The 144,179-nt window shown below is 36.8% G+C and overlaps 7 protein-coding genes across 9 annotated transcripts; 5 read left to right on the top strand and 2 right to left on the bottom strand.

Annotated features, from left to right (window-relative positions):
• Positions 1 to 59,335: 59,335 nt before the first annotated feature.
• On the bottom strand, positions 59,336 to 62,217 carry LOC116418312. 2 transcript variants are annotated; one of them, XM_031933379.2, is made up of 2 exons: positions 61,972 to 62,217; positions 59,336 to 61,877 (listed from the first exon to the last, which is right to left on the bottom strand). In XM_031933379.2, the coding sequence occupies exons 1-2, from the start codon at positions 62,074 to 62,076 to the stop codon at positions 59,376 to 59,378; spliced, it is 2,607 nt and encodes an 868-aa protein (XP_031789239.1). In that variant the 5' UTR covers positions 62,077 to 62,217; the 3' UTR covers positions 59,336 to 59,375. The 2 variants fall into 2 exon arrangements, with proteins under 2 accessions (XP_031789239.1, XP_031789240.1); XM_031933380.2 differs by having other exon boundaries at positions 59,336 to 61,896; positions 61,972 to 62,092.
• Positions 62,218 to 62,440: 223 nt separating this feature from the next.
• Positions 62,441 to 65,044, top strand: LOC116418313. Of its 2 annotated transcripts, XM_031933381.2 has the most exons (6): positions 62,441 to 62,523; positions 62,599 to 62,964; positions 63,051 to 63,184; positions 63,289 to 63,441; positions 63,507 to 63,846; positions 64,458 to 65,044. In XM_031933381.2, the coding sequence occupies exons 2-6, from the start codon at positions 62,769 to 62,771 to the stop codon at positions 64,715 to 64,717; spliced, it is 1,083 nt and encodes a 360-aa protein (XP_031789241.1). In that variant the 5' UTR covers positions 62,441 to 62,523; positions 62,599 to 62,768; the 3' UTR covers positions 64,718 to 65,044. The 2 variants fall into 2 exon arrangements, with proteins under 2 accessions (XP_031789241.1, XP_032458136.1); XM_032602245.1 differs by lacking the exon at positions 62,441 to 62,523 and having other exon boundaries at positions 62,584 to 62,964.
• Positions 65,045 to 88,607: 23,563 nt separating this feature from the next.
• Positions 88,608 to 92,697, top strand: LOC107981634. The gene is made up of 5 exons (XM_031933391.1): positions 88,608 to 88,674; positions 88,755 to 89,045; positions 89,954 to 90,656; positions 91,056 to 92,061; positions 92,122 to 92,697. The coding sequence occupies exons 1-5, from the start codon at positions 88,608 to 88,610 to the stop codon at positions 92,695 to 92,697; spliced, it is 2,643 nt and encodes an 880-aa protein (XP_031789251.1).
• Positions 92,698 to 98,751: 6,054 nt separating this feature from the next.
• Positions 98,752 to 99,996, top strand: LOC116418321. Its single transcript, XM_031933390.1, has one exon. The coding sequence runs from the start codon at positions 98,752 to 98,754 to the stop codon at positions 99,994 to 99,996; it is 1,245 nt and encodes a 414-aa protein (XP_031789250.1).
• A 24,904-nt stretch (positions 99,997 to 124,900) lies between these two features.
• LOC116418320 (trichohyalin-like) lies at positions 124,901 to 126,169 on the top strand. Its single transcript, XM_031933389.1, has one exon. The coding sequence runs from the start codon at positions 124,901 to 124,903 to the stop codon at positions 126,167 to 126,169; it is 1,269 nt and encodes a 422-aa protein (XP_031789249.1).
• Positions 126,170 to 130,179: 4,010 nt separating this feature from the next.
• On the bottom strand, positions 130,180 to 132,868 carry LOC100679960. The gene is made up of 3 exons (XM_031933388.2): positions 132,614 to 132,868; positions 132,121 to 132,348; positions 130,180 to 130,707 (listed from the first exon to the last, which is right to left on the bottom strand). Exons 1-3 carry the CDS (start codon positions 132,737 to 132,739, stop codon positions 130,180 to 130,182), a joined length of 882 nt encoding a protein of 293 aa, XP_031789248.1. The 5' UTR covers positions 132,740 to 132,868.
• Positions 132,869 to 137,792: 4,924 nt separating this feature from the next.
• LOC116418318 lies at positions 137,793 to 138,137 on the top strand. The gene has a single exon (XM_031933387.1). It carries the CDS (start codon positions 137,793 to 137,795, stop codon positions 138,135 to 138,137), a length of 345 nt encoding a protein of 114 aa, XP_031789247.1.
• The last annotated feature ends 6,042 nt before the right edge of the window (positions 138,138 to 144,179 follow it).

The raw sequence follows: 144,179 nt of genomic DNA, 5'->3' as shown, positions 1-144,179 counted from the left end.
GCCGAAATCAGAAAAGAATGCCTTCGACTCCGCAGACTATCAGGAAGGGAACGGAACTCGGACAAAAGCGAGGCTATCTCGCAGGAATACAAGCTCTCGAGTGGCTACTTAGACAGATAATTAACCGCACGAAACGACGGTGTTGGAGACGACTGGAAAACGTAAAGTAGATTCAGACCCCTGGGGGGAAGTCTACAAGATTGTGACTCGCTAGCTTGGCGCTTGGAATCTCCCCGAGACGAAAGACGCGGACACAATGAAGAGGATTGTTCATGATTTCTTTCCTACCCACCAAGATATAACGGACGACACGGACATGGACACCGCAGTGGAATGTCCACTTTTCACGGTGGCGGAGCTTGAGATTGCTGCGGCCAAACTGAAGCCTCGAAAGGCCCCGGGACCTGACGGCGTGCCTGGGGAGCTGCTGCAGGTCATCGCAGCTGAACAGCCTGATGCGCTGCTGAGGCTCTACGACGGCTGCCTGACGGTGGGAGTGTTTGGTGGACCTTGGAAGGGCGCACAGCTAGTCCTCATTGCCAAGGTACCTGCTTTGTCGTCCTCCTATAGGCCTCTAAGCCTCTTAAACACGCCGGGCAAGTTGTACGAATTACTGCTACGACCGAGACTGTTGCAAGCGGTGGAATCCGCCGAAGACCTCTCGGACAGACAGCAGAAATTTAAACGAGGACACTCAACAATAGGAGCTGTAACACACGTATTACAAATTGTGAACAAGACAAACGACATATGTCATTAAGCCAGACCATTGGTACTCTTGGCAACGCTGGATGTACGGAAAGCTTCCAATTCTGCGAGGTGGACGGACATTTTGGAGGCGCTGGAGACAGCCTTCCAGGTGCCTGCCTACCTCGTGCGAGTTGTAAGGAACTACCTACGGGATCGGTACCTGACGTTTGAGACATCGGACGGTACTCGACGGAGAAAGTTGACAGCAGGAGTAGCCCAGGGCTCAATCCTGGGTCCCGACTTCTGGAATATACTGTACGACGGATTGTTAAGACTGGATATGCCGGACGACACGTGCCTCATCGCATACGCAGACGACATGGCGGCTGTAATTACGGCACGGAACACCCACCTGGCGCAGCTAAAACTGAATCAGGTGATGAGACGCGTAAGCACATGGATGTCTTAACACGGACTTCAACTGGCGCTACAAAAGACTAAGCTACTGCTACTAACAAGGAAACGTATAGACACGATCATACCTATGAACGTGGGAACAGAACACACAATTACCAGAAACGAAGTAAAGTATCTGGGGGTGACTCTAGATACGAACCTGACTTTCTGAACACTCATACATAACGCTACGGCTAAAGCAGCAGAGACGACGAAAGCCTTGAGTAGACTCATGGCCAACACGCAAGGGCCAAGACCTAGTATACGCCGACTTCTTATGAGCGTCACCCATCCGATCATGCTCTACGGAGACGAGGTATGGGCGGATGCGTTACAAGTAAAGAAACGGGCAAAGGCTATGACGAGTGTCCAAAGAACTGGGGCGTAATCCCGATAGATCTTCTCGCGCATGAGCGGAAACGCTTATACGCACGAAGTTCGAACGCTGGGATGGCAGACGCTACGACAGAAGAACGGACGAAGACGATGGAAGAATGGCAGACGAGATGGACGACAAACGGACAAGGTCGTTGGACGCACAGATTGATACCGGAGGTTGGACCCTGGAAAGACAGAAAACACGGCGAGGTGAACTTCTACCTTACTCAATTACTGTCGGGACACGGTTACTTCCGAAAGTACCTTTACAGAATGAACAGAGTGACCACACCGGAATGTACGTACTGCGGACAGGCTTGGGACGATGCGGAGCACACGTTTTTCGTGTGCGACCGTTGGACTGAGCATCGACAGAGACTAGATACATTACTGGGGACAACAATTACACCAGATAACGTGACGAAACTGATGATAACCAACGAAGACGCGTGGAGAAACATTGAGACATACGTTGGTAGTATCTTGCGAGGTAAGAAAGAGGATGGATGTTTGAATAATTAAGCGAGAGCGAGATTGACAGTATATAAGCCTAGCTATGAATGACTGGAAGTAACGAATGAATGCGCAGAGGAAACGCAAGGACAGCGGCCCAGTTCGAAGTAATGTGATAAACGGTACCGGGCTGGTATCGGGCGTACAGAGAGATATGTGTTTAGTGGGTAGGGATGGCCGCCGCTGCCGAGTCCTACACTTGGAGTTCTCACAAGGGAATACCAGTCAGTCCATCCAAAGAAATTCACAGGCACCTAACAAAAAAAAAAAAAAAAATCGAAAAAAGTTAAAAATATAAAAGAACAAAAGATATATAAACTAAGCAGTAAGGGAGATTGGCAACAATTTAAACACAAGAAGTGAAGGTTGGCGAAATTTATAGAAGCTGATATGTACACGAAGAATTGTCGCCATTAAAAGAAAGTAAAAAATGAACAACCTGACAATCAAAAGTGAAAATAAACCTATGAAGCGATTCTCATTTATTGATCTGGTTATAAACCAGATGCATTGTTATCGCATTAAGATATCGTAAAAGGAGTCAGATAATCAACGTCGAAAAATTTGTGTGTAGGATTTCCTTATTAGAAAGAGCCAGATAAAAAGTTACAAATAGAAAAAGAGAGAAAAACAGAGAGATTAGATAAGAAGTTTTTACTTTATTTGTACATTATAACGTACAAAAATGAAGAATAGTATGCAATAGCAGATAAGTTAACAATATATGAAAGAATAAAAATATTAAAAACAGTTCTACAGGCAATAATTTTATAAAATAAACTGGGACTGGAGGGCCAAGGTTAAATATAAAGAAGAATATCACACTCGCCCAGTCGTGGCATAAGAAGTTATCACTTTAAAATTTTACTGATTTCGAGTAAAGTCTATTCAGGTATTATAACCTTCAGAATCGCACAACGATTTGGCGGTGAAATCGTTGAGGCTACCGGTTCTTATCAGTTTTGATAAGGAGCTAAGGAACTAGTTATTTTGAGTTCACTTGCAATTTAATAACGCAAGGTAATTGTTTCTGACGTATGCTATGTGGTCAATTATAGCTTTCATTGCTTTCTCTTGTATAGCTTGAGCACCAGAGCCACATACTGTGATCGACGTTTTGCGGCTGGCATAGGCAACAACTCTTAAGTGACATAGTATCACTGATCGAACAAAATTAAACCGGGGGTTTTGCATAGCTTAGAAAAGTCTAATACCAATGAAGATTGTCATCGCAAGCGCTTTCTTATTTATAAAGCTAAGACCAAAATGAAAGATATAGCGAGAGAGGAGATCATCAATGATGATGCAAAAGATTAGGCCTGGACTTAAAAAATTCTTCACATGCAGCAGCTGCGTAATATGCTACTGCAAACGAACCTACACAAACCAAGTTAATATTTACTTGTCGTTATGCAGAGAATTTGCAACCACCACCCAACCGGATCAAGTCCGCCAAACAGAAGACAAGCATGACCTCCAACACAAGATTATACTAAAGAGATAACTAACACCCAGCTTTGGCATATGGCTAGGTACGTATACTAGAAAACTGCGAAATATATATTGGTGGTTCTCTGACAAATCGTGCGCGACAAAAAAAGAACGTTTGCCTAAACTTGCGAAATATGTTCTAGAGGTCACTACGATTCAATCAATCCTCTTCGAGTTATAAGGGTTCAAAGTTGGTTATTTAAGCATCTTTTGCATTTTTTGCCTATTTTCAATGATTTATAGCTCTTAAACAACGCATATTTCACTAAAAACACACTGAATGTTTTTTTTTTGTAAAATTTTCTTAGCATTTTTTTGTCGCGCACGATTTATCAGAGAACCACCCATATATAAAAAAGAGCTTCAATACACGCAGAATAAAATCACCAAAAAATACAGTATCTCAAAAAAAAAACGCTAGTACTTTTAAATTAAACAATATGTTTAATTTAAAAGAATATAATTTAAAAGAAATAGAAAAGCAAAACTGGATAGGCAAACCTAAAAATCTAAAGGAATACTATAATCAATTATTTTATTATGTATCGGGATTCTAAGACACAAAAGTTATTGAGTCTGAACGATAAGGGAAAATCTACGAAACTTTAAATAAATAAAAAAAGAGAACATTAGGAAACGTTAAAAAGAAGAGCAGAAAAGTATATATATGAGAGAGAGATTGTTCAAAGTATCTTTGGCGGTGAAAGGGTACATCTTCCATGGTAGGTCCAGAAACTAATGAGATTTAAAAGGAATCAGCAAGGTTAGATATAAGATTCATTGAGCTTGAAAGAAAAATAAAATTGGAATCGCCAACGAAAAAAGCAAGACTAACTAATCAGGCAAATCGTATGGTCAGATGGCTTGCGATTTCGAAAAAGAGCAATAGCGATAGCAGGAATGAACTGATCAAGTGACTGAGGATTTGGTCATGTTGAGTGCACTAAATATAAATAACCTCGGATTTGTAGACAAAAAATCAGGGACCCGATCAAAAGTGATAATATCTAAAAGTGTTAATCTTATCTTATGTATATCTATATTTATAAAATAGAGATAAAAAAAATACGTACGTTCTGTGAGTACTAGCTTTTCAACTAGCACGATAGATGACAGTAATTCTTTATCCCGTGTTATCACGGTTGGGAAGTGTTTTGAATTTTCTTTCTCCTCAAAGTTTGATTCTTTCAAATCTAAAATTAAATTATTGTTAAAAATAGAAAACGAGATAAAGCATGCATTGAAATCTGTGGCTGGTCGGCAAAAAGACATAAGCCCATTTTTTGTGAAAATAGAGATAACTGTAGATTTTGCAATGGCTTAACTATTGACCGCAGTGGACCCCCCCCCCCTCTCGTCTTCATCTGAGTCGTCATGCGCATTATATACGCCATAAGTGTATAAATTGCGTAATTTAAATAGTCCCTTATGCCGTTGGTATTTTTAGAGAAAAAAGTGATGAGAGGACGAGAAAGAGAGAGAAACCGTCATCGACATAGCGGCTCGAACACTAACGTTCGAGACCAAGCAACAATAACCGTAAAATAGTGCGCGCTCGAGAGAACAGTCACGCAGAATTTATGTGTGTTTGTGTGTGTGTGTGTGTGTGTGTGTGTGTGTAGGTATGATAATATGTACGGAATTTGTAATAAATATTGTAGTTAGAGAAAGTGTAAGTAGTATGTATGTTGTAATAATGAATCTCGTGCTTCTTGTGGCCATTCTGTTCGCGCGTGCGCACTCTGCCGAGTGCACTGCGTAGATTATATTCTAGATTTGCAGAGGTTGTATGGGCCGGTACCGTCAAAAACACTGCGACGTTGCCATTCAGTTTAAAACGTTTCGCAAGAATATCTTACCGCCGAGTATACGCATAAAAAGAAAATTTTAGTTGTTCACCGATAAACAAAATGAAACGACCATGGCGAGTTACGAAGAAAGTATCTAGAGAGTTGTTCCTAATTAATCATTATATAACTCAACTTTAACATAAGCCCTTTATTGACCAAAAATAATTTTGTTGCTTTTATGATTAAATATAATAAACTTTACTTTATTTGATTGATCTCCGTTCTTTTTTATCTGTTATTTTGTTGCGAAATATATCAAACTCGCCTAACCTTTTACTTTTTTTATGTTAATATTTTTTAGAGATTTCAGTCCTTTTTAGTTGAATTTTTTTGAATATTTCATTTTTTACCTAAAAATAAAATATAAGCATTTTTATCACTAACATGAAATCACTGATTGTTCTGATACACTACTCTCAAATTTTTTCTATACCTGGACACTGGAAACCAACAGCCAACTACGTAGGCTTCGTCATCGGTCACATTGTATACCTAGACACCACCCTTGAATTATTTCTACACCTAGACACGGAAAACCACGGAGCGCACCACCTAAACCTCGTCATCGGCCACCTTGTACACCTAGACACCGCCCTCGAATTTGTTCTACACCTAGACACCAAAAGCCATGGAGCGCACCACCTAGACCTCATCATCGGCCATCCCGTACACCTAGACGCCGTCCCCGTATGATTTATTTACCTAGACACCAAAATTCAAGTAGACAATGTAAACACATTTCCTCAGTGGAGCATATAGAAAACTGTGGGAAAGCGATACCTAACTGCGGCCAACTTCATGCTCCTACCACTTTTCAGCTAGAAAGCCAACTTCACGGTCCTACCACACTGGAGAAAAATGAAGAGAATCTGCTTCGAGTATTCGCGATATATACACTCGTTTATTATTTAGAAAAACGGCTTATTTACAAAAATTTCCGTTGGGAATCATAGATCAGCTTAGAAAAGATACTAATTAGCCAAAAAACTCACGAACAGTAACGATAACCATTTTTTTTATCATGAAAAATCCGAACACCAATATAGAAGTAAATATGACGGGCGCCGCGGCTCCGTCTGCTACTCAAACTCGCCTTCGTGGCGCTACCGCGCTACTTGATTGTTATGCTGAGAATCTGGGTTCGATCCTTGGGTGGGAAAATATTTTTTTTTCATTTTATTTTTTATAGGTTTGATTTGTTTAAATAATAAATAAATTATATGCATAACTTGTAGTAAACGTTTTAAGAATAAAGACACGCTACGAAAACATCTTAATAAAAAGCATATCAAAGCAAGATCCATTTGCTAGATTTGTAATTAAGCGCAAAAATATTTTGCACTATAGAGCGCGCAGCGTTAGCTCAGTGGTTAGCGTGCAAGGCACAGTACGTTGGATTTTTCCGAGTTGTCTTCAACGGGAAAAGTAGCCGACACTGACTGCTTCAAGGCGAGTTTTTAGCCGGAATATCCCTTCAGTGAATTTTCCGGGTTTTCCCTTGCCTTACAGGCGCAAGGATGGGCGAATGCGGAGCAGTGGTAGGGACTCGTAGAGAAGTCGGTAAACGTAGGTAGGCCAATTCGATGCACTGGGCAGGGAACGCCGCCCTTACCGACGGGGAGCGGGACTCTGAAATATGGGCTTTCTCCGGAGAGGTCTACACTGGAAGACGAACTCCATGCCATCAGCGCCAGTGTAGACGTAATAAGAGTAGAGAGGAGTTATGGCCAGGCTCACCTTCGCCTGTCAGCAGCCAGAGCAGACGACGCGGCCGCACACTCGGCTAACCAGTGCAGCAACTCCCAGACCCAAGCAGCGCTGCTTTGCCTCCCGCCGAAAACCACGAGGCAGCAGCACGAGAGAGAGCGTCGGCGGCGTGGAGAGGTACGGTAATTTAACGCAACTTGAGCTGTTGAGTACAACCGCGCAAGGATCGGATCGATCCACTGCGTAGATTATGAGAAATTCATGTTTTATTATAAATTGAGTCAAAATGAATTGGTTTCTTTGTTTACTAATATCAAACCTATGATAAACGTACGGTAATCTAACGCAACTCGAGCTGATGAGTACAACTATGCAAGGATCAGATCGATCCACTGCGTAAATTATGAGAAATTCATGTTTTATTATAAATTGAGTAAAAATGAATTGGGTTCTTTGTTTACTAATATCAAACCTATGATAAACGTACCGTAATCTAACGCAACTCGAGCTGTTGAGTACAACCGCGCAAGGATCAGATCGATCCACTGCGTAGATTATGAGAAATTCACGTTTTATTATAAATTGAGTCAAAATCAGTTAGTTTCATTGCTCACTAGTACTAACCTATAAATAAGCGTACGGTAATCGAACGCAAATTGAACTGTTGAGTACAACGGTGCAAGGATCAGATTGATCTACTGTGTAGATTCGGAGAAATTCACGTTTTAATATAAATTGAGACAAAATAAATTGGTTTCTTTGTTTGTTAATATCAAACCTATGATAAACGTACGGTAATGTAACGCAACTTGAGCTGTTGAGTACAACGGTGCAAGAATCAGATCGATCTACTGCGTAGATTCGGAGAAATTCACGTTTTATTATGAATTGAGTCAATATCAGTTAGTTTCATTGCTCACTAGTACGAACCTATAATAAGCGTACGGTAATCTAAAGCAACTGCAGCTGTTGAGTACAACTATGCAAGGATCGGATCGATCGACTGCGTAGATTATGAGAAATACACGTTTTATTATAAATTGAGACAAAATCAGTTAGTTTCATTGCTCACCAGTACGAAACCTATAATAAACGTACGGTAATGTAACGCAACTTGAGCTGTTGAGTACAACTATGCAAGGATTAGATCGATGCACAGCGTTTATTCAGAGAATTTCACGTTTTATTATGAATTGAGTCAATATCAAAGGTATTATTTGTTTACTGGTATCAAATCTATGATAAACGTACGGTAATCTAACGCAACTTGAGTTGTTGAGTACAACCGCGCAAGGATCTAATCGATCGACTGCGTAGATTCGGAGAAATTCACGTTTAATTATTAATTGAGACAAAATCAGTTAGTTTCATTGCTCACTAGCACGAAACCTATAATAAACGTACGGTAATCTAACGCAACTCGAGCTGTTGAGTACAACTATGCAAGGATTAGATCGATGCACCGCGTTTATTCAGAGAATTTCTCGTTTTATTATGAATTGAGTCAATATCAAAGTTATTATTTGTTTACTGGTATCAAAACTATGATAAACGAACGGTAATCTAACGCAACTCGAGCTGTTGAGTACATCTATGCAAGGATCAGATCGATCTACTGCGTAGATTCGGAGAAATTCACGTTTTAATATAAATTGAGACAAAATCAGTTAGTTTCATTGCTCACTAGTAAGAAACCTGTAATAAATGTACGGTATTCTAACGCAACTAGAGCTGTTGAGTACAACCGTGTAATGATCAGATCGATCAACCACGTCGAATATGACAAATTCACGTTTTGTTATAAATTGATTCAAAATAAATTGGTTTCTTTGTTTACAAATATCAAACCTATGATAAACGTACCGTAATTTAACGCGACTCGAGCTGTTGAGGACAGCGGTACAAGGATCAGATCGATCCACTGCGTAGATTATGAGAAATGCACGTTTTATTATAAATTGAGTCAAAATCAGTTTTGCTCACTAGCACGAAACCTATAATAAACGTACGGTAATCTAACGCAACTCGAGCTGCTGAGTACAACTATGCAAGGATTAGATCGATGCACCGCGTAGATTATGAGAAATACACGTTTTATTATAAATTGTGACAAAATGAATTGGTTTCTTTGTTTACTAATATCAAACCTATGATAAACGTACGGTAATGTAACGCAACTTGAGCTGTTGAGTACAACGGTGCAAGAATCAGATCGATCTACTGCGTAGATTCGGAGAAATTCACGTTTTATTATGAATTGAGTCAATATCAGTTAGTTTCATTGCTCACTAGTACGAACCTATAATAAGCGTACGGTAATCTAAAGCAACTGCAGCTGTTGAGTACAACTATGCAAGGATCGGATCGATCGACTGCGTAGATTATGAGAAATACACGTTTTATTATAAATTGAGACAAAATCAGTTAGTTTCATTGCTCACTAGTACTAACCTATAATAAGCGTACGGTAATCGAACGCAACTGGAGCTGTTGAGTACAACGGGTAAGGATCAGATTGATCTACTGCGTAGAATCGGAGAAATTCACGTTTTAATATAAATTGATTCAATATCAAAGTTATTATTTGTGTACTAATATCAAACCTATGATAAACGTACGGTAATCTAACGCAACTGGAGCTGTTGAGTACAACCATGCAAGGATTAGACCGATGCACCGCTTTTATTCAGAGAATTTCACGTTTTATTATGAATTGAGTAAATATCAAAGGTATTATTTGTTTACTGGTATCAAATCTATGATAAACGTAGGGTAATGTAACTCAACTTAAGCTGTTGAGTACAACCGCACAAGATTCAGATCGATCCACTGCGTAAATGATGAGAAATTCATATTTTATTATAAATTGGGTCAAAATAAATTGGTTTCTTTGTTTACTAGTACGAAACCTTAGCTGTTGAGTGCAACCGCGCAAGGATCTCATCGATCGACTGCGTAGATTATGAGAAATTCACGTTTTATTATAATTGTGACAAAATGAATTGGTTTCTTTGTTTACTAATATCAAACCTATGATAAACGTACGGTAATCTAACGCAACTTGAGCTGTTGAGTACAACCGCGCAAGGATCAGATCGATCCACTGCGTAGATTATGAGAAATTCACGTTTAATTATAAATTGATTCAAAATAAATTGGTTTCTTTGTTTACAAATATCAAACCTATGATAAACGTACGGTAATCGAACGCAAATTGAGCTGTTGAGTACAACGGGTAAGGATCAGATTGATCTACTGCGTAGAATCGGAGAAATTCACGTTTTAATATAAATTGATTCAAAATAAATTGGTTTCTTTGTTTACAAATATCAAACCTATGATAAACGTACTGTATTCTAACGCAACTTGAGCTGTTGAGTACAACCGCGCAAGGATCAGATCGATCCACTGCGTAGATTATGAGAAATTCATATTTTATTATAAATTGAGTCAAAATAAATTGGTTTCTTTGTTTACTAGTACGAAACCTAAGATTTTGAGTGCAACCGCGCAAGGATCTAATCGATCGACTGCGTAGATTCGGAGAAATTCACGTTTAATTATTAATTGAGACAAAATCAGTTAGTTTCATTGCTCACTAGCACGAAACCTATAATAAACGTACGGTAATCTAACGCAACTCGAGCTGTTGAGTACAACTATGCAAGGATTAGATCGATGCACCGCGTATATTATGAGAAATTCACGTTTTATTATAAATTGTGACAAAATGAATTGGTTTCTTTGTTTACTAATATCAAACTTATGATAAACGTACGGTAATCTAACGCAACTTGAGCTGTTGAGTACAACCGCGCAAGGATCAGATCGATCCACTGCGTAGATTATGAGAAATTCACATTTTATTATAAATTGATTAAAAATAAATTGGTTTCTTTGTTTACAAATATCAAACCTATGATAAACGTACGGTAATTTAACCCAACTTGAGCTGTTGAGTACAACCGCGCAAGGATCAGATCGATCCACTGCGTAGATTATGAGAAATTCACATTTTATTATAAATTGATTAAAAATAAATTGGTTTCTTTGTTTACTAATATCAAACCTATGATAAACGTACGGTAATTTAACCCAACTTGAGCTGTTGAGTACAACCGCACAAGGATCAGATCGATCCACTGCGTAAATGATGAGAAATTCATGTTTTATTATAAATTGAGTCAAAATGAATTGGTTTCTTTGTTTACTAGTACGAAACCTAAGCTGTTGAGTACAACCGCGCAAGGATCAGATCGATCGAGTGCGTAGATTATGAGAAATACACGTTTTATTATAAATTGAGACAAAATCAGTTAGTTTCATTGCTCACCAGTACGAAACCTATAATAAACGTACGGTAATGTAACGCAACTTGAGCTGTTGAGTACAACTATGCAAGGATTAGATCGATGCACAGCGTTTATTCAGAGAATTTCACGTTTTATTATGAATTGAGTCAATATCAAAGGTATTATTTGTTTACTGGTATCAAATCTATGATAAACGTACGGTAATCTAACGCAACTTGAGTTGTTGAGTACAACCGCGCAAGGATCTAATCGATCGACTGCGTAGATTCGGAGAAATTCACGTTTAATTATTAATTGAGACAAAATCAGTTAGTTTCATTGCTCACTAGCACGAAACCTATAATAAACGTACGGTAATCTAACGCAACTCGAGCTGTTGAGTACAACTATGCAAGGATTAGATCGATGCACCGCGTTTATTCAGAGAATTTCTCGTTTTATTATGAATTGAGTCAATATCAAAGTTATTATTTGTTTACTGGTATCAAAACTATGATAAACGAACGGTAATCTAACGCAACTCGAGCTGTTGAGTACATCTATGCAAGGATCAGATCGATCTACTGCGTAGATTCGGAGAAATTCACGTTTTAATATAAATTGAGACAAAATCAGTTAGTTTCATTGCTCACTAGTAAGAAACCTGTAATAAATGTACGGTATTCTAACGCAACTAGAGCTGTTGAGTACAACCGTGTAATGATCAGATCGATCAACCACGTCGAATATGAGAAATTCACGTTTTGTTATAAATTGATTCAAAATAAATTGGTTTCTTTGTTTACAAATATCAAACCTATGATAAACGTACCGTAATTTAACGCGACTCGAGCTGTTGAGGACAGCGGTACAAGGATCAGATCGATCTACTGCGTAGAATCGGAGAAATTCACGTTTTAATATAAATTGATTCAATATCAAAGTTATTATTTGTGTACTAATATCAAACCTATGATAAACGTACGGTAATCTAACGCAACTGGAGCTGTTGAGTACAACCATGCAAGGATTAGACCGATGCACCGCTTTTATTCAGAGAATTTCACGTTTTATTATGAATTGAGTAAATATCAAAGGTATTATTTGTTTACTGGTATCAAATCTATGATAAACGTAGGGTAATGTAACTCAACTTAAGCTGTTGAGTACAACCGCACAAGATTCAGATCGATCCACTGCGTAAATGATGAGAAATTCATATTTTATTATAAATTGGGTCAAAATAAATTGGTTTCTTTGTTTACTAGTACGAAACCTTAGCTGTTGAGTGCAACCGCGCAAGGATCTAATCGATCGACTGCGTAGATTCGGAGAAATTCACGTTTAATTATTAATTGAGACAAAATCAGTTAGTTTCATTGCTCACTAGCACGAAACCTATAATAAACGTACGGTAATCTAACGCAACTCGAGCTGTTGAGTACAACTATGCAAGGATTAGATCGATGCACCGCGTATATTATGAGAAATTCACGTTTTATTATAAATTGTGACAAAATGAATTGGTTTCTTTGTTTACTAATATCAAACTTATGATAAACGTACGGTAATCTAACGCAACTTGAGCTGTTGAGTACAACCGCGCAAGGATCAGATCGATCCACTGCGTAGATTATGAGAAATTCACATTTTATTATAAATTGATTAAAAATAAATTGGTTTCTTTGTTTACAAATATCAAACCTATGATAAACGTACGGTAATTTAACCCAACTTGAGCTGTTGAGTACAACCGCACAAGGATCAGATCGATCCACTGCGTAAATGATGAGAAATTCATGTTTTATTATAAATTGAGTCAAAATGAATTGGTTTCTTTGTTTACTAATATCAAACTTATGATAAACGTACGGTAATCTAACGCAACTTGAGCTGTTGAGTACAACCGCGCAAGGATCAGATCGATCCACTGCGTAGATTATGAGAAATTCACATTTTATTATAAATTGATTAAAAATAAATTGGTTTCTTTGTTTACTAATATCAAACCTATGATAAACGTACGGTAATTTAACCCAACTTGAGCTGTTGAGTACAACCGCACAAGGATCAGATCGATCCACTGCGTAAATGATGAGAAATTCATGTTTTATTATAAATTGAGTCAAAATGAATTGGTTTCTTTGTTTACTAGTACGAAACCTAAGCTGTTGAGTACAACCGCGCAAGGATCAGATCGATCGAGTGCGTAGATTATGAGAAATACACGTTTTATTATAAATTGAGACAAAATCAGTTAGTTTCATTGCTCACTAGCACGAAACCTATAATAAACGTACGGTAATCTAACGCAACTCGAGCTGTTGAGTACAACTATGCAAGGATTAGATCGATGCACCGCGTTTATTCAGAGAATTTCTCGTTTTATTATGAATTGAGTCAATATCAAAGTTATTATTTGTTTACTGGTATCAAAACTATGATAAACGAACGGTAATCTAACGCAACTCGAGCTGTTGAGTACATCTATGCAAGGATCAGATCGATCTACTGCGTAGATTCGGAGAAATTCACGTTTTAATATAAATTGAGACAAAATCAGTTAGTTTCATTGCTCACTAGTAAGAAACCTGTAATAAATGTACGGTATTCTAACGCAACTAGAGCTGTTGAGTACAACCGTGTAATGATCAGATCGATCAACCACGTCGAATATGAGAAATTCACGTTTTGTTATAAATTGATTCAAAATAAATTGGTTTCTTTGTTTACAAATATCAAACCTATGATAAACGTACCGTAATTTAACGCGACTCGAGCTGTTGAGGACAGCGGTACAAGGATCAGATCGATCCACTGCGTAGATTATGAGAAATTCACGTTTTATTATAAATTGAGTCAAAATCAGTTTTGCTCACTAGCACGAAACCTATAATAAACGTACGGTAATCTAACGCAACTCGAGCTGCTGAGTACAACTATGCAAGGATTAGATCGATGCACCGCGTAGATTATGAGAAATACACGTTTTATTATAAATTGTGACAAAATGAATTGGTTTCTTTGTTTACTAATATCAAACCTATGATAAACGTACGGTAATCGAACGCAAATTGAGCTGTTGAGTACAACGGGTAAGGATCAGATTGATCTACTGCGTAGAATCGGAGAAATTCACGTTTTAATATAAATTGATTCAAAATAAATTGGTTTCTTTGTTTACAAATATCAAACCTATGATAAACGTACGGTAATCTAACGCAACTTGAGCTGTTGAGTACAACTATGCAAGGATCAGATCGATCTACTGCGTAGATTCGGAGAAATTCACGTTTTAATATAAATTGAGACAAAATCAGTTAGTTTCATTGCTCACTAGTAAGAAACCTGTAATAAATGTACGGTATTCTAACGCAACTAGAGCTGTTGAGTACAACCGTGTAATGATCAGATCGATCAACCACGTCGAATATGAGAAATTCACGTTTTGTTATAAATTGATTCAAAATAAATTGGTTTCTTTGTTTACAAATATCAAACCTATGATAAACGTACCGTAATTTAACGCGACTCGAGCTGTTGAGGACAGCGGTACAAGGATCAGATCGATCTACTGCGTAGAATCGGAGAAATTCACGTTTTAATATAAATTGATTCAATATCAAAGTTATTATTTGTGTACTAATATCAAACCTATGATAAACGTACGGTAATCTAACGCAACTGGAGCTGTTGAGTACAACCATGCAAGGATTAGACCGATGCACCGCTTTTATTCAGAGAATTTCACGTTTTATTATGAATTGAGTAAATATCAAAGGTATTATTTGTTTACTGGTATCAAATCTATGATAAACGTAGGGTAATGTAACTCAACTTAAGCTGTTGAGTACAACCGCACAAGATTCAGATCGATCCACTGCGTAAATGATGAGAAATTCATATTTTATTATAAATTGGGTCAAAATAAATTGGTTTCTTTGTTTACTAGTACGAAACCTTAGCTGTTGAGTGCAACCGCGCAAGGATCTAATCGATCGACTGCGTAGATTCGGAGAAATTCACGTTTAATTATTAATTGAGACAAAATCAGTTAGTTTCATTGCTCACTAGCACGAAACCTATAATAAACGTACGGTAATCTAACGCAACTCGAGCTGTTGAGTACAACTATGCAAGGATTAGATCGATGCACCGCGTATATTATGAGAAATTCACGTTTTATTATAAATTGTGACAAAATGAATTGGTTTCTTTGTTTACTAATATCAAACTTATGATAAACGTACGGTAATCTAACGCAACTTGAGCTGTTGAGTACAACCGCGCAAGGATCAGATCGATCCACTGCGTAGATTATGAGAAATTCACATTTTATTATAAATTGATTAAAAATAAATTGGTTTCTTTGTTTACAAATATCAAACCTATGATAAACGTACGGTAATTTAACCCAACTTGAGCTGTTGAGTACAACCGCACAAGGATCAGATCGATCCACTGCGTAAATGATGAGAAATTCATGTTTTATTATAAATTGAGTCAAAATGAATTGGTTTCTTTGTTTACTAATATCAAACTTATGATAAACGTACGGTAATCTAACGCAACTTGAGCTGTTGAGTACAACCGCGCAAGGATCAGATCGATCCACTGCGTAGATTATGAGAAATTCACATTTTATTATAAATTGATTAAAAATAAATTGGTTTCTTTGTTTACTAATATCAAACCTATGATAAACGTACGGTAATTTAACCCAACTTGAGCTGTTGAGTACAACCGCACAAGGATCAGATCGATCCACTGCGTAAATGATGAGAAATTCATGTTTTATTATAAATTGAGTCAAAATGAATTGGTTTCTTTGTTTACTAGTACGAAACCTAAGCTGTTGAGTACAACCGCGCAAGGATCAGATCGATCGAGTGCGTAGATTATGAGAAATACACGTTTTATTATAAATTGAGACAAAATCAGTTAGTTTCATTGCTCACCAGTACGAAACCTATAATAAACGTACGGTAATGTAACGCAACTTGAGCTGTTGAGTACAACTATGCAAGGATTAGATCGATGCACAGCGTTTATTCAGAGAATTTCACGTTTTATTATGAATTGAGTCAATATCAAAGGTATTATTTGTTTACTGGTATCAAATCTATGATAAACGTACGGTAATCTAACGCAACTTGAGTTGTTGAGTACAACCGCGCAAGGATCTAATCGATCGACTGCGTAGATTCGGAGAAATTCACGTTTAATTATTAATTGAGACAAAATCAGTTAGTTTCATTGCTCACTAGCACGAAACCTATAATAAACGTACGGTAATCTAACGCAACTCGAGCTGTTGAGTACAACTATGCAAGGATTAGATCGATGCACCGCGTTTATTCAGAGAATTTCTCGTTTTATTATGAATTGAGTCAATATCAAAGTTATTATTTGTTTACTGGTATCAAAACTATGATAAACGAACGGTAATCTAACGCAACTCGAGCTGTTGAGTACATCTATGCAAGGATCAGATCGATCTACTGCGTAGATTCGGAGAAATTCACGTTTTAATATAAATTGAGACAAAATCAGTTAGTTTCATTGCTCACTAGTAAGAAACCTGTAATAAATGTACGGTATTCTAACGCAACTAGAGCTGTTGAGTACAACCGTGTAATGATCAGATCGATCAACCACGTCGAATATGAGAAATTCACGTTTTGTTATAAATTGATTCAAAATAAATTGGTTTCTTTGTTTACAAATATCAAACCTATGATAAACGTACCGTAATTTAACGCGACTCGAGCTGTTGAGGACAGCGGTACAAGGATCAGATCGATCCACTGCGTAGATTATGAGAAATTCACGTTTTATTATAAATTGAGTCAAAATCAGTTTTGCTCACTAGCACGAAACCTATAATAAACGTACGGTAATCTAACGCAACTCGAGCTGCTGAGTACAACTATGCAAGGATTAGATCGATGCACCGCGTAGATTATGAGAAATACACGTTTTATTATAAATTGTGACAAAATGAATTGGTTTCTTTGTTTACTAATATCAAACTTATGATAAACGTACGGTAATCTAACGAAACTTGAGCTGTTGAGTACAACCGCGCAAGGATCAGATCGATCCACTGCGTAGATTATGAGAAATTCACGTTTTATTATAAATTGAGTCAAAATGAATTGGTTTCTTTGTTTACTAATATCAAACTTATGATAAACGTACGGTAATCTAACGCAGCTTGAGCTGTTGAGTACAACTATGCAAGGATTAGATCGATGCACCGCGTTTATTCAGAGAATTTCACGTTTTATTATGAATTGAGTCAATATCAGTTAGTTTCATTGCTCACTAGTACTAACCTATAATAAGCGTACGGTAATCGAACGCAACTGGAGCTGTTGAGTACAACGGGTAAGGATCAGATTGATCTACTGCGTAGAATCGGAGAAATTCACGTTTTAATATAAATTGATTCAATATCAAAGTTATTATTTGTGTACTAATATCAAACCTATGATAAACGTACGGTAATCTAACGCAACTGGAGCTGTTGAGTACAACCATGCAAGGATTAGACCGATGCACCGCTTTTATTCAGAGAATTTCACGTTTTATTATGAATTGAGTAAATATCAAAGGTATTATTTGTTTACTGGTATCAAATCTATGATAAACGTAGGGTAATGTAACTCAACTTAAGCTGTTGAGTACAACCGCACAAGATTCAGATCGATCCACTGCGTAAATGATGAGAAATTCATATTTTATTATAAATTGGGTCAAAATAAATTGGTTTCTTTGTTTACTAGTACGAAACCTAAGCTGTTGAGTGCAACCGCGCAAGGATCAGATCGATCGAGTGCGTAGATTCGGAGAAATTCACGTTTAATTATTAATTGAGACAAAATCAGTTAGTTTTATTGCTCACTAGCACGAAACCTATAATAAACGTACGATAATCTAACGCAACTCGAACTGTTGAGTACAACTATGCAAGGATTACATCGATGCACTGCGTTTATTCAGAGAATTTCACGTTTTATTATGAATTGAGTCAATATCATATCAAAGGTATTATTTGTTTACTGGTATCAAAACTATGATAAACGTATGGTAATCTAACGCAACTTGAGCTGTTGAGTACAACCGCGCAAGGATCAGATCGATCCACTTATTTTGACTAACTCTGTACCGAGAGTACCTTTAAGAAAAGTGACGTCATTTAGTTAATGTTCAGGTATCCACAGTGACTGATGATATGATCCAGAAAGTAGCTCTTTAGTCCATAGCTATTTGTTAATAGGTGCATATTTAGCTCTGGTTTACCATCCATGTGGCGAGAATAGCTCATTTCTCGAAAAATATTTCCATACATCAGACCCATGTGAGATCTATGTAGAATCTATGTTAAACTCATATGGGAACTATGTAGGATCTATACAGAATCATATAATTACTTACGGAAATGACATGGGTCTAATGTGGAATTTTGCTGACAAATCCAACTTTTGACCGTGAGTTCTTTCTATGTGATCCTAGTGGTGGCTATATTATTTGTCATTTTACCTTTAATAGTTCATATTGTACATGTATAACAGATAACATAGGCATATAACCAATTTTTAATGTCATGTTATACTATGTGGTTTCACTGAGAAAAAAAATTAAGTTAACGTTACTAGAGAGTCTAATAGCCATTGCCAGAGTTGCTGAAGTAAGCATGTCCAGTATAGTCCTAACCGTAGAAAGTCCAGTAGCCAGTACAGGACAATATCTAGAGTATATTTAGCTCATTTATTAGCCCTACAGTTGGCTAGGATAGGGCATAACTGTTTCGTGGCATAACAGGGACCAGGATTTTTTACAAATTTCTAATTTTTCCCATGTACATATGTGAATAGAAAAGTGTGACAAAAGCGTGACAAAAGTATTAAAATGATATAATAAAAGAAATATAACATGTGCGAACCACCACAGAAACTTACATTTTTATAATAGCATAGTCACACTTTTTCTTTATCTATATAACAGTTTTATAATACTATTCGTTTCTACTAGGGAGGCCTGCTAACAGGTAACTTTGTTTACCTCTGTAGGATTTCAGGTATGAATTCTACATACCGTATACATTTTTCTGGTGAATAAATAAATAAAAAAATAAATAAAGAGATTCAAGAAAGAAAATTCACACTTATAAATACGTATACATATAAATAAAAATCTTGTAAAAAATTTTTAGTCCCTGCTGACGAGATAGTAATAAAAGTACTTTTTCCAATTTTACATAGTTTTATGGAGAATAACATTTTCCTGGTTATAATTTGCAAATATTTATTGTATTAATAAACATTTTCTGTTGCAAATTTTCGTATGAGTAAAGTAGTATTTGAAGAATTTAAATTGGTTTCGAAAACGATCACTGGCACTCTCTATGCATAATAATTAATTATAGTTTAATGAGCAATATGTGGTTTCAACCTCAAAAAGAACGTAAAATGTCATCTGTATTAATTTTGTTATGAACTAATTTTTTAGAAGTCCTATTAAATGAAGATCTTTTGTACCAAAACTAAATAAGAATTTAAAAAAAGTGTATTTAAGATACAAAATCCACAGTTATCTCGATTTTAATGAACAACTGATAGAAACCTACAGAATATTGTTTAAACATTATAGTTTATCAATTAATAATGTACGGTTAGTGTGGATTTTACAGACGATAATGTTTGTACAAGTTCTATGGATTTGCGTGCAGATTATTTTCCTAATTCAAGCTATAAATATAACATAAATAATTAAAATAAGAAATTAGTTTATACTCACTTTTTTGTTCTTTTTTATCATGGCAAGTATTGCACTCGCAGTCCTTATTATTTTTCCCAAAATAATCATTACCATATGTAACAAACAATTCCTCTCCCTTCTTAATTGCTCTTGTTGTTTTGAGACAAGTTAAATTGGACGATAAAAATATGTATTTACTGTTTGGAGAGCAGTCATGATTCACAAACGCTAAACTTCCAAGAAACATTTTAGGCTTTTTGGCTCTATATGTCATTACTATAGAAAATTTTTTTTTTGGATTAGAAAATGCACTCATCAACTTGTGATAAAGTTGCACACATACCAAACAAACAATCAATTACTTTGTTCGCTTCAATATCTGTTTTGGCAATAATTGACACTCCGTTGTATTCATCTAAGGAATATCTGTTGCACTGCTTAACTTCAACGATTGCACTCGGTTGTAAAAAAATAAGATATTGTCTTAAGCTTCTAGCTAGTTCGGTGAACATGGGCCATCGCCCATCACACGTTAAAAGAAATGGGAAGAAATGTTAATAAAACTAAATAGGGTGGTCATTAGAACTAAAGTATTAATAGCGAAATAAGTATTATTTAGCATGGAGCGTATAGGGCTTGGGCTTGCGTCACACACCGTTGAAAACCGGATGTGCAGAAATGCATTCAAAAGCTAACTTCAGACCGCACCGACATTCGGCGTAGTGATGTTCAATATATATATATATATATATATATATATATATATATATATATATATTTGAATATCGATATTTTGGTTTCAATAAATTGATATTTTTTATCGATATTTCGGTATTCAGTTATTGTATGTATCGATATATTTTACGCCAATATCGAATAAAAATATTGGTACAAAACTACAAACAGCGTCGGCCGTAACCGTAAGAAGAAACGTAAAACTATAAGTTCACGCTAACACTTCGGGTCTCGGAACTCGCGTCTCGGGCTTGATGACGAGATGTTGACAGCGCTACAGTGGCATAGTTTTGAACTGTTAGAAGCTCAGCGCAGCGAATTGCACTTGCATCGATACTTTCGGTACACATCGCATGGATCTGGACCTGCGCCTGCGCCGACCCTTTACGTGGCAATTCATCATCGCGCAAGTCGCTAACCCCATAATAGGCGCCGAGTTCCTGGCACATTTCGGGCTGGTCGTCGACATGCTGAGACGCCGTATCATAGACCTCGACTCTTTGCTTCACGTCAGTGGTTTCGTTCGCCCAGCAGAGGTACACTCCGTCGAAGTCGTCATCCCAGCCAACGTAGCCGACGGGATCTTCGCGGAGCTTCTTCGCAAGTAGAACGACCTTGCGGCCCCAGGAAGCACGACTATCGCCCTTCCGGACCTCTAGCAGCAGCCAAGGCTCGTCGCCTCCTTGGTCCTCGCCTCGAAGCTGCCAAGGCCGAATTCTGGAATCTCATGGAGATGGGAATTGTGAGGCTGTCCGACAGCTTCTGGGCCAGTCCACTACGCCTCGTGCTAAAACCCGATGGCGCGTACCGCATAACAGGTGATTACAGGCAGCTGAACGGCCGCACCGTACCGGATCGCTACCCGCTGCCCATCATCGAAGACCTCCTGCTGGGCCTAGAAGGAAACATCTTTTCGGTCATAGACGTCAAAAAGGCCTTTTACCAATTGCCACTCGCACCCGAAGAAGCACACAAGATGGTCATCGTTACACCGTTCGGGCTCTTCGAGTTCACCAAATCCTCGCTGGGTCTGCGCAATGCAGCCCAGTCGCTACAGCGGACGGTGGACCAGCTGCTGCGCGATCTACCATTCGCCAGGGCCTACCTAGACGACATTATTGTTGCCTCAACGAGCGCCGAGGAGCACGCGCAACACCTCAAGGCACTTTTCGACGTGCTGCGAGCGGCCAGCATTAAAGTCAACCCAGACAAGTGTGTCCTGGGGAAATTGCAGGTGATCAATTACTATCGGCGGTGCATTCCCGGCGCAGTGCGTCTCCTTGCACCGCTCAACGACCTTCTGCAGCACCTACCACTGAAAAAGAAGAAGGCCTTCCCGATCACATGGACTCCAGCTGCAGAAGATGCCTTCGTCGCGTGCAAGCGCGCGCTTGCCGAGGCAGCCAGCACAACTTTTCTGCGAGACAATGCACGCAGGAGACTGCTCACTGACGCATCCGACCACGCAATAGGCGCTGCCCTCGAACAGCAGGAGATCGACGGCTCCTGGAAGCCACTTGGGTTCTTCTCACGAAAACTCTCCAGCACTGAACGGAATTACAGCACATACGACCGAGAGCTCCTCGCAGCGTTCGCAGCAATCAAGCACTTCAAGGCAATCATGGAAGGAGGACCCGTCACACTCCTAACGTACGCGGCACGTACGCGGCTCAGCAGCCGACAGAGAAGGCTTTGCCTCGACAAGCACGACAGCTTGATTATATACTCCAGTTCCAGGTCTTGTTGGCATAACCAAAGGACGCGACAACGTAGCAGCAGACGCGCTCTTCAGGGTGGAAGCGATCGACATGCCAGCCAGTCATGACTTGGCAACCCTGGCGCAACAACAGGCAACCGACGCAGACCTTCCACACATCCTCGGATTCTGGAGTGTTTCTCGAGAATCTAGCTAGAATCTATCTAGGATGATAGTAATAATAATAATAATCCATCTAGGATGATAGTAATAATAATAATAATCCATCTAGGATGATAAATATCTAGAATCCATCCGGATGATAACACCAAAACTGGTCGACTACGCTTGACAATGTCTATTTTTAATAACTTTATTTCAAAACAAAACATAAAAAAATTTATTTTCAGTAGACTATATGGAAATTATGTGGCTTTTATGTGGATCCTATGTGGTTCTCATGTGGTCCTCGAGTGGTTTCCATGTGGTTATCACTTTAACAACTTGCATACTATCAAATTATTTTACATATAGCTTGTGGTGATCACCTAAAATTTATGTGAAAAACATGTAGAAACCATGTGGGAATCATGTGGTTTCTTGTGGGCTCTCACCGCAGAAGCCCACGTGGATTCTATGTGGTTCCCCACGGGAACCACGGGGATCCATGTGGAAACCATATAGAATCTACGTGGTTCTCACATGGTTTTCACATAAATCTCATGTGTGCCTTTTTACGTGGGATTTATTAATTCGTAATTTTAAGTCTACAGCAACCCCTCAGGAAGCAATAGCGGACACACCCATAAGCTTATCCTTGATCCCTCTTAATAAGCTCCTGTCTTTATCCGCGATTGGTTTCTGAGGGGGCGCATAAGTCACTTAACATAACGACACTCTTTATTTAATAAGACATTTATTCGGACGTCCAAGGTCCGCTTGAGGGCGCTTTCGTCGCTGCTTAAAGTTATACCAAGTCACGTGGTACTTTAAGAAAAATATATCTATGTATATTTCTAATATAATATATATATATAGATATAGAAGTCGTTTATTTTGGTATAACTTAGAGTACTTACAAATTCTGCCACCAAATGTGCCACTTTTGCCTGGACGTCCGAATTTTATATATCTGAATCAAATATAATAAAAATTTCCATGATTAATTAAATTAAATTAAATTCTTCGCTTTTTCTCTTCTTTCATTTTTTATCGTTTTGGTGTTTCTTGTTTATTGTATTGTTTCCGATTTTTCATATTCCTTTTTTAAGAGTCTAGGCCTTTACGCGGGTGAATTGTATACATTCTATTTTACACGAGACTAGGCCTTTACGCAAGCAAATTATATACATTCTTTTTACGCGGCATTAAGCATATCTGATACCTGTTGGGACTTGAACGACTTTTAACTCAGGGATTTGTAAATGTTAAATGTATGCAAAAATAAAAAGAAAACAGGAAATCGTTGATATCCCTTTTGCCTCAATTTAGTTGACGCCAAAAATTTGTTCAAGTGAGAAAAAGAAATTTCAGAAAGTATATTCTAATGCTTTAACTAAACATAAAAATGTCAGAAGTAATTAATCGGAAAAATTTAAAAAGAAAAAGAAGCGAAAAATACGCTTTGATTAAATTGAATGGCAACAAGTTGATTGTACCTTCTGACTCAGTAGAAATTGAAAGATGCCACTGTTTTTATATTGTTGGTATAATACGATTGCCTTGTCAACTATTGTATGATAATGGTAAGAATTTTTTACTTTTGCGTTTTTATAACTATTACAAAAAATGCACTTTTTAACTAAAAGTTATCGTATACCAGGGTTATCCTCCCACCTTTGTTATCCATCAAATTAATTACTTTTTAACTAAAATTGGCAGTACGCAAGCATCCCTGTTAAAAATATATGGCTGGATATCCAGCTGGAAAATCCACCCGGATATCCAGGTGGATTTACATGGATTCCGTGTGGATAATACAGGTAGAAATCCATGTGGATTTTTTAGTAAAATTTCCAAGTTTTTCAGTAAAATCACAAACATTTAATAACTTTAACAATGATGACATTTTAGAAATTTTTCTAAAAAATCCCCATGGATTTCTACCTAGATTATCCACATGGAATCCATGCAAATACACAAGGAATCTATTTTAATCCACCTGGATATCTGGGTGGATTTTCCAGCTGGATATCTAACCATATATTTTCAATGGCAACAGCCATATAATTTCATCTTTTCTCGACTTTTTCTCTGGAATTTGATCGGCAGCTCATGTTTAATGTTCATCTGACTACCCTGTTGAAACAAAATTCGTATTTTTATTACCTATTTTTGGTATGTGATTTATGACGGTAGCTCGGCCGTCATTATTATTTTAAGTTGTTTGTTATTTATGCTACTATTCACTGTTTCCGTCGGCTGTGCAGAAGTCACTAGATTCTACCGACTATAATCTATCCGCGCACGGACGTAAAGACGTATGAACACGCGGTGGTGATAGTAGTACTCAGGACGTGGATTCAAAAGGAGAAAAAGTCAATGAACACTCGCGGATTATTGTAAAACTTAGACTAACTGTTTATTGGTGCTTGGCTTACACAAGCGCGCCAGACGGGCGCATGCCAGCTACCAGCATGTAGTCGAGATGAGAGATAGAGGAGGCTTAAAGTCGCCCGAGTAAGCGAGAGTTGATAAGAACTACTACTTACAGATGTACGTGGCCGGTACGGCCGTTCTAACCCACGCGAAGATGGTCTCGGACGGATTGTCCTCGGTTCGGTTGATCTCGCAACCCTCGCACACAATAATCGCAATCGCAGAGTGTCTATTCGCGAAACGGAGCGGAGCGAAGACAGACTCGGAATGGCTCGCTAGCGCGAGCACAGATTTACCTATGCCCTCTGACACACTGTTGTCAACTCTTGACAGCAGTGTGCGAGCAGGTGGCAACATTGTACGTTGCTGAATTTAAATCTCTCTCGATGCTTATTCTCTCTCTGGCTCTCTTACTCTCTCACATGCTGCGCCTTTAGTAGCTGTAACAACAGAAGTATTATACCGAATGTTGATTCTGTCCCGGAGAGACGTCGTAACGTGCTCAACGTGCGTTAATTGCACTGGCAACCGTTACAGATTTTTGTATATAATAAAATCATGTACCTCTGCATGACTAGTTTAGGACTGCAGTTGCATAAAAAAGTTTGTGATAAAGATGTATAATAAAAATATATACTAAAATGATATATCGTTTTTAAGCACTTTTAATTAAAATAGTTAAGAAGTCATATTAAATTTAACTTTTTATGCATTTGGTGCGCATTAATCAAAGTACCACGGAGATAGTAGCATCAAAAATAGGTCATGTCTATGTTATCTGTCATATTCATATAAATTATTTAAACAAATTTAAGTAAAACGACGAATAACATAGACAAATAATCTATTTTTGGTGCTACTATCTTCATGGTACTTTAATTAATGAGCACCAGATGCATGAAAAGTTTAATTTATTAGGAATTTTTAATTATTTTAATTTAAAAGTGCTTAAAATCGATATGTCATTATAGCATGTATTTTTGGTATATATCTTTATCACAACTTTCCTATGCAATTAAAGTCCTAAATTAGTACGTGCAAAGGTAAATGATTTTATCACGTACAAACATAACATACAAAAAACATGTAATAAAAATATGTATTCCTTTTCAAAAGGGATATGCACGACGGTTACTTTTCAGTCATAGCTACAGTGGTATAACTAGTTTCTAACCAAAAAGTCTATATATTTTTGTATATTTTACAAACTTATGTTTTTTACGGCAATACAGCTGTTTATAATTTGATTGCAGAGACGAAGGAAACGTTGCAGGAGCTTGAAAAAGAGTCAAGTTTAATGGAAGACAGTTTTGTATCCTTAGGTAAGCCATTTACTAATTTAGTTGAAAATTGAAGTCAATGCTATATTTATTTGACTTTAGACAAGAAATTAAAATCATGTGTTTATGCTTTGTGACGGCCAAGTGCATGTCAAATGTCTAACGGCTAATCATGTACTAATTGTAATAAGATTATAGTTTCAGCAAGCTGCCAACGAGCGCCGAAACGAGCAAGAACGAGAAACGAGGCAAGATAGAGACAGAGAGAGTGAGAGCATAGGTAGCGCGGTTACCGCCTGGCCGCACAGCGTTGGCGAGATATGACAACGATGTGCCGACGGCCGGGAGAACCGCGACTAGAGTTAGTCTCGCTGCGCTATCCACACGAGTTGCTGCGACGCCCGTCCGAACTGTACATCTCCACGTCCGAGACTGGACCACGTCCGTTGCGTCAAGTACTACTGCCACTACCGAGTTGTAAGTACCTGCACTCTCACTCTCTCACGTCGACAGGGTAATATCTCTCGTCTCTCTTTATCGTTCGTCGAAGTGTGCGGCGTTTGCACCTCCGTGTATAGTTACAATTGAATATACATTTCCTTATCTAAACTTCTCGTGTGTTATTTCCTACGACCCGACCTACGCCGCCTCCGCGGGCTCGTGTAAAAACACGTGCATGATCTGAGTCGGCCGAGCCGTGCCTTCTGCACGCCCGATGTTAATTTACAATAAACAGGGCCCTTCTGGCCCTGGTTATAACACGGCAGGAAAGTATTAACCGAGTGTTATAAATGGCACCAAACACCCTCCCCCAGACGCTGTGTACCCTGCCAGGTGTACCAGCTCGCACTCAGTCATGTCTAACTGGGTAATAAGAACTTGTAATAAATATCAATTTTTACAAGGAAAACTTGACTTTTTATTATCATCATTAATTAGATAATACATATAATGAAAGAAGTAAATAAAAATAGTTCATTTTTAGTCTCTCGCCTCTCTTTTTACATACGGCCGTTAACCAGTACGGCAGTCTTTTGCCTCTAAAAAAAACATTAAGAGAGAAAGAAGAGAAATAAGAAAAAAACAAAATGCTTCATTGCACGGGATTGAGGTAAGGTACAGGAGGAAATGAAGTGGTTCGGCCGTTAGCCTGAGCTTCTTCTTCTACTTCTTCTTGTACTCGTCGCCGTACGTTAAGTCCATTCCATCGACGGTGAAATTGGGGCACTCGTCCAATCGAGCAATACCTCGGTATCCGCAAATGGGGCATTGCGGTCCAGGTTCGGTGTAGGTCGGCAGCCTACTTTTCGCTCGACGCTTCAGTTCACGGTTACGGTCGAACACTTTGTTCAACTGTTCGTTGGTTAGAGTCGGCCGTTTCTTTACGGCTGTTGCTGCTGGAGTGGCCGTGGTTTTCGACGTCGTGTCGTGCTGATGGCTGGTCGAATCTGGCCTCACGGCTGTTGGAGCCGTCTTCGGGACAACCGGTGGCGCTGGCAATGGTTGCGGCTTCGCTTTGCATTTGGCCTTTAGAAATGCCACGGTTTCTACTAGGGTTGTGTCTCTCTTAGGTAAATCCGGCCGGTGGCCATACTTTTCCTTAATTTCCGACCTAATAGCGATGGCTTCTTCCAGCGCAGCGATCAGCTCGGTTCTGTGCTGCGTCGCTCGGTTTCTCGCTTGCTGTCTTCTGACTAAAGCCTGAGCGAACTGTGCGTCCTCTATCATCTGCAGTTCTTTCAGCAGAGCTTGCTTCCTCAGTTCGATCTCGGCAGGTGATTCCGGGATAGCAAAGATCGACCGGTTGAGCAGTTCGCTTCCCACCTCTAATCCGGATGGGACGTTGGCCGGTACTGCTGGTGTGTCGTCGAACGTGTGACTCATCGACTCTTCGACGATTTGTTGGACAATCTCCTCTGCTAGCTCCCTGATGTCGTCCATCTTGCGTTCAGCCGTCTATGTGGGAAGAAGGGAATTATGAGTGGAGAATGGGACGGTATACAGAAGAATGAAGCTCCCTAATCGTATGATTTTAATTGTCAACCGTACCCGCCGCCTTTTGCGCTCGCGTTTTCCTAGGAGACAAACTATTCGGAACGTTACGCGGTTTATTTTTCGAACCTTTCGGTCTTCCGCGTTTCGCTTTGTCTACCTCGACGCTTACGGTTTTTGTCGGGTTTACAATCTTCGCCGGTAGTGTTTTGCGTTTTACAAGTAACCGCGTTTTCCTCGGCCTACCTCGCTTTTTCGGTCGCTCGCTACTTGCGTTAGATTCTTCATTGTTGACGGACGAAGTCCTGATGTCGTCTACTTGATCAGTAACTTCACAGCCGTCTGCTGCTGTGATAGGCTCACCGTCGTTTTCTTCTCTATTGTGATACTTTTTCAAATATTCGACAGCAGTCGGTCCATCAACCGTTCCGTTTCAGTCAACTAGTTCGTAAATACCTGGGCTCAGTATACGGCTGATTTTGAAGAGGCCGATAAACGGTGGAGCTAATTTAGCTGACACTCCCTCCGCTGCTGATGACAGTACTCTATTCTTCTTCCAGACTTCATCGCCTACTGAGTACTCCACGTTTCGGTGTCGGCTGTTGAAATATTTGGCTTGGCGCGCTTGCGCTTCTTGAGCGTTATCGTTAGCCGCTTCTTGGAGTTCTCTCAGTTTCTCCATCCTAGCCTTCCATTCAGATATAGCGATCTGATCTTCGTTGGCTATAGCTTCATTCTCCTCTTGTCGAAGCAGAGATTTGGGGTGGCTCGGCTGTCTACCAAAATTCAACATCGCCGGAGAAGTCTGGAGTGAGTCTTGTGTGGCCGTGTTCATACTGAATGCGAACTCTGCTATATGTTCGTCCCAGTTTTTATGATGACCCTCGATATATCGCGGATCAGCGTTTTAATCGTGCGGTTCGCACGTTCTACGGTGTTAGACTGAGGGTGATACGGTGGTGCGTGCGTATGGTGTACTCCCCGTTTCTCTAGGAATTTATCCATAGCCTTATTTCGGAACTCTGTTCCGTTGTCGGAAAAGAAGACTTTTGGCGTTCCGAACCGTAGAAAAACCCGTTCATTCAAGTTTTTAATGATGGTCTGAGCGTTGGCCTTTCGTATAGGTATGCATTCTACCCACCTGGTAAACATGTCTTGAAACACCAGTAAATATTCATAACCGTGAGTAGACTTTGGTAGCGGACCCATTACGTCACCAGCAACTGTTTCCCATGGACGCGAGAAGTTGCGACTGCCCATCTGACCAGCTGGTTTTCTTTGTTCAACTTTGCATTGTTGACAGATCAAGCAGCTTCGGACGTAATTTGTCACATCTTTTTTCATCGATGGCCAATAGTATGACAGGGCCACTCTTTCTTGCGTTTTCTTGCGGCCGAAATGACCTGACGTCGCTTCGTCATGACACTCGTTCAAAACTTGAGTTCTTTTCTCTTTCGGAAGTACTAATTTCCAAGCATTTTCATCTTCGAAAACATTATCGACGAATGCGTCAGGCCGGTAGGTATATAATTTTCCACCTAATAACTTCCAGCCAGGAAATTCTAGCGGGTTATCAGTTACTTCCTTCTTTAATTCGATGTACTATTTGTCAGTTGTTTCGTCCTCTGGTGTAATACTCGCAATAATCGGACGTGTCTCTTCTGCGTCGTCTCCTTCGTAAAGTCTCGACAGCGCATCGGGAACCACATTCATTGAGCCTTTGCGATGTTCGATCGTGTAATCATATTCCTGCAATTCAAGTGCCCATCTGGGTAAACGTCCAGTTGGATTTCGTAAATTACTTAGCCACTTGAGACTGCTATGATCGGTAATCACCAGAAAATGGTAACCTTCAACGTACGGACGGAATTTTTGTATCGCCCAGAGAACCGCTAAACGTTCACGCTCGCTCGCTGAGTAATTCCGTTCTGCCGGAGTCATAGTGCGACTCGCGAACGATAACACACGTTCTTCTCCTTCTATCACCTGCGTTAAAACAGCACCAAGGCCTGTGCCAGAAGCGTCGCACTGTAGACAGAAGGTTTTATTAAAGCCTGGTCGGTGGAGAACCGGAGCGGATGCTATCAGCATTTTAGTTTGCTCGAATGCGCGTTCTTGGTCCTCCCCCCAAATGTAGCTTGTTCCTTTCTTAAGCAGTCGATTTAAAGGTTCAACTATCGTTGCAAAATCTTTGAGGAACTTCCTGTACCACGACGACATTCCCAAAAACCTGCGCAGTTGTTTTAATGTCTTCGGAGTCGGGTACTCTATAATCGGAGCGATTTTATCCGGATCCGGACGAAAACCGTCCCTGTTGACGAGCACGCCAAGATACCGCACTTCCGATTGACAAAAATGACTTTTCTCTCGATTTATAGTCAATCGTGCTTTGGCTAGCTTCGTCAGCACGATCTCTAAGACTTTTAAATGGTCTTCGAACGTTACGGTACAGACGATAATATCGTCGAAATAGCTGTAACAGTGTGGTTCGAGATCGGGCGTAATCAAGGAATCGATCATACGCTGGAAGCAGGCAGGAGCACCAGCTAAGCCGAACGGGAGACGTTTCCATTGGAACAACCCCATTCCCGGGACCTTGAATGCGGTATACGGTCGACTTTCCTTTTTTATTTTTATCTGATGGTAAGCGTTGCTCAAATCTATCGTCGATATGTAACGAGCACATTGAAGCTTACTCAAGATAGTATCCATGAAAGGTAGGGGGTAAGCGCTTACTTTGGAAACTTTATTTAATTTGCGGAAGTCGATGCACAATCGACGCTTTCCACTGTTCCCCTTTTTCACCATCACGACGGGACTAGCCCAGTCGCTGAACGAAGGCTCGATGATGTCTGCTGCTAGTAACTCTCTTACTTGAGAAAAGAGCATTTCTTCGAGTTTCTTCGAAACCGGATAGAATTTTTGCTTGATCGGACGACATGTCTCTACCTCTAGATCGAACTCCACCAAGTTTGTAAAGCCGAGCAGCCCATCATCTTTAGGAATTAACCGATCAAGTAATTCTTCTAACATCCGTTTCTGGCCTTCATGCAAATCCTGCAGGCCAATCGAAGCTAAGACCGGACGAGTGGTTCCGTCTGTTACCGCTTCACAAGCGTTTATGACTTCGGTTGAATTTTCAACCGTTAACGTTCGTTCACGAGGGTTAAGCCTGGCGTCGAATTGTAGAACGAAGTCCGCGCCTAAATTGCATCCTTCACGTAAGTCAGGTACTACTGCGTAGTAAGCGGCCTGGTTTGTCCACTGATCGTGAAGGGCAAGTCGACTGTTCCAGTCACCATTGAGGTTTTACCGTCCGCCATGCAGGCGACTATTACGTCACATGGTTTTATTTCTGCGTTACATGCACTGGCTAGTTGTACGGACGTAGCCCCGATGCAAGTTTGAGTGGCTCCTAGGTCGTAAAGGGCCCTGACCCTGAATTCACCTAACTGCATCTGCAGCCACCAGCGCTGGTCGGATAAAACAGCGTTACTACTGGTCGCTGCACAGTGTGCTATTGCAGTCGGATTTAGTTGTTCAGTCGACTGTGATGCCGAGATCCCTGAATTAACCTCGGGGTCAGTACGGATCTCGCTTACTGTTCCCCTTTGGCTTTTCCCACACAATTGGGACACGTCTTCTTCGTAAAGCCCGGTGACTTACAAGTCCAGCAAGCTAGTTCTCTTTTTTCCTTGTTTGCTGAGTCACTCGAATTTCCAGACGGTTTATTGGCCTCCTTGGAGTCGGACTTATTTTTCACATCTGTCGGCACTGTGGACTTCGTCTGCTGATTTTCCGCAAAGGTTTTCTTCTTACCCTGGGTAGATCTATTGGACCCTTTTTGGTTCTGACGGCCGTAGTTATCCTTCTTTGCTATTGAAGGGTAATTGTTGTTGACCCAAGTCTTGAACCAGAGGGGTGGCTCCTTTGCATCCGTTGGACAGATAGCTGCTATCGCCGGCTGATTTTTATTTTATGCCTTCTCCTGTGGATTATAAGCCGCTCCTGGTAGCATAGATTTCTCCGGAGTAGGGGGTGGCTTGTAACGTGATTTTGCTCTCGTCCGTTTCTCGGCACTCACAGCTTTACTCTTGAATTCGTTTAGAGTTTCGAATTCCATTCGACCGAAAATCAATTTTAACTCTGGATTCATATTTTGATATAAAATATCCAGCTGTTGTCGAACTGGTAGGGCATCCGGCATACGGTTGAATATCATGACCATGCTAACGTAGTAATCGTTTACGTCTTCGTGTGGTCCCTGCGTACGTGAACTCGCCTCCACAATTAGTTGTGAGCGCTCTTCGTCTGTCATGCCGTACGTTGCTCTGGCTTCCTCGCAGAAATCTTTCCACGTGTGCCATTTCGGACGTTCAACCCTAGCCCATTTCAATGCTCTTCCTGATAGTAAAGAGGTGGTGTGTGATAACGCGTCTAACAATTCTTCCTCTGAAATCCTTGGACGAGCTAGTTTCCTGCAACATTCCACTAATCTGATAAACTCTTCTACATCTTCTGTTTACGTGCCTCCGAATTTTACATTCCATTTCCGTATTTTGTCGTTAATATCGGTGGAATTTTCTCTCAATGTATTTTGGAGGTTAGAGTCATAATATCCAGACGTATTAGTCTGTAGGTTGCTTGGCCCTCGTTCTGAAACCAGGCGATTCGGACGTATTGGCTGGTCCCCCTCTCTCCAAGCATTCCCACTCCTTTGCTGGGAATCACCAGTATTTTGTGGTTGGTTTATTCTATGCTGATCGCACGTCTGGCAACTCTGGCTTTGATGACATGTCATTACTTGTGCCTGTTGTGCCATTCTGTTCTGTGAAAAGATATTCCTCTCGTAATTCGACTGTTGTGACGTATACGGAGGCTGCATCGGCCGCAGTTGGCCAGGCGTATGGTTGTGTGGTGTCGACTGTTGACTTAGCCTTCGCTGAGGTTGCTGGTATATGTTGCTATCTTCTAATTCTGAAATTGAGAGATTCTTTTTCGTTGGTTCGAAATACCTGGTCGTGTACGTCTCATTAAAATCTACGTGTTTACTCTTGGTCCCTACTGATGGTGGTGCATCTTCTTTCGACCGTGTAAATTCTGATGTTCTTAAACGGGTACTACACGCTGGGGGCTCTCTCTGGAGCGCTGTTAGCTATACGTAATTTCTTTATATATTCGCACGCCTCATCTCGTATTTTCTTATACTGTGCGATTTCGTCGTCTTTCTTTAATAGGTCGTCGACGACTCTTCTCGGTAAATTATACGTGCAGCCGTCGCTGGTTAAATACATCAGGGAATCGACGTTCGATGTTCTCTCTTGTTCATCCGCTAATTCTGGGGGATTCACGTCTATTCTTATTTGAACTGGATTTTCGAGGCTTTCCTCAAAAACGTCATTCCCTACCGTGCTAGTATTATCACACGGTTTACCACCGAAAATTGTTGCTAACGGTTGTCGGACCTGTTCTCTATGTAGCGGTTGACCGAACTCTATTGTTACTGGTTCCAACCAGCTGAATTCGTTTTCGACGCCGCTTGGATTGCTGCAATCCGTAGGCTGATACGCCTGTTGCTCCTGGCTTTCAGCATCAGGATTGCTGATTGCATTTCTTTGGTGCAAAATTCTTAGACTTATTTGATTCGCGTTCCGCTCTTCTTCTTCAAATATGCCGCTGACTTCTTGAGGGATATAATTTGTTATGTGCGACGCGCGTCGTGTCGCCCGCGACCTAAATAACTCCTCCGAATTTAACAGGTTTAGCGACGGACGGAAGTCTTCTGGCGCGTAGTCACCTGCTAGGCACCTAAACAATCGACGCATTCTGTCTTCATCAGACCCCCTATCCTGCAAACCTAAGAAATCTAACGCTTGATCTAACGTATTCGCGTCCATCGATCTTACGTGGTCTTGTATCGCTACATGCGATCTGCTTAAGTCTATGTACGAGCCAGTTAAAGACATTGTGCTCGTTGAGTATTCTGACATTTAATAGAAGCAGAGCCGAGTCAAATTCAGCACAACCAAAAAAACTCAGGATTCAACAATCCAAGTTACTGTCGAAGTGAATTTAATACTTAGTTGTCGACACTGGAACACACGTTTGCTTTTTCGATTAATAAGTGTAATTTAATTTTAATCACTCCATTAAACTTTTATAACGGTAACAATGATTTGTTTTTGAACCGCGATAAATTGCCTGACAGAGCAAGTAATCACGCACGTTTTGTGCTACAAGTTTTAAAATCTGAGAAAGAGAAAAAAAACTTACTAATTTGTAAAAAAAACAATTCCACTTTAATAAATTATTTGTGAATTTAAATGTTACTAACTCCCTCTATCATGCAAAAAAATTTTTCTACGCGAATTCGACAAAGCAATTATACGACGGAGCGGCTGTGTGTTGATTGTATATGTATTTTTATACGTACGTTTCTGTACTCAACTACGCAGCTATTTTTTTCCACAAAACCAGGCTCAAGATCTCGCGAAATTTTCCTAAATTATTATCGCGATTTATGCCTTAACATTCCTAATAACACAACAATTTGTTGAACTGCGAGATTACGGCTTAACAGTAGTCAAGTATAAAAAATTGCATCAGAATGCAAAAAGAATTCTCAAAAATCCATACAATAGTTTGAATTCCTATACGGACTATAGTTCATCCGTCTCACTCGCACTCAGACAAAAATTCCCTGCCTAACGGGCGACACTGTAAGCATTCTAGCTCTCGGTTCGCGGCGCGCGATTTAAACAATGTATACACTCGCTGTCGCTGGCCGCTCGGTCGTTGACCGTTTCGAATTTTGAAGGCTGATGCCTGCCGCTACAAAGTTAAACTGCGCGTATTATTCGACGCTGTCTAATACTTTCTACCGTTACGGTCAGTTTTTTTTTTTTTTTTTTCCCGAGTCTCACTTACGTCTACAATGTGTCGACTCTGTAGCACGAGTAGCCGGTATACACTTTTTATATACTCTCGAGTTAAATAGCTTGACCTTGACACACGTTTTGGGGCACCATTTATAACACTCGGTTAATACTTTCCTGCCGTGTTATAACCAGGGCCAGAAGGGCCCTGTTTATTGTAAATTAACGTCGGCTCGGCCGACTCAGATCATGCACGTGTTTTTACACGAGCCCGCGGAGGCGGCGTAGGTCGGGTCGTAGGAAATAACACACGAGAAGTTTAGATAAGGAAATGTATATTCAATTGTAACTATACACGGAGATGCAAACGCCGCACACTTCGACGAACGATAAAGAGAGACGAGAGATATGACAACGATGTGCCGACGGCCGGGAGAACCGCGACTAGAGTTAGTCTCGCTGCGCTATCCACACGAGTAGCTCGCGCTACTATATACGCGGATTTGTTGTGAGTCCTGCGAGCATCTCGAGAGCGAACGATATTCGTCCGTGCGTTACCGACGAGTCGCTGCGACGCCCGTCCGAACTGTACATCTCCACGTCCGAGACTGGACCACGTACGTTGCGTGTATATAAAATTTTAAAAAGTTGTAAGTACCTGCACTCTCACCCTCTCACGTCGACAGGGTAATATCTCTTGTCTCTCTTTATCGTTCGTCGAAGTGTGCGGCGTTTGCACCTCCGTGTATAGTTACAATTGAATATACATTTCCTTATCTAAACTTCTCGTGTGTTATTTCCTACGACCCGACCTACGCCGCCTCCGCGGGCTCGTGTAAAAACACGTGCATGATCTGAGTCGGCCGAGCCGTGCCTTCTGCACGCCCGACGTTAATTTACAATAAACAGGGCCCTTCTGGCCCTGGTTATAACACGTCAGGAAAGTATTAACCGAGTGTTATAGCTTTCAGAAAACAGTATTTCCCTTTCTCAGGATGAATCAGCTTTAAATGGTAATTTCATATTTTATTTATTGTAATTAATTTTTTGTGCTCTTTCAAAAGGCAATTGGATCTGACAGTTCAAAGTACACTGCAGTCAGGTGAAGAATTTATGGTTTTAGTATAATATTACAAAAAATATGTAGACTCTCTTGCTACAAATGCTCTTTTTTGCTGTCGCTATGACTATAAAGTTGTGAGCAAGCATGGTCGGGTAAACATTTAATGTCTATTGTTTGTAGTAGATTAAGGTTGCAAACATGGCATGAAACACGTAAACTTTAATAGCTGAAGATTTTACCTGTTACATTGTACTTCTAATTCTAATTTACTGCGAAGAATACATATTTAATACCTTCACCTGACGATGCTTGCAAACTATGGTTATAGCTACAGCAGTAGAGATTCTGTTAAAAATAAATACATATTTTTTGTACGTATCTGTGGTATGTACTAAAAACATGTAATTTGCCTGGCAATGAGTATTAAAAATATGTGCTAATTTGGGACTGACTAAATTTAATATATTAAATATAAATGTAAGTATTTGATGTATCCATAAATGGGAGTACCATAAAGATAGTAACACTATTTATGGGCACTTCAAATAATTATATTTATATTTAATATATTCAAAATAGTCAAATCCAAATTAACACATATTTTTAATACGTATCGTCAGGTAAACTACGTGATTTTAATATGTACCTAAGATGCGTACAAAAAATATGTATTTAATTTTAACAAGGGAGTGTGTTGAAGTCTACATATTTTTTGTAATAACAATGAAACAAACCATAAATTTTTCTCCTGACGGAAGCAGTAATGGTTACACCAGGAATTATTAGTTCTGGTTGTCCTTTGATTAACTGTTATTCAGTACCTTGATAGTACAAACCTGTTCTATAATAGTTTATACACTGTCAAAAATATTAACATCAAATTTTATGTTGAAATTTTCAAATGTTTAATGTAAACTTTTATACCCATAAATAAAATTGTAAAACTTTACGTAGAATTTCACGTAAAATTTTACATATTGATCTCTCTATAAGTTCACAATTTTTTAATGCCCATAAAACTCAAAGGAGTTAAAAATATTTACATGAAATTTGATGTTAAATTATATAGTAAAAACGTTTATTTACTTAATATATGTAGGACTAGAAATCTTTTTTTTCTTATTGCAGAGAACAATATTTCTGCGAGCCAGATGCATTCAAAAACAAATTTGTCCACCTCTTCTCCAATGAAATCGTCTACAAATGGTAATTGTTTATTTTATTCACATTAATTGATTTTTTAAACCCCCCAGAAAAATTGTACAAGCACGCATAATAGTCAAAATATGTACCCTTAAGACCATTCAAATTAATCTTATTTGTAAAATAGGTACCTTTTTATTTATTGGTTTTTCGGGAGATATACTTGTACAATAAAAAAAAATAATAAATAAAAACTGTTTGAGCTTTAATCGAGCTATTGTACGTGAGCTATCGTAGATTTAATAATTTAGTTTAAATATTTAATGTAACGGGGTATTTGGCAGGAGTTTTGGCGCGTCATTGTCGTTGATTGTCACTTCCTAAGCTGATATTTTGATAAATAATATATTTATTGAATACCTAATTTTGAGTACCATTTTTGTCGGCAAAGAAATATCCCTTATAAAAAAAACTTTCAATTTCGTACCCTCAACTGAAAATTAACATGGAAAACTATAACTACATATACTGGTTTAGAGTACGAAATAACGTTCAATTCAGAGTTTTTATCGTAAGGGATATCGTCATTATCCGGATTAACATGGATAAAAAGTGAAATATGCTTCAACAATTACACAAAATGTACGATGTTACAACTTTAATTCTCTGTCAGTGTTATTCTGTCGTTGTTATCCGGACAGAATTTTAAAAAACTGTTTGAATCAAAAACGTTACTTGTATTTACTCTATAGGAGTTCATATATGAATTCTGATTGCAAAACAATATAGAATTAGGGCTCACTTTTGATGTAAAATAATTTAGACGATACGATCCATGTCATCATTATCTGTTCTTACATGAATAAGAGAAATAAACTTAAGAGATTACTCCAAGTTGATAATGCTACAGAGATAATTTTTCGCCAGTGTTATGGATTTGTTTCGAAAGAATTATAATTCAGAAATTATACTGATTAAGAGCTGACTTATCGCGTAAAATATTAGTCTTTGCGATCCATGTCGTCATTATCCGGTATCGCATAAATTAAAGAAATGTTCAAAGGGATTACTCAAAATGCATAATGTTGCAACTTTAATTCTTCGCAAATCATACTGTCGTTGTTATCCGGGCAAAAATTTTGAAACCTATTTGAATCGGAATCGTTACTTGTATATGCTCTATAGGAGTTCATATACGAATTCTAATTGCAACACAATATAGAATTGGAGCTCACTTTCGACGTAAAATATTTTAGTCTATACGATCCATGTCATTATTATCTGGGCTTACGTGAATAAAAAATATAAGCTTCAGAGATTACTCAAAGTTGATAATGCTACGGAGATTTTTTTTCCAGTGTTATAGATTTCTTACAGAAGAATTTTGATTAAAAAATTATATGATTTAGAGCTGTCTTATTGCATAAAATATTAGTCTTTGCGATCCATGTCGCCATTATCCGGTCTCGCATAAATTAAAGAAATGTTTTAAGAATTTACTCAAAATGCATAATGTTGCAACTTTAATTCTCCGTCAGTGTTATTGTGTCGTTGTTATCCGGGCAGAACTTTATACAACTGTTTAAATAAGAAATGTTACTTGTATCTGCTCCATAGTAGTTCATATACGAATTCTAGTTGCGAAATTATCCTGAATCTGAGATAACTTATGATGTAATATATTAGTCTTTATGATCCATTTCGTCATTATCTGCTATCGCATGAATTGAAGAAACGTTTTCGAGAGGTTACTCAATATACGTAATGTTGCAACTTTAATTCTCCGACAGTGTTATTCGGTCGTTGTTATCCGGGCAAAACTTTATAAAACTGTTTGAATTAGAAACGTTACTTGTATCTACTCTATAGGAGTTCATATACGAATTCTAATTGCGAAATAATATTGAATTAGCGCTCACTTTTGATGTAAAATATTAGTCATCATTATCTGGTCTTACATGAATATAAGAAATAAGCTTAAGAGATTACTTAAAGTTGATAATGCTACGGAGATAATTTTGCCAGTGTTATTAATTTTTTTCAGGAGAATTTTAATTGCGAAATTATACTGATTCAGAGCTGACTTTTTACGTTAAATATTAGTCTTTACGATCCATGTCTTCATTATCCGGTCTCGCATGAATTGAAGAAATGTTTTTGAGATGTTACTTAAAATGCATAATTTTGCAACTTTTATTCTCTGTCAGTGTTATTTTGTTTTTGTTATCCGGGCAGAGATTTGGAAATCTGTTTTGATCGGAATCTTTACTTGTATCTGCTCTATAGGAGTTCGTATACAAATCCTAATTTCGGAATAATATTGAATTAGAGCTCACTTTTGATGTAAAATATTAGTTTCGATTATACATGTCGTCATTATCTGGTCTTACGTCAAAAAAAAAAAAAAAAAAAAATTAAAAGATTACTTAAAATCTATAATGCTCCTGAGATAATTTTTGGACAGTTTTTCAAAATTGGTATTTAGTCACAATCCCTCAATGTACTGAAGCCCAAAGTGTAGTTGGTATTTTGTTAATAAGCGTTACTGATTATTATTCTAATAATAACAATAAATAATATGTTTAATGAATACCTAAATTTAAGTACTATTTCGGTCGGCAAAGTAATCTGTCGTCATTATCCGGATTAACGTAAATAAAAAGTAAAATATGCTTCAACAATTACGCAAAATGCATGATAATACAATTCTAATTCTCTGTCAGTTCTATTCCGTCGTTGTTATCTGGGCAGAAATTTAAAAGTCTGTTTGAATCTCGTAAATGTTACTTCTATCTGCTTTATAAAAATTAATATAACAATTTTCAATGAGAAATTATACTGAGTTGGAGTTGACTTATCACGTAAAATATTGATCTTTACAATTCATGTCGTCATTATCCGGTCTTGTAAGAATTAAAGAAATATGTTAAAAGGGTTACTCAAAATGCAGGATGCAGGAAACGGGAGAGAACAATTTGAGAAAATGAATCGAGTCCCAATTCAAATAAAACAATGAGACGATATATTGTGCGACTAATCTTGACACAAATATGCGCCGAGTCGCGTCAAGATAGACTGGGCGTGAAGAGTATTGCGTGATGCTCACGCGCGCGAACGAAAAGGCTGTTATTCGGTGCTACACTTTTGCACGCTATCGGTAGTCGTTCGCAGCAGTCAGTCTTACACACGAGAGCCAACGTGTTCGCAGCGGTGGCTGCAAGCTATCTTGCAGTCCGACTGACCGCGACAATACGCGAGTCCTTGTCTCGCGACTGCGCTACGTCACGTTTACGATACGCGAATCTACCTATTTTCGCGTGTTGTTACAACACGCGAAAATAGGTCGATTTTATATACACACTAGGTAAAACGTCACGTGAATCGTTCGGTCGACTGAACCTTTTCTACGACGCACTTGTTTCTTAGAAGTGGCTTTGTTAAGTACGGATGCTACAACTCTCTGTTTGCCTACAGAAGTTGGCTGGATGTTGAGCGATGCGTCGCTCGCATCAGCTTGTTCGTTTTCTTTCCTTGGCGTTTGAGCAATGTTTCCTTCTTCACTGTTCAGCGACTTTTCCTTTGTCGTTAGCTTGTGTAACTCTTCAAGCTACATGACCGGTCCCAGATCGACGAATTTCCTCTTCGCCGATCATTTAAGGAGTTATGGTCTTCTAGGTGGCATTAGCTTGGCGGTACTTAGCATTCGCAGTTCACTTTTCGTCGTCATGATATTACCAGTCTTATACGCTACCGATCGATGTCTTGCGTTATAGTAACGGGCTTGCCGCGTTGAGCTGAGACATTCTGTCTCGCAGCTATGTTTTGAGATCTTCACACAATCGTGCCATGCACTGATCGCTCACCCTTTATCGAGGTTCTTTTGAGGTTAAAGTGTGGCACTACGCTGTAGCACTGCCATAGACGAGACCTTCTGTGGTCGTTGTCATACCTGAGCAACTTTTGACGGACCCACACCTGAACTACAGGCGAGTCTCGAATCTATCTTGTTCTGGGTCCTTGGTGACGCGTGCTTGACTTACTCCCTCTTGGTTGTAGGGAGTAGTTTAAACGTCTTGCTGAGGTCTAACGTTGGCACATCTTTTGTTATCTGCAGTTCGCGGAGACAACCGTACATTTTCGGTAATAGAGACGCGTAATAGCCTCAGGCAGTACTTAGGCTCTCGGACGCTAACGCATGAATAAACGCTTTTCTCTTCGCGCCTTCTTAAATCCTTATGGCTCCAGCGTTATCTTACTGCCTGTTCTAGCGCTGGACGCCCTTCCCAGGGACGAAATTAACGGATTTAGACTTACAAGTCCATGGTCTTAATCCTTCTTGTTCTTCAACAGGTGGTAGGACTTGTTAAACTACTAGACGGTGGTGTGTCCCTTTTCCTCATCTTATTCTGTTCAGAGTATGAACGGGTGCTCATATTCTATCCCCCGTAGGCATGGACGTTTCGTCTAGAGGTAAACTTCTAAGCGACTCTTTAAAAGTCCATGCCGTCTTAGTGCGTCGAGACAGATTCGGCACGGTCTTCTAGCCGTCTAGCGTCCTGCGCCTGCGAAGTTTTCACTTCGTAATTACTATTCCCTGCGTTAGGACAGTCGCGCTATCAATGCGTCAGTCGTCCACAGGTCCAGCACTCGAGTCTTTTACGTTCTCTTTTGGACATGTGTTTGACCGCATAATTAGGTTCAGAGCAGTCTCTTCTTCAATTTTCTACCAGGGTATGTCAAAATTTTATAAATTTAAAATACTTAACTTTCAATGTTGAGTATGGTTCTCTTTATCTCTCTCCTTCTCTCTCTTCTTCTCTCTTTCAAATGATTGCAGCCTGGATTTAGTATCTCGCACAATAATTTATACATTAAAGTCGCGATTTAATTTGAAATTCAGTTTTATAGGAATAACCAAACTATTTGTGCATATAGCATTAAAAAATCGCGAGTAAAACTTCGAATTTAATCAAACTTGACCAAATTTTTTACGCGACGTGAAGCTGCCAAGAAAAAATCTTCTACATTCACTAGTTTTTTTCTAATCGAAACAGTTATTTTCGGATTTCTACTGATTTTTCTTTTTAAAACACGCCTTTAATAACGTAATAGAATAGAAAACTGAAAAAACTAATAATACCTGTAAATAACTATTGTATTTGTCTCTATTCCGACATTCTCCCGCTAAAAATTTCTGTTTTCTTCAGTTATCTTCTGTTTTAGTTTCAACGCTTAAGATAAAAACTGTTACGTGCAGAATTTTTTTTTCACTAAGGATCAATATAAGTATGAAAAATTATGTAATTTTATATGAAATCATATATTATATCCTTACATAAAGATCAATTAATTTAATTATCATTTTGTACAATAATTATCTAAATTATTAAAGTCAGTATTTAGAATATTTTTCAATACAGTGTGCGTAAAATGCATTTTACGGTTCCTGTATCGAAAAATAACATTTTATACACATGCAAAAAGTTGATTCTACACGAGTGAGAAGGAGGTTTGTAGGCCCAGCGAAGCGATGGTGACAATCTCACGAGTATAGAATCAACTTTTACGCACTTGTATCGAAAAATCTCAAGTAAGATCTTCAGTCAAAATTTTATTTGTGATTTTGCTTATGGATTTATAAAATTTTATGAATAGATGAAAATCAATTAGTAATCATCAAAATACGTTTTATTGATTGTGGAATCACTATGATTATTTTACCTGAAATTTTCACGTCGAATATTTTAAAATCAAAATTTTGCTGAAAATGCTTCAATGCATGTATTTTTGAATAAGGTTTTACTATTTCAAAAATAATTTCCAATTATAACAAACTTAATAAGAGTATTTCAGAAGAAAACTAATATAGCAGTAGATAGGCTATAGGCCTACCAAAAAATAGGCATACTAAAACACCCCCTCTCCTCTCAGAGTGTTTTGGTAATCGATGAAAGAGGAGGGATCCCTTCTCTCTTTCCAAGATACTAAAACACCCTCTCTCCTCTCAGAGTGTTTTAGTACCCGACGTAAGAGTGGGAAAGTATCCCCAATCTACCCCCGTATGAATTTTTTTGAAAGCCTATAGCGTTCTTTCAATCCCTTCTCTTGCATGAGCAACTCGAAGATTTTTCACCGCCTACAAATGCTATTGGCTGCTTATGGGACCACCCCTAATTCTAAGTCCTGATTAGCTTTCCCAGAAAAGCTAGGCAGTTTTCCTTTCAGAGATCCGCTTTTAGCGATTAACAAGTGGCGTAGAGACAAAGGTCATAAAAATACACTCAGACCGATAGGCCTCCAGAGAGCCCGAAGATGAACATGAGCTGATAGGACTAGAGAACGATAAAAAATACTTTTAGCAATTGTCGAGTAACCTAGAGGCATGCACCAAAGCCAATGGGTCTTATGACAATCATTTAAGGCAGGAGATCTCTTTTTTTGTTGCGCTACCTGCAGAGAGCGCGGAGATAAACACGTCGTACTGACTTTGGCAAGTGTTCTAGAGGCCTGCAGGTAATAACAAAAAAAAAAAAAATGCAGAGGCACCGATAAATTTTATGAAGATATACAACCCTTCTTTTCGAAGTGATGAAGAGGGCTGCAGGAATCTAGAAACTACACTCGCTGGCAAGACCTTTTTTTTTGTTTCGCTACCCACGATGAAAATCAATTATATTTTGGAAGAGATCTGCAAAAGTGCCCATAGATTATCTCACGAAGGCAAGTGAATTTTTTCATTTGACGGAGAGGAGCATGGCCAAGGGAGGTGTTTTTGAAATAAGGGAGGAACATTTTTCGGAAAGTAGTGGGAAAAGAAGCTCAGCAAATCAGAGGATTTTCAGCAAAATAGTGAAAAGTGTGCTCCTGTCTTCGAGTATAAATAACCCCTCAAGATACACCGGAGTCAGTCACAGATTTTCTTGCAAACTCTTACAAGAGAAAATAGCATTAAAGAAGAAGAATTCGTCAATGCAGCCTTCTCGAAGCCAACGAAGTCTGCAGGCTACCCAGGAGCGTATACATAGGCTGATCGCCAACGCACCGACTCTCCTAACAATGCTGTACTATGTCTCCTAGGCGATGGACGTAGTCGAAACATGTAAGTTAATTTTTTTATTACTTCACTTTAAAGTCACGAATTTTTTAAGCTTTTAATTAGTTTATTTGAATTAATTGGATGTTGCAGCACCGCGACCACTAAATGCTTTGCAGCAATTGGCACCGCGGCGATCGCCGGCAGCTGACGCGCCTGGCCGATCCCCGGCGGCTGACCCGCCGTGGCGTTCACCGGCGGCTGTCCCGGCTCGACGATCCCCGGCGGCTGAGCAGCCTCGGCGATCTCCGACGGCTGAGCAGCCTCGGCAATCCTCGGCGACCATCATCCAGTTGCGCATCGTGCCAATCCGTTAAAAGTATACGCGATCTCAAACGGATTCCTAAGATTGCATCCTCGAATATGAAGAGAAAATCAAATGGTAAAAATATTAAATTTATTCTTAAAAATAATCACTCGATTTTTTAAAAATAATAACGCTAATTTGTTTTCTTATTTTTACAGAACTAGCAAGCAACGAGCAGAAGAAGAAGGCAGGAGAGAGAGAGAGAGACGTCACCAAAACCAGGAACATCTACAATGACTTCAGGTAAAAATGCTTTAACAATAAATTAGTTTTAATTTTATTATTTTTTGTACAATAAATTAATTTTTTTGTTTGCATTAATTTTTTCAGAGGTTACGAGACCAGTACCGAGACATGGTATTTTGCAATTGAAAAGGACCGACAGTCAACAGCAGCAGCAACAGCAGCTGCAACAACATTAACAGCAGTAATAACAACAACAACAGCAACAACAACAGCGATCACAGCAACAACAACAGCAGCTGCATCAACAACAACAGCGACCACAGCAACAACAACGCAATTTACCGAGGATTATAAATGATGAGATAATAATAAATCACGTTAACGTAACAAAAATTTACAAAAATTATAAAAAAAAATTAATTTAAAGACGGACACTGGCGGGAGTTTTCCCAAATTCAAAGTTATATTTAACTATAGGTGTACGAACTTTTTAGAAAAGTTAAAAAATTTGTAAAATATTTCAGAAAATTTAGGTATGATTTTTAAATTAATTTCCTATGCTCCTTGTCTTGTTTTCGTGTAAGTAAATAAATTAACTAATCTAATAAATTGACTACGTGTGAATAAGAGGTGATGACAAATTTCAATCCCTTTTCAAATTAATAATACAAGTTTTCCTATTTTTTTTTTATAATAAAAATAAGAACTGTGTACAAAATTTTTTGAAAAGTTAAAAAAAATCGTAAGAATTTTAATTTTTCTTTTTTTAAATTATTTTTTTCAATACTTTTTTTTTTATAGTACATTTCAATAATTATCAACTTCGTCTTGACTAAATTTTTCAGACAAATAATTTAATAACCATGCTCTTATTGAAAGAGCATTATGGACGGCACATGCTAGTTTTCTTTTTATAGTAAGATGATGGTGCAAGCAAAAGTAATTTTAATACTTTTGATGTTCTCGAGCGGAGGGCATGCCAGATCTTCGACATTAGATAAAAACTGTAAAAAAAAATGTGGATAAATTGAATTATTCAAAGCATGAAAAAAAGAACTGAAGAAATGTATAAATACTTACGTATTCGGAAAATAATTTTTCAACTACAGTGCTTTCTATTTTCCCTTAACGAATATCTTTTTAACATCTCGCGTAAAGATTTGTAAGACATGTTAAAGTCGATGTATGGAATGTCACCAGAATTCCATTCAATTCCATGGTGACTTTTTTCTAGCCAATGAATCATACATTTTTCTTCCTCTGTAAGTTTTTCCCACGGCATTGGAGACTTGAAGAGGTAAGCAGTTGGTGAAGCTGTTTTTTTATGCTAAGAAAACTAATATCCTTGAAAATGAAAGTATCCGAAGCAATTCTTTGAAATCCTTGTATGTCAACAATATAAACATTTTCTTCCGGATATTTCAGTATGGTATTTTTAAACATCTTTTTGTATTTACACATTGTAGTCATCTTGCAGCTTCGTAGAGTTAGTTCTATAAGACAATTGTATTGTAAATGAAACGATGAATTTTGTCATCGTGCTTATATAAGAACAAACTCCACCTTGGTTGTCACACAATTGGTTGTCAAAAAGAAGCATAGACCTCAGTGGTCTAAAAATAGAAAATTCATCCCCTCCCAAGAAAATATCCCTTCTCCTTGTCAAACTTCCTATTCATTGGTAGTTACTAAAATTTTCCTCCTGTTCTTTCGTAGTCTAGTCTATATAAAGCAAGAAATTGTACTTTGTGGAGCAGACTTTGTCTACTACAGTACACGAAACTAGTTCTTTATACAATTCTGTTTTGTGAGTGTTAAGTAAAAAAAGTAAATATGGCTTCATTTCAACATTCTGAACGACTTGTTGAAGTAGTGTGTGATACTTTGCGAAATATACATGAAATGAGCAATTTTTTTTTTTCATTCATTATTAATTAAATTAATTAAATTATTAATTAAATTTAATTTCATTAAAAAATCGACAAAGCTAATCTTGCAAGAGGAGAAAAGCAGAAATATCAAACTTGTATAACACATCTTTCATGTGTGCAAGTTTAACTCGAACAACATCTTCAGCAAGGAGGCGGTCTACAATTGGAAGAAACTGAAGCTAGAGTTAAGTGGCGAGATGTAGAATCAGCGTTTCAAAGTCGAATTAGAACAGCTGTAGTTGTAAACATAAAGCATGTAGACATTCTAAGTTTTTTTAACGATGCGCAAAAGCTCTGCAAGGTTAAAGTATAAGATTGCTTGAAGGAATATAATGCTGTAAAAATAAATTCTGACTTTATCGCAGAATTTTCTATGCAAAAAATGGCGAGAAAACGACAGACATTAAATATTTTACAAGTGAAAGTGTTACAGCATTCATGTCAACGAATTTGGAAGAATGGTTTAAGGATTATATTAAAGAACCTATGAAAGAACCTATATCCAGGAGAAAGATTCTGGCTGGATTCTGACGAGTATTATCAGTTTGTGTATCAATATGAAAAAATATTCTCCAATCAAGGGAAGTTCCTTCATTCTACTTCCAAAGTTTATAGAAAAGAAAAAGGCATGTGTAATCACTAATGATAACACAGCCCCACAATAAAAAAAAATTGTAAGTCCCAAAAACTTGAACACGGTACTTATATGTTTTTGGGATCGCTGAATCCGAATCCAGGGTCATTTTAACCCCATCAGATCTTAAGTCAAGGTCAAATAGGGGTCAAATTATCAAAATACATTAAGAGAAGACTAAACCATTGTATCTTGGGGTTTTTGGGGTTGCTGAATGCGAATCCGGGGTCAGTTTAACCCCATCAGAACTTTCTCAAGGTCAGTTGAAGGTCAAATTATCGAAATATATGAAAAATACACTAAAACCATGGTATCTTGGGATTTTTTCGGGCGCTGAATCCGAATCCGGGCTTATTACAACCCTATCAGATCATGGTCAAGGTCAGTTGAAGGTCAAATCATAAAGATTCATAAAAAGTAAAATCAAACCATGACATTTAGGGGTTTTTGGGGTCGTTGAATCCGACTCCAGGGTCAGCATAGTCCCATAAGGTTATATTTATGGTCAGTTCAAGGTTAGTTCAAGATCATGGACGTAAAGAGAGTGAAAAAAATAGTTATAAACTGAAACAATGCAAATGGTAATGTAAACCATAAAGCAAAGAACAATATATATATATATATATATATGCAAGTACAATCGTATCCTTTAAAACTATATCATAGTTTGCTGCTCCTTCATTTACTTTAAATTTGTTAGAAGTATATGCAATTCACCAAAATACCCGTAAAAATATTAAGTCCATTACTCTTTTTTATGGTAACGAACTATTTTATTGGCAAATGATCTACGAAGTGGATTACGTTTCCGCTTCTCCGATGTTGATGGTAGATCTCTTTTTAACGACCAACAGTAATCTGCTAACATATTTACGTCCCATCTTCCTTGGTACCTGCGCTCCATTTCCTTGATATCTTGGTGAAATCTCTCTCCCTGCTCTTCGCTGTAATCACCTAGGTTTTCTGGAAACTCATCAACATGCGAATATAAAAAGTGTAATTTTAGATTCATTAGGCAGTCTTCATTATCGGGTGTCTCTCTCAGTGTAAGTCCCAAGACGATTGATGTTGACTATCTTGGGTTTGTGTTAAGGTCTTATTTCCCAAAAGGTTTCCAAAGTCATGTTACAGTAATCTTCATCTCACTTGTATCACTTGTATTTCCGACTTGATACGAAGGGATATGAATATGCTGTTTGTTTGGTCCCAGGGTACCTCCACGTGGTGACGGTGGGAAACGACCGATTCTTTTTTTCGGTCGGCTAAACCCCTGGGTGAAGGCTTTAGAGCCGTCATGGCAGACAAACAGCAAAAAATTACGATGCAGGGATTCGGAACCCCAGTATCGGCGGCTGGTCAGGGTGAGCAAGCGGGCCCGCAGGCGTCGTCATCGAGCGACAGCAGCTCTTTGTTAGTGGGAAACTTGGCTTTCGAAGAGTATAATACTACAAGAATTTATCACTTGAGGTCGGGTGACCAAGAATGCGTTATAGCAAAACGGGATAGTTTTTGTTACATTTGTGGCAAGTATGAGACCCCAAAAAATAGAAGAAAAATCAATCAAAATATTAAAGAGCAATACAAGAACATGTTTGACTTAGACATGAAAATTGACGAATTTGATTGGGTTCCTAAAATCATATGCGGAATATGTAGGAAAATGCTACAGAAAGGCAAAAATGGTAAAACTGAAGTAAAAATGAAAGTGCCTACGATATGGAAGGAACCTTTAAGGAAAGCAGACTGTTATTTTTGTAATACGAATTTGCATGGAGTTAATAGTAAAATCAAGTCGCATATTAATTACGCTAACGTTGAAAGTGTCACGAAACCTATATATGAATCGTCAATTGATAAAAGAGAAGATGATTGAGGAAAATTTAGAAAGACATGATAAAGATGAAATGATAGAAGAAGAAATGGAGGAAGGAGATGTTATTGCGGAAGAAGAAAAATCGCCTCATGAAGACAATGACGTTGCTAGTACAAGTGATACAAGTGACGAGGAATACATCCCCTATAACGCTAAGAAGGAGAAAGGTCCAATTACACAAGCAAAAGTGAATGATCTCATACGCGATTTGGGCCTACCAAAGGATGGGGCGGAGTACTTGGCTTCATGGCTAAAAGAAAATAATAATGAAGCTGGAAAAATTCAAATTTCTTACTACCGAGACAGAGATAAGAAATATCGTGATTATTTCGCTAAAGATGAAGAATTTCCCTTAGTTTACTGCAAAGATATAGTTGGGTTGATGAATTGTTTTAAACATGGATGTTACAACCCCAACGAGTGGAGATTGTTCATCGATTCGTCGACGAGAAGTTTAAAAGCCGTTCTGTTACATAATACAAATGTTTATGCCGCCATTCCCATAGGATATTCGGTAATACTGAATGAAGAGTACTGTAACATGAAAGTAATATTAGACCGAATAAAATACAATGACCATAAATGGCAAATATGTGGGGATCTTAAAATCATAACAATACTTCTGGGGCAACAATCGGGATTCACAAAATATCCTTGCTATTTATGTGAATGGGATAGTAGGGATAGAAAGAATCATTACATAAAGAGTGTCTGGCCCCTTAGAAAAAAGTTCGAACCGGGTTCTAAGAATATAAAAGAAAAGCCACTTGTTGATCCATCAAAAATTCTTATACCACCTCTGCACATTAAATTGGTACTTATGAAACAATGGGTAAAATCTTTAGACAAAGATGGTAGCTGCTTTAAGTATCTGCGAAATCAGTTTCCCAAATTAAGTGATGCTAAAGTAAATGAAGGAATTTTCGATGGCCCTCAGATTCGTAAGATGATAAATGATGAAATTTTTGTTACGAAAATGAATCATACAGAGAGAGAAGCATGGTTATGTTTAGAGGACGTAATTACAAATTTTCTTGGAAATCATAAGAGCCCAAATTACGAACAAATAGTTTTAAATTTAGTAAATAGTTACAAAAATCAAGACTGCCTAATAAATCTAAAATTACACTTTTTATATTCGCATGTTGATGAGTTTCCAGAAAACCTAGGTGATTACAGCGAAGAGCAGGGAGAGAGATTTCACCAAGATATCAAGGAAATGGAGCACAGGTACCAAGGAAGATGGGACGTAAATATGTTAGCAGATTACTGTTGGTCGTTAAAAAGAGATCTACCATCAACATCGGAGAAGCGGAAACGTAATCCACTTCGTAGATCATTTGCCAATAAAATAGTTCGTTACCATAAAAAAGAGTAATGGGCTTAATATTTTTATGATATAGTTTTAAAGGATACGATTGTACTTGCATATATATATTGTTCTTTGCTTTATGGTTTACATTACCTTTTGCATTGTTTCAGTTTATAACTATTTTTTTCACTCTCTTTACGTCCATGACCTTGAAATAACTGGGACTATAATGACCCTAGATTCGGATTCAACGACCCCAAAAACCCCTAAATGTCATGGTTTGATTTTACTTTTTATGAATCTTTATGATTTGACCTTCAACTGACCTTGACCATGATCTGATAGGGTTGTAATAAGCCCGGATTCGGATTCAGCGCCCGAAAAGATCCCAAGATACCATGGTTTTAGTGTATTTTTCATATATTTCGATAATTTGACCTTCAACTGACCTTGAGAAAGTTCTGATGGGGTTTAATCTGACCCCGGATTCGGATTCAGCGAGCCCAAAAACCCCAAGATACCATGGTTTTAGTGTATTTTTCAGATGAAGAGACACCGGCAAAATGGTTTGTTCGAGTACTGAAAGGAATTAGTGAAATGATTGATCTACTCTACAAAAATCCAAAACCAATGAGACTTACAGATCTAAAAGAATTATCTTTTAGGAGGTCAACTATTTGCCATATATGCCGAAAGCCTATTAAAAGTGAAGATCTCGCATTATCATTATTAAACGTAACTTTTGAGAATATAAATAAACAGTTAACACTTCAGAATGAAATAACTTCAAAACTACAAAATAAAATATCAACTAACAAAGTACACGTAAGTAGAGATTACAAATTAAACACAAAAGGAAACATAGACTTATGGTTGGATCTATTAAATTCAGAGCTGACAGAAAATGACTTACTATGTATACTAAAAAATCCAGAGAAGTTTGAAAATGATGAAACAGAAACTACATTGAAAAAGAAAAGATAAATAAGAACTATAATAGTAAGTCATTTAGATGCAAATTATCACCCGAAGGTACTGCAATTTACAGAGCTACATAAAATCATAGAAAAAATTAAAGAAATAAGGAAAATTGAAGCAAATCTTTCAGAGATAAATATTAGACAAAAACTTTATGCAATTAGAAAGGGATATAAAGAAAAAGTAGCAGACTTCTGTGATAGATTTGATAATATTATAAGAGAACATGAAAACTGTAACCCAGAGACACCACTGTCAAATGAAGAGAAAAGAATAACATTTTATCAGGCAGTGTGTGATATTAGCCCACAACTGGTATCAACACACTTAGTGAGATGTCAAACAGGAGAAAAAATGACAGTGGATGATATAAAAAAATGCTTGTTACAGGTAGAAGCACAGAGTACCTCAAATACAGAGAAACCCAGAGCACAATTAGCACAGAGAACTGGAGGCAAAGATTCAAAGAAGAAGTTCTACAACGATTCAGAGAAGAAGTACAAGGATGTAAAATGCTACAGATGCAACGAGACTGGACACTACCAGACTTCATGTCATCTACTAAAAGATGATCTCTGGTTTTGCTACGTGTGCAATAGAGTCAGAGAACACAAGGGAGACGAATGCCCCAACAAAGTTCAGAGGTATAAAATAATAATCCTACACAAAACAATCAAAACACTTACAACAATCAAAATGTAAACGCCAAGTTTGCAGGTAAGAAACACACACACACGACACAGTAGAGAATGAAGTTACGTTTATAGCAGATTCAGGTGCCTCACACCACATTATAAACAAAGGGTTTATATTAAGAAATTACGAAAAAAGTAATATCGGAGAAATAAAAAACGCCAACAAAAATAAAAATGCTAACATCAAAATAGATGGTAAAGGAAATTTGTACTTAAAATCTATACCAGAGGGTGAAAATATTTTCCTATCTAATGTTATATTAGCTTCAGATATTTCCGATAATCTTCTTTCCCTCCGAAAATTTGCAGAGGCTGGATACGGTATTTATTTAGACGATCTTAAGTTAAAAGTTTTTAATAAAGAGACAAGGGAGGAATATCTATCAGGAAATTATGAATCACCTAATTGGGTAGTAAAATTTAACGTTAAAAATTCAGAGACAACAGAAGATACGTGGTGCTGCCTTTTGTTTGTCCATAGTATTAATCGAACACCATACGAATGCCGGTCTCGGGTTCAGAGGAAAGGAAGTTTAATAACTCAAACACTGGTTACAATTACTATAAGTTGATTACTCCATTTATTCACTAAAAACCAACCTTCTTTGCACTCTAATAAAACTCTACTAATGTTCAAATATCTTTCTCGAAGTATGACGCGGCAGGACTGCAGTATCTAGTTTAGCTTGCGACCGGTTCCGTCGAAGGTTCGTAGCGAAGAGAGCGACTCTCGCTGACGATCGTCTCGTCTCCCGAGATAGACGCGCGAAAAAGGAGAGGGAAAATCCCCGAGCGAAGCTACGCAAACGAACATTCGCGAATAATCGAGACGCGTGGCTACTCAGCATACGCCGATATAGTTCGACTTATTATTGGCGCGAACAATACGTGTGACAAATTATAGTAAGAGCAAGCCTAGTGACCGTGGAGGATTTCCTGTCGCAATCTCAGACTACCTCATTAAATAATGAGAAACAAATTCAGAGACCGTCTGAGATTGGGAGGGAGTTTGAAAAGGAAAGTCCCCAAGAGTACAGTCTAGAGTCAGGAATAGGTGAAGAGGAGTTAAAAAGAAAAATACTTGATTTAAATAATTTAATAGCAGAATCAGAAATAAATAAATTATACAATAACAATCAGAAAACTAATTCAGAGAACCCAATGCAAAAATCGAGCCTAAGAATGATATGGCATAGAAGGTTGTGACACACGTCACTTGAATTAGTTAGACATAGAAATCATGGATTGTGAGTCATGTATTCTAGCAAAGATGGAAAATCAACCATTTAAAAATAATAGAACTATATCAGACAGACCTCTTATAAATAACTCCAGTGTCTTATCCAGGGGAAAATCGCTTTATCATAGTGTTTATAGACGATTACAGCAGATATGCTAAAGCATACTGCTTAAAACAAAAGAGTGAATAAGGCAAATGTCTTGATAATTTTCTGACACATACGAGAAACATCCTAGGGAAACATGAGAAGGTATGTTATATCAGAGCGGATAATGGAACAGAATTCACAGGTGGCGAATTCGCAAAGATAATAAAAAGAGAGGGAATCACAAGCGTCTTTGCACCCCCACATACTCCAGAATTAAATGGAACTTCAGAGAGATTTAATAAAACTATTCAGAAGAGAATTAGAGCAACAATGATAGACTCAGGCGTACCAGCCACTATGTGGATATTAGCAACCGAAGCAGCTATACACACATACAATAGAACACCTCATAAAGGAAATAACAACAAGACACCGTTATTCATGTTAAATCCAAACAGAGAAAGTCATGTGAAAGAACGAAGAAGATTCGGATGTGTAGCATACGTAAAAATTCCAATTCCAGAGAACAAATTTTCAGAGAGAGAGCGATAAAAGCCATACTCGTAGGTTATACTCCTACAGGGTATTTTCTATGGCACCCACAAACACTAAGATTTCTAAATTCAAGACACGTAAAGTGCAACGAGAAATTGGTGTATAAAGACACTGTAGACCAAGTAGATAATATTGAATTAGAATTCAGAGATTTAACTGAGAACCAAATTACAGAAGAAAACACAGAGCAGTCGGAGACTGAAAGTCCCAACAATACAGAGGTAATACAGGAAGAAAAGAAGCTAGATTCCAAAACAGAGATCGACAAATCACTAAAGAGGAAAACTAAGTCGAAAGAAACAACAGAAACTTCAATGAGAAAAATTCCAAGAAGACAAGCGAAAGAAAATCCGCTAAGAGATTCAAACTTTATATATAAGACTCATGTCAGCAATTCAGAGACAAAAGATGATCAAAATGCTGATGAACAAGTCTATGTGCAACTAGCGCAAATAAACAAAGACCCTATAAACTTTAAGGAAGCAGTAAACTCTTCTGAAGGAGAAAATTGGAAAAACGCAATAAGGGAAGAACTAAAGTCGATGGAAGAAAATAATGTGTGGGAAATTGTAGATTACCCGAGTAAAACTTCAGAGAATAAGAGACCAAACGTCATAGACTCTAAATGGGTATTTAAGAGAAAACTAGACAAAAACGGTTAAGAAGCTTTCAAAGCCAGATTAGTCATAAGAGGGTTCAAAGACAAAAATAAATATGAACTCAGAGAAACCTATGCTCCTGTATCTCGTCTCCCAGTTATTCGAGCAGCCTTGGCAGTAATAAATAAATACGACTTAGACGCAAGTCAATTGGATGTAAAGACGGCTTTCCTAAACAGCGACCTGGAGGAAACTATATTCATGGAAATACCAGAGGGAATAGACAATTCAGAGACCATGAAAGGAAAGAAAGTCTGTAGACTAAAGAAAACCCTATATGGATTGAAGATGAGTGAGGCCTGCCAAGAGATAATATCCTTAGACAAGGCAATCAGAGATATGTCAGGAAAAACTTGTTATCCTGTCACTATTTGGTGCGACAATAAATCAGCCGGAGATTGTACTCAGATGGACGGATCACACAAGTTGAAAAACTTTGATGATGATCAAGCTGAGATTCAGAGAAAATTAAGAGAAAGAGAGAAAACCGGCTGCAAAGAACACATAGCAGAAACTCATGGGGACTACATTAAGAGATGTGTGATAGAGGGTAAAGCTATGGTAAAATGGGTAGATACTAAAGAGAACATAGCAGACATAATGACTAAACTTCTACCAATACAATCACACAATTACCTCAGAGATAAAATAAATAATTCAGAGATGAATACAAATTGAAGTGACCATGCACTTATTTTTAATTTGTTACAGAATCCCATGAGACTTAGGAGAGCCACAAAGGGAGGGAGTGTCGGCTGTAACCGCAGCGAGCTTCGTGCCTCTCGGTACTGAAGGCGCCATCTCGAGGTGGTTTTTGGAAAAAGCCCTACCTCTACACTCAACGCTTTGGCGCCGCGCCGTTTTTCGTCTCTGTCCTTCTCCGTCTCTTGTGCTGTGCACATCAGAGAGATCTTTGAGAGAAGTACAATGCACGCCGTGTTTCTTTTTTGTATTAAGACAACATAAAATAAAAGCAGTGTGCACTAGTGGAAGCCGATAGAGAGTCTTAAATCCTTCGCCGTGAACTCCGACTAATGCTTACCTTCCAAAAGGAAATTAAATCCAATACTATACAGCTAAAGAGAACGAGTATTACAATTAGAAAACCAATATACGTTGGTCTCAGCATTCTCGATTTGTCTAAAACATTGTTATACATTTTTATTATTCATATATGAAGCGTCGACTTAGAGAAAAACTCCTTTACACCGACACAGATAGTCTAATGTACGAAGTCGTTGACGTGAATATTTATATGAAAGAAGACTTGCACAAATTTGATACTTCTGATTACAAAGAGAACAATCAGTTTGGAATCCCGCGTGTCAATAAAAAAGTGCCTGAATTAATGGAAGCTGTGGCAAGATTATGACGGAATTTATTGGTTTACGTAGCAAAATGTATAGTATTTTGATAGATGGATCCGAGACTGTGAAAAAAGCAAAGGCATAAAATCAAGTGTTGTGAAGCAAACAATCACCTTCGAAGATTATCGAAAATGTCTTGAAGAACAAATTATTGTTAAACGTGAGCAGTGCAACCTTCGCTCTAAATTGCATGTAGTGCATACTGAAAAACAGAATAAAATAGCACTAAGTTCGCATGATGATAAAAGATACTTATTACCTCATAGCACAGACACTTTGCCTTGGGGTCATTACCGAATTATTGAGGGACAGATGGCGCTGGGTGTAATTCAAATAAAGGGAGATAAACAAATGGCTGATACAAGAGGAGAAAGAGTGGGGGAGATGGAATTGGAGAAGGGGTATGAAGCGACCAATACTGAAAAAGAAAGCAATGGAGAGGGGGAACGAAGTGACCAATGAAAACAGCGCAGCACGAGTAGGGATGACACTTTATGGCGATACAGACGAACAAATCGAATACGATGTTTATGAGGAGCTAATGCACGAATGAAATCCATCGATGGAGGGGGCATCTTCCGATAGAAGAGATATTCTACAAGAGGCGATGGAAGGGGCAATCATCGTGGTGGGGAATGGGCTATATCAACCGACGCAGCACGGTGAGGAGCACATTCGAGCAGTCAAGCTTGAAAATTACCTGCCTTTGGAGAAGAAACCAAGACTCACTTAAAATTTCCAAGTAAGTTCATAGCTGATTTTCACTATTTTTGTTCTCAAAGAAAGTATTTTCTCTAACACAAATTTTTATTTTTTTACGTTTTAGAATGGATCTATCTTCACTTAACAAAATTGCTGAGCGCGAGTTCTTGCCCAAGAAGAAAGCCACGGACTTAGAAAAAGATCATGCATACATAATGACTGCGCTCAAGGAAGTAAAGACAAGATTCAGCACGAAGATCATTGCCGAGATCGATGACAGCTTTCAAATATTTTTGACAGAAAAGATCTCATCAGCAATCTTGAAAGATCAAGAACTTTTCAATAATCTCTCTAACACATCAAATAAACTTAGTTTATTTATAACGTATCAGGGTGGAACTTCTTAGGTTCACTACATGCTAAAATAATGAAATACAAAGACTGATAATTGTTAAATACTATTTATTTATTTGATCAAACTTGTGTGCAATTTACATAAATAAATACATTATTAAATACTATCAGGGTCACCTCACTCCTAACGTCGCTCGGTTGATTAAGTATATATATTTATAACTCTAAAGAAAATTAAAAAGTAATAAGATTATAATAATAACTACAAAAAATTAAAAGGTTACTCTATTAAAAATTTCAATGAATCTTCAATAACATAATTATGATAAATGTAGATATAACGCAGCTATATGTGATAAAGTAACTGTGGTATTTGTAGGTACAAATGGTAAACCACCCAAAGATCGAGATGTATGTATATATTCAAAACATAGAGCACCTAATAATATACCGTATATTAGTAAACATGTAGATCCTATGTCATATCCACTTATGTATCCTAATGGAGGTTTTGGATGGATGCCCAATATGAAAAATAAAAATAACAAACACGATATTTCAATGCTACAATTTTATTGTTATAAATTAAGCATTAGAAACGATTTTAATCCTTACATATAATTGAGGAAAATTAACTCAACAATACATTGTTGATGCTTGGGTAAAAGTTGAAGATTAACGATTATTTTTTAAAAATAAACTTTGTAAATTTAAAGTTTCTGTAAGATTTTATTTAAGATTATTATTATAACATGTATAGGGGGCTCAATCTTATGAAAAATTACAAAAATTGGAAACTGTTACATACACAACATTTCATGAAGTAGTTTTAGCTAGAAAATTAATAACCACCGATGAAGAATAAGACAAATGCTTGGCATATAAATAAGCAATCAAGATTGAATTTCCTCAAGCTCTATGTAACCTGTTTGGTTATATATGCGTATTTCATAACCCAGTAAATGTTAAACAATTATTTAAAAAATATTAAGCATATTTCTACAGTCTATCGTTAACTAAAGAAATACGTGAAAATATCTCACTGAAACATATCAATTCTATCTCAACAAGTCACGGGTATACACTGATTGATTTCAATTTACCTAAATTTAGTGAGGATGCTAAGGAAACCAATTATGAAGAATTTTATGCAACAAATAAAATTAAAAATGATTCATTATACAATATAAACATTCCCTGGCGGAAAAATGTGCAGTTTTTTTTAGTTTTTTCTTGTTGTATGTTACTATTTTGTGTTCATTATGTGTTTTTTGTTGTATAAAACTGCTATTTTTTGACCGAATTTGGAAAATTGAAACAAAAAAAAACAGTAAAAAGCTAAGAAAAACTAGAAAAAATAGAATACTAACAAAAAACTCAAAAAATAACTGCAATAAACAGATATAAACTATAATAATTAGTGAAAAACAGTACATGCATAATATAATTGTAATATAAAATTAACGTACAATAATGAATTTAAACCTAAAAAAACAGAAAAAAACCATAAAAAACAGATATAAACTATAAGAATTAATTATTTTAAAAAATCAATGAAGTTAGCATGTGTTCTACTTTTAATTAAACATATAATAATAGAAAAAAAAATGAATGAAAAACCAATATTATTGAATATCAACATGCATAAATAGATTTTAATCACAAGAAATGTTAATGAATAAGAATAAACGATTGCTGCACAAAATTTGTATTTAAATTATAAATGTCTGAGTAAAATATAAAATTGATTTTAAAAGCATTCGTTTTCAATATTAATTAGATTTTTTCATTAATGAGAAGGAAAAATGTGGGGAATATATATGATAGAAAAAATTATTGTAAAACATGTAAAAAATAATTTATTAAAATATACACATCATTAATCACCGAGACATCCTCTTTTTATTTTACAAATGTAATTTTTTGCATTTACTGCCATTAAAATACACTGCCCCTTCAAATCTTCTAATTGACATACATCTAGTTTGTTATATTTAATTATACATTCTTTAATGTGACTAATGTGACGTAAATTAAAGATTGTTTTTTTTTTTAATATAATAGGATTAAAAAAAACCACTATTTTATTTTGACTGTCGTCATAAAAAAAACATATTTTCTTTATAATACCTGTATGACCAGTCTTTGTTTCTATAATTGAATCATTAATTTTTAAATTTTGTGCATACGCACTGGTTGTGTAACGAATTCCTTTGTAAATGAGCTTTTTGTAACTGCAACATATACCACTATAACCCAGTTGTTGTTCTTCTTCAGATAGTTCATAACTCGTCCCATTAATTAAAATAGCTTTGTCAACTCTTACATAATATTTCAGACGACTTTCAAAATCTTCAGTAAATTCAACAACTCTATTTCCTATCTCGAAATTTTGGCAAAATGAAGGAATTGATCTGTAGAACATGTATCTTTTTGCTATCTGAACTGGTATATCAGTAGGACTGGTTTTCATCTGTAAAAGTAATCGATTTTCGTTTTCAAAAGCAAATGCATCGTGCACATATAAAGGTCCTAAATTAATTACACTTCTTGTAAGGTGCAGCAATAAATGAATATTGTATGTCATCTGTTCTTTACCAAAATAGCTTTGGAAGTAGACGACAAATTCAACTAATAAATTTTGTGCAACACTTAATTTTTCAGGTATGATAGAATCACTTATTAAAATTTCTATTGCTGCTACGAGTTTTGACAAGTGCGTTAAATACTTGTTTGGAATTATTCCCTGTAAGGATACAAGACTGTAATTAAGTAACCAAGAACGCCATTCCGAGGCTTTCCATGAATTTCTGTTAGTCAAAGATCTACACGTCCTTGTAATTATTTTTGGAGATTTAAATGACAGAAGGCGAGCATCAATGACTGATAAATCATTTGGTGCTCCTACGTAATAAGGTTCATGACATCGGCCTAAAATTAAATTTGTGTATTGTTCTGTCACACCTAGATATACACAATGCATGCTATCCGGAGTCATTCCATCACTTAAATTGAAATACTCCAAATTTAATAATATGGATGGTCCTTTTACTCCATTAACCTCTTGCGTCTCAATCTGTCCAGATTGTGAATTCACTGATCTCGTTAAAATCATATCCTGAACAATTTTATCATGAGTTCGGAGCAGATGTACATTTTCATCTATTGGATATTTCCTAGTTCCTTCGACATTTTCTGTTGGATGGTAACAAAATGTACAACCAAAAATTCCATTAAACTGCTTCATATTTAATAAAGAACATCTGCAAACAGAATCCACACAACAGCATAAGGCTATAAATTTTGATTTTATTGTTTCATCATCCATTTTCCATTCTATTCCTTCTGTTGCGATGACATTTAATTCTGTAATTATAGGCTGCAAAAAAGTATTCAAAACCGGTTTTTCCTCGTTTACCCATAAACCTACTAATATCATATGTTTGTCTCTTATTTTTGGTGGTAACTCATTGATTTTTAGATAAACTGGCCATGCACTCACTTTGCTCGAGTCACTAGTTTGACACCCATCAGTGTTTAGTATATATGAAAAATTCCATTTGTCGTGTAAAACATTTCCAGGTAAAGATAAATATTCATACAAGTCGCCGTCATACACATCTTCAATATTCTTACTGTCTTGTTTTTGTCGAATATACTTATACTGAAGGTGTTTATTGATCATCGGATTATCCAATAGTTGTTTTAGTTGTGATTTTATATTCAGTGTTAAAAAATACGGAGATTTCTTAACATTTTCTATCACATGTTCACAAGAAGGACAAACTATAGTATTTGAAAAATGTGAACGATTTCCAATATAAATTTTACATACTGGACAATAAATATGATAATTAAACCACTTTTTATTTTCAGGAAAGAAATTGAACAATTTGTATTTACTTAAATGTATGACATCTTCGTCAAATAATTTATTAATTAAATTAAAAATATCAAGCATGGCTGTCCAAGTAAGAGAATGACGTACGCCTAGCATAATGCACATTAAAATAATCTCACCATACCTGACGTTTGTTTTTTTCTGCAATTTTTTGTTTAAATACTGATTTTTCTTAAATTGTTTTGTAATTGATTTGTTGTTTTCTTCTTCGTAAACTGTATTTTCTTCACAGCTTTCACTTTGTACACTTTCTTCACAAATTTCACTTTGTACACTATTGTTATTTGTAAAAGCATTAATCCAATCTTCGTTATTATTATTTTCCATTTCACTGTAAATAAAACAATTCTCTCCAATATGTGTGAAGTCTTCAGACTGATAATCTAGATTTTGAACAGGCAGAGAAACAGGAGATTGTATATCATGAGGTAATGAATCATGATTTTCTTCCTCACTGATTTCGCTATTCTCAAGTAAACTCTGAAAATAAAACATTGTTCTTTAAGTTTAGAAAATTTTAGTTTACCTACGTTTTATGTTAAATTCGTAAATAAAATGTTTATAGCTTACTTACTTTTAACATTTTATGTTTATACAAGTACTCTGTAGATTTAGGAATTCGTTTTTTGCAAGTTGGATCCATCCAATTTTTATACCCCTTTCCTTTCCTTCTTGACATTTTTAAAGTAAAAAATCGTTTTAATTTTTTTTTATTCAAGTTAAACTTTTGAGCAAAGTGTGTATACAATTTGATTTACCAGCTACACATAACCTAAGAAATATACATATGGTATAGAGAGTACTATTTCATACATAGTGTACACACATCGTAAGCATGTTCCGTGTACACTGCACAGGTAAGCATGTTCCGTGTTCCGTTTTTCCATTCCTGTGCCGCGAAGCCCGCGACTGTGCGTGTGCCGTGAACATAGCTATGCAGCCGACGGTAGCGCAAAAGTGCACTTCGGACGGATACCGTGCGATGGGCGCACTGAAGAATCAGCAGCAACATTGTTTCATTCTTTTATTAATTAGTTTATTAATTAATTTTGCCGCCCAACGTCGATGGTATACAGTGTGTGTTCGTAGCTCGGCGGATCATGGTCCATGGATGACGGAACGAAATGTGAATCGACAGTTTTAATAAAACGAACGGACCCATACATGCAGGTTCAGTTCACAGTTTGATATATATATATAGTTCGCAGGTATAATACACCAATACGCGTGTAATACGATTGTAACCTCTTATGCATTTGTCTCCGATGTCCCGCTGAATATATTAGGAAAAAGCTCTGATCCGTCATTCAAAAAGTGAAAGTCGTAAAAAAAATAAAACTGCTTTTGCAAAATTTACATACACATGTAATTATGGCGGCAGAAACATTGTATGCATATGTCTATGTGAAGGCAAAAACAAAATACTACACTTTAGAAGAGTCTGATATTGTGAATTTTAGTTATGAAAATTTGGGAAACCAGAGTGTTGAATTTTCATCAAAACCATTCAAGTGCTATCTAAATGACTCAGAAAAACAGGAAGTGTGCCAAATTTTAATTGTAGCACGTACGTTATAACAAATTTACCTTTGATTTTATTTTGATATACATCATTTCATTAAATGTTGTTAATAAAAATGTACATTTTTTCAGAAAATGCCAAAGATTTGAAAAACTACTTGTCAAAACAAAGAGTGAAAGTACCAAATCTAAATAAATCTGATTTAGAAAAAACACCAAACTTGACACCCGCTGCTGAAAAGCATAAAGCTCAAAAAAATAAAAAGGTATGCAAATTTAATATCGTCTATCGATGCAATTCCGCCTATATATTTTGGTTTTTAATTACAATTTTCGGTATATGTTAATATTCATATCATATTTTTTATAGGTAGTAGCAAAGAAAAGAAAAATTGCATCTGAAAAGACAAATTCAGAGATTATCAGAGCTTATTCAAATGCGAGCGTTAGAACGACAGGTTTACCCACGACAAGCACACCAAAATCATTTTTAAGCATAAGCCCACCTAAATCACCTCCAAACGTATGTACTTTTTTATAGTATACATAATGTTCTTTGTATTTGTACTAATTTTATGCTTTTTGCAGGAGAATCAATCAGATGGTACATTTACGGATTCAGATATTGATCCATTAGCTGGAGATGACGAACAAGCAGGAAATCGCTCAGATTCACCTCCTTTTCAAAATATAGATGATGATGATGGAATGTCAGATAATGGGGAAGAAGAAGAAACTACAAATAGAAATGAAGAGAATGGAGCATCAGGTGAAAGTGATAATTCCTTGTTAGAGCGTACCAAGAAAGAATTTGAGAAAAAATTGGCAGAGGAAAAAAAGAAAAACACAATTTTAGTACAATCAAATCGACTTTTTCAAGAAAAATTACTGCAGCTAAATAAGAAGGCATGCAAAACTGCGCAAACAGGTTAGTTACAAAAAGTTCAAGCTTTGAAATCATAATACAAATTTATTTTTTATTTTTGAATTATTCATTTGAAATTATAATACAAATTCTCATGCAAAAGTGAAGCTCCTTACATGTCACAGCCTTCCAATGAGAGCGAATAACAAATTTTTATTAATTCAATTGCTCGGATGGCATGTTGTTTGTGGTTGGATTCTAAAAGTATTATGCCAACAACAAAGCTGAAATTTTGCATGATAATTTGTATTATGATTCTGAAGACATGCATTAAGTTGTATTTACCTGGAGTTTCATACTTTTACTTATTCGTGTTAAGGTAGTACCGTGCCTGTAGTCAAAATGAGCGTGCACGTGTAATTTCTTGTTTATTCACGATATTTATGTTATTAAAGAATCTGCATAAATGAACATCAACCAAATAATTAACATGCATTGGCATTAAATTACTTTATTCGTCATTATTATTAAAAATTTGTACTAATTAGACTTACTTTTAGAGGTTATTTAGTTAACTATCTTAATATAATAAAACAAACATCGCAAATTGTTTTATTTATATGCATAGATCATATGTAAATATATTTTTATTTTATTTTTATTCATAAAAATAGGTGCTAAAGCTGACAAGGAGTCTGAAAAGCAGCCCACAAAAAAAAGAGAAGGATTCCCTACGCCAATAAATACAGGCAGTGGCATAATGGCTCGTGCCGAAGCAGTAGATAACGCATATTCTAAAGATGAGCCAAGCAAGTTTTATATTAATTTATGCTATGCTACTTGGGGATACAAAGATCTGTCTGAAAGATGCATAAAAAAATCTAAAAAACATTGGATAAAAAAGTTCTTACACCCAAAAAGAAGAGGACGGTGAATCAACATTTTACTCACTACTTAGAGCACTATAATTACTCTGACTATTTAAGTAAAGTCTATACGTCAAAAGCAAATATATATGCTCATAGAGCTATCGTTAATGCCAAAGCTCACATGAAGCTGATAGAGCAGTATCCAGAATTAGGAGAAAGCAACGAGGATGCTAATACAGAAATGATAGAATTATAATAGTATTTTGATATTGTTGATTATTAATAAATATAATATTTTTATATTAATGCGCGAAGAGTAACAAAATATTTTTATATTTTTCAGACTTGTAAAAAATGTAAAAAATCAATAAAAATAATATATAATGACAAAATGCCTAATTCATGCAATTAATCTCCATGAAAATTATTCAATGTTTTAGATTTTATATTAATAATTCTGTAAATTATATTTGTTGTGCATCACTAAAATCGATCTGCTTTTATTAACTTATTATAGTATTTATTAGCTTTGCAAAATTATTTCCTATTTTTTCTTGCTTATTTCTGTATTTTTTAGTTTTTTTCTGTTTTTTTTCGGTTATTTGTAACATAAATTAGTAGATTTTTATTTATGTTTATATTTTAATGCATTTTATTGTTTCGAATTTCCAAATTTGGTGGAAAAAATACATTTTTATACAAATTTTTTTATAACTTTTAACGCAATTATACATTTTTTAACATGTTTTAACAGAAATATTTAACTTACAACTACGATCAACATAAAAGTACAGAATAAAACCATAAAAAGCAGAAAAAAACAGAAAAAAACTAAAAAAAACTGCACATTTTTCCGCCAGGGTTTTAACGAATAAACAACGTGAAATTCTTGATGCAGTAATAAATAGTGTAACTAATAAAGCTAATCAGTGTTTCTTGATTATTCGACCTGGAGGAAGTGGAAAAAGCTACTTACTAAAGACAATTTTCACGCATTTAAATAAAGAAAAAATAAGTGTTTTACCTGTAGCATGGACTGCTAACAGCAAATTTATAAATATGAATTATAAGTAATAATAATAAAAAAATAAAATAGATCAGTTGTTGAGAAAAGATGCGAATGGCTTTACGGCACACAGGAAAATTTAAATAACCCAAAATTTTTATAGCCCAAAAATATTAAAGTTAAAATTTTTGAGAGCCAAAAATGTTAAGGCCTAAAAATATTAAGGCCCCAAATTTTCAAGGCCCAAAATTTGTAAGGCCCGACAATTTTAAGGCCTAAAATTATTTCCGCTTCATAGATGATGTCCAGGTGTCAGAGTAACTCCTAGATGTTAATTTATCGAGAAAAGATGTGAATGGCTTCACGGCACACAGGTACATTAATTACTTTAATATAATAGTAGATAATAACAATTGCTTTCTTATTTATTTGAACCTTGAATAATTCATACAATCTCATTTTTATCTATCCAACTATTATGCTTGTCACTAAATCCTAACCATTTAACATATACGCGTTTACCACTTTTCTTTTTCTACTAAATAAATTTCCAGATACATAGTTTTATGAATACATTAAGGCTTTTCAAATGCTATATTTAACTTTGTTTCTTCTACGAAAAAATATAGTTTATTTTTCCGCAAAACCCAGCATTGTCACATTAGGTATTAATAACAATATATTAAAAAATTAATCAGATGCGAAATATGGGTTGTGCCAAAAAATCAGCTTTATGTTTCTGTATGAGAAAGAATTTTAAATACAGTATTTGAAAGGCCTTTAAGGTATAAAAATCTGTTTGGCTGCTATTTTTTTCGTAAGGGTTCAATCTCTTGAGTTTGAGGGTTACGAGGTTTTTAGGGTTACGGGATTTTGGGATACATTATTTTGGGGTTATGGTGTTTTGGGGTTTTGTGGTTATATGATTTTGGGATTTCAGGGTTATGGAGAAAAATAAATTTATTCCTTGAAATAAGTTAAGGTATTCACACATTCATTTTTAATAAATGATCCATTATTTCATATTAAACGTAAACGAAAATTGTAATACCCGCCATATTTTTCGGGCAGAAAAGACGGGTTCTATGTCGTGTTAGTAACTTTTTTCAAGTTTTACGGCTTAGGCATGTTCAGTACCAACATTTCATAAAATGTAAAATGTTTTCTATAAAAATAAAAAAGTTTATAAATATATATATACATAACTTTTTACCAAAAATACACGACTTATCATATTTAAGTAGATTTTCTTAAAAACTGTAGAAGCTCAGATAACTTTTCTCGATAGATTTAAGTTCAGTAGACAAAAATTTGTAATTCGCATAGTTTTTCCGAGAATAATTATAAATATTGAAAAAGTCAAAGATTTTATCGCTAAAATCGCAAAATGGGTCTTTCTTCCTTGAATTTTGGGGCCCCCGATAACTATTATGAGCCTTCTCAATGTTTTTTGCTTATTCCACATAACTCAAACTATATTTTCACCAAATTTCATTTAATTCCGTTCACTCCATCGTGAAATATTAGGTTTTAATAAAAAAAAAAAAAAAAAATTCTTACACCGTGCGCCGTCAATGTCTATCATGTTGTCTGTTAGTCGTTTGCAGCTAGAAAATAGTTTTTTTTTATTTGTAGAGAATACCTTATTGTTTGGAGTGCTTGTACGTATCCAGAATGTATACCTTGATTTCATGACTTTTATTTTACATTCCGATAAGTATATGAGAGTTTTGCCGGTACTGATCTGATATTTTGCATCTCGAGCCGTCATCGATTTCGTGAACTGGCTCCGTGTTTCTACATATGTATAATTTACTAAGTCTTTTGCATTTATTCATGGTATTTAAGGAGATAGAGATATATGCGTTTGATCCCTGGTCTAGAGCAAAATATTCTGTTTCTGGCCAAATGTAAGCGAATGTGTCTGATGCGTTCAGTGATTTTTGTTTGATCAACAAGGCAGACGCCTTGTATAGGTCGTACTTGCCGTAGTCCAGCAGTGGCAGCCCTATATCGTATACTAAATGCATGTCTTGGAACAGTATTGAGACGTCGGATATTTTAATTAGTTCCGTAATGGACATGTTTGCTTCCGTGGATGGGAAACGTGAGTCAGCTACTAATTATTAACGAGGGCTTCTGATTTTTCTATTTGTTCTGGTGTGACGAAGCGTGGGTGTACGACTACTTGGGTCGCAAAGAGCATAGCGTCTGTTAGGATCTCCGTATCTAGTTCATATTGTATTACGTTGTCTTTCAGTAAGTTTAAGGTTTCCGCGATTTCCTCTTGTTTCTGTAGGTTTGCTTGATTGGCTATCAGCTCATCCATGGTAATGTCTAGTTCGTCGGCTTTTTCATGCAAAATGCCGAATTCTGTATGTATGAGTTCGGTCTGGTTTGCTAGTAATTTCGCTAGTTGTCTCGTATCGTTGGCCGTTATGCTGATTAGTTGCTGGATTTCTTCTCCGCTAGGGTTCCAAATATCGTACAACTAATTTTTCCCATCGCTGAGAACCAGGCTTGTTTGATTCTTGGTTTCTGTGTCGTATTGTGAACTTGTAGTAGCTCTTTTACTTTGTCAGCGTTCCATATTGTCTCTTCTATCTGCTGACGAGTTCGGTGCAGAATGTTTTTAATATACCTAAGCTTCCTAATAACTTGTTCCATATAGAGGAAAATGACTCAAGATTTATGCGTTGTATCATTTTCCATGATGTACTGGAGGTTGCCAACCAATAGTCCTGGGTTATGGTTGATGGCCTGTATGATGATTCCTCCATTGGTTTCCTTGGATGCTACGCACCTGTAAGAGCGGTGTCTTATAGTTGCGTTTCCACGGTATGATAGCGCCGTGATGGCTACTATATTTTGTAATAGATTGTTATTATTGTTCTCATTTTTTACGTCTATAGTTGTCCCTTCGTTTGTATGGTTCAACCCATGGGTTAGTAGTATTAATGCCCATATTCCCGTCAAATTTCGTTTATTTATTTAAATTATTAGGCTATATGGAGCTGGATGAGGAGCATTGTGGGATCCCTTTAATTAGCCAAGGTTTTTAATGCTAGCGAAATATTTATTTGATTCAAAGTTTTAGCCGTGATAAAGCTTTCGTTGCTCATCTGATTCTTCGTGTTTTTTCTGTGCGCTGTCTTTCGGGCGCTCAGATTTCGCGAGACGCGATCTTCGTCTTTCTTCGTCCGGTAGCTCTTCTCTTGTTGGGGTTTTCTGCCATAATTGCATTTTGTCAAGCTCTTCTTGGTTTGTCGGTTGTATGTTTATTCGCAGTCCGATTGCGACTATCGTCCATACACTATCCTTCCGTTTTCTCTTTTTACCTCTTTTCTTTTCCCTTTTTGCTATTCCTGCACAATGGCTGGGGAGCTCGGATTTTCAAAATTCTGGGGGCTTGGCGAAGAGATCGTGGACGACCCGGAGGAGGTAAGAGTTTACTATTGAGATTTTCTAGATAAGTGTTAATAATGCTTTTCTCCTAGGCCCTGTTCGATAATGACGGGTTCGAGGAGCTCCTAGGGCCTGACGGTGGAGTATATCCATGCCACGGAGTGGAATGCTCTATCCTCTTCATCAGAGGGCGTTGCGTCTTCTGCCGGCAACCTCGGGAGCGCCGTCTTACCTCAGGTCAACGGTCCTATGGGATCATCGTCGGTTATGAGTTATATAATCTGATGATCCCTTCCATTGCTGAGGGAACGTGGTTCTCGTGCTACGAGAAGGAGTGGGACATCCCCGTGGATATGGCCCCGTGCTATGTGTGTGGCCGGTCAATCGACGAGACCCCTGGGATGATGTGGCTCCCTGGTCACTGGTGGAGACCAGTGCCAGCCGTTGCCTTTCTTTAATTTAATTATTATTATTATTCTTTTTTTTCTCGTTTATCCCTTTTCCTTAATAGAAAATAATAAAGTGACTCTCCAAAAAACACAACAACCCCAAAACAACAAAAAAATAACAAAAAAATAAAATGAACTGCACCTCAGCAACCAAGTGAAAAGCTTACGATCGTAGTGTAAGTTGGCATTAAAAAATATATAAAAAAGTTAAAAATTTTGTCCTGGACTTGAACTCAGGTCCTCGACTTCCAAGGCGAGCACCTTGTTCGCGTTGCCATGTCGGCTTCTTGTCATGACTCTCACAATCTTATTCTTATGCTGGTTTCGCATTCGTGCTCCGTCGGTAAGGGAGGGCGCTGTATCGGCTAACGATGACTAGTTAGTCTTTCCCTTCTCTTGGTAATTGCAGTCTTGACTGGGACCGCTGTCCTTTTAAGGCATTGCCGACTCATGGCTAACGTCCGTGGGCCTAGGCCAACAGTTGGGCGGCTACTCATGGCGACCACTAACTCTATCCTGTTATATGGAGCAGAGGTGCGGGCCGACGCTATGACTATGAATAAGTATCGGAAAAAGATTATGGCGGTACAGCGAATGGGGGCCCTTAGAATAGCATGCTCCTACCGGACGGTCGCGGCCGAGGCATTGATGGTAATCGCGGGATAATCCCCGTAGATCTTCTTGCGATTGAACGCAAGCAGATCTACGAGGCTCATTTAGCGTCGAATAGCACCTCGATTGCCGCGGAAGAAAGAGAAATAACAATGCGCAATTGGCAGACTAGGTGGACCGATTGTCCAAAAGATAGACTAGGACCCTTATAAAAGATGTGGGCCCGTGGGTGGACAGGAAATGGGGGGAGGTCAACTTTTACCTTACCCAGTTTTTCTCCGGTCACGGATACTTTAGGAGCTACCTGTTCGCGATGAACAGGGTGGCAACACCGGGGTGTAAGTACTGCGGTGACGAACGGGATGACGTGAGATACACGTTCTTGACTGGGCTGAAAAGCGTAGAGCATTGGAGCTGACGATAGATTTAGCATTTCTCCAACTCTCCGGATAATCAAAAAAACAAAATAATAATATTCATAATAATAATAATAATAATAATAATATAATAATAGCATAATTATGCATTATACGAATTTTGATTTTAAAAATTGTCTTCTTTCCAAATAAACAAGAGGTTCTACAAGAAAAATTTTAATTAGAATTACCGGGCAATACCCAACGTGTAGGTTAACATAAGTGCTAAAATAATTAAACATATATTTTGGAGCGCGTTTTCTTTAACAAAAAACATGTGTAAAAAGCAATAGAGCTTGAGTTTTGTATAAATATAGCTGTTAGTGATTATACAAAATTTTATAAACGGTTTACGGGCGTTTGGTCGAAGGACAGTTGGTTGTCGACAGTTGGGTGAACGGACGTTTGGTCGAACGGACTTTTGATCGAACAGACTTTTAGTCGAACGGACTTTTCGTCGAACGGACTTTTGGTCGGATGGACTCTTGGTGGATCCATAGTGGAAAAAAATTCTGCACATAACTGTTTTTAGCTGGAGATTTCAGACTAAAACCGAAGATAACTAAACAAAACAGAAATTTTTAGAGAATAATGTCGGAATTGAAACAAAGACAAAACTTATTTACAGGTATAATTAATTTTTTTTTCAGTTTACTGCAGATGACACCAGATTTTAACAGTTTTTGTTGATTTGAATCTATTATGTTATATTAAAAGCGTGTCATTAAAAAGTTAAGAACTATCAGTATATATCCGAAGATAACTGTTTCGATTGGAAACAAAAATTTGTGAATGCAGAAGACATCTATTATGAAATTAAGAAAACTATTTTAATTTATGAAAAAATTAAAACAACTTGTTGATTTCAAAAGTGGCAAAGCAGCAGAGAGCAAAATATTCGAGTCAAACTTGATGCAACTCCAAAACGAAATGATGCTCCGTAAATTCTATTCATGGCGCATCGACTTTTTTGTTTTAACACTATATTGTTAGTCAACAACTTGTATCTTCTACTATACATATAACTCATGGTCTCATACTGCTATTAATGATATAAAAATTTTAGATCTACCAACTTTAATAAGCAAAAAATTAAATATCAGTTGCATAAAACCTTAAAAATTTATTTTTTTTACATCCTAATCATGAGGGTGTATATATATATATATACACCCTCATGATTAGGATGATATATATATATATATATATATATATATATATATATATATATATATATATATATAATTAGGGCGTATCGAATTTTTTATACGCAATTTGGCTACTTGTAATAGTGCGGAAATATTAGTACAGATATCAAATAAAACGTCTGTAAAATTTGGGCGCATAACAATTGCTTCCGCTTAGTCGAGTCCGCTTTGTCCTCTTTGAAAGAGCGGGAAATTTTACGTTCGAACATGTGATTTTGGAAACAAATCATCTTTTGTGCGTAAATTACCTTTTACATCAGCCGAACCCAGGATGCACCATCGAGGAGGTTGTCAAAAGGATTTAGCATCCCATTTTTTGTTTTTTGTTTTATTTTTTTTGTATTTTTTTTTTGTTTTTTCCCTTTTTGTTATTTTTTGGTATTTTTATGGAATGTTAACTGCAGTTAACCATTGATTAATTGTTCGAAATTACCGCCGTTTTGTTGGATGCAAAGATCAAGTCGAGCTCTGAATTGTCTTATGGTTCTAAGTAGAACATCTCGAGGGATTGCTGCACAAGCTGTACGAATGCGTTCGATCATATTATCTCGCGTTGTTGGCCGTTGAGCATAAACAACATTCTTAAGATATCCCCATAAGTAAAAATCGGGAGGGGTTAAATCAGGTGAACGAGGGGGCCAGGCAACTGGGCCACCTCGCCCAATCCACCTGCCATTGTAGCGGGTGTTTAAATAATCACGAACAATGCGTGCATAATATGGTGGTGCTCCATCTTATTGGATCCACATTCTTAGCCTTGTGGCTAGGTCTACATTTTCTAGTAATTCAGGTAAAATGTCTCGAAGTAATCTCAAAAAGTTTACCCCATTCACGTTCTCTTCAAAGAAATAAGGACCAATCAAATAGCCATTGATGATTCCACACCAGACCATAACACTCCAGCGGTGTTGATTGTCTATGGGCCTGAACCAATGAGGATTTTCATCTGACCAATAATGGCAATTATGTCTATTCAATTCTCCAGTGTTTCTGAATGTTGATTCATCTGAAAAAAGAACGTGCCTGAAAAAGTCTTGATCTTGTTGAATCATTCGTATTGCCCATCGACAAAAACGTACTCGCAAAATCATATCATTTGGAGTTAACTGTTGTGTTAATATTATGTGATAAGGATGATATCTTCTCGCTCTCAATATTCGGGATGCTGTTGATTGAGGTATACCTATTTCTCTTTCTATTTGTCGAGTACTAATGTGAGGATCAAGATGAATAATCGCTAGAATGGTAATAACACGAGGATCGTTTTCGTCGTATTCATGATGACGGCGTTGACGAACAAAAGCTCCATTTCGAGCTCTCTGAGTTAAGGTTTGAATAGTAACATTACTTGGGTGTCTCCTATTGGGATAGCGTTCAGCATAAAGTCTGGCAGCTGCTGCATAATTATTTCGACGTTCTCCCAAAATTATGATCACATCAACGATTTCGTTGGGACCATAATCAGCCATGATCAAAATCAAAATAATTTGTTACAGACCAGTAAACAGGGAAACAGATTTTTTTCAATAATAATTATCGATTTACAAGAAGTAAAAAACACGATTAAGCTTTTCTGCACTAATTTGCTATCTACATAACTGTTAAGAGTAGTTCACTCTCAAAAATTGACACTAATACAAAATAATGGAATGACTTTGAAAATTTTTGAAAACTGAAAAAATTACGAAAATTTTAGAAAATATTGAAAATATCTGGAAATATTGAAAATTTTTTCATTTTTGAACGCATGTCACTCTCTTTTCATTTATGGGGCTAAAAGTAGGGGTTTCCATTTCAAAAAATCAACTTGACCTTGAAATGCCCTTGAAGATCCTGTTTAACGACAGGGTCAAGATGACCATTCGTCAGCCGGGGAGAAAACTGAAAACTTTTGTGGGTAACATTTTCTCCTTGAATGCATTCGAGTTCAGCTAACCAGTTGTACTGTTATCGGCATGACCAATGACCTTGACCATTGAATTCAAGGTCAAGGCAAGGTCATATTCAAACGTAAAATTTCCCGCTCTTTCCATTTCTGGTGCCAAAAGTAGGGGTTTCTATTTGAAAAAATCGACTCGACCTTCAAATGACCTTGAAGGTCACGCTCAATGACATTGTCAAGGTCATCATCAGATAGCCAGGGAAAAATCCTAAAACTTTTACCCGAAACTTTTTTCGCTGGCATGCTTTGCCAACGAGATAATTGAGATTAAAGATTAAAATGACTCACCCTGTATTTTAGAGTCATATCTATATAAGTACATCGGCGTTAGTAAGTAACGCCGCGTTCTCTGCGATAAGAAGGATTAACGCGGTTTATTAGCCAATTTGGCTTAGATGGAGCGTTAATGTTTGCACTTCATTGCTTTCGGGCGTTTGCGAGATTAAGCTCTCGCGAGCCGAGCGGTGTTGTGACGGCTTTTTCCGAAGTGCAGTATAATAAGGGGTGATACAATTTTGCCTGTTCATCAGGCGCATAATGCATCTGCGCCCGCATTAGAAGGGGAAACAATATCTTATATGCAGTTCAGAAAGAACGTGTTTTTCCTGTTACAAAACCAAAAAACTACTGTTGCAAAAAAAGATTGTTAAATTGCCAGTAAAATCAAGATTTTCAAAACGAAAATTAGGGTTTGTTCTAGTGTGGGGCGCCCCTGACATAACTGACTGCGTGGAACGTACATTAGCAGCATGTGCTGGGGCGAGAACGCTGCCTTCGCTAACCCTTATGAGTCGTTCCATACACGCACCGTACATTTTTACGACCTTGTTACAAGAAAAAACGCATTAATATACAGTTAAAGTTAATTAAATTATGTATAATAAAAAGTATAAAGCAATATTCATTACGAGCAAGCATAGCCCTTAAACAATTTTGGATTTTAAGTATATTAAATTTTACCTTTTCATTATAGATTTCTAAAAATGAAGCTGTAAGTAATATATCTGTTTGTGCAGATTCCTGTAGTTGTTTGAATAAATAAACAAGAGATCGAAAAACAAGTCCATGCTTATTAGAATAATAATTCATATGTGTCACCTGTAATAATTAAAGATTTTTTTTATAAAATTATTGTTTAATTTATAGTGGTAAAATTCTTTTTAAAGCATAAACTACATGTAGGAGAGAAATTCAAATTCTGGAGGTTTAATAGTAAATGTTTACCAACTTAGTCGATAGCGCAAGTAAACGGTAGAGAAATACTTGCTACTTAATAAATACAATTAATTATGCAGAACAAAAATTTGACTTTTATTTTATTATTACTTATAACTATACAAAGTTTCAAGTCAATATTCGTATGCATTGATTATTTATTGATGTTTGAATGAAAATGCAAATTTCGTTTAAACTTTATTTTTGTATGCATGTATAGAATCACCTAAAATTTCATATATAGATTATGGTAGCGGCGATGGCTCAGTAGGCAGAGTGTCGGGCTAATAATCCCGAGGTTCTGGGTTCAAGCCTGACTCTCGGCTTTTCTGACATCTGGACCTCTATTTTTACATACGTTTGTATGTTATATACATACATGTCTTATAACGTCAAAGCTGTGACGAGACACGAGTCTCGCACATATAAATATACATGAGAACGGCCGTGATAAACGTAAACATGCGCAACGAGCAAATACACACGACGCGAAATGGGCGCGCGCGCGCAACATTCACAAGGCGAGTCCGCACGAAGCGAAGCGCGACAGCCGACGAACAGCTTAGCAACGACGCGCCAGGCGGCGCGAGCGGCGTACACGCTCAGACGTATCCGCACCGCGCGCCTTTATAAGGCGGACAGCGCAACACGGTAGACAGTTCTACTCGAGCAGGTAGCATCGTGCGCACACGTTACTACAGGGAACAGCGAGAGATAGATCTGCGCCGACGAAGTCGTCTCGTGAGCACACGTGACGACATGGTAGACGAACCGAAACCCGTATCTCCGAACCCCGAAACTCCGAATTGCCGTCGTGATATCCGGTACCCGGTGCCACCGTAAAAATCCTAACCAACAAAGCCAGCCTTACGCCGACATCTCACGACTCGCTTTACCTCTGTGCGCACACAGGATAAAGAGAGGAACGAGACGAGCGACGAAAATTAGTGGAGCTGTGCGCACACGACTTCATAAATCCGAGGGATAACCTCAAAATCCCGTTACACTATCCTGGCCGCTACTGTGCGTACACAGGGCGGTCGAGATTGTTGTTACGCAAGTCACCCGGATCGGTGTAGCCGTGCGCACACGACTCTACCGTACCGAATGAAATCCTAACCTTCAAACCCATCACCGATCCGCCATACCGTCACCGTACCGAAACACCGTAGCCGTAACCACCGACGCATTGTTGTAGAGAAGTCGCGTAGATATTTTCGTAAATTGTTAACAGCGCTAGTTTAAACAATTCCATTTGTAAAGGCGAAATATTCTTAACTAAGCGCATAATTGATTTCTGTTTCAGACGGGATTTAACAACTGATTCCCAATTACTATTATCTACTTAAGGAAATATATTTTGTTAACATTAAAAATATAAGAACAGACTCTTTTATTGCCCCTTTCCCCAATCCAGATCCTGGAACCGACTGACTGTCCAAATCCTGGGGAAAGTTGAACCGTTAGTGGTCTTAGAGTCTTAGAGGTTAGTGTCTAGTGGTTCGGATCCCACTGTATACAGTTTCGTACTGTATAATTAAACTATAGGTTTAGTCAAGATGCATGTGCACTACATTCCAATGTGATGCACATGCACCGTGACTATAGGGAACCTCTCTGGTCAGTACTATTGTATGGTATCGTGCAGAGGGAAAAGCCATATAATACTCTTCGAGAGGACTTGAGAAGGCTCTTCTAGATAATATAGAAAGAGAAGAATTCTATATAATATAGAAAAAAAAATAGATATAGATTATAAAAGATAGGATATAGAATACAAAAATTTAAATACATGGAAGATTTAAAATTTTTTTAAATTTAGTTAGTATTAACAATGAATATATCAGTCCCACATTTCAAGACAACAAAGTGGCTACACAGTTGAGTCTGGATTAAAGTTCTATACTGTTACGTCCCGATTGGCTTATTAATATACTTAGACTCATAAAAATATTGATATAATTACTAGCAAAGAATGCTCGCTTCTCTCGCGATTTACATATTGATTAAGATGATATTCAATCATTCGATGTGTCATTATTAAATATACCGTTAAATAATACGGTAATATGATAATAGATGTATCTTCGATGATAATTAATTTTTGTAGAACGTTCTTGAAATAGGTCAATTAGATTGTCGGATTGAAAATTTTCAATTAATCAAAAAGCACGATTTCACAAACATTTCATAAATAACTATACTGCCGAGTATAAATGAATCTATTTAATACAACCAACATTTTATAACTACAGGAGTTATAAATACTAGTTTCAATACATGTATATTCGAATAAGGTTTTACTATTTAAAAATTGTATTATTTAATTATAATAACAAACTTAATGTGCGTATCTTAAAATTATGTATATATATGGGACGTTTCACGTCAACCGGACCATCAGTGCACCCAAAATTTGGGTTAACCTAACAAGACGTTTGAGGTCTCAAAACGATCGTCTGGTCAAGGGCTTTTGAAAAAGTTCTGGCCTTTTCAAAAATCCAATGTGGCGCATAAAATATGGAGCCTGAAACCCACGTTTTCATAGCACATTCAACAAAAACAATAGTAAAAATGCATGCATGGCAATGCCACCAAAAAGCATGTACAACTCATGATAGGACATATTATTGACAATGCTGACGGAATTCCAAAATCAAAAATGACGATGGAATCAAAATGGTGGACATTATACCTCCACCAAACCCATTTTACCGCAACAAATGATTTTTAATCAGTTTAAAGTATCGATATGGGGGTTTTCGGGGTCACTGAATCTTATTTTAACCTCGAAATTTTAAAATCCAAAATAGCCGATCCAAAATGGCGGACATTATACAACCACCAAAACTATTTTACCGTAATGAACGATTTTAAATGTTTAAAGTATCGGTATGGGAGTTTAAGGGGCCGCTGAATCTTATTTTAACCTCGAAATTTCAAAATTCAATATGGCCAATATAAACTGGCGGATATTTGTCATAACCCACCCGCAGGCTCTCTCACGAAAAGCCCCTGCTAACGCGCAACCCGCCGAACACGCCACGCACGCTGCAGCGCTTATCACCGCGGCGCTAGTACGGCGGCGCGCCGCTAGGCGGCTGCGCATGACCCATAAGTGAAGTAGCGTCGCGGAGGGCACATAAGGAGGCCGGGTCCAGCGCTGTACCTCGCCCCTCTTCCAACAGCCTAATGCTGCAAGTACACGGCTCGTGTCCAATGACAACTTGTGCAAAGACTTCAGCAAATAAAACTGTTTTGTGGCAAAGGAATTTATTGCTTTCAAGTGATTTATTTCATCCCTCTTTTTTACCTACACCCCCAACCCCTTCCCACGTTTAGCAACCCATAGAAAGGATTATTTTCTTCAAGGAATGCTTTCTTCATCGGCGACTTTTTCTCCAACAGTCCTTTTTAGGATAGTTAATAGGTACATTAATAGATACATTGGCGACTTCTTCTTCAACATCCTTTTTAAGGCAGTTGTTGAGTAAGTCTTACTTTATCGGCAACTCCTTGTTCAACTGTACTAGCCGTAATTTTGTTATTTCTAACACTTTTTTTGTTTTGGTTGTGCTTTCTCATATCCTACAACAATGTCTTCTCCTGCGAAAAAATATCGTATCGATAGATGCGTTAATCCATTTGATATTAATACAGGACACAGCAAATCTCTTAGGAAGATATCCAAAGAATTTCAAGATGTCTATCCTGATTATCCAACATCTTCACTGATTTGTGATACATGTAGAAAATCCTTTTACAAACTACATGATTTGTCATCTCCAAACGTCAGTATGAGTGTTGATTTTGAATCAGAGACTGACTCACCTTCGGTTTCAAACACGGATGCATCTATGCAAGATGATCTTACAGATATTTTAACTGGACTTAAAAACAAATTCCAATCCCTGTCGGACAACGATTCATTACGTGTCAGTATTCTTACTATTTTGCCCGAACACTGGGCAATACGTAAAATTATGAACCAATTTGGTGTGTCTCACAGAATGGCTCGTAAAGTTCTAACAGTCTTCTAACAGTTAAAAGAATCAGATGGAGTTTTGGCTTCTCCTGTTGCAAAACGTGGAAAAAAATTCCCTGCAGAAACTACTCAGGAAGTTGAAGATTTTTACGAAAATGATCTTAACAGCAGAATTATGCCAAATAAAAAAGATACCGTCAGTATTTATTTATATGGTGAAAAAAGAAAAGTGCAGAAAAGATTATTACTTACTGATATTAAGAACCTTCATAATCAATTTAAAGAACAGTTTCCTGAACATCCGATTGGGCTTACCAAGTTTGCGGAACCGAGACAAAAATGTTGTGTCTTTGGATCCTCTGGTACACACAATGTATGTGTGGCGCCTGGCGTAGTGGTGGGGGATTTTCTTTTCCTGACTGGCAAATTGAAAAGTGGAGGAAATTTTTTTGAACCAATTCCCCTGGACTTAGTTTTTCACGCTGATCACGGTGGTACCAAAATGTTGTATTGTTTTAGAATCACCCTGTTTATAGGAATTAATGGAAAACTTTCGTTTGACCGTGATATACGTATTTATCCAAAAACTGAAAAACCACAGCAAATAAATATTTTCAGTAGTAGGGGCTGCGCGGCTACTGGGCCACCAAATACCGACGCATGGTAACTCATATTAGTAGATCCCTGTTTTACCGACAGAGCATTGCATGCCGACCGTGCTGTCAGCGGTGGCACCCCCGCCGACGCATGGTAACTCATATTAGTAGGTCCCTGTTTTACCGACAGTGCATTGCATATCGACCATGCTGCCAGCGGTGGCGCCCCCTATAAACCAATGTTGTCGACGGTGGCGCCCCCGTTACCGACCCCCCCCCCTCCATAGCTCAGAGCGAGCATCGGTAATTTACTTTATCGACCTGGGATGCGATGGATAATTTGGAATAGGATTTGCAGGATTAAAGGTTGAGATAAACTAATGTTGCCGACGGTGACGCCTCCGTTCCCGACTCAACCTGTTTTATCAAACATGATTGGTTGAAATTTCAATATGGCTGATTTGTTCAGGAGCTGACATCTAGACGCTGGCTGAGTCTCTGAGCAATGAGCATCTAGTCATCCTGAGGGCTTATGAAACTTCTAATAATATTTAGGCAGGGCATATACAAAGACTTCATCAGTTTTTGATGCTACTGATGAAGGAATAGGAATTTAGGATTTGGTGATAGTACAAATATAAATCCAGTATTCATGATATATTTTATGCTTTATTTATAAAAATCCTTATTTTTTATATGAGTATACATATTGTATTATAGCTAAAACATATATAAAAGCTCTTATAACTAAAACACATCTCAAAATTTGTATTTATTACATAAGTATATATTCTTATAACTAAAATATATATATTAAAAAATTTTTCTGTGCACCTTTCACCCAAATAATAACGTTCCTCGTCGGCGATAAATCGAGGAGGCTGGAGCAAACTTCGGCTAGCTTGTCGTATGGCAGTTCACCATCGCTCCACTTTAATCCGTGAAAAGAATATTTGAGCCACAGATTGGCACACTGGACATCGCTCGACAAGTCGTACCAAGAGTGAGGTGCTTGAAATGTAGCTAATTGAGCTACTGCTGCTGGCTCGTTGGGATCAATGTAGGCCAACTCCTTGACTATGAATTCACCGTTTTGCCTCTTGAAGCCCTGGATATCAACAATCAAATCCATGTTATCTATGAAAATATTACTCATTAAGAATAAATTTATAAATAAAATAATAAAATATTTAAAATATACTTACAAATTCTACAGCTTTCTCAACTATTGTAGAGAACAGTATACTGCTTGAGTACACTCGGAAATGTATACAAACACGGAGCAGAGGACTGCTTAAATATACTAGAAATTTGTACCCCTTCCACTACAAAAAAGCTTCGCAAGCTCGATTCATTCACGCTTGCGACGTGCAACGTCTCTTTTCATGTTTCTTTGAACGACATCAGCTACCCCCTCTCTCATACGTTTATATGCATCTCCCATAGTCCCCACTCAGGCCTCTACAAGCAGTATTTTCGTTTAAAGCGCACCGATTTTGTATATCGCGCGAGTTAAGTGTACGTATTGCAGAGCGTACGTAGATTCGCAGGTAAGTAATTAAATAAATTGAATATGGATTTGTTCAGATTTATTAATCCGTCTTTACAGCTTGGAAACCCGACAGAGACTAACTCGTTACCAGTGCAAGAGCCTTTTTAAAAGGTTTGTAACTTTGTTTGTTTAATCTTTCCTCCATTGTTCTCCATGCGTGCTCGATGCCTGCTCCGCCGTATGTGCCAACATAAACACCTTATTGTTGCAGGTCTCGAGAAGCCAAAGCGATCGATACGGCATGCAGAAGGCGATCGATAACAAGCGATGAATAAGCGACGACTAATACGGCTCATATAACTCCTCCATGCCCAAGTTGAATGACGTCCTCGTTATTTGTTATCTCGGTATGTTGTGGGCTCCTGTTTGGACTCCTGCTTTTACATGAACCCCTGTTTTTACATTTATATTTATAGATAATGAAAATTATTCCAATTATTAGAATCAGCATGACAATTATAAATGACGCTATTGATGTATGGAATTCGATTCCGAATTTTGTGAATTTTGGTGTCTCCATCGTAGGTACTGCTTGCGTTTTTAGCGGTTCGAATCTCCGTTGATGATCCTCGATGATCAATGGTTGAACTTCCGACACCTTAAGTTCTCCGAGATTGTCGTCCACCCTATGTCCCTGTATCAACAGATTGTTTCCTCCAAAGATCTTCGTTCCAAAAAATGTTTCCTTGTTCTTGTTATTTTCGATTTCTGTTTTATAATTACTGGATATCAGCGTCAAGTTGTTTAGGAGTGGATACGCCAATGCTAGAGGCGCATTTATTGAAATTGTTATTGTTTTTGCGTCTTCTGCGAGGATTTGATAGCATACATAGTCGCTCTGATAGATCAATTGACATCTTCTTGAAAATAATTTTATTATCGAGCCATCCAGCTTCCACGGTATCGTTACGATCTCCGTCTGGTTATTTCGGTTAATTATAGCAAGTCTTTGAAAAAGGGAGAATTCAATGGAATTTAGGATAGGAATTTTTATGGTATAAATTATGGAATTATGGATAGTTACGACTGATCCCTGAGCAAATCGAAAGTCTAACAAATTATGATAATGTGATATTAACTCTTTTTGGGAATAAAGTTCTAATAGATGTGTCTTTATACTTAGTATTTGTTCATGGGTTAATATTTCCAAATTAAATTTTTCATCGATGAAAACGAATGATCTTTTTATTTTCCCTAATAGATTTAGAAAATGTTGCTCCTGCACAATAAGAGTTACAACTGTCTCAATTAATTCAAATCGCGTATTTTGATCGTTAAGAGTTTTCATAAGATTCCGTAAGTTTTTGTTTCTCTTTCTGTCTTTTATACAATTCGTCATAGAACGGTAAAATTTCATTTTTCCGTATTTCATTATATTCTTCGGTTATGTCGACTCCAGGTTCGATGACATGCTTATGCAGTTCCTCATATGGTCCATACAGTAGAGTAAACGGTGCAAAATTTGTTGATGAATGAATGCTCTGATTATATATTAGGATTGCTGTAGTCATATGATTCTTTATTGTTTCTCGAGGATTTTTATCGACTAAAATACTTAATTTTTCCCTTAAAGTTGAATGTAATCTCTCTATTGGTCCATTTGACGTGTGTCTATTTATTGTAGTTTGATGATATTCGATTTTGTGTATCCGACAAAATTCTTTAAATACAGCGGAGTTAAATTCACTCCCATTATCCGTAGTAATTTTATCTGGGAAATTGTGATGTGATGCGAAATGCCTTAGTTTGTTTAATACTGTTATAGCATTCCCATCCAATAGATGATAAGCTTGAGCGTATTTCGAAAATATATCAATAATTGTCAGAAACTTTTCTTTTCCAACATGAAAAACGTCCATATGTATGTGCTGTAAGGGCCTATTAGCGATAATGGGTCCATACCTTCCTGTTTCGTAAGGCTTTATCTCATATTTGTGTTCTAAGCATAGTTCGCATTGGTTAATATAGTTTTGTACGAGCCTATCCATATTTAGTGTATATAACTCTTCCTTAAAATGGGCTATTGTCTCTTGAATTCCATTATGGGTTCTATTATGATATTCTTCAAGTTTCTTAAAAAAATTATTTTTGTCTATTACGGGTGTATAAGTGTTAGTTTTAATCAACTTTAGTTTTTCATTGAAATGTTTTAGCAGTACTCTGTAAGCGATCATTTCCAAATCATCATTTGTAAAGTAAATCCCGTATTGTTTGTCTGGTTTTACGTTTTCATTTAGAAATTTTAATAATTGTGTTTCAGCTTCATCCTTGTTTATCTTTACCATATACTGAATCTTGAGCTTATCTTTATTTACTTTCACATTGTAGTCCCTTCCCGATTTTATTATAATGCTATAATTAAATGCATGAATATTTTTGTCTGTTATAGGCAATGAAAACACTGGATCTTCTACAGCAGTGTGAGCTGTTTCTAGATCATCGCCGGGGCTCTCGTCCACTTCCTCGATTCGGCGCGATGTTATATCCGAGACTTGAGGAATCATTGAAAGTGAGTCATCATTCTCTTCCTGATTATTTATTTCTATTCTGCTTAAGGCGTCAGCTACATAATTTTCACTTCCTTTCTTGTATTTAATCTCATAATCATATTCCTCTAATTTTATTTTCCATCTAATCAAACGTGAATTTGGTGTTTTTAAAGACCAGAGCCAAGTTAGTGGTTTATGATCTGTTTCGATTGTAAATTTCCTCCCGTATATGTATGGTCTAAAATGTCGACACGCCTCGACTATAGCTAGTAGTTCTTTTTCGATGGTCGAATAGTTTTGCTCAGCTGAATTCAGGGTTCGTGAAAAACATGATATGAGGTGTTTATCTTGCGATAGAACGCTACCAATAGCGACATTTGACGCATCAGTTGTGACAGTAAACATTTTTGTGAAATCTGGATAAGCTAGTATTGGTGCATTGACGATTAATTCTTTAAGTCTATTGAATGCTTCTATATATTGTCTATCCTCTATGTTTATTTTTTCTTCCTTTTTAAGCGCTTTCGTTAGTGGTTTTGATATTCTAGCGTAGTTTTTTATGAATTTTCTATAAAACCCTGTTAATCCTAGAAACGCTTTAATTTCTTTTTGTGTCCTTGGGATGGGATATTTTACGATGGCCTTGATTTTATCTGGGTTTGGTTTAATTCCTCCTGGTGTAATTATATGTCCCAAAAAAGGTACTTCTTTCCTTAAAAACTCACTCTTATCTAATTGCACTTTCAAACCGTATTCCCGAAGTTCTTCAAATACTAATTTTAGATGTTGTAGATGTTCTTGGAGAGATTTTGAAAATATGACTATATCATCCATGTATACAAAGCAAAATTTGTGTAAATATTTTCTGAGAATTTTGTCCATTAATCGCTGGAATGTAGCTGGTGCATTTTTTAAACCAAAGGGCATACGACGGTATTCGTAGTGTCCATTTTCTACTGTGAATGCTGTCTTCTCTACTGAATCTCGATCAACTGGTATCTGATGGAATCCTTGTGCTAGATCTAATGTTGTAAAATATGCGCATTTTCCTAAATTCTCTAAAATATCGTCCATTCTCGGCAATGGATATTTATCCTCAATGGTTTTATCATTCAACTTACGATAATCAATAACCATTCTCCATTTCTTCTTTCCACTTGCATCTTGCTTTTTGGGTACTATCCAGACAGGTGATGAATAAGGTGAATTACTTGATTGAATAATTTCGTCATTTAATAATTTTCCCACTTGATCTTGAATAACCTCCTTCAGGTGATATGGATATTTATAACTTTTTACATAAATCGGATTTTCGTCCTTTGTCCTTATTTTATGTGTGACTGCATTTGTGGCTGTTAATTTTTCACACTCATTATAGAAACAGTCTCTAAATTTCTGACACAAAGCTATAATTTTCTCCTTTTCCTCTTCATTCATGTGTTCCGTTCGGATTTGCACTTTTGTCTCCTGATGATTGCTCAGTATAACCATTTTACATTTATCCGGCATATTGTTTAAATAATTAATTTCAAATCTCGGTGTGCTAAATATTTGAGTTCTATAGTTAATATTTGCTTTTAAATTTTGTAGGTCCTTGTGACCTATTAGACAATCATATGTAGAATGCCAAGGAGCAATTAAAAATGTAATTGGTGTATTGTCACCTAACTCTTGCAAAATCGGAAAGGTGAGTGCATGTGTCCCTTGCGTTATTTTATGCAAAGATTTAATTTCGAATTTATATGGAAAAACGTAATTTGAAAATAAATCGTAGGCTACTTTAGGGTTAATAATCGATGATGATGCTCCCGAATCTATTAGTACTTTAAGCGATGGATTTGTAGTTATTATGTGTGGTAGTTCGGGCGAACTGCCTATGTTATTTAAATTTACTATGTTTCTTCGGTTGGATCGGAATCCCGTTGAAAATTTTTCATTTTCTGAATTCTCTTGATTTTCATAATTGTCGTCATTCACGTTAATATCTTCTTGCTCCTCATTGTAAGCATCTTCCTCCGGTTGCTGCTCCTCTTAATAATGCAACTCTTCGGAAATGAAATTCGGTGGTCCGGTACTCCTAAAGAATTTATTCTGAGGGACAAAATTATTTGACCGGTTGCTCTGATTATTATTTGGCCGATTGGTGTTTCTGGTATTAATCGACATCGGTGTCGGTCGATTTTGCTGAATAGGTCGTCCGAAATTATTTGCAAATGTCGGTACAAAATTATTTTGTGCAGTTGCGGGTCTAGGTGCAAATGAAAACGGACTTTTATTTGCTCCAGAGTTATTGAACGGACTATTATTTCTCTGATTCATAAACGGGCTTGTACCCTTTGAATTATTGTTTACATTATTGGTTTTTGGTTTACTTTCGCGTTGTCTCGCGAAATTTAAACATGCAGCTTGTTGCTCGTGATTGTCAAGCTTTCTGCATTTTATCAGACAAGCCTCTATATCCGCCAACTCGAAATGTGTAAGATGTGTGTGATACGGCTCTTTTATTCCGTTTATAAACGTATTTTTCGCAACATTTTCGTAAAACCCAATCTTCATACTTATCAAGTTACGGTCTTGATTGTTTAAGTTTATATGTTCTTTTAGCTTATTTAAACGTTGTTTAATTTCATCAGCATACTTTTCATAATTTTGATTCGATAGTTGAAAACAAGAGCTAAGTTTATTGTATAGCAGGTCCTCCGAGCTGGGATCGCTATATCTATTTATTAAGAGATTTTTACAATCATTCCATGTTGCTGGATCATTCGCGACTATTAAATTTAAAGCTTCTCCGCGAATTCTTGATTTAATTAACGCAAATAGCGCTGTATTTAATGCTTCCTCTGCAGTGACTAAATTTTCAACAAATTTATCGCATGTTTGGAGAAAGTGAGAAAGGAGCTTTGTTCCTCCTTCATAAATTGGTATCGCGTCACGCCATATGGCTAACCTCAATTTAAATTGTTCCACTGTGATTTGCTGCGCCATTTTGCTCTCAAATCAGTCGTATTTAGGGATAAGGTAAAGATAGGTGAATAGGGAATTTCAAAGACTTACTCTCTTCTTTGATGATTCCAGGTGAATCTCTGTTCGAAGGTGGGCCTCAAACTTGACGTCCCAAAAGTACTGCGACGAAGGGGTTGAAACACCAGCCGCTTCCTCTCTGATGATTTCCGTCACGGTATTGGAGGAGAATCTCGATTCAGCAGCCTCGCAGTATCCTGTCCGCAGCGCCAGTTAAGTGTACGTATTGCAGAGCGTACGTAGATTCGCAGGTAAGTAATTAAATAAATTGAATATGGATTTGTTCAGATTTATTAATCCGCCTTTACAGCTTGGAAACCCGACAGAGACTAACTCGTTACCAGTGCAAGAGCCTTTTTAAAAGGTTTGTAACTTTGTTTGTTTAATCTTTCCTCTATTGTTCTCCATGCGTGCTCGATGCGTGCTCCGCCGTATGTGCCAACATAAACACCTTATTGTTGCAGGTCTCGAGAAGCCAAAGCGATCGATACGGCATGCAGAAGGCGATCGATAACAAGCGATGAATAAGCGACGACTAATACGGCTCATATAACTCGCGCGGACCAGCAGATACAGCTAGATCCTGGGATTTTTCGACTACCCTCTCTCACATACTTTTAAATGCGTTCCCCACAGTCCCCACTCTTAGCGTATTGCATCGATTCTCTATAGCCTGCGCAGTGCAGTCGAAACAGCTAGATCTTCGGATTTTCTCAGCTACCTTCTCACCCGTACTTTTAAATACGCTCCCCATAGTCCCCACGCAGGCGCCTGCAGGCTTGTGTTTTCTCTACACGGAGTCTCTACAGCGAGCGAGAGCTGCAACCGATACAGCTTGACCCTACACAGATGCTCTGCAGGGTGCATCTTCGCTGTGTTTTTTTGGACGAGGTCAGCTCCTCTCTCCATCATACTTTTAAATACGTTTCCCATAGTCCCCACTCAGACAAATTTTCGTTCGAAGCGCCTCAATTTTCTACTCTCTTTCTCACTTTCTTCGTTACCCCCCTCCTCTGTACTTTTAAATACGTTTCCTATAGTCCCCACGCGAGCGACTAGAGATGAATTTTCGATACACTGACTCTCATCGATAGCCCTCATTTTTCATACATGAAAATAATCAAACGCAAATGAAAAATTATCCCCACCCTTGCATCTATTATATTATTTAAGTCAGAGCGCTGATGAAATTTATTTTAGTTGTCTTTCTACAGGGATTAGTTTATTATCACATTGAAAGAAATCTTCTACACAGATTATATCAGCAACATTAAAATATACTAATAGTGGTATGAATATTATTATTTACATTAAATTTAACAAATTATTTAAAATATCAGTATTCTGAATGTATAGAATTGAGTCGAAGCATCTAATACACTTAAAAGCTCAAATTTCTTTGGTCGAAACTTTCCCAATCCCTTAAACAGATACGGCTAGTTTATTTGACAATTATTGCACCCAGATGTGTGAGAGCCAAACGCTTTGGATACACTTGCAAGTCTATAGAACCATTCGAATCATAGCTCTCGGTGAAGTAACATCGTGCATACGTGTGTGGGTGCATGTGTAAACAAATACGAAACAGTTAAAAAAATTTTCAGGAAAACGTGAATCCTATGTGGTATCAGGGCAACTCCGTATTAAGCTGTGAAATCGACAAAGTAAGAAATAAATTAAAGCATGTTTTTGTTTCTAAGTTTAATCTTTATAAAAATAATTAATTTTTAAATTTATTTTATACGATGGTTTAAATTATTCAATGGGGTTAAACTATCTCTTAATTGATACTAATAGTCAAGAAGCTGATAAGAATGAAACAGCACCCACAATTTCAAGAAAATCAGTCAAAAAGTGACAAAAATGAAATTTGTGAAACGGGACAGTTACAGCAGCATGAAAATACGTCAAATGCTAACATATAGCATAAACAAGTATATTGGAAGAATTTGATATCGATATTGATAGCAATATAACATTATTAATGCTGAAATCTTAAATATGTCAGACGAGAGAGTGCTTGAAATATACAAAAATTTAAACGAATCTTTAGAAAATGAGTATAGAGAAGATACACTACAAGAACAACAGCAGCAGTAACAACAACAAGTACAAGTTCATCAGTAGCAGAAACAACAACAACCACAACAGCAGCAGCAACAACTACAACAACAACAACAAATTGATTTAATTGATTTAACAGAGACGCAAGAAGAGAATAAAGGTGATCTTAGTCATGAAAAATTCACGCAATCCTGGTCGATAATTAGTTCATCAGTTATTGAAAAATTAATTGAAAAGATAGAAGAGTCGGTGAAAAGACTACAGCAGCAAAATAATAATATATTGAATGAACTTATAAAAATGAACAAACATTTAGAATCATTCTTGCAATTATCAATCACACAGCAACCTAAGAAGCAGCAGAAAGGAAAGAAACGAAAATCAGCTGAAAGTAAACCAAAAAATTGTAAAAAAACTAAAAAAGATGAAGGTAATCATGAAAAAATTTTAAGAGAAATTCAAAAATTAGCCTCAAATTTTCCTCATGCCTTAAACCAAAATAAAGAAAAAATGAGTAAGAATTCAAAAATACGATAAGATTTGTAATAAGTTGTATTTTTTGTTGAATTTATTTAGTATTGGAATTATAAGTATAAAATCAGATTTTTTTATACCAAAATAAAACAAAGTTTTAATAACATTTGTATTATTTAATTTATTAATCCTCATCCTCTTCCACTTTTTCTTGCACACAAAATCACACATACACACACGCAGACACACTCGCACACACATGCACACACATACACACACACGTACACATACCATTATTAACGACCGCTCTTACAAAAAGATCATTCGAATTTCTTTTACGTTAGTCACATTCATGCAGTCGCATCCGCAGGTATCCAGTAGACCTCTATTTTACCACTTGGACCAATCGGTTCTCTCTTACGCTAGTGACACAGCAGCTATCTCTCTCTCTCTCTCTCTCTCTCTCTCTCTCTCTCTCTCTCTCTCTCTCTCTCTTTCTACTGCATACACACACGTGCGCACTAGCTTTTTCTCTCGCGCTTTGCTCACACATCTGACAGTGGTCAAGTAGTAGGCACACGCACACTACTCCCACATTGGGCATTAGACTCTGTTTTACCATTCAACACTCGTTTAGTCGTATCTGCTTAAGAATAGAATGTATGAGAGCAAGACTTGAAATTATGACTAGAAGAAAAAGCGGTGCTGGAGTACAAGTAAATAAACAAAATACTGTCACTGATCGCGTGCGTTGGATTGATATGGATAACGCCTTTGAAAACCGCATGAGGACTGCTGTTATAGTAAATTTGACACACATTGATATAATTAATTTCCTACGAGACTCTGTAATATTATTTTCAGGAAGAATAAAAAGTATGATGCACTCAAATGATAAAGCTTTTAAAATTAACACTGTTTTATCATGTAAATTTACAAAAACATGTGTAGAGAATAATGAAAAGGTCGAAGAAAAAGAAGGAGAGTACATGGAGACTAAATATTTCAACACGAAAAATCATGAAATTTTATCTACAACATTGTTAAACAAGTGGTTCAAGTCTAATGTTATTGAACCTCTACTCACAGATATTGAAGAATTTCAGGAACGTGATTCTGGTTGGACTCTACATTCTATTGAAAACATACAGATAAATATAAATAAATTTAATCCAATGCGTGCCGGTAGCTCTTATATACCATTACCAGCATTCATAGAGAAAAGGAAAGCATGCATAAATGTTAAAAATTATGATAACAAATGCTTTATATGGGCAATTTTATCTGCATTATATCCAGTAAAACATGCAAACCATTCTAATAGATTGAATAATTATATTCAGTATGAAAACATTTTAAATATGGAAGGTATTGAGTTGCCAGTATTATTGAAAAGTATCCCAAGATTTGAAAAGCAAAATAATGCAATATCAATAAATGTGTTTGGTCTAGATAACAAAGATATTACACCTCTCTATTTAACATCATGTAAAAAGAGTAACCATATCAATCTTCTTTTACTCACAAATGATAATTTAGATGGTGGTGATGTTGATAAAAGTGATGAGTTTTTATCTCAATCACATTATGTATACATTAAAAGTTTGTCACGTTTAATCAGTAATAATTTGACAAATAGAAAAAAGAAACTCTATGTTTGCGATAGATGTTTAAATTTTTTTTATAAAGAAGATGACTTAATAAAGCATGAAGAGCATTGCAAAATATTAAATAAATGTAGAATTAGACTGCCTAATGAAGAAAATAGTTTGATAATGTTTAAAAATCATCGCTACAATGAAAAGTTACCTTTCATAATCTATGCAGACTGTGAATGTTTGTTAAAACCAATAAGTCAAGATGAAAAAACAAACACGCAACCAATACAAAGTCATGAAATTTATAGTATAGGTTACTATCTGAAATATAGTTACAACGATTCACTATCAAAATATGCCTTTTATAGAGGACCTGAAGCGTCAAAATGGTTTGCTGGGCAGTTAAGAAACATAGAAAAACAAATAAGTGATTTATATGCGAACCCTTTACCTATGCCAGTTCTATCTCAGACTGAATTAATAGGTTATTATGATTCAAAAACGTGTCATATTTGTAAAAAATTGTTGAATGATGATGCAAAGGTGCGTGATCACTGTCATCTCACTGGAAAATATCGAGGGCCTGCACATGCTACCTGCAATCTAAACTATCAAGATTCAAAAATAGTTCCAGTTGTGTTTCATAATTTAAGTGGTTATGATGCACACTTTATTATTACTGATGTATCAAACCATTTTCCAGGACAGATTGATTTACTACCTCTGACAAAAGAAAAATATATTTCATTTACGAAGCATGTAGAAAACAGCAAAATTAAGATAAGATTTTTAGATTCATTTAGAATTATGCCTACATCACTTGAAAAATTAGCATCATATCTTCAAGATTATTCAATTGTTAATAAAGAATTTAGTGATCTGAGTACGACACAAATAAACTTACTAACAAGAAAAGGTGTTTTACCCTATGAGTATATAAGCTCTTGGGAAAAACTAGAAGAGTGTAAGTTGTCTGAAAAAGAGGATTTTTTCAGCATTCTCAATGACTCATCGATATCTGATCGAGATTATGAGCATGCACAAAATGTATGGAGTACAATTAATATACAAACACTTGGCGAGTACTCAGATCTTTATATGAAGACTGATGTTTTGCTGTTAGCAGACGTTTTCGAAAATTTTCGAGATCAGAGCATGAATGTTTATAATCTAGATCCTGCTCATTATTACACTACTCCAGGATTTTCCTGGGACGCTATGCTCAAACATACAGGTGTACAATTAAAACTTCTAACAGACATTGACATGGTACTTTTTATAGAACGAGGAATTCGAGGTGGTTTGAGTCAGTGCTCTAATCGGTATGCAGCAGCTAATCATAAGTACATGCTTGAAAAGTATGATAAAAATAAAGCAAATGAATACTTGATTTATTTAGATGCAAATAATTTATACGGATTTGGGTTTTCACAGTGTCTTCCGTATGATGAATTTCAGTGGCTTGAAAATTGTGAAAGTTTTGAATTGTTTTCCATCGCATCAGACGCTTCTCATGGTTATATTTTAGAAGTAGATTTAGATTATCCTCCTGAAATACACGATGATCCATTCTGTCCAGAACATGCAAAACCTCCGGGATCTAAGCTGGAAAAACTTTTAGCTACACTTCAACCTAAAAGAAATTACGTTATTCATTATATTGCTCTGCAACAAGCTCTTTCAAACGGTCTTCGACTTGTTAAAATACATAAAATTCTAAAATTTAAGCAGTCTCCCTGGCTCAAATCATATATTGATTTGAATACTAGTATGAGGGCAGTAGCAAAAAATGAATTTGAAAAAAACTTTTTCAAACTAATGAATAATGCTGTATTTGGCAAGACCATGGAAAATATTAGAAAACGAGTTACAGTCAAACTAATGAGTAAATACGATGGAAGATATGGTGTCGAAGCTCAAATTTCGAAGCCAAACTTTCACAGTAGTTCCATATTTAATGAGAATCTAGTTGCAATACAGTTAAATAAGACTGATGATGATGATGATTGATGATGATTTTCATTATAATTATATACGGCAAATGTACAAAGATAATTGTAAATTATTATACACAGATACTGATAGTTTTATATATGCTGTTAAATGTGATGATTTTTATGAAGATATGAAGAAGAATATTCATAAATTCGATACATCAGATTATCCGGCAGACAGTGTATTTAATATGCCATGTGTTAATAAAAAGGTCGTAGGACTTATGAAAGATGAATGTAATGGTCAGATTCTTACTGAATTTGTTGGATTGAGAAGCAAAATGTACAGTACACCTGTTAATAATCAAGATAGTATGAAAAAAATCAAGGGTATCAAAGCTTCAGTTGTAAAGAAAACCATTGAATTTAATGACTATTTGGACTGTCTACGAAATTCACGTATTCAGAGTCGAGAGCAGTACGCTATAAGATCCAAACTTCACAAGGTGGAGACCGTTAGACAGAGGAAGATTGCTCTCAGTCCTTACGATGATAAAAGATTTATTCAAGAAATCTTCTTCAAGAATAGAAACGTCTGATTCCAGCAAAGAGAACCGTGTACGATTCAAGGAAGAACCAACCATATACTTGATGTATAAATGGAAATTTGCTCATCATGAAGCTCGATGTGGCAAGTGGGAGCAGGTTGCCCGCGATCGAGAACGTTTTAGGAGAAGAATTTTACAAATAAATGAAATTATATTGCCAGTACTTGTAAAAAAATTGAAGGAAATGTAAATAAATGAACAATAAATTTTACATCAATTATAATTTATTAATGTTTTCTTTTTTTACATATAATTTTTATTAATCCAACTGTTGTGAGTATCGTCAAAACCTAACCATTTTACATAAACTCTATCACCACTTTTTCTTAAAACTTTCTCAATCAAATAGACATATGGATATATGGTCTTGAGAAGTTCTTCCTCGTAGAATCCTCCAGCTATTGGATTGTCTTGATAATCTTTTAGATGATAAGTATAGGGCTTCGTAGGTGAAACTCGCGTTATTGTAAAGACTTCAGTTGACCAATTGGGTGTATAGCCCTTATCGAAAACGTCCTTGATTCGGCTTACACGTACTTTATCTCCAATTTTAAATTTAGCTCGTTTAAACAAATTTAGGCTGTTTGACTTTTTCCTATTAATTCGATTAAGAATACGATTAACTTTGCTTTTGTCTACTTCTGCAGGCTTCATTCCTATTGTCCGATGTCGACTATTATTATACTGCAATGTTAAATCTTGTAAGATATCCAACCATTTGTAGCTTCCACGCAGACTAAATAACTTCCACATCATGCTTTATAGAGTGCGATTAAAACGTTCACAAATTGATGCCTTAAGATTACTGTAGGTAGAGTATAGATGAATTTTATAACTTTTCATTAGTTTGTCAAAATCTTTATTGTAAAATTCTTTTCCACGATCTGTTTGCAAATTCTTAGGCACTCTTTTTTGCAATAGTATTGATTTCATAGCTTGAGTTACACATTTTCCAGTTTTTTGTTTCACTGGCACAGTCCAAGCATACTTTAAGAATACATCAATAACTGTGAGCAGGTACTTAAACCCTTTATTTTGCTTGGCATATGGAATAATTTCAACAAGATCTACTTGCCAAGTTTCATCGATATTTTTGCTGAGAAAAGAACGACGTGGATAATTACGTCAAGCAGGTTTATGAAGTTCCTCCACTAGTCCTGCTTTCATTATGATTTACAGGTTTATTTATTCCAGAATCCAAGATTAGTAATTTCTCTTGCAAATCTCTAAGCGTTTTATTTATTCTAGAAAATTCTGTCTCAGTATTTCTAATTTTATCATTTACTAGACTCTCCACTTCCTGTAAATATATTTCAAATTTATCAGCTCTTTGTTCAATCAACTTTTTTACAGACTTTAAATTTACAGCATCATCTTGATCCACAGCATCACAAACATAACACAGTTTTCGATTCTCTAAATCAAAATTTCCATTACTAGGCAGCTTGAATCCTAGTCCAGGCGGTCCTCGAGATGTGCCTGCAAGGACTTGTTGACGTCCAAACACATCAATACTCATTTCGATACTGAGTTGTTACAAAATAATTTCAGCTTCACGAAGCTCCTCAATGATCGATTGTATTTCATTGACATGTTGATTGTTATTATTGCCAGCAGATGTTACAGCTATAAGTAATCTTAAACGATCTACAAGTTCATTTGGATCATCCCAATAACGGTATTCAGTATGGATATTTTTATGAGCGATCTTATATGACGTAAGCCCCTTACCACTTTTACCAACCTTGAGAATTTTACTCACAAAATCAGTATATTTCTTACTTGCATTTTCACGAATATCTTCCTTCGATTTATAGTAATTTTTGTGTGCATTTGTGTCTTTTAAAATCTTAGCATAATTCTTCTTATCATTGTCATTGATTAAAGTGTCTTCAGGATATTTCTTAAACAACAATTCCACAAGACCGAGATCTTTTTCATACACTTTATTGCCAACGATAATTTTATCTTTGTCAAAACTTATAAGAGCATTTCCAATCATTAGTTTATTATCCTGCATTTTTCGCACTCCATATACTGTATCTAAGGCTCGTGTTTATCCCTTAAGTAACAATCGAATGTTTTCATCGACATTAGCGCTCATAATTGTTTTTTCATCATCGGAAACATCTGAAACACTTGCAGCGTTATTTTGATAACAGTTTCTTCATGATCTGAAATATCTGAATCGCCCACAGCTGACTCAAAAGCTGATTCTCCAGGATCATCGTCATCGTCATCATCATCATCATCATCATCAGCATCAGCATCAGCATCATCATCATCATCAGCATCATCATCATAGTCTTTTTTATTATTTTCAATACGCTCTAATTTTAATTTTCTCATCTTTCGTTTTTCTTTTTTAACTACCACGACTTTACCAAATCGTACTTTCTTTTCAAAGCTCTACGAGCTTTTTCAACTTCACGTAGAACTACAGTTTGTTGATCAAAATCAGACATCTTGATAGTTTAGAGTCTCACAATCAAATGCTAAATTTATTCAGTATTCTGTATATTTATTATAAACTGATCAAAGCCTTTTCTGTAGCGACCATCATTGATATCACGGTCTTTGTCTATAACGAGAAAACTATGATTGCTATTATTCCAACACATTGAACAAATATCTTTGAAGCGTTGATATGTCATATCTGTATTAACATGATCGTTATAAACATGTTTTGAGTTCATATCATCTTGTCGAAAAATTACCAACAAGTTGACGTTGTCACGCACTAAATGTTGCGGTACTTGCGCATACAACTGACACAAGTAAAAGCAATCCATGCTTTTATGCCTGCCCATGCAGTAAAAAGCTTTGACATTATCCTGCTTCTCACAGGCAATACCATCAAAAATAAAAATTGAGTTGGGTTGAGCTTCATCAGGTGATACGACGAGATCGTGTTCACCGAACGATAAGTATTTAATACCTTCTAGAGGCTCAACAAGTTGTTCCAAAAATTTATATTTAGGCTGATTCAAAGATTTCGAGTATAAGTAAATATTTTCAAATCTCAAACCATTAGGATCAATGATTAGAGATAAGAGTGCGTTCGTTTTACCACAATTAGACGGATCACAAAATACTGCTCTTATACTGTTAGGTAGCAATTTTCCATGACGATTGTGTTGTTTTTTTTTTTTTGCTGCTGCTGGGTCAAAAGATCGAAATTAACCACTGGCAACTTTGCTGCCTGCTTCATAAGATCCATCATGCTTCTTAAAATTTCATATCACGACTGACTCGATATATTATAAATATGAGCATTTATAGTACCCTCAGTCAGTCTCGCATGAGCTTGTTAAGAGCTAGCATCATGCATCAGAAAAAAGGTACATGTTTAGTGAATACATTGATTAACAAATTACCCATTGAACTTCATGTGCCTGGTTATCAGTACTGTGGTCTAGGTACTAAACTTGCTAAACGTTTAGCTCGTGGTGATTCAGGAATAAATCCTCTAGACGCTGCTTGTAAGGAACACGATATTGCCTACTCAAAAAATCCTGATAACATTCAAGAGAGAAACACAGCTGATCAGATTTTAGCAGAGAAGGCATGGCAGAGAGTGAAATCTAGAGACGCTGGTTTGAAAGAAAAAGCGACAGCTTTCGCTATAGCAAATACCATGAAATTAAAATCAAAGCTTGGTTTAGGTGTTGGAAGAGGACGAGTAAGAGGAGGTGGCAGGCGTAGATCTAATAAACTTAAGAAAACGATTTCAAAGAAAAAGATTACACTGAAAAATTTGATCAAGTCAATGGGAAAACCTATCATTCCTGGCAACGATTCTCGCTCTATGATAAAGTCAACACTAAAGATGGCTCGAGAGCATGTGAAAAATGTTGGTGGAAAAAGTAAAGTTAATGTTTCACGCATATTGCCTGTTCCCAGCAAAGTAGGTGGCTTTCTTCCAGCACTTATCCCACTTTTTGCTGGTCTCAGCGCAGTAGGCTCACTTGCAGGAGGAGCTGCGGGAATCGCTAAAGCAATAAATAAAGCAAGTGCTGCTAAGAAACAAATGGAAGAGCAAAAAAGACATAATGAAAAAATTGAAATGTTGGCACTCGGTAAAGGACTGTTTCTAAAACCTCATCGTAAAGGTTTCGGCATCTTTCTGAAGAAGAAGAACAAAAAGTGTAAAAGGAAGAAAAAAAAACTTTGATGAAATACGATTGCCTAAACGTGCACTTACCGACTACGATCTGCTCAAATATGTAAACCTAATGAATATACCAAATTTTCAAGGAGTTTTTATGAGAAATGCTCTGCCTTCAAACGGTTGTTGAGCCAGATAATCGGCAGTCATTAATCTGGATGATGCAAGTGGACCTGGCACGCATTGGGTAGCTTATCGAAAAATTGGTAATGAGGTTACATACTTTGATAGTTTCGGTGATTTACAACCACCACGAGATTTTATGAATTACTGGAAAGTATCTCAAGTTAAGTACAATTATCAGAGGTATCAGGAATTTTCAACTTTCATCTGTGGTCATCTCTGTCTGAAATTTCTCTGCAATCAGCTCAATCGTAAAGATAATGTTGCCTATATAAAAAGAAATCTACATGAACAATTTGAATTAGTCTACTCAAGATGGTTGTTGAATCAATGACTCTCAGCCTTTCCGGTACCTCCTCAATCCTTGAGACGCACTATTTTCCTCCAATGGAACTGGATTCGGATAAGCAATACAGTCTTGGACTTGTTGAGCTGCTAACTTTTAATTCTATACCGAACGTCGATGAAAACTGTAATAAATTTTATGTTGGTCAAGAAATAATTGAACTACCTACTGGCAGTTATGAGATTGAGGATATTGATCGAACTCTACAAGGTATCCTCAATACTCGAGGTATAAAAGTTAGTATCAAACCAAATAATAATACGTTACGAAGTGTTATTATGTGTAGTCATGAAATAGATTTCTGACCGACTGACTCGATTGGTCGTCTACTAGGATTCACTCCAAGACTTTTGAAGCCCTATATAAGTCACAACTCAGATTTACCAGTAGCTATTCTCAAAGTGAACGCTTTACGAGTTGAATGTAACATTACGACAGGAGCATACATAAATCAGCAGAAAGTTCATACGATACATGAATTTTTCCCAGCAGTTCCGCCAGGCTACAAGATAATCGAAGTGCCTAAACAAATAATTTACTTGCCAATATCTGTGAAAGTGATCGATCACCTATAACTAGGCATAGTAGATCAAGATGGTGATTTGGTTAATCTCCGAGGTGAAATTATTACAATTCGTCTACATTTAAAAAGCCATTGAAATGGGTATTGTTTTTAATGCTGACAAAAGCTATATTAATAGCTCAGTATGTCGTCAGACAGTCAGTCAGCAACGAGTGATCAAACGATTAACACATCAGAACAGTCAGTTTCTACAAAGTCTTGGTCTCAAAGTGTGTGGTGGAGGAAGAACGGGACCTCAAGCGAGAAAAATACTGAAAAAATAACTTGTACGTTTATCTGTTGTTGTTGTGTGCCTCAGAAAAATGGAATCAGTTCTTAACGTACAATCCCCTGTCATCTTTGATGAATCTGTCTCGCATTATGAGGTTCATGCACATCAACCCTATACCTCACTGGCATTTAATAATAGTGATGAAATTCGGATAGCTATACAACATCAAGATTTGTGTGTTCTACCATCAAAAAGTTCTCTGCATATTTGTGGAAAGATTACTAGACAGGATGGACAAGCAGTACAACACACCCTTTTTGTGAACAATGCTATTAGTCATCTCTTTGAAGAAATTCGATATGAAATGAATGTCATAGAGATTGATCGATGTAAGAATGTTGCTGCTACAACCCTGATGAAAGGTTACACATCTTTCTCACCTAGTCAACTAAAGTATCTTGAAAATTCTGGCTGGACACCTATTACTGACGTAGGAAATATAGCTGATAATAATGGAAACTTTGATGTGACAGTTCCTCTATCAATGATTTTTGGTTTCGCTGAAGATTATCGCAAAATCGTTGTAAACGTTAAGCATGAACTTATTCTCACAAGATCGAGAAATGATTTGAATACTGTTTTGCAAGAGGCTTTAATGGTGGACGGGGGACCGACATATGAAGAATTCAAAATCGAGATCAATCGTATAGAGTGGCTTATACCCTACCTCATGCTGTCAGACCGACGAAAAATACAACTATTTAACTATATTCAAAAAGATATACCGAATTCGATGAGTTTTCGTTCATGGGAGTTGTATGAGTATCCAGTACTTCCAACAACCACGCAACATGTATGGACTGTAAAAACATCGAATCAGCTGGAAAAACCACTTTTTATCATTCTCGGTTTTCAAACAGGGAGGAAAGGTGTACGAAGACAAAATGCTAGTCATTTTGATCATTGTAATATTAGTAATGTCAAACTTTTCCTCAACTCTCAGAGCTATCCGTATGGAAATCTGAATCTTGATATTTTAAACAATCAGTTTGCCATGCTTTACGATATGTATGCTAATTTTCAGAATGCGTATTATTCTGATAGAATTGTAATAGATCCCTTTTTAAGCAAAGAAGAATTCATTACAAATGCTCCACTCATAGTTATCGACTGCTCAAAACAAAACGAGTCACTCAAACAGACAGCTGTAGACGTACGTCTTGAATTTGAATGTAAGCGTAATATACCCGTGGACACTACAGCGTATTGTCTAATTCTACATGATCGCATTGTCAAGTATAATCCTATAAGTGGTGATATTAAGAAACTTGTTTGAAACTATATAAAGCTTGCAGGAACAAACATTCGAATCAGTATTATCTTAAACCATCAGTCAGGATAGATATAAAAAAATGAAATGAAATAGCATTCCGTACACACCTCTCAAGGAGGATAAAAGCGTTAGTAGAGTGCAAGATGATAAACAATGTAATACGTATCCTGGAGAACCTTGTTCTACTCCTGTTAATAAATTTGAACGGTTAAAAAATACTTTTGAGAAATATTCCACTAATACGAAGTCCATGCCAGAACATCAAGGTTATAAGAAGTTCTGAAAGATTTTATAATATACATGTCTTTACAAATAATGTTTTATGTACCTATTTTTTTGAATAAAGTAAAATAAAAATTAATATTTTGATGTATTTATTTATTAATCTTAACCTTTAATCCTACAAATCCTATTCCAAATTATCCATCGCATCCCAGGTCGATAAAGTAAATTGCCGATGCTCACTCTGAGCTATGGAGGGGGGTGTCGGTAACGGGGGCGCCACCGTCGACAACACTGGTTTATGGGGGGCGCCACCGCTGGCAGCAGGGCCGATATGCAATGTTCTGTCGGTAAAACAGGGACCTACTAATACGAGTTACCATGCGCCGGCGGGGCGCCACCGCTGACAGCGCGGTCGACATGTAATACTATGCCGGTAAAACAGGGATCTACTAATATGAGTTACCATGCGTCGGTATTTGGTGGCCCAGTAGCCGCGCAGCCCCTACTACTATTTCAGTAAACATCTTGACTTAATGACATATCCTTTGATATTTCCTTTTGATCAGCAAGGATGGCAACCTTATATAAAATGTACAAAAAAGAATACAAAACTATTAATATATCTACACTGCAGTTTTATTCATATAGATTAAGCATACGTGGTGATTTTAATATTCATTTGAATTTGTAAAATTTATTACATCAATTCATTGTTGTTGTTTGGACAAGGATCAAAGGATGTCGATCATATTACTTACGTACTCACCAAGCACAATTAAGAACTGAAATGTATAAAGGATTAATGGATTACGTTTCCAATCGGGCAAATATTGATAATTCTCGAATTGGAAGAATGGTAATATTACTATCATCTTATATAGGTAGTCCTAAATAAATACAACAAAATTATTTAGATACAACGACTTAACTACAAGTCCATGGAAAACCAAATATTTTTATAACAATGACATGTAATCCAAATTAGAAGGAAATTCAAGAGAATTTATTACCTCATTAAAGCACAATAGATCGTCCTGATTTAATTTCAAGTCTTCCATAAAAAAGTTAAAATTTCAGATACCAAACCACTAAAAAATAATATTTTTGTTAAAGTTAAACGTTATGTTTACGTAATAGAATTTCAATAAAGGGGATTACCACATATTGATATGTTATTATGGTTGTATCCAAATGATAAATTTCGAGATACTGATCAAATTGATTCTATCATAAGTGCTGAAATACCAAATAAAAACAAGATTATACAATATAGTTAAAAATAATATGAACACGGTCCCTGTAAATCACAAAATAAAGATTGTGTTTGTATGAATTAAGATAAAAAACGTACTAAAAATTTTCCCAAACCATATGTCAAACAAACCCACTATAATCCTGATGGTTACCCTTCTTACGGATGAAGAAAAAATAATAATAAAATTACGTTTGTAAAACATAGGATTGCAGATAATAGTTTTGTCTTACCGTATAATCCATATTTATTATTACTTTTAGAATGTCATATAAATGTAGAAATATGTGTACGATTAAAGCTATAAAATATTTGTTTAAATATTTTCATAAAGGTCCTGATACAGCTCTTGTGAAATTTGCGAATGAAGATAATAATAGATTAAATAAAGAAGATAACAATACAACGCAATATTTATATCACGAAATTATGTACCATTATGTTTATCATAAAAAAAAAATAAATAAAAGAAAAAAATTTATAAAATCACTCATCAGTATAATGTATTTTGTAAATCAAAATAAGCGTGAAGCATTTTTCCTAAGACTTTCATTATTACATGTACGTGGTGCAAAATCATTTGCGGATATACGTACGTAGATAAAATTATTTATAATATATATGGAAATGCTTGTATATCAATAGGTATTATTAGTACAGATAAAGAATGGAATAAATGTTTGACAGAAGCTGTAGTATTCAAGTTTTTAAAATCCATATGTGAATTATTTGCATTCATTCTTGTGTTTCAAAGATCTATTAATTCTGTAGAATTATACGATAATTATAAATGTCACTTTGTGAAAGTATCGTATTATCATGGGTTAAGAGTAAATGATTTCCATATATCTAGGATTGAAAATAATTACGAATAACAAGTATGTAAAGATGGTGAAAATTTAAAACCATTAATTAATTCTTTGTCTACCGATAAAAAAAATGTATGATCTGATCATTAATGCTACAATTAACCGTATAGGAAATAATAGTACATTTGCAACAATGGAGTGAAGTTGTTGAGTATTCCCGCGGGTGAGAGTTTACTGCCCGAGCAAAGCGAGGGCAGTAAATCACCCGAGGTAATAATCGACTTGACTCGTGTTGCATAGAGTGCTTTATTTACGACTGAACTGTGTAGCCACCTTGTTTCTTAAAAAGTGGGACCTACAACAGCTAAATTGACTAAATTAATACAATTTTTCTGAAATATTCAAAATATTTAAAATTTTTTAATTTTTTCTACAATTTTTCTACTTGTTAACATTTTTTCAGAATTTTCAAAAAAAAAAAAAAAAATTTCAAATTTTCAAAAATTTTCAAAATTTTGCGGAAATGAAAAATTTATTTCGGGAATAAAGTAAATTTGCGGGAAAAATATAAGGGAATAAAATGCTACTTTAGTCCTGCTTTTTAGGGAATATAGTGGCTATTATGGTTCAGTCGTAAATAAATATTATCTTATCTATGGTCTCGGTAGTGGTAGTAAAAGTTATTTACATAACGTGATGATTGATTATTTCAATGAATGTTCCGTTCATTACGATGACCTGGACTGGTATTGCTGCTAATTTATTAATTAATGGAAAAACTGTCCATAGTATTTTTAAATTACCATTAAATATTAATGAACAAACAACGTATAATATTTGTCCTAATTCAAAATATGGTGAACACATTAAGAATATAATAATTATAATTTGGGATCAAATATCAATGGTTTTAAAACACGCTGTTGAAGCAATTGATAAATGTAAAAATGACATTCCTTTTGCAGGGAAAGTTATTGTCACATCTGGTGACTTTAGACAAACCCTGCCTATAGTACGGCATAGAAACAGAACAAAAATCCTCTAAACATGTGTAAAAAGGAGTTTTTTATGGTTAAAATTTTTAAGACTATCATTAAATGAGAATCTACGATTACAAAATCCAGATAATAAATTTAAAAATTGGTTACTTGCCATAGGTGAAAACAAAAAATAGACAAACACGATACAAAATTTTTAAATTCATTATGTTGGGATATAAGGTACATTTATATTATAGTACTAGCGTGAAGCGCCACCTTACGTTCATTAGTGTTAGCATGTGCGAGCGTGCGCGAGCTCGCTACTTCAGAGTCAGCCTCCGCAGAGAGCGGTTGTAAAGGTAGAGAGAGAGACTGTCGGGAGTTTGTGTTTTACATTAAAAGAAAAGATTATTGTTAGTCCGGTGCATTTAGTTATTGCCTCCACCTCACCTCCCCTCGATCCACGAGTATCTTAACATGGTAGCAGAGCTCCGTGGTTTTGGTTTTTTATCTGTTCTCTACGTCGACTTTCGAGTGGCGTAGGGACAGTTAAAGCGCAGGTAAGCGCAGGAAGAGAAGTGTTTATAAGGACAAAGGAAGCACATGTCAGATCCAGTTAAAAAAGAAGAAAAGACCAACAGTGGAAGTGAGGACGAATTTTTTGATACAGAAGACAAAAAGGTGAAAATTGAAAACGGCACATTAGAAATGGCGGCGTCAGAGAACAAAGGATTCACGCTACAAGTATTTGATGGCACACACTATGACAAGTGGAAGTACAAATTGAAGTTATTCTTGGAATTCAAGGAGTGTAACGAAGTTATTGAAAATGAAGAAAAACCGGCAACAATAACGGATGCTGACTGGAAAAAGAAAGAGATAAGAGCAAAAAATTACATTGTGAACAGTATGACAAATACGCAATTAGAATTGATTATTTCAGAAGAAAGTGCCAAGAAAATGGTTGAAAAATTAGACGAAAATTATCTGGTCAAAAGCAGTGCAGTGAAACTATTGTGTAAAAGAAAGCTACTCGATTTGAAGATGGAACAAAGTGAAAACCCGACAGACTTTTATAATAATTTTGAAAGGCTTGTGAACGAATTGAAAAATGCAGGAGAAAATGTAACAAAGGAAGATAAATTAAATTATTTTCTATTAACACTGCCGGAAAGTTTAACGCATATAGTGGATATAGTTGATGCATTACCGGAAAAGGACAAAACGGTAGAATTTGTGAAATCAAAGTTAGAATTAGAATTCAAGAAGAGAAATGGTGATAGTGGAAATTCGAAATGTAGTGCCTTTGCATTAGACAAGAAAAAGGAGGAAAATAAAAGGACATGCTATATATGTGGTGGTGTAGGACACATACAATACGATTGCCCGACGAAAAACAATTCCGGGAATCGCGCGCCACAGCGAGGAGGCGGCAGAGAGAGTCACGCACCACAAAGAGGAAGGGGCAACAACAGAGGCTACTCGCAGCAGCGAGGAGGCGCACGCGGCGGACGCGGAGCCAGCCAGCGGCGATCGAGTTTCAACCGGCGCGGCGACAGCGGCTACGGGCAGCGCGACAGTGGCACGAGAGACAACGACGGCAGCCAAGGTCAACAAACGGACAACAACGGCGCGGTATTTAGTGCGTCAGTACAGGTTAATTATGCGAATAATGCGAACGGTAATGTAAATAGTATTGATTGGATTTTTGATAGCGGGTGTTCAGAACACATAATAAATGATGAAAGTTATTTTTATGATTCAGTGACATTAAGCGAACTGATTAAAGTAAAAGTAGGTGATGGTAGATTTTTAAAAGCAACCAAAGTAGGATGTGTAAATAGTAAATTTAAAGTCTATGACAAAGAAATTAACATTGAAATGAAAAACGTATTTTTTATTAAAGAAATGGATAAAAATCTGATTAGTGTTGGCAGAGTGACTGATGATAATAAAAATAAAGTAGTATCAATTGGAGATAATGCTAAAGTTTTTGATAGAAATAATAAATTGATTGCAATTGCGTGGAAGAAAGGTAGGATCTATTACATGAAAAGTTATATAGATAAAAGTATTGAGTCTAACGTGGTAAGAAAAGATAACAATAAAATAACATTGAAGGAAAAATGGCATAGAGCATTAGGTCATGTCAATTTTAATTATTTGAATACTATGTGTAAAAATGATATATTGGTAGGTTTACCCAAAGAAATAGAGTCAGATTATTTTAAATGTGCTACGTGTATAGAGAATAAAATGCACAATATACCGTTTGAAAATAATAGGAAAAGGGCCAGAGAAATTTTAGAAATTGTTCACACAGATTTAAATGGGCCTCATTCTGAAGGTTATAAAGGGGAAAAATACTTTATTACTTTTATTGACGATTACAGTAAGATTGCGAAAGTTTATCCTATTAAGTCTAAAGAAGAAGTATATGATAATTTTGTTGAATATATCAATTTAGTTGAGAACAAAACGGGCAAGAAAATTAAGAAATTGAGATGTGATAATGGCACCGAATATTTGAATAAAAAAATGTATAGGTTATTTAAAGAAAAGGGAATTGAATTAGAACCATGTCCACCGTATGTACATGAATTGAATGGTACTGCGGAAAGGTACAATAGGACAATTATGGATAGTGCAAGGTGTTTATTAGCCGAGGCTAAATTAGAAAAGAGATACTGGCCTGAAGTAGTCTGCGCTGCAGCTTATTTGAAAAATAGAGTTATAACCAACACAATTGAAAGAAACAAATCTCCTTATGAGATATTTTTTAATGAGAAGCCAGATGCAAAATACTTGAAACTATATTGAAGTGAAGTTTTTGTTCGAGTGCCAGAAAGTAAAAGAAATTCAAAATGGGATAGGAAAGCCGATTTAGGAACCTTGGTAGGTTATGATGTAACAGGGTATAGATTTTTGATAGGCAATAGAGTCATTGTAGCAAGACATGTTGATGTTATTGAGGAAGATGTTAAATGCATAGGTTTAAATGAGGAATTCGAGAGTGAGAACTCAAGTGAGAATCTTGACAATGAAAATAAAAATTTACCTTCCCATACTACGACTCTCGAGTCTAGTAGGAGAAGTAAAACTGATGATAAAGACAATGAATCAGATTTAAGAAAGTCTAAACGAGAGATTAAAAGGCCTAGTAGATTTGATGATAACTATGTATATAGCGGTTGTATTTATGTAAATTATTGTAGCGCCGATAGTCCTGTAAGTTTTGAAGAGGCAATTGAAAGTAATGAATCTAGTTTTTGGATTGATGCTATGAATGAAGAAATGAATAGTTTAAAGAAAAATAAAACGTGGCAATTAGTTGAAAAGCCAAAGAATGAAAAAGTATTAGATTTAAAATGGATTTATCTAGGAAAAGCGAAAATGTATATAAAGCGAGAATTGTTGTTAGAGGCTTCCAACAAATGGATGTATTGGATGATATTTATTCACCTGTTGCAAAAACTCAAACGTTAAAAGTATTATTGTCGTATTGTTGTCAAAATGGTTTGTTAGTTGAGCAAATGGACGTCGAGACAGCGTTTTTGAACGGGAACGTAAAGTCGAAAGTTTTTGTAAAGCAACCTAAAGGGTATGACGATGGTACTGATAGAGTGTGCTTACTGAATAAAGCTTTGTATGGATTGCGTGAGAGTCCACGAGCATGGTATGAGTGTCTCGATGACTATTTAAATAAATTAGGTTTTGTAAGAAGCGAACATGATTATTGTTTATATAAGTTAAAAGAAAAGGATGAGATTATTTATTTAATTATATTTGTGGATGATCTGTTGATTTGTTGTAAAAATAGAAAGAATTTAGATTTAATTAAAAGCTTGCTAAAAGAAAGATTTCATATGAAAGATTTAGGTAAAATAAGCACGTATTTAGGTATTAATATTGAATATGATGAAAAGAAACAGGAAATGTCATTAGATCAGGAAAAGTACATTGAATCGCTAGCAAGAAAATATCAGATTGAAGAAGCAAAATTGTATGAGACTCCAATGGAGCAAAATTTGAAAGTAGAACCTGCAGAAGAATCAAATGAAAATTTAAAATATAGGAATTTGATAGGAGCACTTTTGTATATAAGTTCAGGGACAAGATTAGATATAAGTTATAGTGTTAACTATTTAAGTCGTTTTCAAAATTGTTACGATGAGATGCATTTTAAATATGCTTTAAGAGTTTTAAAATATTTGTATTTAACTAAAGATTTGAAATTAAGGTATAAAAGAAATGATAAAGTAGATATCCTTGAATCTTATGCGGATGCCGATTGGGCAGGAGATTGTGTTGATAGGAAATCAACGACTGGTTATCTTGTAAAATTGTATGGAAATGTAATACATTGGAAATCGAGAAAACAAGGAAGTGTGACAAAGTCTTCGACAGCTGCAGAGTACGTTGCAATGTCTGAAGCAGTAAGCGAAATATTATTAATTAAAGATTTGTTAAGTGATTTTAATGTTAAATTAGAAAAACCGATTAATGTATTCGAAGACAATTCTGGTGCTGTTCGTATAGCGAAATACGGTAATTTTACCAAAAGATCAAAGTACATAGAAGTACATTATCACTTTATAAATGAGAATTATGAGAAAGGTTTGATAGATATTGTAAAAGTTAGTTCAGAAAAAAATCTTGCCGATATATTGACAAAGGCTCTAGGACGCATAAGATTCGAAAGATTAAGAAACTTATTGAATTTAATTTAAAGGATGTTGTAATTGCGAAAATATAAATGTAAGGAGGCGTGTTGGGATATAAGGTACATTTATATTATAGTACTAGCGTGAAGCGCCACCTTACGTTCATTAGTGTTAGCATGTGCGAGCGTGCGCGAGCTCGCTACTTCAGAGTCAGCCTCCGCAGAGAGCGGTTGTAAAGGTAGAGAGAGAGACTGTCGGGAGTTTGTGTTTTACATTAAAAGAAAAGATTATTGTTAGTCCGGTGCATTTAGTTATTGCCTCCACCTCACCTCCCCTCGATCCACGAGTATCTTAACACATTAACACCGAATGGATTGCCACCACATCAATTAATATTTAAAAAGGTGCAATAATTAGCTGCTTAAAAAACTTAGAAATTAACGGTGGTATTTGTTATGATACAAGATTGATAATTAAAGATATGAAACAATATGTTCTTACAGCAGAAATTATTACTAGAAAATATTTCGGTAAACAAGTATTATTGCCTCGTAGCGATTTAGTTCCATCACTAGATGAAATACCATTTGGTATAGTTAGAAGGCAATTTCCAATAAGACTTAGCTTTGCTATGACAGTAAATAAATCTCAAAACCAATCGTTTGACAAAGTTAGTTTATATTTATCCACTCCAGTATTTAGTCACGGTCAGTTATATCAATCATTGCATTATCAAGAACAACATTAAAAGAGAAATTGAACATTTTTAAATGATGGATCTGCATACAAAAATAATAAAATTATTACAAATAACGAATGTAAAAACGAAAATTAAACGACGAAATGAAAATTTACACAAAAAACATAGTCTATTCTGAAATATTCAGGAATTAATTATATTAATTATAAAGCATTACTAAAATATGAAGTATCTTCTGATTGATTAAGTAATCGCTACTAATACAACAATACTAAAGTATAAAATATATATTGATTTGCTGAGAACTCTTTACTATTAGTACATTACTGAAATCTGCGTCATCTTCACTAATAGTACATTACTCAAATTAATTTTATTTTTTGATTAGTCGAATAATCGCCACTAATTATACATGACCAAAATTTAAATGATATATTGATTAACTAAGGTATTTTTACTAATGGTACTTTACTAAAATACAAATGATGTATTAATTAGCTGAGTTATCTCCACTAATAGTAAATTACTAAAATTTAAGTTATTTATTAATTGGCTGAGTAATCGCCATTGATTATACATAATTAATTTTAAATCATATATTAATTGATTATAAAGTGATCGCCACTGATAATTATCAATATGACATATAATATTTAGTTTCAAATGATATCTTAGTGATTGAATATGTAATTTAAATTTTAGTAATGCATTATTAGTGGAGATAATTTATCCGATCAATAGAAAAGTGATATTTTAACAATTTATAATTAATGGCAATTACTCAGCTAGTCAATATAAGTTTAATGTTTTGATGATGTATTATCAGTGTGTTCCGTCGAGACCCGAGGAGAAGAGTTCCGCCGTGAAAACGGCGTCGAGCGAACTCCGCGAGGTCGACGTAGAGCCCGTGGCGCCATCTCCCGTGCTCGAGTTGAGTAAGCGACTTCGCGACTTGCTGCGCTCACCGACAGCGCCGCCGGCCTCGTATCGCGCGCGGTCGGACGAGCGCCGAGTCAGTACTCGATAAGACGCCAAGCCGTTGACAGCTCACGCTGTCTAGCTAAGCGACGAATCGATTTCGACCTCACGAATTTGCTCGTACGAAGCGTCCGCCGAAGTGTTGTGGTGCTGGTGCTTCCGCTGATCTCTCTCTCTCTCTCTCTCTCTCTCTCTCTCTCTCTCTCTGGATATCTTGGTGTTGGTGTCTCTCATTCTCTCTCTCTCTCTCTCTGGATATCTTGGTGTTGGTGTCTCTCATTCTCTCTCTCTCTCTCTCTCTCTCTCTCTCTCTCTCTCTCTCTCTCTCTCTCTCTCTTTCGCTCTATCTCAGCTTGCACGTCGTGCTTGACTCGCGACCGGTTCCGCGAACGTGGTTACGCGCGCGTCGAATCGTGCAAGTCGGTAGAACTGCGCTACCGACTTGAGTCAGCGGAACTGCGCCGCTGACACGAAGTGAAAACTCTCTTTGAGGGTGATCGAGTACACGATACACACACACACTTACAGTCCACACTTCTTTGTTTCGCAGCTTGTAATATCTTCGAGAGGGGTTTTATGCCGGACGGCTTTCCCCTCTCATTCTGAGCGTATGAAATCACTCTCGTTTTCGGTCAAATCGACTTCTTTATTCTTCTTCCATACCTCTTCCTATTCGAATAACAAAACACGAACAAGCGGGAATCCACGCCTAAGGGGCTTCCCGCGCGACAATTCACAGTGGATAAAATGTAAATTCAACATAATTATATTGAAATGAAAAATGTAAAATATTAGCCGAATAATCACCACAGAAAATATATTCAAAATCCAAATGTTAAATATACGTAATAATAAATTGTATAAATATTAGATAGATAATCGTGAGGTTTATTTTGTAGCAATTAATAAGATTACGTCTTATAATATGCTCAAATACTTAGAGCAATCGCCATTTCTCATTCAAAAAAAGATATCTTTATAAAACTAGATTATATCTGCACACATGATTATTCGCAGCATCGCTTTCATCGGACTAAATCTGCAGATTACGTCATATGATATGCGTGAATACATAAAGCAGTCGTCATTAATTATTCACAAACAGATATCTTTAAAAATCTACATGATTTCAGCACAGATGATTATTCGCAGCATCCCTTTCATCCGGCCGAAATCTGCAGATTACGTCTTGTGATATGCGCGAATACATAGGTACTATGGGAGTTTCTTCGCTAGAATTATTTGGATTTTCAATTTTTTTCATCTTACATAATGCTCTATCTCCACCTTTGTGAATATAATCGAATATGTATTTAATACTTTGAATTGATGCACAATATTCGACATTAATATGACACTTATACTTTTTCAATAAAAAGTTATTATAAGGAACAACCATTGTGTTGTCAACTGGAATAATTTTTCTAAATTTTTTAATTCGATAATTATAGTTTTGTGAAATGTTATTTCTTCTTCGATATTCAGGATAACCATTTTCTTTAAAAATGGTGATATCGCGGAATGGTTTTGGAAATTTTTTTTTACAAATAGTCTTATTTTTGATGATGCAAGGAGATTTATCTGTATGTGGTCCATGTAACATATGTTTAATTACTAATTTTTGTAAACCTTTATCTGAATTATCAGGAATTTCAGCAGAAATGTATTTGTCAATAGATTGAGGTGTCATGAGCTTGTTTTTTGGATGTAGCGTAACTACAATATGAGCGTGTGGTAATCCTCTCTTGAAATTTTATCAAGTGTCGCGGGAGCGCCAAGAAGGCGAGTTTGAGAAGCAGACGACGCCGCGGCGCCCGTGACACTATTTACTTCTATATTGGTCTCACAAATTTTCAATTAAGGAAAATAATTATTTATCATTCATGCACCCAATTTATTTTGATAAATGTTTATATTGGTATGCTAAACTATGATTTCAAACCAAAATATTAGCAAGAAAGTAGCTTTTACATAATAAACAAGTATGCAGGTGAACGAAAATGCCGAAATCACTTATACTCAATTTTTCTTCAGCCCGAAAAATAGTAAGACCGTTAAGTTAGCCGCGCATGCAGTCTGACCAAGAGCGGATGAAAAGGATTATAACCGTGAACTTATCCGCGTATGGGTATTGTTTTCCCGCACTTAATACCTACTGTTATTATTTTGATCTACTTATAAATTGCGATCAAGTGGTATATCAGAACAAACAATGATGTATGTATATGAATGTATTGTGGTTTCATACACTTAGTTGATCAGTATACAGTTATAATACTTTGATTGATAGATATATAGATGTGTCTTTCCTCTCTTATCTTACTATCAGATATCAGAACCATATCGATCGACATTGATCTATCTACACCTTCTTGATTCACACCTCCTTTGGCTAATCAATAGATTTATTGCAGAATCATTCAATAAATATAAAGTATCATGGATTTACGACCTTTATTCAATACAGATGAAGAGTTTGAGATGTTGGAAGATCAGGATGTAACCACGTAAATAATTTAAATTTTTTTTATTTTTAATCTTTCATGTTTCATGGTTGAAATAAAATACTAAGAAAACGTTAAAGTGTGAACAAATTGAGCAAGTACTTGTAATAAAGTTTTTAGTAGATTCTATTCAACGTGGTTATAAAGGTTATAATGGTTATATATGTATTTCTTACATTGATTATATGTTATTTACAGGATTACGGTTGGGCACGTGAATTCTATTTCAGCTCTGTCTCCAGCTGGAAGTAAAAATGAAATTCTGTTCAAGTTTATATTATCTAATGGCGACAGAGAAATTCCTATCCTCATATGGGGTAGTGCTCTAATTAATAAGTATTATAAGGACATATGTATTAGAAGAGTAAGTTAGAGAAGAGTAAGAGTAAGTATTCTGATTTCATTTATATGCAGTAAATCGTGTGCCAATGTTCGTCATTTTCAATTATGTATTATGTATTTTTTTTTTTTGTATTTACAGGTAGTTCGTGTTAATGGTGGTTACTGTCGAGCTGTCAGCCAATCAAAAATCAGACATCAAGACAATTTGGTTCCTTTTGAAATCATAATTAAAGAATACACAGCAGTTGATTCATTGGGATTTTATGGCTTTGTAAATCAAAGCGAAACTTCCCTTCAGAAAACAACATTTGATGATATTCACACTGTTGAAGGACTAGTTCGTAAGTTTAAATTTTTTATTGACAACTTTAATTGCGCAAACAAGTACTCATCTAAAAAATGTTTACCCTTTTTGTTAATATAATATTAGATGTCAAATTGTCATTTATTAGCTAGATGTCAAATTCACGTACTACCATCCGGATAACCCTTCTATATATCCATGTTGAATCAACTTGTAATCAACATTGATATCTATGTACATTATCCACATGTATATCCTCTCGGTTATTTCCAACAGGTTATTATAACCAACCAAAAACGTATGGCAGACTATGTGATGCCATTTGATGCAAACACAAAATATTATATTAAATGCTATACATATTATTTTAATTAATGAATACTTTTTTTTAGAAATTTCAGGCTACATTAGAACAAAGTTTTCGTTAGTTCATAATAGAAATGGTTTGATGACGTATGGTATACGAGCAATAACAGATGGACATAAAAAGATTACTGTTCAAATTAAGCAGTTCACAGAATGTAAACTTGAAGTTGGTGACCATGTAACGGTAAAAGGAACTGTTAAAGGCCAAGGTATTTATTTATTTATTTATCAAACCACTTACAATGCCTTTAGAAGGCATCCTATAGAGGTAAATAAAATTACCTGTACATAGGAAATGGTATAAAGAAAAGCTTAAAAACTAACCTAAAACTAAACAAGAAAGAAAAGTAGAAAAACAAAACAAGTATGTACTTTGCACTCGTTGTGCCCCCCACCTTTCCAGCCCTTTCATACTGTCGTTGTAAAAATTGTTACTCATGATTGTGTTTATTTGTCTTTTCTAGCTACTAATATTCATTGCAAAAAATACATGCAATTGAATAAAGTTTTGAATTTGAAAACCCAAATAACGATGATAAAACTTTTCAATGTTTAACAAAATACTTATTAATAATACATTTTATATAGTTTATACTATAACTTTCAAAAGTACTTATTTACATAAAATGTCTATTTGAGATCTCTTACATTGCGTTGGTTAATTGTAAAATACTAGTACTTAAAATTTAAGAGTTTTACCATAATATATTGCATTCATTTTCTTTGATATATTCTTTGAGTTTTGTTTTTTAGCTTACTACCACATAATTATTTCAGATCACTTGTTAAGTTGTTAAAAATTTTAATTGCTACATAGTAACTATTCTTTGTAGCTATTGTCTTAGATATTTTAGGTATTTGAATATCTTTGTTTCTTGTTTTGCTCGTCGAGTTAATATATTTTTGTCTTAGATTTTTATGATGGTACAAGATTGATTGATAAAGGAATAATTGTTTAGCGGGTATTTTTCTTTTATAAATTTGCTTTTACAAATAATTTTCATGCTTTTATTTTGTACTCCTTGAATTAGTTTGATGCAAGTACCATAAGCTCCGCCCCATGCAATTATTCCATAATTAATTATGCTATGAAAGAAAACGTAGTAAACAGTAAGTAGTGTTTTAGTGTCCGTGATGTTCTTAATTTTAGCAAAAATAAAGATCAAATATTTGTTTTTTTTATAATATAATCAAGGTATTCTTTTTCTATATTTTTTTCTTTAAAATATTATTTAGTTTTTGTATTAATATATTAATTTTTTTGTAGATAGTCTAGTAACCATTTTTTGCATGAATGATATTGAACATGATTCTGAAACGGAGCCTTTATCATCAGAAACTGTCAAGCGTGGAGGAAGGCCTGTCAAACGAGTTCGATCATCAGACAAAAAGAATGACTAATTTAATTTAATTTTAAGATTTTTTTATAAAAAAAGGTTTTACATTTTTTTATACGATGAACCTAAAAGTTTATCCACTTTATAATTTTTTTGTTGGTTTACATTTGAAAAATAAGTAATCTTTGTTAAATAAACCAGTCCTGGTCGAAAGAAAACATATAGTTTTATTATATGGTTTTATCATATAATTTTATCATATAGTTTTATTATATGATTTTCGGTTTCAATTTATCACATGATAAAAATATATGATAAAACTATATGATAAAACTATATGATAAAATTTGGTCTATAGTGTAGAGATTATACTTTGCCATATTCTACTGGAAATAATAATTCAAACAATTATAGGTTATGAATTGGATTTAAATGAATGTTCTTCTTATTCTTTATTTAAAATATTCATATGAAAATATATCACTTACAAAAATATTAGCAAAACTTATTTTTTATTTACAAAAAAAAAAAAAAACAGTATTCACTAATAATATAAATTTGGTACTGCGCATATATATTTGTGAATATTATTATCTATGAAAACACACACTCTATCAATTAATTTAGTTTGTACACTTCTATATTTTATGACGGGTGATATTAGCACGTCATAAGCTCAGCATGCCGCGAGAAGCGAGAAGAAAGACTTGTACTAAATCCACACTGTTACAGGTACCAGCGCTGGCAAGGCGGGGAGAGCCGCTGGACGACACGAGAGAGGCGGAGAGAGGGGGAGAGAGAGAGAAAATTCGGCGACACGCGACTGAGACGCGTGCCGCCAGATACGATCCGACCTTTGAACTGACTCCTCGCGAGGCGCTCAGTACTCTCGGGAGATAGCTATTAAGAGAGTGAAAGTTGAAGTGTGTGAGTGTGCGTGCGTATACGACATTGCGTCTCGCTACCGCATCCGGAACTGCACCGACGGGGTTCCGACTGTTGACAGTGAACATCAGGGCAATACCGGCTAACTGTAAGTGCCAGCTCTCTCTCTCTCTCACGCTACACTCGCCAGGGCTCTCCTTATCCTCCCTCGTACCTGCGACCTCGCTTGCTCGCATGCAAGCCCTGTATATAGTTTGTCAATAAACGCTGTGACAGTCCCTCAACAATCTCGATAGTCGTTATTTTGCGTGTTCCTACGCGTACTCTTGTACCTCGCTCCATCACCGACCCAGCCGCCTCCGCGGGCTTGCGTCTCGCATATGTACGAGATCGCAGCATAACTGGCCTGGCCGGAACCTATTCAGCACTAGGTGCTATCCCGACGACTCTCTTTCTCGAGAGTAACGAGGTCTACGGACCTTGATTATAGCGGAGCGGGAAACTGAAAAAATGCATCCAGCACACCGTTATATTGGCGCCCAACGTCTGGGATTTAACAATATTTGTTTAGAAGATTTCAAATTTCGGCATCGCAAGAAAAATAATAGTCGCACCGAAATAAAATCTATACAGCGAACAAAAGCCTATATTAGAGCGAGAACGCAAGTTACACGCTAAGCATAAAGACGCGCGACTTTGTTGACATCGCGGTCGAGCGAGCTCGCCGCACGAGATAAACAACACCGGTCTCCGGCGTTGTAGACGTTCGACGAAGTCGACGCGTCCGAAATATTATATTACGACTTATTACATTTAGCGTATAAGTTTCGGAAAGAGTTTTTGCGATTCGTTTTAACAGTTGTTGTGGGCGGTTCGTATCTCTGTGTACGTGAATTCGTATTGAGTTTTTTTTTCTTTCCTTTTCGTGTTATCTAAAATTTTTTTTTTGTTTGATACGACTTCAAATGTATCGTAGAAAATTTGTTTAGTCGTAGTTAGTAACCGAAAATACGAATTCACAAACAATTATTTTTGTTCTTCTCCTTCTACTTTTTTTTTGTCCCATACAGTTACTACTATAAGTACGACACATAAGTCGAAGCGAATATTTACCGCGCGCAGTGTAGTCAGTATAGTATAGCAGCGCACTGTACATGCACATAGGTATATAGTTGCGTACATACAGTCTGATCTATAGGATAGCTGCGTACGATACATATAGGCATACAGACGTACAGTACAACGCTTACAGTAACATAGGTGGTTTTATACGGCACGCGCTCACGCTATAGAGGTACATACTCACTGAGTATTCCTAAGCGTCCCACACGTATACGGCCCTAGATATAAACATATTACCTGCTTGCCGAATTTAAATTCTAGCGCACCGTTATATAACGCACAGTGAGTAAGACTGTCAATAGTCTCCGAAGCTTAAAGTACACTCTTAAAAATACAGCTGCTCGTAGCTAACGCGAGTAACTCAAACATTATTTTATTTATTTACTCAGTGATTACATCTGTTTGAATTACTTTTCCCCTTATTGTCAATTTGTTACCTCCTGGCGAAATCAAACTTTTCTTTATTAATCGGACCCTCACAATACTAATTAAATATTGGAGGCAGAGGTATTGTTTAAGAGCAACACGCGGAAATAAATTCGACTTGATTATTTTTTTTTACAAACACTTTACACACTAGACGACTTCGCGGAGATTTTCAAGAATCAAGTGATCCAATATTTATAGTTAGTTCAAGAAGAGACACAGATCTCCACAGATTAATACAGACAGATAAAACGTTACCTACGTCGCTGAAGAATAGCATAATAGCACAGCGCAGAGGAAGCAGAGTAAACTTGTTCGACACAAATTCGACATTCATAGATGAGTTCGAACCTCAGATTAGTAACCCACAACTGTGAAGCATAACAAAAACGGGTACAAGTGTGTTGCCGACTAGCAACAGCACAGCGGCAACGACAAGTACCAGCACAATAACAACGCAAGCACAAGGAACAAGGCAAGCGAATACGCAAGTAACGTACTCAAACAATGCTCAGAGAAACGAAGAGTACCTCAGGCAACAAAACGAACAACTGATTAGAATGCGCATCGCAGACGTCAAAGAGAAGGAAGCTTTACGACAACAACTAGAACAGCTGGAACAAGTTATTTTAGACATGGCGGAATACAGTAATTCGTACACTCCGACGACGCCAGCTGATAGTAGGAAAGTTCGAATTCAAGAGACGCTGGATATTCGACACCCTGAACCTGACGCGCATAGTACGCGATACGCAAGCGAAAACCCGTGGATAATTAATTTAGACGGTACACAGAACTATCAGACCAGGCAAAATCCATTCAGAAGGCAGAGTAACACTCCAGACTATCAAGAGTCTAAGGGGAGGGGCGGATCACCGATTGGTAATAACAATCCATTCCTCAAGCCTGGGGAAACACCATACGCTAATAGCACGAATCCTTTTTGGCCATTTGACGCCACGCAAACGAATCCGTTCAACTGCACACCCACTCCTACGTGGACATCACAGTCACGTAAAGACATCGGAAAAATCTCCCGAGAATGGAAAATAAAGTTTGATGGCAGCCAAGACACTTGCATCGAAGAGTTCCTACAGAGAGTCAACGAATGCAGAATGTCATCTCATCTAGACGACACCGATTCACTGAGTGCTATGTTGCACGTATTAACGGGGCCAGCACTAATCTGGTGTAGACAACTGCGACACACTTGGTGTACATGGACAGATTTTTGCAAAGCTGCAAGGCGAAGTTACGGAGTCGATCAGGACATCCAAATGCAGCTGTTAGCCGAAGCCCAAGCGCGTACCCAAGGGAAAAAGGAGTCAGTGAGAGAACACATCTTCGCAGTACTGACGATCCTCAGCAGGTTAGATGAACCTCCACCGGTAGACGTACAATTGAAGATGATTTATGACAATATGTTGCCAGAAATCAAGATGATTGTACCACGTAAAGACGTCACAGACTTAGACGCCCTAGTTACGTTAGCGAGGGACGCCGAGAAGTTGGTTCACGATCGGGACAACTACAAGTCGCCACCTACACCGGAACGTAGCCTGCTACCGCATGTCGCCTATAAGGAAAAGCCGGCTACACCAACAGCCACCACTGCGAAAACTCCTAGCGTGAACGCTGTAACAGAACCCGTCGAACCAGCGAGCCCGCTCCAGAGCACGCTAGTCGCGACGGCAGTAAAGGAGGCCCTAGCCCAATTAGGCCTTGCGGGCATTGCTGCCTTTCAGCAGCAACCATCGCAACTACAGCCGAAAGCCATCACAGCGGGTAGAAATAACCCGAAGAACGGCAAGAAGTCGAAGCCGGAAAGTGTCTCTACCGTGACAGTTGAAGAGGTAGTAGAGGAGAAAACGAAACGAACGGTACGCAAACCGGATAGTGACCACAATAAAGACCAGAAGGCTCGTGGGCCATATAAGCCCCACGTTAAATGCTATGGTTGCAGTTGGCCACAACACGCAAAAAGTTCGTGCCCAGAATGCTCCCAGAAGTCGGGAAAAGACCAAGGGAAGAAGTGAGTCAGGCCAACACTTCTCCCGAGGCAACAACGGCCTCTAGCGAATCGCTCCATTTAAAGAGCGAGGACGCACTCATGCCGTTGAAGGCCGAAGATCCAAGTCCAGAGGATCACCGTCGCTGGTGGATACAGGTTGGAATTGCAGGGTTCAGAGTCCGCTCTTTGTTCGACTCTGGAGCTGCACGCACCGCCATTGGCCCGGTCGACATTCAGATTGCCTCGGCCTGTGGACAAACTATTACGCCCTATAAAGGACCAGGAGCGAAGCTCGCTAACGGCCAGTTAGTGCCGATTTATGGTCACGTCGACCTACCCTTTGACGTACAGGGTCGTCGAAAAGTACTGAAAGTCATGATCATGAGCGAACTTGATTCCTCCTGCATTTTAGGGACGGATTTCATCCGTGCATTTGGCGCCACGCTTAGACCTCGTCAGAATGTCCTAGAGATTGAGGGCACGTCGGAGACTATCCCTCTGGAGTTATCTAGTCTCACTGACGGCGAGAGTAATGCCCTGGCGGCCATTGGCCTAGTTGATGTTACGCCGCGGCAGCGTAACCATTTAAACGAACTGCTGGATAGGTGGCTACCAGAGAACGAACAACCACTTGGCTGCACTTCATTGATCATGCACGCCATTGATGTGGGTTCCGCTCGACCTATCAAGCAGAGGTACTACCCCGTGTCGAAGAAGATTGAGGAGGAGATGCATAAGCAAGTGTTGGAAATGCTAGAAGCAGGAACAATTCGACGGTCGAACAGTGAATGGTCGAGCCCCGTAGTCATGGTGCGAAAAGCCAATGGATCCTACCGGTTTTGCATAGACTACCGTAAACTCAACGCCGTTTCCAAGGCCAGTGCGTATCCGCTTCCATTCATGGACTCCATCCTTAGCAAATTGCAGAATGCTCGTTACATCTCGACGATCGACTTGAGTAGTGCCTACCACCAGATCCCCATGAAGGAGGAAGACATGCACCTCACGGCATTTACGGTGCCCGGACTTGGACTTTTTGAGTTCACCCGGCTTCCTTATGGCGTGGTTGGTGGCCCTGCGACGTTCCAACAGCTTAGCGATAAGATTATCGGACCTGAGTTGGAACCTCATGCTTTTTCGTACCTGGATGATATTATTATCACTACCGACACGTTCGAAGACCATTTACATTGGTTAGAAGTCGTACTCAAGCGGATCAGCGATGCTGGACTCACGATTAATTGGGAGAAAAGCAAATTCTGTTGCAGCGAGGTTAAGTACCTTGGGGTGATGGTAAATCGAGATGGCTTCCGTCCCGATCCGAATAAGGTTGCTCCAATTTTAGACTACCCGGCCCCCAAGAATCTAAAACAACTCCGCAGGTTCCTAGGGATGGTCTCTTGGTACAGGAAATTCCTGGACAATTTTGCGACACTCGCCGATCCTCTCACTCAGTTAACCAGGAAAGACGTGAGATATAACTGGGGCGAATCGCAGCAAGAAGCGTTCCTACAAATTAAAACGCTGATAGCTTCGGCTCCAATCCTACATAGTCCATCATTCGACGAAACTTTCACGATTCAGACGGATGCTAGTGACACCGGCCTGGGTGCAGTGTTGACTCAAGTCCATGATAGCGAAGAACGCGTGTTAAGCTTTGCGAGCCGCACCCTGTCAAAAGCCGAGAGAAATTACTCTGTCACTGAACGCGAATGGCTGTATTGTGGGCGATACGCAAATTTAGAGCCTATGTTGAGGGTTATCACTTCCAAGTTATTACCGACCACAGTAGTCTGAAGTGGCTGTGTAATATGCGTAACCCCAACGGTCGCTTAGCTAGGTGGGCTCTCGAATTGCAAGCCTATGATTTCGAGATTATCCATCGAAAGGGCTCATTACATTGCGTACCAGACGCCTTATCCCGAATGTACGAGGATGAAGACGAGAATACGCCCTTAGCCACCCTCGGTATAGGAGGAAAATTTACAGACGACCCATGGTATACTGACATGTGTGCCAAGGTAAGGGAAAACCCAACCGATCATCCAAACTGGAAGATTTCGGAGGGCAGACTGTATCATCTACGTCCTGATCCTCTCTTAGACGATATCCTAGACGAACAGGACGAATAGAAAATGGTTTTGCCACCAGAGAAGACCGTAGAAGCGATGCGGGAATCGCACTGCGAGCCCACAGCTGGTCACTTGGGCCGCCGCAAGACTTACGAGCGAATCGCACGATACTTCTACTGGAAGGGAATGTATAGAGATGTAAGTAACTTCGTTCGTACTTGCACGGTCTGCCAGCAGTGCAAGGTAGAACAAGCGTTACCCGCTGGGTTAATGGGTCAGAGAAGAGTCCCTGGACCCTGGGAAATTGTCGCCGCTGACATTATGGGTCCGTTCCCCCGGTCGACTCAAGGTTATCAATACATCCTCATCTTCTTAGATGTTTTCACGAAGTGGATCGAAGTCATCCCAATTCGCAAGGCGGATGGAAAAACGATCCGGAAAAACCTAAATGAACATGTTATTCTACGTTTCGGAGTGCCCGAGGCATTTTTATCTGACAACGGGACGGAATTTCGAAACAAGGCGTTAGCCCAATTTCTTAAAGAACTGAGGATACAACATCGAACTATCCCACCGTATCACGCTCAAGCCAACCCGGTAGAACGTGTCAATCGCACTTTCAAGACAATGATTACGACGTTTATCGAAGGTGAACACAGGTCCTGGGATAAACACATTCCCCAACTAATGTTTGCATACAACACGGATATCCAAGAGACCACAGGTGTTAGTCCGGCCTTTCTAAATTTTGGACGGCACTTAGAGCCACCCCACAACAGCCGCCGAGCAGAAGAGATTCTCAAGAAAGAAGAGGCAGAAGAGCAAGCCATCAAGGACTGGGAAGATAGAATGCAACGTTTGTTGGATCTGCAAGTCCGTACAGCGAGACACGCACAGAGAGCTTCTGAAAAACAAGCAACTTACTATAACGCGAGACGCAGACAATCCGAGTATCAGGTTGGTGACCTAGTCTGGAAGCGTAATCGCATCCTTTCGTCCGCTCTATTAGGCATAAATGCGAAGCTCGCGCCGAAGTTTGCTGGCCCATTCAGAATTACGGCCAAAATTGGACAAGATGTGTACACCCTCGAGAACGACAAAGGTGACAAGTTCGAAAAGATACATGTAGTCGATTTGAAGAAATATGAGGACGACGAAGACCCATCGAGCGACGAAGAACCAACAAACACCTTAACGACGACTGCGAATCCACAAGATGCTGCCCCGGCTTTGACTAATACGTCTGTAAACGTGGAAGCGCCACGTAAGCGAGGTAGACCGCGGAAGACGCGCATCGTTGTTAACCGTGCGATAACTAGAGGGGAGGAAAAAGCGCCGCGCAGCCGAGGAGGCCAAGGAAGCGCTTCAACAGCGCATCGAGGAGGGGACCCGCTTGGTTGAGGAGCTCAACCAAGCCTACGAGGACCGGCGACATCTCGGTCACCCTCCCCCCAAGCTCCTGGAAGAACTGCGACTCGCTAGGCTCAACCTAGCGCTGTTGAAGGGAGAAAAAGCACCGCAGTGCTACATCTGCGGCATGCTAGGTGTGGAGAGGGGCAGAGAATGCCCGAACGCCCGGAACCACGGGAATTTGCTGCGCCTCGCTCGTCAAGCGGCGGGAAGAAACACCCTAGAATAAGGGCCTAAGGCTCTTCAAAATTTTTTTTTTCTCTCTTTTCTTCTATATATATATATTTTTCTTTCTCTCCTACCCCCTTATTTATTTTTTTTTCTTTCTCATTCCCTCTAAATACAGTTTCCTTCAATAAATAAGTCTCTTCAAAAATTTTTCCGTCTCTCAATGTTAATTCATTTACCCTTCCTTACTAACCTTTTTATTGCATGCTGGCGAGTTTTATAGAGTGAGAGCTGGTACACCTGGCGGTTACCCAGCGTCTGGAGGGGGGGTGTATGACGGGCGATATTAGCACGTCATAAGCTCAGCATGCCGTGAGAAGAAAGACTTGTACTAAATCCACACTGTTACAGGTACCAGCGCTGGCAAGGCGGGGAGAGCCGCTGGACGACACGAGAGAGGCGGAGAGAGAGAGAAAATTCGGCGACACGCGACTGAGACGCGTGCCGCCAGATACGATCCGACCTTTGAACTGACTCCTCGCGAGGCGCTCAGTACTCTCGGGAGATAGCTAATAAGAGAGTGAAAGTTGAAGTGTGTGAGTGTGCGTGCGTATACGACATTGCGTCTCGTTACCGCATCCGGAACTGCACCGACGGGGTTCCGACTGCTGACAGTGAACATCAGGGCAATACCGGCTAACTGTAAGTGCCAGCTCTCTCTCTCTCACGCTACACTCGCTAGGGCTCTCCTTATCCTCCCTCGTACCTGCGACCTCGCTTGCTCGCATGCAAGCCCTGTATATAGTTTGTCAATAAACGCTGTGACAGTCCCTCAACAATCACGATAGTCGTTATTTTGCGTGTTCCTACGCGTACTCTTGTACCTCGCTCCATCACCGACCCAGCCGCCTCCGCGGGCTTGCGTCTCGCATATGTACGAGATCGCAGCATAACTGGCCTGGCCGGAACCTATTCAGCACTAGGTGCTATCCCGACGACTCTCTTTCTCGAGAGTAACGAGGTCTACGGACCTTGATTATAGCGGAGCTGGAAACTGAACAACTGCATCCAGCACACCGTTATAATTTTCAGAAATTTCAACAATTCTTTTCATAGAAACGCATTCTTCATAACAGTTTTCAATATTTATAAAATTACATAGCGTATATTCCTTCATAGTTAATTCATCGACAATAAATTCAATAATACGAATGTATCTATTAGTTACAGTAAGCGCAAAGGCATTATTTGATCTAATTAATTTTTTACGGCACGAAGTATACAGACAGCTGTCTTTAACCATTTTTTGGTACGATATACATCCTTCAGATAATCGCAATTCCCTAATCCACTTCTTTTTGGTTTGTCGATAGCGTCCAAAATATCTGCAAATTGTTAATTTAAGTGTTTTTACATTCTTTCTTATCCAAATAATGTATAAACTCATTAATTACAGCATCTTGTCGAGAGAGTATGGTCTTTTAATATCGTTTCGGCTTGCGCCATTGATACCGATCGACACTGCTGAATAACACCTTTTGCAGCATGAACTTTTTTTACTAATTTTCCGTTGGCATTCTCAATGCAATAGCCATTATGGCTCCATAATGGTCCCCAACTAAGAACACTGTGTACTATATGTAAGAGCTGATGCACATTATATGTCATAGATGCTTTCGTATAATAAAATTCTGTATAAGCAACAAATTTTTGTATAAATAATCAACATGTCTTAATTCAATCTGTGAGATTTGATTTCTATTAAGTATATGAAAATATTCTACTAGAAGAGAACAATGTTTAACATAAATTTGCATATGCGGAATTGCTGTAAGAGTTGGTAAGCTGTAGTAGAGAATCCAATTTTCAAATTCTCTTGCCTTCAACCAGCTTCTTTCCTTTATAGATCGTGATAACCTAGCAATTTGATTTGGTGCTTTGATTTTTAATACTAAATCATCATTTACATTTATTTCCTCTTTAGATAGTGAAAAGGGCATATTGTGTTTGTCAAACCAGTATTTTGCAAACTGTTCTGCAATACCTAGACAAATACAGTGCATGCTGTCTGGGACAAAACCCGAAATAATATTAAAAGAGCTTGGATCTGATTTGGCGGTTGGTTAGATCAGAAGCGTTTGAGTGAGGTGCGTTAGTAGTGTACAGTTTTAGAAAGTAGTAAACGGAGAAGAGGGAGAAGGAGGGATTCGGGAGAGAAAGGGAAAGGTGAAGAAAAAACAAGTCAAAAAATCTGAACTGGAGCGTCGAGGAGGGATAAAACAGAAGGAGAGAAAGGTGAGAGCGGCAAAGAGAGGTTAGGATAGAGTGGAGAAGGACGGAGATAGAGAAGGCATGAACTATAGCTACGAGCAGATAAACGAAGTGGTAATAGGGAAACAGAGGAACGACGGAAGCGGAGAGGAACAGGAATACGGAACCCCGCGGGGATTTGAATTTACACAGGAAAGAGGAGAGACAGGGAATAGACTGAAGGACACGCCGACGGGTAGAGGATCAAGAAGAGGAGGAAGAGGAAGGGGAAGGGGACTGAAACAACGAAGTTTATCGGAGAGCTTTGCAAAAGACATAAAAGAAGGAGGAAAGAGAAAGGAGAGGAGCCCAGCGGAGGACGAGGCAAAGAAGAGAGAAAAGGTCGAGGAAGGAGAAGAGAGAAGCCCGTTTGAGAAGAGTAACCTGACGCTGAGGACACCACCGAAGAAAGGAAACGAGAAAGAGATAGAAGACCGGGAAATGGAGAAATTGCAGGAAACCCTGAACAACATATGTGAAGGGATGAAAGAAGAGAGGAACGAGAGAAAAAGAATGATGGAGAAGTGGGAGGAAAAATGGAAAGAAAATGAGGAAAGGATAAAGGAAGCCCTGGAAGAATTCAAGAAGAAGATGGAAGAGGAGAGAGAGGAAAGTATAGAGATGGGAAAGAGAGCAGAGAAGGCGGCAGAGGAGGAAGGTAAAAGAAGGGAACAACTAAAGGAAGAAATGCTAGAGAAAATAAAAAACCTAGAGGAGAGATTTGAGGAGAGAATGCCGGAAAGAAGCAGAGAAGGACCAGAGCAAGATCGAAGGGAAAAGAGTGCAGAAGAGGAAGAAAGAGAAAAAAGGCAGATGGAAGAACTGGAGTGGAGAATAGAAGAGGGAGAGAGAGAGAGGAAGAGAAACAACGTGGTGATATCAGGAATCAGAGGAGAAGGATGGGACAAGGATAAGCTGAAGAGCTGGGTAAGAGACAAACTGAGAATAGAGATAGAATTCAAGAGAGTATGGACAATAAGAGGAAGAGCCAACAGCAAAATAGGAGCTCAGTGCAAAGACGGAGAAGAGAAAGAAAAACTGATGGGGATGAAGAGCGCGCTGAAAGGGACGGACGTGTTCATCGACCACGACACGACCTGGAGGGAGAGAAGGACGAGGGAGAAACTGAACGAGTTAGCAAAACAGTGGAAGAGAGAGGGTCACACAGTAAAAATAAGGAGAAACGGGCTCACAGTAGGAAATACTGAATATGTTTGGGCAGAGAGGAAGGGACAGCTTTTTCGAAGAGAGACAGGAAAAAGGGCAGAGGACAGAAGAGCAGAAGGACAACACAAGGGAGGAGACCAATGAGAGCATAAAGGTAGTAAGCTGGAACGTGGCAGGGATAAAAGGACTAGGAGAGGAGGGCTGGAGATACCTAAAAGTGTTCGATGTGATCTGCCTGCAGGAAACATGGATGGAAGATGGAGAAGGAGACAAGATAAAAAGAGGCTAAAAGGATACGAAATCGAGGTAAGAGAAGCAAAGAAGGGGGGTAGCAGAGGTAGGCTTAAAGGGGGTTTGCTAATGGCAGTAAGGACAGGGGGGAGCGGGGATAAGATAGAATGGATGAGAGGCAGGTCAGGAGAATGTATAGGGGCGAAGGTGAGGATAAAGGGGGAGGAATGGTGGATATGCACGACATACATGAGAGAAGAGAGGAAAAACAACTATGAAGAGATGGAGGAATTAGTAGAGAGGGCAGGGGGGGACAAAATTTTGTGGTGTGGTGATCTAAACGCTAGAACAGGAATAGAAGGGGGCGGTTTCGATGAGGAGGGCAACGAGGAAAAAAGAGAGTCGAAAGATAAGATAAAAAATAGAGAGGGCGAAGAACTGTTAAATAGGATCAAAGAGATGGGGCTCAGCATACTAAATGGCAACATAGAAGGGGACGAAGAAGGGGAAATCACATACGTGGGAGGGATGGGGTGCTCGGTGATTGACTATGGAATAACGAATGAGGAAGGGAGGAATAGGGTGAAGCAAATGAGGGTAGTAGACAGAATGGAGTCGGACCACGAGGCGCTAGAGGTCGACCTCGAATCGGGAAGGAGAAAGGAAAGGCAACGGAGGGAGGAAACAGTGAAGGTCTCATGGTCAGAAAGGGCAATCGAAGAATATAGAAGATGGATAGTTAGAGGGGGGGCCGCGAGGACGTGGGGGGAGATCAAAGTGAAGGTAGGGAACGCGCTACAATTCAAGAAAGGGAAACCAGGAAGAAGAGAGGAGGGAAAGTGGTGGGATGAGGAGTGCAGGAGAAAGAAAGCAGAAATGAGAAAGGCAAAAAAAGAGGTAGGAAAAGGGAGGAACAGCATGGAGAAATATAGGCAGGTCAAAAGAGAGCTAAGAAACCTATGCAGGAGAAAAAAAGAGGAGGGCCTAAAGTCAGAGATAAAAGAGGCAAAGGAAGATAGAACGGGCAAGAAATTCTGGGACATGGTCAAAAAGAGAAGGAAGAGAAGAAGGGAGGAAATAGACAAGAGCATAAGAGATGAAAAATGGTTAGAGCACTTTAAAGGGCAACTGGGGGAGAAAGTAGGACGGCAGGACGAAGAAAGGGGAGCGATACTAGAAACGGGCAGTGAGAACGAGGGCGGAGAGGGAGAGATAGAAGTGGACGAGGTGAGAAAGATCATAAGAAAAATGAAGGAGAGAAAGGCACCTGGAGACGACGGAATTCAAAACGAGGCATGGAAACACGGAGAAGATCTAATGCTGGAAGAGTTAACGGAGATTATGGGGAAGATATGGGACGGAGAAGGCTTTCCAGAGGAATGGAAGAAAGGGACAGTGAAACCGATATACAAAAAAGGAGAGAAAGGAGACTGCGGGAACTATAGAGGAATCACACTAATGGACACAGGATATAAAATCTATGCGGAGCTTTTAAGAGGGAGAATAGAAGCAAAACTAGAAAAAGAGGGAAGACTAAGCGACACACAGATGGGATTTAGGAGAGGGAGAGGCACGACGGACGCGATATACGTGGTGAGCATGGCGGTGGAGCAGGAGCTGAAGAAAAAAGGAGGAAAAGTGTACGCATGCTTCGCAGATATGAAAGCGGCATTCGACAAGATAGAAAGGGGAGAGATCTGGAGAATGATGAGGAAACTGGGAGTGAACGAAAAAACCAGAGAAAGGGTAATGGAGATTTATGATAGGACAGAATGTGAGGTGAAGGTAGGAGAAAGGAAGATAGGAAGCTTTGAGACACAGAAAGGAGTGAGACAAGGATGCCCACTAAGTCCACTACTTTTCAATGTAGCAATGGCAGACGTGGAAGAGGAACTGAGTAAAGTACAGGAGGGAGGAGTGATACTAGGAAGAAAGAAGATATGGTCGATTTCGTACGCAGATGACGTGGTGCTACTAGCAACAAACGCGACAGGGCTAAGACAGATGATGAGAAGATTCCAGAAAATTATAGAGAAGAAAGGGCTGGAGCTGAATGCGGAAAAAACGAAGGTGATGATATTCAGAAACGGAGGGAGAAGGGGGAGAGAGGAGAGATTTGAATGGAAAGAAAAAGAAATAGAAGTGGTGAAGAAATTCGAGTACCTGGGATACACAATGAAAGAAAACGGAAAAGAGGATGAACAGATAAAGAAAATGAAAGAAAAGGCAACAGCTTTACTAGGCACAGTATGGGGGATAGGAGAACAGATATGTAAGGAGAACTGGAAAACCAGGATGAAGCTATTCGAGGCACTAGTGCAAAGTGTGATGGAGTACGGAGCAGAGATTTGGTGTTGGAAAGGCCAGGAGGAGTTGGAAAAGGTGCAGAGGAGATACATGAAGTGGATACTGAAGCTAGAGAGGACAACTCCAGCGCATATACTACACTGGGAAACGAAGAGATTCAAGCTGGAAACGAGAGCAAGGAAAAGGGCCATAAGATATGAGAGGAAACTGAGCAAAGCGAGCGAAGGCACGCTACTAGGAGAGTGCTGGAGAATACTAAGAAGAGAGGGGGAGAGAAAAGAGAGGAGCGGAAGAGAGAAGGAGCAGCGGAAGAAAGAGATGGAGAAATGCGGGTTATCCCTGACAGAATATATCAGAAGAGTGGAAGCAGGAGAGGAAGTAGAAGAGGAGATTGAGAGGATAAACAAGGACACACAATGGCAAAGGTGGAGAGAGGAGATAAGGGACTCAAAATTCGCGGGGGAGACCAAAGAACTGCTAAAAGAAATAGGAGATACCCCACAACATATGACGGACACAGGAGAACACAGAAGGGGATCATTAGGAATAATAGCAAGATTTAGACTGGGGAGTGAAACGAGGAGCAACAAATACTGGAGAAGCGAAGAAGACAGGAGGTGCAGAATGTGCGGAAAAGAAGAGGAGACACTAAAACATGTAATAGAGAGGTGCGAGGACACAAAGATACCAGGAGCGGATTGGAAAAAAGTTTGCGGAGGAGAGAAAACACAGATAGGGTATCTAAACGGAATAATATGGAAAAGGAAAAATAGAGAGGAAAGAACTGAAATATAGGGAAGAAAGGAGTCACAGGAGAAGAAGGAGGATTGAGTGAAGAAAAATAGAGAGAAGAGAAGAAAATAATAAAGAAAAAACAAAAAAAAAAAGTGATTTAAATATATATTACTAAGCTGTACACTACGACGCAATAGTTTATAGTTTTTCATTGTAAAATATTGTAAATACTAATGTATAAACAATAAACGATTCTATTCTATTAAAAGAGCTTAAATTAATTAAAATTGATGGCTTCTTAATTCCAAAAACAGGATGAGTAGAGTTTCTACTTAACTGCATATTTTGTAAGGTATCTATTTCTGTCCTATTTAATGGCGCTTCGTCAAGTAACACATATTTAATGGCTCCACCTCTATTACTGCGAATATATACGCCTGAATGCAGACACCACAGACATCCAAAATATGCGTTATATTGCACCATTCCTAACATTGAAGATCTCGCAACCGAATCTACACAATAACATATTGCGTGGATGTAGAATCGATTTTCTAAACCATTAATATGACACATAATTCCATCTTTAGCTAACTGATTTATATAAGAAATGTACGGCTTTAAGAAAATGTTCATATCAGGTTTATCTTTGCCAAACCACATTCCACACGTGATTGGTTTGTTATATCTTACGCGAAAGGGTATTTCATTAACAACCATTTGTATAGGCCACATAGAGAATTTTGAATTTTTGAATACAGGTGAACCATCGGTATTAAATGTTGTTGTTAATGAATTCATGATTTTATCTATAGGTAGCATGCGTATAAACTGTTTATACAAAATACCATCAGTTAAATCTGAAAAGTTTTCTGAATTTCTTAATCTTCTATAAAAAATAGATTGAAAATGGCAAAATAATGATTATACGTAGGATCTTTTAAAAGAATTGTCTTATCACAAAATTGACACGTAACTTCATAATTAGATTGTCGTTCAAATTGCTTTACGTATTTTTTACAATCAGGGCAAACGGCATGGAAGTCTATACCATTTTCAGCATTAAATATTTTATCAATCAAATAGCGAGTATCAGGTAGTATTTTTTGACCAAGAAAACAATTGATCATTTTACATAAATCAGCTATTCCGCTTTGACATAAGTTAAACGACATTCCGAATTTTAAAATAGCGAGTAGCACTTCTGGTTTACTTACAGCTAAACCATAAATGTTTTCGTGCGCTTCATCACTATTTAATTCTCGTTGCAAATTTTCGAAATTCATGTTATCTTCAATCAGATGCAATTCATTGTTGTAAATCCATTCTTCATTGGCATCAAAATATTCATTTTCATCATCCTCATCTTCTTCCTGGAATTCTTGTAAATTTTCACGTATCCATGAGTTCTGAAAATCACATTTATCATTAAACTTTATGTAATTGCATTATGCATTTCTTAAGTATAATAAGTAATTGTTCACTTTGTAACAATAAAGCGCATAAACTAGACTGTGTGTGTTTAAAATCTTTTGTATCAAACAAAAAATTAACCCAAAATCAGTATCACTATGCAACGCATGGCACAATGTAAAAATATGTAAGACTACTTGAAATAGATACCGGTAGCTGATATTCTCAACTCAGTGTTCAAGTCAGTCACAGGCACTACTATTGTCATTATGGTGAAATATGCAGTGCATTAATATAAAATGTATAATTTTTTGAGTAGATATTTCTTTAAGAGGATGAATACACCTTATTTGTCAAAAAATGAAAAATTCAATTTTATGTTAATATTTTTTTTAAGTTGTTTAAAAAATGAATAAAACTACTGAATATATTCAGATACAATGTAAAAAACATAAAACAATGTTTATATGTGCCAAAAATCAGAATTTCCATTTTTCAGCTACCGCAGACTTACTTATGATTTGGGCTTTGAAGGGCACTTTTATACTGATAGATATGCTTAAAACACATATAGTTTCCAGATAAATGTGCGATTTTCCAAAAAAATTTATTTAAAAAAGTTGTCTGAAAATAATCAACAAAAATTGTTTAAATAATTTAATAAATGACAAATTTTATATTAATTTCCAGACAACTTTCCAGTGATTAATCATAATATTCACATTGGTGCCCGGATGAAAATTAAAAATATATCATTTAAAATGAATTAAACATTAAATATTGTTTTATTATTGTTAATGAAATGTGCATGCAAAAGATCAGATCTTTACGTATATTAGTTTCTATGAGAGCAAGAACAAAATTTGTAAAACAGGCGTCGTATTTAAAATCTTTTGTAACTTTTAAAAGCGAAAATTCTTGTGAATGCATTGGGAAAAAAGCAAAGTTATTATAACTTTCTACGTGTAAAAATAGACTAGAACCCAGAAATACAACTGGCTAGAGTTATTAGATCCTCTGAAATAACCCTTATAATAAATTTGACCCACCAAATCCAAAATTCTCATAGGCCTCGAGCGCAAAATTACAACTGGGACATTCAAGTTTATTTTTAGTTGCTGATATTAGTTTAACGTTATTAAACTAGCTAATTCGGTAGCTTATTTTTCTACCAGGGTACGATAGTTTTTAAATGAAAGCCAAAACAAAATTGTAAAACAAACATCCTACCAAGACAGACAAGTAAAAAATGTTACCGTAGCCTGTTTCTACACAATTTTACAAGTGTTTGGGCAAACAATTAGATGTATAACTTTACGCACTGCATGTAACAACATAAAACAGGTATAGTAACAATAAGGATAGGTACAAATAAGATTTTAAAAATAAATTAATTATTATTAGCATACCTGTTCCGATGATGATGTTGACACCTGAGGTGAATGATTATTGCCAATGTCAACAGTTTCATCATGTGGTATGTTATTAGAGAATTCACGAAGTTCATTTTCTGTGGATGTTGATGCATTTGAATTTTGGTAACTGGAGCTCTGAACATCTTCTACGGATGAATGTACATGGAAGCTATCCTCATTGCTAGTGTTTGTTGAATCACTATCACTGCGACGAATTAATTCCTACACAAAATGAAGTACAAATTAATTTCTTTTTCTTTAAAATAACTACCACTTTTAAATTTTAATATGTATATATATATATATATATATATATATATATATATATATATATATACACATAAATATATACACAAGAAAATGATCATTATATAAAAAAATTCTATGAGAAAGTAAAACAGTAAACGTTCATGAAATTTTTTGTTTTATAAAAAATTGCAGGCTAATTTACAAAAACAATGAGTTATTTTAGAAAGTAAATGCTTACCCGCCAATGTTGATCGAATTCTTCGTCTGATGTATTATCAGAGTCTACTCTGTTTAACCTTAAACGATATTCTGTCGTTCTTGGCACGTTTTCTGATGGAACTTCAATATATCTACCGTAATCCATTGAAATAATATGGCATTATGTTGTTGATTAACAACTAAAACTTTGTTTGTCTGATGTATTTATTTTTAATGCACACAAAACATGTACACTTATAAAGCAAACAGCATCAGCAACAGTTTGATATATACATATATAGCTGTGTGTACATACTGTAGCATCGCTTTTTCCCGCGTTCCCAGTCCATGCCTAGTCCCACTTCCTTACGTCTCTTGTAAAAACAAGTAAGTTCGTTTGGTCTTGAGACGAAACGAACTTACCAGATAAAACTAAGTGTTGTAGAAACAAGTAAGTTCGTTGTGTCTAAAGACGAAACGAACTTACCAGATAAAAGTACGTATATGTATATATAGATATATGGTCGAAGGGTATACATGTAGTATATCGTTTCTGCTCTACATAAAAAAAAATATATCGTTTCTGCTCTTCCCACGGTTTTGCCAATGTCGCAAATTTTGCAAGCCATTAAAACACGTGTGCCTTTTCCTTTGCAAAGAGATATAAATCTAAGAAGCCACAACTATTTACAAAAACTCATTATTTATAGTAGTATATCGTTTTTGCTTCTCGCCAATGTCGCGTATTTTTCCAGCCATCAACACGTGTGCCTTTTTCTGTGTAACGAGATATAAATCACAATTATTTACAAAAAAGACGTTATTTTTGAGATGCATAAGATTGTGAAGGAAAAGAACGGTTCTTCAACAAGTTTCTAAAGTAAGTATGTGGCCTAATAATAAACCCTGTTAAAAAAATATATGTAAAATTTTACATCAAATTTCACATCAAATGATATGTAATGATTTTGGACTAATTTATGTGAAATTGTACGTAAAATTTTATGTGAAATTTCATTTTCAAAATTAAAGGAGTTCTACTATTTTTTAGGACGTTTTTTATTATTTTTTTCCGATACAGTGTTTATGATAGTACATTTAGAGACATTTTTTTTTGTTTAGATTTTTTGAATAAAAATGTGTAGTTTCCGCATCTGAAAAAGGTTGCATTAGCCCTATTTAATAGACCAAAAAAATGCAAAAAACATACATACGGTTCATAAAATATGGTGTGCACCAAGCCCTGTTAAAAATAAATACATATTTTTTGTATGTACCTTTAGAACGTACTAAAAACATGTAATTTGCCTGGTAATACGTATTAAAAATATGTACTGATTTGGGACTGACTATTTAAAATATATTAAATATAAATATAAGTATTTGATGTGGCCATAAATGGTGTTATTATCCTTATATGGTACTTCCAATATGGTACTTACAATACGTACTAAAGATACACACAAAAAATATGTATTTATTTTTAACAGGGAGGACTTTTTGAAGTCGACAGAATATTTCAGTATTCGCCTTCGACTCGTGCTACAATCTACACATCAGGTCTAAAAATAGCCCACTTTACACCCTTCGTATACAATATACTATTACCTTTCAGCATATTAGGCGTTGCCATCTAATGATAAGCAACGGGAGTTCCTAGGACAAGGAATCAAACGGTTTTCATTAATATGGATTTATTTCATTTTTTTATCATTAAATGTTATTTAATTAATAATATAGTTTCACTTGAAGTTTTTATTATATAATATACATACAAAAATATTATTACGAAATATTATACATATACTATAACGGGGTGAAGTTTTCGGCAGCAATCGCGCAGACGTTAGCTGCGTGCAATGCAACTGCTGTCGAGTGAATCACCTCGCAATAATCGAGACGAAGTCTCGTTTCCTCGGGATGTTCTCGAGGTTCGCAGTGAACCGGCCAAGGTCGAGTGTGGCTAGCTGGGCAAGCGGGTCCGCAGAAATGAGTAACTCTGAACTCAATCATTAGATTTAAGAGAAAATGAATATATATTGTCTGCACTCAGAATAAAGTACACGAGCACACACGCGTGTGTGCGAGACGCAGATGGACGGCGTATTCAGAGATCGGGAGAGAGTTAGTGAGAGAGAGAGAGAGAGAGAGAGAGAGAGAGAGAGAGAGAGAGAGAGAGAGAGAGAGAGAGAGAGAGAAGTAGAGAGCTGATACTTACGGTTCGTATTTCTCGCTCGTTCTCGGGAATGCTCGAGCCCAGCACGTCTCCTTCGCAGGCGAGTCGGCGTAGTCGCAGATAGAACGTAATCAAGGCGATGTCGCCCGAAGAGGCCTCGAAGATAGCCGTGATCTCGTGATACAATACACCGGTCATACACACACTCGAATCGATAATAAAAAGATTAATCTCCGGATAGCGCGATCTAGCGAAAGTGCGATATGCTCGATTAGCTAGCCTGAACGGATCTGTCGCGCGCGTTCTAAGTCTCGCGCGCGAAGCTCTCGCTCTCTCTCCCCCCACTCACCGTCGCGGTGTGCTCCCTCTCGTTACTCTGCGGCTGCTCACCTGTAACATGTAATTGATTTACATTAAATAATACAATGATTGTATGCTGGGGAGGTTATGACGAGTTAACAACGTTCCTCGTCATAATACATATTATAAAAACAATTACATATTTTACATAATTCACCCATTACTTTACATTACTTTACATAACATTACAATCGTAGATACATTACAAAATGCGCAAATAATATATATATATATATATATATATATATATATATATATATATATATATATATATATATATATATATATACAGGGTGAACCATTTTAATCTATTATGGGAAATATCTCAGATTTATGGTTGGATACAGAAAAATGTTTTAGACAAAAGTTGTAGAGGTCAAAGGGGGTCAACTTTTGGTACCAACAACTTTGACCTTGAACTTGTTTTTGAAGGTCATTTCAAGGTCAAGATCATTTTTTTAAATAGGAAGACCTACTTTTGACTCCGGATTTGAAAAGTGCAGAAAATTTTACGTTCAAAATGATATTTTGAACAAGGTCACGGAAGGTCATATGAAGGTAAAATTTACGAAAATTGTTAAATAATGTGTGTTAGCTCGGAATAACGATTGGAAACATCAAAATGTCTTTAAAAAACGTTGTCATGGGTGGAGAATTTCACTTTCTGGTTGCAATAACCTTGACCTTGAATTTGGTTCTCTAGGTTATGTCAAGGTCAAAGTGATTTTTCAGGCGAGAACCCCTGCTTTTGATCTCCGATTTGGTAAAAATAAGAGAATGTCCGTTGGAAATGCTAATCAAGGTCATGGTAAGGTCGTGTCAAGGCCAATTTACTGTGCACTTTAAAAGTTAAAATTAAATATTTGAAGGTCAAAAGACATCAAAGACCTTGAACATCTGTCTAATTTTGAGGTAAAATTAGCCTAAAAAAATTACATGTAATCCATTTATTTTTTCAAGACAAATCTTTCTCACTTTTATTTATTTATTTATTTATTAACCAGACAAAAAATTACATATTATTTACATAATAGTAAAATTCCCGCAGAGGTAAACGCAGTTACCTGTTCGCGAGGCCGGTATACTTACTAACTATAGTTCCTTATAACTAAAATAAAAATCTATTTCAAGATATGTAGTACCTAACTTACACTTTAACAGTTTTACAATATGAAAGATTGATTAATAACATTTTAATAAAATTTGTATACAGAATACATAGCAATTTATAAATACATTATCAATATTTCTTATTAATTTTATAAAAAAGAAGAATTTTTTTTTTTTACATGTGAAACTTAACCCATTCTCTTAGTTTATAAGTATAATTCTTAGAGCATAAAGTTTTTAGGTTATTTGGCAGATCATTATAAACTCCTATGGCTTTAATATAACTATTCTTATTACTTATAGTCTTAAGTCTCCTACGTATCTGAATACTTTTATTCCTAGTTTTGCTTTCTGAATTTAAAAATTTAACTTTTAATGTGTTGTAGTGGTATATTAGTGATTGATATGCAAATAGTTGCCCAATACTCAATGGATTATCCCTGAACAAAATTATTTTTGTTTATGATTTTCAAAATTCTGTTTTGTAGCCTTTGTAATAGATTGGTAGCAATAGAATAAGCACCACCCCAAGCTATTCTACCATAATTTATAACACTATGAAAAAATGCATAATATATCATTTTTAAAGTTTTAATTTGCATAAATCTATTAATCTTTCTAAAAATAAATACCATATATTTCAACTTATTTATTAAATACTGTATATGATTTATCCATTTCATATTATAATCAAAAATAATTCCTAAGTACTTGGTATTTTCAACTCTTTTGATGTCTTTGCCATCAATTTGTATTAAAAAATCTTTAGGTACGCTGTCAGAGTAGTTCCCGATAGTCATACAAACTGTTTTGTCAATGTTTAGTGATAGCTTATTTAGTTAGAGGGCCAGTTAGATACTTTATACCGGTAGTTAGTCATTTTTTTCTCTACTCCTGTCCAAGAACTATCCGTCGAAATAATTGCTGTATCATCCGCATATGATATTATTGAATTTGCAGGCATATTTTGCAAGAGATCATTAACATATATAATAAAAAATAGTGGACCTAAGATAGTACCTTGTAGTACACCCGTAGTAATTGTTTTGGATTCGCTTATACAGTCATTAATTTTTACTCTTTGATTTCTACCTTCCAGATAACTTGTTATAAGTTTGTGTGCCGTGCCTCTGATTCCATAATTGTAAAGTTTATCAAGTAGTATCTTATGATCTACTGTATCAAAAGCTTTCGCAAGATCGAGAAAAGTGATTGCAATCGGGGTACTATTGTCTAATTTCTCATAAATAATCTTGGTTATTTCTACCAGAGCATCTTTCGCACCTCTATTTTTAACGAAACACTTGGTATTTTACATTTTTTTAAAGATAGAAAATCAGCCAAGTACCTATGACTTTCTCAAAGCTTTTTACTTCCTATTTTTAGCGTTATCCAGAAACAACGACGTGGACGTAATAGGATTATGTTTCCTTTGGGGTGCTTTATTACAGTGAGTTTCCCTTGCCTCTCACTGGGGTGCTCGTTTAACGTGAGTCCCCTTGCCTCTCACTGGGGTGCTTGTTTAACGTGAGTCCCCTAGCCTCTCACTGGGGTGATTGTTTAACGTGAAAGAATGTGGGTACAATTGGATGGTGCACCACCACATTTTGCACAGACTGTAAGAACCTTTCTTAACAAACGGTACCCAAACCAATGGATTGGACGTGGAAGTCCAGTTGCATGGCCTCCTATCTCGCCTGACCTAACTTCACCTGACTTTTACCTTTGGGGATATTTGAAAAACACTTGTTACGAACAGCAACCAACGACACGAGAAGACATGATGGAACGCATACGAACAGCTTGTGCAGAAATTCCAAGAAATGTCTTGCTTTCCACGGTAAGACATTTTTTGAGAAGAATTCAACTTTGTATCGACGTAAACGGTCGTCAGTTTGAGCACATACTCAATGATTAGAAGTGGGAGGCAAGGGGACTCACGTTAAACAATCACCCCAGTGAGAGGCAAGGGGACTCACGTTAAACAAGCACCCCAGTGAGAGGCAAGGGGACTCACGTTTCCAACCGTTATTCCGAGCTAACACACATTATTTAACAATTTTCGTAAATTTGACCTTCATATGACCTTCCGTGACCTTGTTCAAAATATCATTTTGAACGTAAAATTCTCTGCACTTTTCAAATCCGGAGTCAAAAGTAGGTCTTCCTATTTAAAAAAATGATCTTGACCTTGAAATGACCTCCAAAAACAAGTTCAAGGTCAAAGTTGATAGTACCAAAAGTTGACTCACTTTGACCTCTACAACTTTTGTCTAAAACATTTTTCTGTATCCAACCATAAATCTGAGATATTTCCCATAATAGATTAAAATGGTCCACCCTGTATATGTGGTATCACAAAAAGACACGAAAAATCAGATAATTTTTCAGGATTAGTTACTATTAAATAATTGTTGGTCGAAAATCAAAGTTGAATATAGGGTTACGATAAATTACAACAATTAATAAATAATTATTATCAACTATTTTTTGGAATTAGGAGTTCACTTTATTTTGGAAGCTCATGCAGTGCGCATGCGTCTAAGCCAGAAGTCTAAACGTTGTCGAGGTTAGGGCGCGACACGTGCGCTGTTCAAAATCCAGTGTTATCTATAAGCAAATCATATAACGTCTAGCTTGGCTTCACAAGATCCGGTCATGACTTTTTTATATACGGATGAGAGCTTAAATTTAAATGTGAGATAAAACAATTTATAGCACTGGGTGACTTAAATCCGCATTTCAAACAATCTTTTTCGTGTCGTATCTAGTCTTTTTTGGCGCTGTGCTAACCTCCCGGTGCCAGAAACGACTACTTACGACACGGAAAAGCGTGTCCTATCAGATTTAAGGCAGGCACTGCTTTAAAATATTGTACGATACGCGTGTCTTGTGACATTTTCTGTCACGGCGCTTGACTCGCCGTGCTAGAAAATACCGCATACGACACTTGTATCGTAATGTACTATTACTGGTTTCAATCTTCAACTATTATTAACTAAACTAATATAATGTATCTAATTATGGCATAAGTTCGGAACTGTAGAAATATATGAGTTGTCATTCACTTTCATAAAAACGCACACTGCGTCTATATCATGAACATCAATAGCAATGCATTCATCAATGACATTTCTAACTTTTTTTATTGATTTGCATATGCCATAAAAATTATTATCTACGACTACTTTTCTGCATAGTAAATATTCTTTATTTTGTAAACGATCAATAACAAACTCAACTATTTGTACACAAATCTGATCAATAGTATGCGCATAAGAATTATCAGAACGGGTCCGTGGTTTTAAACATGACATAAACAAACAGTTTCTTTTTACCAGTTTTCTATATGACACAGTGTGACCTTCAGTCAGGCTAAACTTTAAAGCCACTTAATATCTTGTTCATTTTTGCGATTTGCTTTTTTTTAAGAGAATACGGTTTATTATTCAATTTTATCCAATAGTCTAAAAATTGTTTAGCTACGCCCTCACAAACAGCATGCATGTAATCTGGGACGAATCCACGAATCAAATTAAAATGTTTCAAATTGATTAAAGGTGTAACAGATTTAAAGCCTGATACAGGGTTTCCAGACTCTATATATTCATTTATTTGCATAATTGCGTTATGCAGTTCTTAATTGTGGTATGTGCATCAATAATGGATATTTCATTGCATCTACGTATTGGCCTGGGTGTTCAAAACAAGATCGTGCCACACTATCTACGCAGCAACAAACAACAAAAACTTTTATGAGTCTTTCATTATGTAGTATATTGCAAGGTATTCCGTTTTCCGACAATACGTTAATCTTATCAACCAGAGGTTTTAAAAATATATCCATGGGAGGCTTATTTTTTCCAAACCACAATGCTACGGTGATTGGATTTTCGTTTCTGACATCAATAGGAAGTTCATTCACAATTAATTGTATAGGCCAGACAGAACATTTTACGACTCAAAAATTGCGGAACCATCAGTATTCAATATTACAGTGACATAAGCATTCCTCTCATTTTTAGATAAAGAATTTTTGAATTTGATGTACTCTCCACCATCATAAATGTCTTCAAATTTTTCATGGGGAGAGGGTCTTTCACTTACAACAAAGGCGTAATACGTGTCATTATTTTCAAGTAATTCTTTCAATTGATAAGAAAAATTTAAAATTACGAAAAATTCGTTATAGGAAGCAGTATGTAAAGAAACATTTTTTTCACAGATTTTGCAGGAAATACGTTTTTCAGAACGGTCAAATTGTTTTATGTATAGATGGCATTCGGGGCATAATGCATGATACTCTACGTGTGAGTCAAAATTAAGCATTACGTCAATACCGTATTTTGTACTTGGTAAAGTACTTGTGCCTGTTATGACATTTATCATTTTACATAAATTTACTATATCGCATACTGGCAATGAACAGCTCAACGCAAATTTTAATGCTATTAACAATATTTCGGCTTTGTTTAGTGTAACGCGAGCATCATCTGAGAAATTAAAATTTTTTGCAATTAATTCTAAGAAGTCATCGTAATATGACTTTGGATTAGAGATGAATCCATCATCATTTTCATCTAGTGACCAGCCATCATCGCGTGAATCATCGGTTGTACCATTTTGGAAGTCTTCATTATCATTATTGAAGAAACTCTATATTTGGAAAAAAATGATATTGCATTGTTAAAATATATAAATTAAAAAAAAGAAACACTTTTCACAACTCAGGCATGAAATGGACCTATTTTGATGCCAGAAAGTAGGGTAGAAAATCGTTCATTCCAAGCGTGTATAAAAAAGTTCGAATTCGAGCGGGGAAAAAGGACCATTTTCCCCGCTATTACTACGTGTTTTTAAAGTTTTTGTAAATTTTATAAATTATTTAAAATTGAACTTGAAATACAAAAAATAACAATTCTACTGTGCACGACTTAAAATCACGTAACTAATCGTGCGATTAACGTGATTAATCACGTGACTAATCGCGCGATTCATCTAAAATAAATTTTTTAATAAAATGAAATTGTTTGAAATGCAAAATTATTAAGCGGGGTGGCCACTATGGGTGTTACCATCCGGATACTGGTCACCCCGCTAACTAATTTCACATTTTTAACAAATTAAATTTATTTGAAAATTTATTTTAGATAAATCGCGCGATTCATCCCGTAGTTAATCGTGCAAGTAATCGCGCGATCACTCGCGTGATTAATCACACGATGAATCGCACGACTAATCGCGCGATTTTTTTCAGTAGGGCTGACATTAAAAAGGCCCTTTCATATCCTTGTTGTAAAAAATACGGTGTGTACCATGGGAAGAAAAGCTATTTCAAGCAAGGGTGAGGTGTTCAGCACTCGTCTACGTCTGGGGCACCTTCGGCGCCCATTGGCTCCGACTCGTGCTGAACACCTTACCCTCGCTTGAAATAGCCTTTTCTCCCTTTGATGCACAATGTACTATTTTCGACAGTTTTATACGACAAAACTTTTTAAATATTTTTGTTTTTGTTTTAATTCCAATTTGCCAACATATGCGGGCAAAAAAAATGAAAATCGCCCGCCGGACAAAAAAAAATTGAAAACGTACGCTACAATTTTTTAAAGAAATGGTCAGTAGTGCACATCAAATATACGTATATGTGCTTGTGTGTGTGTATGATTATGTATATATGTGTGTATGATTATGTATATATGTGTGTGTGCGTGTACGTAAACGCGGAAATCAGTACATGCGTTACTAAAAATATGGTGTGCACCATGGGCTAAGCGGGCTTTTTGGCCTCGCGTGGTTGCAGTACTCGTCTGCGGCTCGTACTGCAAACTCCACACTCGGCCTAAAAAAGCCCACTTTACGCCCTTGGTACATAATATACTATTATTCCATACCTGACCGAAAAACCCACTTTTTGCCCCTAACAAGCGGGGCGAAAGAGGCATATTTTTCCCGAAAAATAGTTTTGCAAGGCGAAAGTAAAATTAGCGGGGCGAAAATAAAATTTAGTGGGGCAAAATTAAATTTTTTCCAAAATTTTTTAAAATTTTCGAAATTTTGCGAAAATTAAACCCATACGTATTATAATATCTAACAGAATGCGAAGTTATTTCTACATCTGCGGAAAAAATACGCTTGTTTTGCCCCGCGTTTCAGGGGCAAAAAGTGGGTTTTTCGCGATAGGGTGTGGAATAAAATAGTCCAAATAAATGGAATGAAAAATACTTTCCCTTTCATCGCTTAAAAAATAGATAACTGGATTATGTGATGCCGTAAAAAAAGTGATTTGATTAGTCGAAACATAAGTATCCGGTCTACATGTAATTGCGATTTTGAACTAATCCTAATTAGATTGTTTTTAAAAAACTTACGCTTTATTGCGTTTTCAATTTACATTATTCATTTATTAAATTATAATAATCATAGTCGTTAAGAGACAAAACTCTTTTAAACCTTGGAAACAAGAATTATTATGAAAAATCATAAACATAAATACTAATCAATATAAATTTTTATATTAATATTTAGACGCTGCGCAAACTCTACACAAGAATAACCCTACATACTCACTAAATTATTCTACTCACATATTTGCTACGCACAAAAATTCTACACAGATAGGTACATTTCACTGCACAGCAAAACTCTGCACAATAATCATATAACCTATATTGTTACACATTATTAACAACAATAGTTTATACAATTGTGTTTACTTTTGCGGTGTAGTAAAATCTTTGAAAATGCATGTAAGATATTTGAGTGTAGTACATATCTGTGTAGATTTTTTCTGTGTAGCAAAATGCGTGTATAAAATAATTTGGTGTTTTATGTATAAGGGTTATTTTTGCGTAGAGTTTGCCCAGTGTCGTACTTACCCATAGTCGCACTCCATACACTGTTACAAGTATTTGGGCACTGCCACGTTTCCAAGGCACCAATGGGTTCGATCTAGCTCAAGCTTTAGGAAGATGCCCTGTACATCTGTAGTCTTGGTATGCATGAGGGGATTTTGTTTTGGATGCTTAGAAAAAGTGTTATGAACAAATATGTGGCAAAAAAGCAAAAAAATCAGCATTTTCATTGCTAAACATTTTCTAAATATTTAAATTGAAATCCACTTATTCGTACCAAAAGTATAGGTATACAGAGCATCTTCCTAAAATATGATGTCAATATAACCCTTTCATGCCTTAAAATCATGTGGACAGTGTCCAAATACTTGAAATAGTATATGGAGTGTCACTATGGGTAAGTATGTACAATTAAAGATTTAGCATGACAAAACTAGAGATAATATCTCTAATTATTAATATAAAAATTCATACTTATTAATGTTTATTTTTAATTTTTTATAATGATTCTTGTTTGCAAGGTTTAAAAGAGGTTCTTAATGACTAATGATTATAATTTAATAAATAAATATCCCGATTAGATTTTATCTTTCTATATAATATCTGAATAATTGTGTACTTGAGTAATATTTAAAAAAACAACATAAATCTTACGGATATTTCTTGTAGATCATTATGTGATATGCTTTCGTTATAACCTTCAACGCTCATGACAATGGGATTTCCTCTATTTCCGTAGAATCATTTTCTAATGCAATATTAGCACGTAGTTTAACCTGAAAGAAAAAAAAATTAAATGTAATAAAATTTAATAAAGCTAAAACTATTTCAAGTTAATAAATAAAAATATAAAAAATCTTCATACCTTCCTTTTTTTTCTCTAATATGATCTTGTAGACTTTGGTACTAAATTTTCTATGACCATGATGATAATATTGCTTATATCTACCTTTCCGAAACTTTTGGCGAATTGACAACATTATTCTAAGCAATTAAACCGAATAAATAAATAATACACCGATAACATGATGTTGGCCGAATGACGGCACTGAGACTACACGGAATGGGCCACGCGTGACGTCCAGGTACCCCTGCTCCGGGACACGGAA

This window comes from Nasonia vitripennis, unplaced genomic scaffold (assembly GCF_009193385.2).
Source record: "Nasonia vitripennis strain AsymCx unplaced genomic scaffold, Nvit_psr_1.1 unplaced0174, whole genome shotgun sequence".
Classification (NCBI taxonomy): Eukaryota; Metazoa; Arthropoda; class Insecta; order Hymenoptera; family Pteromalidae; genus Nasonia; species Nasonia vitripennis.
The sequence above is the reverse complement of the archived record's forward strand: the minus strand, read 5'-3'. Positions and strand labels throughout refer to the sequence as shown.

What these genes read in the sequence shown, in the direction of transcription:
- LOC116418312 (XM_031933379.2), bottom strand. Translation starts at nt 62,076, where the DNA reads ATGTCAAGAAGGAAAGGAAAGGGGTATAAAAATTGGATGGATCCAACT. An exon ending in ATAAACATAAAATGTTAAAA is followed by an intron (nt 61,878 to 61,971) that starts GTAAGTAAGCTA and finishes TTTTATTTTCAG; the next exon opens with AGTTTACTTGAGAATAGCGA.
- LOC116418313 (XM_031933381.2), top strand. Translation starts at nt 62,769, where the DNA reads ATGGCGGCAGAAACATTGTATGCATATGTCTATGTGAAGGCAAAAACA. An exon ending in CCAAATTTTAATTGTAGCAC is followed by an intron (nt 62,965 to 63,050) that starts GTACGTTATAAC and finishes ACATTTTTTCAG; the next exon opens with AAAATGCCAAAGATTTGAAA. An exon ending in CACCTAAATCACCTCCAAAC is followed by an intron (nt 63,442 to 63,506) that starts GTATGTACTTTT and finishes TGCTTTTTGCAG; the next exon opens with GAGAATCAATCAGATGGTAC.
- LOC107981634 (XM_031933391.1), top strand. Translation starts at nt 88,608, where the DNA reads ATGAGTATAGAGAAGATACACTACAAGAACAACAGCAGCAGTAACAAC. An exon ending in GATGTTGATAAAAGTGATGA is followed by an intron (nt 90,657 to 91,055) that starts GTTTTTATCTCA and finishes TGCCTTTTATAG; the next exon opens with AGGACCTGAAGCGTCAAAAT. An exon ending in AAAAGTATGATAAAAATAAA is followed by an intron (nt 92,062 to 92,121) that starts GCAAATGAATAC and finishes GGGTTTTCACAG; the next exon opens with TGTCTTCCGTATGATGAATT.
- LOC116418321 (XM_031933390.1), top strand. Translation starts at nt 98,752, where the DNA reads ATGGAATCAGTTCTTAACGTACAATCCCCTGTCATCTTTGATGAATCT.
- LOC116418320 (XM_031933389.1), top strand. Translation starts at nt 124,901, where the DNA reads ATGAACTATAGCTACGAGCAGATAAACGAAGTGGTAATAGGGAAACAG.
- LOC100679960 (XM_031933388.2), bottom strand. Translation starts at nt 132,739, where the DNA reads ATGGATTACGGTAGATATATTGAAGTTCCATCAGAAAACGTGCCAAGA. An exon ending in AATTCGATCAACATTGGCGG is followed by an intron (nt 132,349 to 132,613) that starts GTAAGCATTTAC and finishes CATTTTGTGTAG; the next exon opens with GAATTAATTCGTCGCAGTGA. An exon ending in CAACATCATCATCGGAACAG is followed by an intron (nt 130,708 to 132,120) that starts GTATGCTAATAA and finishes TGTGATTTTCAG; the next exon opens with AACTCATGGATACGTGAAAA.
- LOC116418318 (XM_031933387.1), top strand. Translation starts at nt 137,793, where the DNA reads ATGTGGGTACAATTGGATGGTGCACCACCACATTTTGCACAGACTGTA.